This window comes from Protopterus annectens, chromosome 1.part0 (genome assembly GCF_019279795.1).
Source record: "Protopterus annectens isolate FY-2018-M chromosome 1.part0, PAN1.0, whole genome shotgun sequence".
NCBI classification, from domain to species: domain Eukaryota; kingdom Metazoa; phylum Chordata; order Ceratodontiformes; family Protopteridae; genus Protopterus; species Protopterus annectens.
Genome location: NC_056725.1, coordinates 373638896 through 373783074, shown reverse-complemented (window position 1 = coordinate 373783074; position 144179 = coordinate 373638896). Strand labels below are relative to the sequence as shown.

Below are 144179 nucleotides of genomic sequence, written 5' to 3'. Positions count from 1 at the left end.
AAGTGTCATCCGCAACTACAATATAGCTGTACATGCAACAGTAGCTTGTGCAAGTGTAATAACACATGGGTTGACAGAATGTATGACATATGTCCCGATATGCGGAGAGTGGATAGTGCTTAGAAGTGTCTTCTTACTTTATTATCGCTCACATTAAATATGTGTTATGACTACTGTGGAGGGGTGTCAGGTCTGGGAATCATGGGTATGCAATAATGGGCCTAGGTGCCTAGGTGTTGGTTGGCACAGATTTATGAGGTCCACCCCATGGGAGTGATTAATGATCCTATGTGGGTATAGCAGACGCCTATATCTTCCAAAAATGAAGAACCCATCTACTGGATATTGTGTAAACTATTGGGGGAAGACTTATATTAGTGTCTTGTAAGCGATTATCATGGACGTACATGCGTACGATTAAGATGGTAACCATACCTCTCAACCCTTCAGAATAAGACATCTGGACAAAGGCATTTTAAAATAAGTACAAATAGGGAATATTTCAAATATTCCTCTTACAAAGTCAGAATATTGATAGAATAATGGATCATTCATTAGTATGAATGTTTTGAGGGTTATTAATTATAAACTACTAATGTCTGTCATTATTGTCTAACCCCACAGTCCCTAATGACTTGCCACTAAATTACCAGAAAGGCACAATATTATTAAAAAAGGAACAAAATTATAAGTCTAAGTTCGGGACATTTACCCAAAATGTGTACAGTTGAGAGGTATGAAGGTAACCCTGACCTAAATAAATGTACAGAACTAGTGAGATTAGGTGGAGAGGTGTGAAGAAAGACGTGATGACAAATGACAAAACATGTATAAGTCAAAAGCATGTACCTCGATAAATTTGATGAATACTTATGCCCTGTGATAGTCAATGTGGAAGGTTAATAGAAACAACATAAATGTGTCCCTCAGGGTGCTATGCAGTGTCCCCGATACAGTGTTCAGTCTCCCACACTCGCATGTGAGTTCTGCCACTGACGGAAAGCACAAATACCGGCGAACACATAAGGTAGATGATAGCAGAATATGTTTTGATTAGCACCTGTTGGCTTTTGTGAGGAACACAACACTCTGGGGGGGTGTGTCCTACAAAAGGAATGTAATGGCATCTGGCCTGTGATTTCTTCATATATTGTGTGTAGTGGTGTAATAAAATGACATATCTTGTATCAGAAACAGATACATGTTATAGGAAACAGTATTATCGACTATACTACTACAAGACAAATCTGAAGGTATGAAAAGCGCTGAAGTAGTCAGTTTAGTATTGACCGCAGGTATGTGTTGACTTGTCAAATGTCACAGCTGTACATAGTTCCTATAGGGCTGTCACCTCTACAAATGATGAAAGTGGGAGCTGCTCTGTAGAAATGACAGACGTAGCAGGTCAAAACATACCTACAGCCATGCTTACTCCACAAATAGACATATTAGCACACAGCAAAGCTTAGGCCAGGATTCACGAAGCCTTGGTCGGTGTGTACGAGTAGAGTAAGAGTACAGCAAGGCAAGATGTCTGCCGAGCTATTCAGCAATATCCTGTAGGGGTGTGTAACACAGCCCCTAAAATGAACGTTGCACGGACAATGTTAGGATATGCAAATTACCCCATTTGTAGGTGAAAGCTATGCAAATGATGTAAAATATGCGATACATGAAACAGTAAGCTGTCCGTGCAAGAGTAGAGTTATGTGCAGAAATGTACACGGATGTTAACCGAGTAACGTTCTGCAAGTAGCTAAACGGAGCAATGTCATCTGCAAATAAAGGATGGATTTAGTTGAAGAAGCATGCCAATGGCCAAATATAAGGCCAGTGGCATGTTTTTCCATTGGAAATTAATAAAATTCTAGTTGCCCTCCCCCGATCTCCAGTGTTTAAGCGTAGCGCAGCGGCGCGAATACGCGCTGTGCATACAAAACAAGACAAATATGTAAAATATACATACAAATTGTAATGTCAGTTAAAAGTTAGTTCGTCATGCAGGTGAATGGCAAGCTGAAGACAACATAGCTACTGAGTAGTGGTTGCTATGTGTGGAAGCGCACTCTCAGAGATGTAACCAAGCATTAGTAGGCAATCCTATGCAATTGAGGCTGAGGATAGTGAAGCACAATTTGTCATGCCATATGGGCCAAGCCTCTACAGTGTAAGAGTAGGTTAAGGGGACTATCAGCATAGAAGATAGGTGACATCATGAGTGTGTATGTATAAAACACTGTAATCTTATTGGAGCAGTGTGTCACATGTTTGCTGTCAGTGACTCATCAGTGGAAGAGGCGTGTTATGATTTATCCTAGGTAAAGTCAGGAAACTGACGGTGTATGCCATGGATATCACTGAAGTTTCTTGCAAACCTGCTGAAGTGTGCTTGCACCCGTGCAAGCCTGTAAGCCCGAGTAAGCATGTGTGCATGTGTGTCTGCCCGTGTGCGCGAGTTGAAGAACGAGTAAGCTACTGTAAGATTGTTGAAGCCCGTGTAATGTTGTGCAAGCCAGTGTAAGTGTTTGTACGCATGTATAAGCCTGTGTGCGTGCATGGAAGCGGATGTGCACTTCACTGTGCTCCTATGAGCGGCGCCGCTCACTGTGGATGCAAACAGTGAAAAGGAAGGTAAACAAATAGCAGTAAGTTAACCAAGGAGAACTACCACAGCTAGCAGGTGAAAACAATCAGACTGAGTATATTACACAGCCAGTACAGTAGGCCAGCACAGCACAGCACGTACAACTCTACAAACAGCATTCCACCATGTTTTTCTCAGACACACTGCAACACTGTAGTATACTAAGAGAAGTGAAAACTGTAAAAGCTTAACTGAGACAACATAATGTTAGGGGCTGCCATTGCTATTATACGTCAACATATGCAACATGTGGAGGGTTATACCAATGTGAATGCTGCTCAGCATCACACAGTGAGTAGATGGAGAAGAGTGTGCAGGCACAGGGTAACCTACCAGGGGCTACATGAGCTGGAGATAGTAGAGCGCTATAGAGTGGACAGAGACCTCCTGCAGAAGATTGTGGAGCTGTGCAGGCCATGTCTCACACACAGAACCAACAGAGTGAAACCTATCCCAGTGGAAACCAAGGTATGTGTTTCCCTAAGGATACCAGCAACAGGTACCTTCCAGAGATCAACTGGTGATATGATGTGGATTTTACAAACATCAGCATCCAGGGTACTGCACCAGTTCATGAATGCCATGTCAGCACATGTCAATGATGATGTATATGTCCCCAATTCCCATGAGATATTGGGCAGCAATATGTGTCTTTTCCACACAATAGTGGAATACCCTAAGTACTGTGTGCAACACACTGTACGCACATATGCATCAAAGCACCAGCCAGGGAGTGTGGTAGGGCCTACATCATCCACAAGGGCTTCCCCTCCATGAAGTGGCGGTTTGTGTGTGATGGCCAGCCATAATAATGAATGTGTGTGCTGGATGCCCTGGAAGCTGCAATGCTTCCGATATGTGGCATCTGACGCAGCTGTACACAACATTTGGCAATGGGGACAACCCTCATGGTCACCTAGTGGGGGATGCTAGATGTGCAGTTCAACTGTGGCTGATGACACACATCAGAAATGCACACACACATGAACAGGAATGCCATAATGAGGCACACGCACAAACAGAAACTTTACTCTAGCATGTGTTTGTGTCGCTCAAGTCACAGTTCTGGTGCCTGGACACATCTGGTGGAGCATTAAAGCACTTGTCAACTACATGTACCAGAATTGTCTGTGGCCTAGGTCATCTGTGTCACACACACACACACACACACACACACACACACACACACACACACACACACACACACACACATGACAGTTTATATACATAGTGTGAGTGACTGTTCATGTATGTGTATTACTGCAGAACAGTTCAAACACAGCAAAGTATGTCAATAATGGACATTCATCATAGTTGTACAACCACCTTGGAGGATATGCATGCAGAACTCTCATTGCTTATGTGATACAGTGATGTACTTCAAAATACCATTGTAAATGCAAATATCAAATGACAAATGACATAGCACTTATCTATATGTACACATTGTTACCCATTATACATATTGGGGTGTAATACCTATGTGTTACTGTTGGTAAAGTATGTGTAGTAAATGTGGATAACTAACTCTTTTTAGCCTTATAGGTTTACAGTATGGGTTGGATAACACGTATCTGTCTGTATGATACCCTTGTGTAGAATAACTGTGTCATGTGCAGAATGCATTCTAGGCCACAGTATGAATTCCCAGATGTGGACAGGAATATCCCTGTTGTCTTTTCTTGTAACTAACATGGCTATATGTCAAACAGTAATGGTCCCAGCAATGTGTGGCAGTCAATACCAGTGCGTACTGGTATAGTATAGTACATGTAGGATCCACATGCTACTGTGTGTCCTACATGTGTGGGTCAGTTGTGAAGATATCATATAACAATTGGTTATTCAGACTGTTGACGTCGTGTCTACTACCATAATGCAAAACAATCACAGATAGTAACAGTATCACCCACAGCACCATGTAAAACCATAGCAATCACACATGTGTAGACAAGTACAACAATATGTGTAGTATAATGCATACTGGCCACCAATAGAAACTATGAAGTGTTAACAGTGTGTAATACAGAGCATGTCACCATTCCAATGTGTCCACTATACATGTACATGCAGACAGTGCACCTTCACCATGTTCACATATAAATACATGAAAATCTGTACTACACACATCACACACGTACTGCACACTCTGAAACACATGCTGCCAATACTACACACGTCAGTCAAATGGCACATGGATGGATAATACATCTTCAGAATTAACAGTGCTGTACACTATACTACATTGATGATCATAGCTGTAATGTATCATGCCTGCTTATATACACCTAGAAGGAAATCACACTTTGTGCTAACAACATTGTAATATTATTACAGTGCTATGAAGCCACCCTGTGCATCAGCACCATGTTAGTCTGTACCTGCATCAATGTTACACATTACAAGAGGTGGCACAGGTGTCATCATATGCACAGGGTATGTAGTTTCTTTTCCAGAGCCTGTCATTGAACCATCCAATCAACATGTATGCATTTGTGTGTGTGTGAGGGACAACAGGTTTTGCATGGCCCAATGTTGATGCAATGTGTGTGTGTATGTGTTATCCCTAGCTGTTTGTTTTATGTGTGTCTCTGCATGTACACTGTTTCAGCATGTGTCAGCCATATACTGGAGGTTGTGGGACAGTCACAGACTGTACCTGCCAGGCTGTAAAGATCACCATTTCTGGCCATGGACAATCCTCCATGCATTCAACAATATTCCAGTCCTGCACCTGGCAATGTATACACATACATTCTTGGGATCTGTATCACAACCTGTGGATAAATGGATGTCAGTAATGTTAACCTGATTTGCATAGTATTGTCATTTAATACATAGTTATATGAGCCATACTCATCCTCCAAAGTAATAACCACTGCTGACTGCTGCTGAGATGTGCACATGACCGTTTAAAAGTGCTGTACTATCATTGTTTTTAATGCCCCTTGTAATACCCAGCAACAAAATAACTGGTCACTACACAACTATAACCCAGGATCACTACAGCACATAGTATGTGCACTATCACAGAGCCATAGCACATTCAGATACATCCAAGGTGATCACATACAGATAATGCAACAATTCAATAGTGCTAATATCCACATACATATTACAAATATATATATTTATATACACACACACACATACACACACACACACACACACACACACACACACACACACACACATTTGGCAGGGCTGGGAGTTGAACATACACCTAACTACCTTATCACACTACAGCATTACACAATTACAGAATGCGCTACCGAGATTACTGAACACAGCACTCCCAGAGGCATACTTCTAGGTGGGTGAAATCATTCACAAAGGCAAAGACGCCGATAGGGAATGTATGTGTTGTGAGGCATCTAAAAGCATAACTGTGTCCCCAGGCAGCTGGAAACACACACACACACACACACACACACACACACACACACACACACACACACACACACACACACACACACACACACAAACACACACACACACACACACTTGGCAGGGCTGGGAGTTGAACATACACCTAACTACCTTATCACATTACAGCATTACGCATTTACAGAACGCGCTACCGAGATTACTGAACACAGCATTCCCAGAGGCATACTTCTAGGTGGGTGACATCATCCGCTAAGGCAAAGACGCCGATAGGGAATGTATGTGTTGTGAGGCATCTAAAAGCATAACTGTGTCCCCAGGCAGCTGAAAACACACACACACACACACACACACACACACACACACACTTGGCAGGGCTGGGAGTTGAACATACACCTAACTACCTTATCACACTACAGCATTACACATTTACAGAACACGCTACCGAGATTACTGAACACAGCACTCCCCAGAGGCATACTTCTAGGTGGGTGACATCATCCGCAAAGGCAAAGATGCCGATAGGGAATGTATGTGTTGTGAGGCATTTAAAAGCATAACTGCATCCCCAGGCAGCTGGAAACACACACACACACACACACACACACACACACACACACACACACACACACACACACACACACACACACACACACACACACACACACACACACACACACACACACACACTTGGCAGGGCTGGGAGTTGAGCATACACCTAACTACCTTATCACACTACAGCATTACGCATTTACAGAATGCGCTACCAAGATTACTGACCACAGCACTCCCAGAGGCATACTTCTAGGTGGGTGACATCATCCGCAAAGTCAAAGACGCGATAGGGAATGTATGTGTTGTGAGGCATCTAAAAGCATTACTGTGTCCCCAGGCAGCTGGAAACACACACACACACACTTGGCAGGACTGGGAGTTGAACATACACCTAACTACCTTATCACATTACAGCAGTACGCATTTACAGAACCCGCTACTGAGATTACTGAACACAGCACTCCCAGAGGCATACTTCTAGGTGGGTGACATCATCCGCAAAGGCAAAGATTCCGATAGGGAATGTATGTTTTGTGAGGCATCTAAAAGCATTACTGTGTCCCCAGGCAGCTGGAAGCACACACACACACACACACACACACACACACACACACACACACACACACTTGGCAGGGCTGGGAGTTGAACATACACCTAACTACCTTATCACACTACAGCATTACGCATTTACAGAATGCGCTACTGAGATTACTGAACACAGCACTCCCAGAGGCATACTTCTAGGTGGGTGACATCATCCGCAAAGGCAAAGATGCTGATAGGGAATGTTTAGAGAGTGAGCAGTCTGAAAGCATATTACTGTCCCAAGGTAGACGTAGACAAACACACGGCAGTGCTGTCATCGGGGCAACTAAATATCTACGGAGCACTACAACACTAAATAGATATGGGATGCACCACAGACAGTACACCGTTCGAGACAGCAACCAGTGTGTTCAATGTAGGCATCCATCGTGACATTGAAAATGGACATCTGTTGCCTGGATGACCACCATGGCTATACAGGATGTGAATGGCCATGCCCACATGCTTAGTATCACACGTCTGTTTGGAATGTACTGTGTGTCCATCTACACATTGGCGTACTGGGCATGTTCACACACTTAGCAGTTGCAAAGGTCCGTCTTGCATGCACATGGATTCTAATCACGGAAGGGCGCAGTTTGGAATGTACTGTGTGTCCATCTACACAACGGTGTACTGGGCATGCTCACACACTTAGCAGTTGCAAAGGGCCATCTTGCATGCACACGGAGTCTAATCACGGAAGGGCACAGTTTGGAATGTACTGTGTGTCCAGCTACACAACGGCATACTGGGCATGCTCACACACTTAGCAGTTGCAAAAGGCCATCTTGCATGCACATGGGTTCTAATCACGGAAGGGCGCAGTGTGGAATGTACTGTGTGTCCATCTACACAACGGCATACTGGGCATGCTCACACACTTAACAGTTGCAAAGGGCCATCTTGCATGCACACGGAGTCTAATCACGGAAGGGCACAGTGTGGAATGTACTGTGTGTCCATCTACACAACGGCGTACTGGGCATGCTCACACATTTAGCAGTTGCAAAGGGCCATCTTGCATGCACACGGATTCTAAACACAGAAGGGCACAGTATGGTATTACTGTCCCCACATACATGAAGGCCACTCACATGTATTGACCAGTACACACTCAGGAGCTATCACAGATGTCTCATGTGCAGATCACATAGGTACACATCACAATCTACAATGTAGCCATCACACATCACCATGTCATTGGACCAGCAATACACAGCTATACATTAACACAACACCATGTGACTCATGACCAGTGGACTGTACATAGGTCTTCAGCAACTGTGTAGACTACCCATGTACCGACAGGGTTCCATCATGTGTTATGCATTGCAATGATACCACTGTACATAACCAGGTTGGCTCTACACATACCAGGGGCCCTGGGTCTTACACAGCTGTGACAGATGACTGTCGCTGTACACCAATGAGCACACATGTTTGGCTTTGTCATACATGCAATTGCAGTGGATATGTGCATGGACCACACACACAACACATATGTACATAGCATAGCTTTTGCTGTCCTCCGTGCAAACAAGTGGCTACAGCAATCATACGCACGCAAATGGAAGGTGGGTCCATGGCTGTTGAATGCTAACAGTACATGAGGTAGCAATGTTGACCAAGGACACATTCCCTCTGTACTAGTTACCCATGACACCCATCATATCATACAACAGTCCATGTGTTATGTATGACAACACACATGTCCACCAATTGCAATACATTCAAACATGGTGACATGACAGGCATGTAGGACCAACACACATGTACAATCTGTAGTGTGCATGCAGCTACCATGCATGTACAGTAGCTGATGTAAGTAACTCATCTGTGCCTAACTACAACATGCAGTTGCAATGCCACCCCATCATTGACACCTATATATGGTGACATACTGACAGTATGGTAGGATGTACAGCAGGTATGGATGTATGTGTGTACATAAAGTGGTGATGCACCTGTGTAGATGCATGTTTGCCAGGGACGGCTCACAGGTGTGTCACACACCATCCAACCATGACATGTGCAAACAGTACGCTATGTTACCGTTACTTGACGGTGGAGACATAACACCTACACAGCGGTCAGGTGTTACTGACAGTACGTCACTTGACACCTGTAACACTTACATCCTCCCGTGTGCATATAGCAGCACAATTGCCGAAGGTAGCATTGGTACACATAATGCGGCCAATACTGCTGCATGTCTGTCAGACGTATCATCATATAGCAGGTGTATCATTCACAGTACAGCCATGTGTGTTTGCTTGTGTGACCATATATGCCACATATGGTGTGGAATACAACCCAATTGTCACACACCCCTGTACACTGTTGTAAAGATCTGTACATACTGCAGTGTGGAAAGCATGATGTAGGCAGGTGTGGTGTGTGTATCACACACATCAGCTATCCAAATGTGTACATTTGTGGTCTCCGCAGTGTGTGTGTGTGTGTGTGTGTGTGTGTGTGTGTGTGTGTGTGTCTGTATGTAGGTATGTATGGCTGTCTGGTGCATGGAGTGAGGGTGTATGTTACCATATAGAACACACAGGATCACTAACCCCTCATGGTCATGCAGTCCACTACCCTGTTGATGCCATCGGTCTCAGCCGCACTGGCTACCTGTACATGTTCTTTCTCTGTGTCACATTGTGTGGGTGCACAGTACTGTGAGGGTGATGACCACATAGGCAAGGGTCCTCACCTTAACACTATGGGGTGTGCATTATAGTGTTGTTGACCCCATTAGTATGAGCATGTTCCTGTAATGTGACAGGGTATTACTGCTACACAGTGAGGCCTCATGCTATCAAGTGGCCTCTAACATTATCATTGGCCAGACCGCTGTGTACAACCCCTGCACCATGTCAACATACGTGTGATGTGACCTGGAATGGATGTCACGTCTCTAGCCACTGTAGCCTATTAAACTGCCCACATGCTTCTGGATCAGTATATGTGTGGACATCTGTGGTATGTTAGACTTTCCGACAGTCAGGCTGAGGCTACGTATAGCATGCTAATATTGCCATATGTCCCTGTGAGTACTCCACAGTTACATATGGGAGACTGCAAACAGTGCTACCTGTAGGCACATGCAAGTAGACCATAAGGAGGAAATCAGGGCATCATTACCAACATGCTGTTACTGTTGTTACCATGACACATACTGTGAACATATAACAATGCATGCTAAACCTGTACTACATGGTATGTCTGGTGCGTGTCAATAGTACACAACTAATGTAATATACACGTCTCTCACTATTCTCACACAACTATTGTAATATACACTTCTCTCACTATTCGTACACAACTAATGTAGAATGCACTTCTCACTATTCTGTTCACCCTGTGCATCAGACCATTTGAGCATGTCCCTGCACCGATGGTGTGGATGACAGGGATGTGGCACAGGCTTCATCATATACACAGGGTGATAATGTTTGCCAGGGGCATAGGCTGCACCAATGGATGACATCATGTGTGTGGGTAAGGGCCAGTGATATGATTGGACATGTCTGTTCAGTATGCATGTGTTTTTTGTTGTGCCCTACAGATGTCTTTGCTGTGTGCGTGCATGTGTGCTCACAGTTCTGCCTTTTGTGAGGCCTACATGGGGTATTATTGACAGCTCCAGATTGTACAGACCAGGTTGTACAGCTCACTGTGTCCGGCCATGGCCATGTGACCTGTGCCTGCCAGGGGTTGCACGGGCACTACCAGGCAGAGGTACAGATTGGCTACTGTCCAATGACACATGTCCACTGGAACTGTGTCCCCGCTGGGAATGTCCAGGGCCACGTCCATGTGGCCTGCTGTGTCCTGGTGTGGACAGCGCAGCACCAGCTGCACTGCTACTGCTACTGGCACTATGGGAGTGGGCATGTGAGATGGCATGCTCACATTGACCTGCACTAGGTGGTGTGGCTGGCCTACGTCCATGTGGCCTATGCCTCACTCCTACCAGATGTTCCAGCACAGATAGCTCACACTCGCGGATTGCCATGCCACAGTCAAGGATTCCAACCATGTCACCCAATCGCCTGTCCAGAACATCAGCAATCTGCTGTTGAGCATTTGCCAAAGCCTGGATGTTGTCATTTAGGGTATGGATAGCAGCCCTCTTTAGCCTCTGCCCTTCTCTGGTCTGTCATTCAGCACGTGCCTGTGCCACCATTAAAGTCTGGAACATGCGTCTGGTGATACCAGCTGCTGCGCTCTGTCCAGCAGGTGCATGTCTGCCAGAAGTCCTCTTACGAGCAGCACTGGCCACATGCCTGTGTGGCACATCTGCAGTCATTACACTGACACCATGGTGTGTAGACACACCTTCTGTAGCCACCACATGTTCCTGTTCCACGCTAGCAGACACTGACTGTCCTTCCTCTATGGCCACTGGTGATGCGGTATGTGTTGGCAGCAGAACTGTGTGCGGGGAATAGGGTGACATAGCTGGAATGGCAACCATTGGCACAGATTCAGCCCCTGACAACCCTGCCTGTACCTCATGCATATGCTCAGCACTGCTAGTATCTGTGGGGACACTAACATCAGGTGGACCGCAGGAGGGTAATGCACCTACATCACCTGTGAATGCAAAGAAAGACTCTAAATTACAATAGGCACACACACACACACACACACACACACACACACACACACACACACACACACACACACACACACACACACACACACACACACACACAGACACACACACAGACACACCATGCATGTGATTTGACAGATGGAATGCAGCATGCCTGTGGTACAGCAGAGGGCATGCAGCTCAGACATTAATAGTGTTAGTAAGCATACCTCTCTGGGGTGCACACTACAGCAAGCAGGTGTCATATCAGTAGCCATGCAGTTCACACAATCATGGTAGTATGCATGCATCCCTGTGATATACCATGTGGACCAGAACAGGATAACAGTACACATGGCTGATGTGACCTTGACATGTACTCTGCTGATGTGTGCATTAACATGCATACATGTCTGACACAATGCTGTCCTGACACATGTACAGCATCGTAATGGGCATCACATTGCGGTGTTGTCTGTATGCCCTACAGATAGAATGCATGTTTAGCAAATGTGCATGAGCATGGAAGGGTAGTGTGAGCCATCTACATTGCTATACAGCGTGAAGTACAGACACTGTGCCATTGCATGGCATCTTGAGGCATTTGTATTGCTGTATAATGCATAATATGTACACATTGCATAGCCATAACTGCATGCATACCCATGACATAACTGTGGATTGTGACCCACGATGCTGAGGTGTATACACACCAAACCATGCTGTGTCAAGTGACAGATCACTGGAGGACCTACAGCTGACACCCCTGCACAACAACTACAGGGTCTTAGCTGCCTGGCAACCATGTCCACACATAGCGGACATGTCAATTCACCATTTTCCACCTGACATTGATGTACCACACACACACAAGGTGCACAGCTAACGGTGATGTCCTACAGCAGCAAGGGAAATGTACAGTATCTGTGGCCTGATGTGGTGTCAATGTCTGTGGAAGCTGTACAGGTGACTACTGTCATGCTATGACACAGTCGTGATGTTCAACTGATCTATATGGTAGACTTCAGTGACACCTCCACTAGCTGTGCACAGGCTGTTAGGATGTCCAGTGTACCACATCAACTGTATAATCAGTCAACTAAGGCTATAAGTGGACCATGTGTGGACAACGTGCAACAGGGTGTATATATCACATCTACTGTGTGGCTACGTGTCTCTGGCCACTCCCCATGGCCATGTGTGCACATGTGTTGGCCAAATGTGTGTGATGGCCATCTATCTCACATGTCTGTGTTGTCCCATATGACATACACCCATAGATGTCAGATATGTCAACATCCACAGGGCTATGCAGACAACGGGTTGTATGTTTGGTATGTGGGGTATGGGTCATGGGATAGTGTGACAATATTGCAGCCAGAACACAACATGTCTGGGACATGTCAGATGGCACATCACAATGTGTGCACCCAATGCAGGGGCATACAACACAATGGAAACAACTGTGGACTGCCCATATCACAGCTCACTGTGTGGTACTGTTTGCGTACCACACATGTTGTTCCAATGCATACTACATATACCTCCATTATAGAACACCTCCACCGTTGTATGCACAACTGACCACACATGTAGCAATGACAAATACTGTGGTTTCAAGTTGGTGTATCATTTCATTTGTATATATTGCATATGGGTGGCCTGTGTAAATGATGGGTGTTGCGACCTGCATATCATGACTGGAATGAACATCAAGTGTGCAAGTGTTAACTGGCCACATGGCAAATAGATCTATGCTTTAACATGCCTGATACTGATGACAGTCTTACCTGCAACGGACTCATGTCTGTGCAGCACGCCAGAGGTACCTGTATAGGGGTGACACAGCAGTATGAACATTATCCATCACTGTATGACAGCCACAGGGTGCACTGTGCATGTTAACACATTTGCCTGTATAATAGCATGTAGTATGCACATGTGTGCATACACAGGGTAGCATACTGTAGTATGCAGCATGTGTGTCCACATACCTTGCATATGTTGTTACTTTACATAATGTACAGTGACACATGCAACTAAATGGGATATAATAGCCATATGTGCAGTACTGACTTACCAGGCAACTCCAGGCTCATTGGTTGGGAGACACCCACCTCCACGATGGCAGCTAGTGTTTGTGGATGCTGTTCTGAGGGTGTCCCCAGACTGGCTAGTAGCTCCTCGGTGTGTGTGAGTGGGGGCTGGGTTGGTGGCCCACCACCTGTTCCACCTTGTTCCCTGGCAATTGCAGTGGCATGCTGTTTTGCATGTCATATCAAGTCCGTGCAGTGTCTGCGCACCTGCTGGTAGGTGCGGTTATGGCCACCCACATCGTTCACCCTCCTGCGAAGATCCTGCCACAGGTTGTCCCGCTGCTGGGCATGCTGTGGCACATGACTGAACAACACCTCGTAGTTCTCATGGAGGTACGGGATGAGGACATCATCCTCCTGGCGGCTGTACGCTGGAAGGCATGTACGAGGCATTATCTGTAAGACATAATGATGGTGACAGGTCACAGTTTCAGAGATGTACAGAGATACTGCTGAGCATACATTTCTATGACATCTAGTACATCTGCACAGTTATCTTTGCAAATCATCATGACACGGACACGACTGACATGTTTGTGTCACACACATGTAACACCCATTGTGCATTGGATATCATCACCATATATGTGTGTCACCTCATTACAGTGTTCATAGTCCATGTGAATGCTGTCTTGATGTGGGCATGTCTATTTGCCTGCGCTGGTGTTCTTACCTATCTGCACATGCCTGGATGTGTCCACGGTAATGCTGTTGACCTTGATACTGTGTATATGTCACATATCAACACAGACACAGCCTTAATGGACTTGAGCAGTGACAATGCATACATACGCATGGAAACCTGTACATGCATGTATTTTGCCATATACATATACACAGCACTGTGCAGCTGTTCAACATCCTGCCACAGAGCGCCTGTGTTGCACATGTGATAGACATGGGACAATGGCTAGTTGGACATCATTCGCAGGGATGGTTATGAACCATAGCATGTATGGGCAAGGTTTCCTAGCTGTAACAGACAGCCATTATGCCACCGCGAGGTGCATCAGTGCCACATTACTGATCCAGACAGTTGATACCACATCTACCATGTGGCCATCACACCATGTATGACTGGGATGACATGTGCAGCTTTGATGGACAGGGTTGCATGGTTTGGCGGGAGTATGTCACATGTATGGCACAGGGATCTGTCCAGCATGTGGTGATCCTAGTATTAGGACGGTGGATATCCATGACGTATATCTTACAGATCAGGATATGGACATGAAGCATGTCCATCATCATGGTGTAGCAGATGTCTTTATGCAAGGTAGACAGCATGCTGCATAGTGGAGGTGAGGATTGTGAAGGCTGGTATCGCCCATCCACGCATGGCCATTACCCCTTAAAGGTGATATGTGATCCAATATTGGTCACCCCAGTGCTGTATATGCCTGCCCAATGATCTCCGTGCTCATGGATGGCACCCTGTCATGACATGGGTACCTCATATGACTACCTAAGGGGCCTGGAGATGTCACCAAGTCAGGGAGGTGTACTGCACAGCACCATCCTTTACACAGTGTCCATAATGATGACCACAGCCTAGGTGGTAGTTAATGGGTACAGGGATGTTCACCTAGCGGTGACAATGCTGATATCATCCATCAGAATGTGCACATATGTCACACACCTCACCCACACAGCCCATTTTGTATGTTGCTCACAACACTGACATAGCCATTCCTCATAGGTCATGGCCATTCACATCCTTACATACACAGATGCCTAACATTTGTCTGTGTGGTATGGGCTACAATGAGGATGGAGTACAACACATTAACCCTGTTCTACTGTAGCTGGCACTGGTGTGATATGCATATGTCACTCTGGTACCATTTGCAGTTGTGAGTCTGTCAAAAGGCCACTGGTAGAACACTCCTGTGACATACAAAGATATTTGTAATCAAACATCCGTACTGTCTTGTACATCTGTACTGCTAACATCTACAGTGATAATGGTTCATGGACATGCACACCATACTCAGCAGGGTTATAGTGCGGTACCACACATTATAACTGTCGTCACCACTTGTGGGTTGATATTATCCAACACCCTATCTGTATTTTATCGTCATGCTAGGCACTTGTTCAGAACTTGTGAGCATGTCATGAGCTACTGATTAATATAGCACCCATTCCACATCATTTCCCACAGGTACACTGGCTGTCCTAAGATTTCCAGCTTGCTTATGGTACAACAGCTGTTGTACACATGTAACTCACATATCCTGTGAGACATGGTTGTATATACAGGCATGTCCAACTGTCACGTACCAGTGCTATTGCCTGTCTATAAGATGGATATGTCATACATGTGGCAATAGAGCAATTGTCTCATGTACACATTCAATGCTCACCTCCCAACATACAACACTACAGCCTGTGGGGGATGCACTTATGCAGCCCTGCTGGGGGAAATGCTGTCACCAACCCTGACTGCACCTGACAGTCATGTGCGGATGTGTAACATTCGCAGCACACCCCACTCATCACATAGTCTCACATGATCTCCACAACAGGCCACACATATGAGGACAACGTGTGCAGTACCTCTCCATACTCTGTGTAGGCACCAGAGGCAGCCACCACATGGAACACAACATCACCAACTTATAGTCCACAGACTCATGTGTGCCCATCACATACAGCCAATACTGTGTTATAACATACACAACACACCAGTCATAGGTGACTCTGTAGGCGGTCACACTGCAGTTCCACACAGCAGGCTACACAAGGCGATAGTCGCTTACATCTTGCTGTCAGGTAACTGGTTCTGCAACATAACCTATGCACCCATGCCACACCTCACCAGGTACGCTGTGACTTGTCATTCTCCATGTTAGTGTGACTGCCCTGAGATGCCACTTCACAGACTATGTGTGCAGGGACATGCAATAGCTCACCAGTCTTGTAGCCCTGAAGGTGTGGGCCAAGCCCAGGGGAGCATTATGCATTCATCCAGACCTGATACCACTGTACAATGACTGATTGTGTCACTTCAACAGTTGCCTATGCTTCTGCTGTCATTCCACAGGCATCTGGTATCTGTCCGCTTTGACTGACCTGTTCAAACACAATGCTTTGGCACAGATGACCTGCACCTGTCAGCCCTGGGAGTTCAGCTCACATGTAAGGCTCTTGCTGCTTCTATACTGCCTGTCTTGCACAGTTTCCAATAACAGTCACTGGCAGAACGGGAACTGGCAAGCAAGACATGGGGTCATGTGACACAATGCTTGCGTCTTCCTCTGTGACGCACGCAGGGAAGGCACACCTTATAATGCACCACTCCAATATCTCTGCAGTGACTGGGACCTGCTTCTAGGCTTTGCATAGCACACCTGCAATGACAGGTTATAGACAGACCATACCTTTCAGGCACATACCTGGACCGGCACACCCACAGCTGAGGTGTTCCCACATCCCACTTGTTGTACACACATCCTGGCTAGTTACTTAGCACAATGCATCAGAGGTGCTCCACATGCAACTAATTGTGTCCGGAACGGCTATACACATTGTAACAAGCTACAGATTCCACTACATACCCCACGGTTACCAGACCTCATTTGTTGGTGTACTGGACAGTAGGGATCAGACAGCTACTACTGATGTGTGACTGACACTAACCCTCACTTAACTGGGATAGCCACTCATGTACCGACACATCCATGAGTCATAACCTCCACTCGGCTGGATAAACCCAAACACACCACCTCCAACACCAACATTAACCTTGACATGAACACTACCAACATGTGACTGGTGTTCCACACCTGTGGTCATCCCCTCATTGGTGGGTTCCGAATATATGCTAATCAACCTTGTTAGCCACATCCTGGCACCACACCCTTCATGGCATACACAGTACATGAGTACTACAACACCTACTACAGATGTCTTATGACAGCGGTTGTTAATGTCATGACATCCGTGCAGATGGACAATGCACATACAAATGCTGCAACATACCGCAGTGCACTTCAGTAGCATGTACACGACTGCATGGATCATGCTATGCCACACAGAGCCATGATGGTACACACCAGATAACAGACTCCACTCTGGTGGTCAAGTTCTATGGAGATAATGTACAACAACAGGTGGAGGCTGTTGCACAGTGGTGTACAATCCCATGGGTGGGGTAGCTCACTGGTCAGCCTCTGTAGGGCCACAGGATCCCTCATCACATACTCCATGACTAGCTACGTAAACATTACTGCGACACATTCCGGGGTGTACCACAAGGCATTATGGTGATATGTCAGTAGTCAATGGCAATACCCACATCTGCTCTCATATACAACAGTCACTCAGGAACATTACAGACCCAGGTGATGTTGGCAACATGCTGGCAGATGGATTCAATGCTAACATTACACCCTCTCACTCACTACAGGGCCACTATCCATGCAGGAACATTGCGGTGTCCCTGTGGTCACACCTACACAGTACTAACTGGCACTCTATATGTCCTGGGACACTGGCCCCATGTCACCTTCCAAAGTCCCAGGCTGTGATGTCCACAAACCTCTGAACGACATGTCTCCCCACTAGGCCACCATATTCAGTAATAGCCTTGTATCAGACATTGTGGCCCCTGAATGGCACACATCAACATTTATCACACTCCACACAGGTGGCACCACAATGCACGAGTGGGACTATAGTCCTACACACCTGACTAGACTGTTCTGCACGGCTATGGGGCACATCATCAAGGACATCATTCACAGAGACATTGTTGGGCTCCGGTCCTTTGATGCCTCCCGGGTTGGACTTGTTAGGGCCAGAGCATGGCCCCTACACCTGATGGACTCCTTTCATACAGTTACCAGGGTAGTTGATGATGGAACGGGAGTCCACACATCCTATATTGTCCTCTCATTGCCTCTCAGCACCGTTCTCCATTCTGGTATTAACAACATACACATCCACCTGCACATCATACCCTATGTCTCAGGATGTTATGCAACATGGCTTATGGACAGGACACACAATGAGGGTAGCATACCATAGTACCTACTGCATTTCAGTTACATTTGGCATACCACAGTCCTCAGTCACAGGGCCCCTCATGTTCAGTATATGCTTCCCTGAGGTACAGGCTAGCACAGAGGGACTTTCCCTGCCTAGCTTGACAAACCCCTGCATACAAAGTGCCATGATTGATCCACCAGCTGATACTGACTCCATCCATACGGGTGTCATTGTGACAGATACCTGATATGAATATCATGGCCTCAAGCTGCATGACACAAGGTCCATGGACATCATTTTTGCATTACACCATTCACCCACTATCACATAGGTGGTAGTCCCCTACATACGTGTCACATTGTACATGTTTGTAGTACACACGTATGTCACACCCACTCCTGTGATTACCGTATTGCCACTGTGGTGTGGATATCCTCTCTACATGGCCACACTTATCTGTACTGGGTGTGTAGCCAGTACATAGGCACCCATTGTACCTCTGAACTCAAGACTTCTACACACATTCAAGGGTACACTGCCCCATTTAGGGTGTACCTTACACAACAGCTGCAGCTTTACATACCACAACATTAACACACCATGACGTTTATTGAGCTCTGACAGCTAAGGTATGTGGCTGAACTACGGACACCATGTCTGTACACATTTGCATACTACATACTCAGGGGTGACCTCTGCTGAACAGACAGGGCCCATGTCCACAACAATATTAATGGATATACTCCACATACGCGACATACGCAAATGCCACTGTGAGCAACATGATCATGGATATGTGCACACACGCAACAATGAGTGGGATGTGCTTGAGGGTTACATTCCCAAACCAGACACTCACCATGCTTTGGAACATGACTACTATGTACATCACGCAGGGACACTCAGTAGCACTGTTCATGTGATACCTCCCTTGGTGTTTGGGAGACACATGTATGCCAGGGATCACTGCAGTGGCTGTACTGTGCAGAGCTGCAGGTAACACATGGCTCTGCTGATCACAAGACACTACCCTAGAGAGGTGCCACTGGTGTGAACACTGTGGTTATGCTTACACATAGACTTGCCAGACTGCATAGTACCCCACTATGAACTTGTGAAGCTATTACATGTCCTTTGTGCATGGTTACATGGTAGCCCTTCCATTTAGATTAGCTATCATGCTATTACAATGTCCCGTGCCTACAAGCCATATGTATCCTGTTATTGTACATGCCAATAGACGATACCTGTGGTATGCATGATATGCCTGTTATGCTGTGTAGAATATCTGACATATCTACCTACAATACTATACATTACACATATTTTACATAATATCCCATAATGCAAAGCATACTTGCACAGCAGAACCATCTTAGACAAGTCATTATCGTTATATGCCCATACACATGCCTACTGTGACAGTATATCAACATATACTATCCCCGGCTATGGCACGTACTTGTTGGACATACCCTCCCACTGACGCTGGGTTGTATGTAATTGTTCTGTTTAAAGCCCTCATGTAGCATCCCTTGTGGTGTCTGTGATGTGTACCTTGTGGCTCACTGCTGGACGCACAGTTTCTACAAGCTTAAGTATGCTCAGCAAGACATCACTACATAAATACCTTTTCCCACGTTATGCATTGCAGACACGTTTAATTAATGCAAACCAAGCTATACATACAGTAAATAATTAATACTAAACATGCTATACATAAACTTACATACCGAGTGTTCTACATACCTTGTTTTCATTATGGACTTTCATCTCTATCTCTCTCACACTGCTTACACGGGTATTTTGTATGAGCATACGGTTTGAATGTCTGGCAAGTCTTCCTTATATACGTCAATACCTGTAACATGTGGTTTCCTGCTGCCTATTGGTGTTTCTGAGTGACTAATTACTTGCATATCAGCTGTGCAGCTACTCCATTCGCCAATTACGTGGCAACAGTGAGGTATAATTGACTTCTCCACTTGGGCGTTGCCCATTTGCCCTACCTTCAGGGAGACGGCCTATATTGCGTTTTGTTATGTGTAATTGCAACTGCTATGCATAGAGACAAGTATACTTTGGATTCATATCCCCCGTGGATTGTGTGTGACAGCTACAGTATGTGGTTCAACATGTGGGTGTACCTGTCATCCCACCGTCTGTTAATGGACTATTGCAAACAAAGCCTGTAACATCGCCGTTTGTTCCATTATACAATGGCTGCAATTTTGCATGGTGCCTTTAATTGTGTCCCTCACAAGGTATGTTGATGGTTCTGCAGTTGTAATTGACTGATTGGATGTTTGTGTTGTTACTACAGTCTGTATTGCTATAGTTTCTAGTGTGGGGGATGTTGGTGGGTGTACGTAGCATATACAGGTTTGTGGGGCTTGCATTTCTACATATTCCATATATATGTGTGTGGGCTCTGTCCCTAATTAAAGAGCTATCAGTTAGTAGACTTATGTTATGGGATTGTACATTGGGCCGTTGTTAATTGGTTTCTATATAGTATGCAGGTGAGGTTGATACTTCCATACCTCCAGAATTGCAGCGATATGTAAAGGGATATGTCTACATGACAGCTATCCCTTGTATTTCTGTCCCAGATATTTGCAGTCATTGCAGTTGTGTTGGTAACAGAACCTCTTTGCCATGGGTTGCCACCTTTTCATATGGCCATTGTTGGACACTTCCGGGACACACAGCGGTGTTTACAGGCCAACACATAGCCACAGTCAGTACACAGGATAGCACATACTTTTATCCTCAATACATACCTATTGTCATGGGACTTTGGCTACTTATCATATTGCATGTAACATTCACGTTTCTTACATACAGGCATAACTATTTAATGCAACTATTACATTATATATGGGACATATTAATGTCCTACGATCTTGGACATTTGCCCTTTTTAATGTTTTATGTCAGGACACACCTGCCCAGGGAGGGGCTGTCCCTCCTAATGTGGGACAGGTGCTGACCGTATGCCTATGGCTAGCTATACCCACACCTACCGTAATGATCTACCTCCGAGTTGGCACTAGCAGACACTTGATGCGAACACACACACACACATTACAGTCACAAGGGGATGCACACGGCACCCTCAACACACACATACACAGACTACGGCACTCACAAACACAGTTGAACACAGGACCTACGTGGACCGCAACACCGGCAGCGGTAACTAATTATCCATTCATATCATCATACTATTACTCGCGGTTGCACTGTTCTCTTTCGATCTTTCAGCCTCGTGGTTACACATGTCGGTATGTTACACATTCCATAGTTGGCAGTATCCAAATTATTTGTACCTCCAAGGTGTTATGAATGTCGTTGACCTATCTATATATATTTGCAGATATCGCTGAATCCGTATATATCAACATATATCACTCTATCGCCCTTTCTATCTGTATTATATATATGTATATATGTGTACATATATATATATATATATATATATATATATATATATATATATATATATATCTGATGGGGAAAGTGACAGGCAAGCTACACCTTTCATTGTGTACTTGTTGGTGTATACTGTTTCCTGGACTCCACACGTTTGTGTCTGTACCTGTCACATTACACACCTGCCATAGGTTAGGGTTTCCAGCTGTCCCACTCTGCGAGGGACAGTCCCTCTTTGGGCAGTTGTGTCCTGCAAAATATTTGTAAACATGGCAAATGTCCTGTGATTTTAGAACATACTTATTTCCTATAGTTTATGTAATAATCGCATTAAACAGTTATTCTGTATCTGAACCAACAAACAGAATAAGTAAGTAAACATTACAAGAATGAGCTTTTATCTAGGCAAAACAGTGCAGTGCTGCTTTTTGTACTGGCCTGGTGTATGTGTCGGCCTGCAGACATCTGACGTATGTCCCACATTAGTCATTTGAAGAGGTGGAAACCCTACCATAGGTACATCTTGCCTAGCAATAGTGTTAGGTGATTCTATACATGATTGCGTATTCTACACCTGGCAGTGGTCGTTTTACCCTTCAGAGCAGGCGCTATTAGTACAGGGGTAAATAATGCTGATTTCACCTGTTCTGGACATCATTGACCATGATCTGTGCGATATTCGGAGTAGCTTATCCCTGTTTTGCACATATCCATATAGTCATATTTAAACTTTGCTTACCAGCAGTGGGCAATGCATATTCCCGGTAATGTATGCTAAACATATGATCTGATGACCTGCATCCGACATGCATTACTCGTGCCTTCGGGATTATGTTACATCCCTTGCAGGATGTGGGACCAGGAACATGCACGATGGTCACTGCATTTAACATATGGCCATCTGGGATTTGTACACGTGTTATGTCGTTTTGTACGTGGAGTATACTATGGCTGTTACTCCATACTGCACTCACATGGGTAACTCAGTTAGTTTACATATTGATGGGTCCAGTTAATGGTATGTCCATGTGATGTTTGCTGGATGTGCTCCGGCATTGGGTATGTATATCACAGTGAGCCACACACGATACTGTGCTACACCTTCAAACAACCATGGGTGGAGCATGCTGGGGTGATGAATACCTGTCATGGATACACCCCATGCCTTGACACAACATCCATGATTATATTATGTGGAGCCCTTCATTAACACAGCAGGGACTCCGTGCTGAGTGTGTGCAGAACAGTGCTTACACACATGTGCTCCCACGATTGCCTCTGCTCCTCTACGCGACAGTTGGTTACTCGATGTTGTGGTGACAGCGGACACTGATTGACCCGTTTGGTGTATGGCCTCTGACAATCGGCCGTGTACCTACCGATGTACCTGGGAACCTATATACACAGCACCACCATATGCTGATAGGTGCATGTACTGTTCAGGTGTTGACATTCCGTGTTTCAATAGCTGTTGTGTGTACAATGTTTGAGGGTTGCCTATGTAGGATTCACACAGTGGGCCACCTATGCATTACAATTTTCAGGTGGTCGTGTTTGTGTGCCATCCATTTTACTGTGTGTGCAGGTGGAGAGGTGTGTCAGTCCGTAGGGGCCTACACTGTCAGCGTATGTGCTATATGTTCCCTCTTTGCCAAGGCATAGGCTTATTGGGCACACCTCCGTCTGCCTACTGGGGCTGGCACAGTGTGTTCATGGTCTGAATCCCTCTGTGCCTGTGATGGCCTTGGCAATTGTGGTGGGCTAAGAGGGCCTTCACCATTTTGTCCCTGCTGCAGCTGTTTCCGCAGGATCATATTATGTAGCATGGCACATACTATGACGATGTGGGCAAACATGCCTGGAGAGTATTGCAAGGCTCCACCAGATGTGTCCAAGCACCAGAACCATGATTTCAGCATCCTGAACACATGCTCTATCATGATTCTGGTTTGTGCGTGTGCCTCATTATGGCGTTCTTGCATGGGTGTGTGTGCATTTCTGATGGGAGTCATCATCCACAGCTCCAGTGCAAAGCCAGCATCCCCCACAAGGTGACCATGTGGGATGTCCCCCCCCTGACAAATACCTGATACAGCTGTGAGGCATGCCAGATATGGGAGTCATGGTAGCTTCCAGGGCTGCCAGCACACACATCCATGATTATGCCCTGGGCATTGCACATGACCTGGCAGTTGATGGAGTGGAATCCCTTGCGGTTTATGTAGCGCCTACCATGCTCACCGGGTGGTGACTTGATTTGTATGTGTGTGCAGTCTATTGCACCCAGTACCTCCGGGTAGTGTGCCACACGGTGGAAGTGACGCATATTGCTGGCCAACTCCTCCTGAGTTCGGGGGAAGTATATATGCTCATTGGCATGTGGTAACATGGCATCCAGGAACTGGTGTAGTACCCTGGATGCTGATGCCTGTGAGATCCCCATTATATCTCCAGTTGGCCTTTGAAAGGTACCTGTGACTAGTATTCGCATGCTTACACATACCTTCATGTCCACTGGGATGGGTTCCCCTCTGTTATTTCTGGTTCTCAGGCGTGGCTGGCACAGCTCCACTATTTGCTGTAAGATGTCCCTGTCCACCCTGTAATGCTCTACTATCTCCAGATCATGTAGCCCCTGGTAGGTTACCCTTGGTCTGAGCACTCTTCTCCTCCTCCGGGGCCTGCGGTGGTTGTCGGCATCATCCTCCACAACACCGTCAGTCTCTAACATATGCTGATGAATCACAGCTATGGCAGCTCCCAGCATGTACATTTTAAAAGTTCCCTGTGTGTTTACACCTATGGCGCAGTGTTTGGGAATTCACAGGTGTGTGTAGGGTGCTTTCACACATTATACTATTGTGCTGTGAACACCGATGATGTCATAGGGTGTGTATGTACGATCGTAGCTACAGGGTATCTTATGTGTTTTACTACCGGAACTACTATTGTGGTGCCTTTGGTGTTGAATTACATTTGGCTGCTGTGGATTACCTCTTGACCTTCCCTTTACATTTCTGCATGTTCCACCTACCATTTTCTGGCATGCATACGGCAGCCTGCTTTAATTTGTACTTTCCTAGACCTGGCGTATCTTGCGTAATGTGTGCTATTGCCGGACTACTGTCGGTTTGCTTTGCTCTGCTATGACAGATCTCCTATCTTTGCAATCCAATGCCTCCCCTCCTTTCTTTGCATTCCAATGCCTCCCCTATCCTGTTTTGTAGGTTTCTGCGAGCAGACTTGACAGCTGCCATCGATTGGCCGCCATGAGTTGATTGGTGTTGATTGCTCATTAGTACGCCAATTACCCTACTTTGGCATTTCCTTCTTTTCTTCCCCTGACCTTCCTGTTTGTGCTATTGTTCGCGCCGTGTGCATCCACTTACTGGGTTTTGGGCACATTTTCATCCCCGTACACATGCGCTTTTGGGCACCATGTGTGCTCTCAACTAAACAATTCTATACCTTCCTCCCCACCCCTGTCCTGCAGCTTTGCTTAGCAACGGCCAGGCCAGATTTGCATTGCTCCAATGTGCTTACTGCTATGGTGGCACACACCTCTGCTGATGTCATGTATCTCCTCTGAGCCACTCCTCAGTGTTATAGCGCTGCGCCATATGGTTCAACCTTCATCCGGCAGGACATTTGCAATTCAGTATTATCTGCCTCATTTGCATGGCATTGACTACTAATTCATAATTACCACGCCGAACACTGTCACAGGCCCTTAGAAACCCTTGCACCTTGGTTGTGGTGTTCCATGCCTATCATTGTGTATTATGGTGTACACCTGATTTGTATTACATTGCGATTTTATGACATTTTTATATATTTTCTTTATGTTCCAGTTTGCGCACACATGCCCTGTGGTTGTACTGTGCGTTACTGTGGACATGACATTAAAGTTGTTTTTTAGGTGTTGTCATCTTTTCTTATGCCATTGGCTGTGTATTTTGCCATTGGCATATGTTAACTTTGTGATACATGGGTCTGGCCAGCTTCCATAGCTCTGATGTTCTGTTTGGGAAAATGTAAACCGTGTTTATTGGTTTACATTTCCGTGGGCTTACGCTACACCTGCACCACTTCATGAATCACTATATGCCTTCATTTGCATGGTGCGACACTGCGCATGGGGTGATTAGCATACCTAAGCCGAGGGCTGCGCAGTTCTGGCATACGCCGGTAGTGCACGTGGAATTGGATCGTACCTGAATCGCTCGATGGCCATATTTGGCATTATACCGCCTACGCTATGCCTGCGCCTGGCGCAAGCTTCATGAATCCCGGGGACAGAATAGGGTGGTTTGTTAATGGATAGGATTTGTACTGTATCTTTAATTATATACTTTATATGGAGGAAAAAGTCATATTTTCTTGTCTCATACTGATGATGTCATGTGGTGAAATTGGTTTGTGTATGACTTTCTGTATTTCTAGTTATTAAACTTTATTGGTGGTTATACCATTTTGATCTGTATTTATGTGTTATTGTACGAACACTGGCTGGATGTTATTGCATACAAGCTGGATATCTAAAGCGTTTTTTATGTATTGACTTTGTATTGAGTGCTGGAGCAGTTGTTCTTTTTTGCATATCTCTGTTGCACCTTGGTTTCATGCGCAGTTCTTTTGAAGTTGTGTGTGTGTGTGTGTGTGTGTGTGTGTGTGTGTGTGTGTGTGTGTGTGTATATATATATATATATATATATATATATATATATATATATATATATATATATATATATATAAAGATATAGATACACATATATATATATATATATATATATAAATAAAATTTCCTGCTTACATGTGAGCAAATCATATATATAAATGAAAAATCCAGTCTTAGCTTATCAAGATCAGTAGCCTTCTGTGCAGATAAATCCAAAGTTATAGCAATCTCCTTCTGTGTACTGCACACAAAGTCACCTTACTTTCAGATTACCCAACTACACAGTTACTTATTTATAATGTAGATTCAGGCCTGTGAGCACAGTGAATATGCAAATGAGGTGTGAAATCATTAGAACTGTTGAAGCCTAAATTCTTGGCTCTATATAGCAAATATAAACATAGTGCAGGCTGTCCCTAAGATTTAAGAAGATCGGCGCAAGGACAGTTTTAGCCTTGCGCTGAGCATCCTCACTACAGATGGCATAGCAGCGCCATATGAATATGTATGAGGGCGCGCCACCGCACCCTCAACGTGCACAGAAAATGTGTGTGAGTGCAGAGGGTGTGTACAAGTGCTCTATGTAGGCGTAAACATGCCCCGACACTTGCAAGACCTACTATGCCTACTAGTAGAGCCCGCCCCAATAGTAAGTCAGTAAGTCAGTGTCTGTGGATACCGAAATGTATACTAAGCAAACAAGAGTGTCCATGAACAGTGAAATAAAATTGAAGTAGTAAACACACAAGCACATAGTGGAATGTAGAGCCCTGTCCCTAGAACTGCCACAATTAGAGTCCCTGTCCCCTTGTCCCTATTATACATTCGAATTGCAGCAATAGCGAAGGTGTAAGCAAAGTGCAGCATGTCTGCACATCGCCGCCCTCTGCCAAGCGTAGCTTACACATCATATTCATTCAAATAGAGAAAAACAAATGGAATCAACGTGTCAATAGTGTAGTGTTTAGAGCATCTACTTATCAAACAGGCAGTCACAGTTCGAGCCCAACAATAGCACATATCATTTTCCATGTGGAATGAATGTCGTTTTGCCATAAAACCGACATAAGAGTATCGCATGAGATAGTTAACTTAAATATAAGATCAAGCAAAGTGGTACTGTCATAATGAATAAGGTACTAGTAAACAGGTGTAAGCACAAATAAGCAGCAGCAAACACATATAAGCACCAGTAAGCAAGTCTGAGTGCACTTGCACAGGTCTAAGCAATTCCCAGCATAGGAAATGTATATAAGTATATACAGATATATAATATATATATATATATATATATATATATATATATATATATATATATATATATATATATATATATATATATATATATATATATATATGAAGAAAGAATGACATAACAATAAAGTATACAAAAGGAATGAGAAGGGAATCAACAGCAGCCCCAGCAGTATATAGCACTGTCAGCGTATGTCATAACCAGCTGGGCAGGAGTGAGCAAAGCACTGCTACTCACACCACAGGCAGGATATTACCAGTGGGAGGAACATTGTTGATTTGTTAAGTCTACTTTACACACACAGGGTAGTCCCTGGTGGGACTATCCAAAAATAGATAGACCATTTGGCTTTCCAACCATTACGCAAGGGCAAGTATGTTCAAGGACTAAATGGTGGGAGAGCCTGAGAATACATGAGGTGGGACAACATACATGTAGGGACCCTAATGCTCTTGAGAGGGCAATGTGTGGAGGTGCATCATGGCTGCAGTAACAAGTGGACAATGGAAGGTATGCATGTATTTTGAACACAGGTGGGGTGGAGGAACTATGGGTATGAAATTATGGAGCCAGGCGTGCCAGGGTTGGATGGGCTGGTTCTAATTGGACTGCCCTGTGGAAGTCAGCAAATTCGTTATAGGTATATATGCATACACACATGCAGACATCAATATGTAGAAGTACATTCTCTGTAACACATTCATTCAATTTGCAGACATAAATAACATGAATGTGCCCTCACAAACCTTGACAGTAGATAGAATAATAGGTTGTGCAGAAGAGGGATGGGACGAAACTGCTAAAACGCAGAAGTGTGTACAATGTCCGAAGTCAGTGCTGTGCTGACAATAATCAAATGTGAGGACTTCCCCACACATGAAATCATTCCTATGATCTGCCTGCTACGGCAACGCCAAATACTAAACCGGTCTATTTGTAAAAGAAATACACCAAACACATACATAATTAGGCTCTGATGTGTAACATGTGTGTTACCACATAGTTATACTTATTAATTAATTGTATTGTCATATTAAGAGGAGTAAGGATGTAATGAAGTATAGAGTCTAAACTTGACATAAACACATGCGTATTCCATGTGGGACAACCCAAAAATTGTGAATAGTATTCTTTTATTCGCTCACATCACCTATGTTTGCGGACTAAACGTGGAGTGAATCAACCGATGGGCTCGGTGTATAGGACTTGGGAGTGGCCAATGTATAGTGGTGTGTTTACACAGCGAATCCGACTGGAGAATGGATGACAGCAGTGTTAGGGAGGCATTGGGGTGTGTGTTTGGGGAACCAGGAGCCATGGGTATATATGCAAATGAAGAAGCTCAGCAATAGTGTATTGGTTAGAGTAATCCCCTAACGAACAGACATTCCCGTACCAAATCCCACTGTATCACATACCATTTACCATCAGTAATCCATACATGAACATATTGCAACATCTGTCCACTGTATAACCTGCAAAAATATCAGTTAAAAGATAACTGGAGTGAAGTGTCAGTGTCATAATGAATAAGACACTAGTAAGCAGGTCAAGCATATATAAACACCAGTAAGCATGTGTAAGTGCGTTTGCGCGGGGTATGTATTGCTTTACAGACACACACATACATATATATATATATATATATATATATATTTATATAAATATATATGCATCTGAAATTAACCGCACTCAAAAAAAATGAACGAAGAGAAGAAATTTTAACTAAGAAATGAACTTCGTGACAATAACAGCATTCACTTTACTATTGGAAAGGAACTATTGTTAATTTAAATGGCCTGCTAGAACTAATGTATTTAAAGGAAGTGAAAATGGTTGCTCATAGTTATGAAACATGTCTTTTTGAAGAAGTCTTGATAACAAATAAGACGAAAGCACTAAAGTACTACAATAGTTGTTGGTGTGATTTACTATTTTTTGAATGCTGTTATTGTCACGAAGTTCATTTCTTAGATAAATATATATACATATATGTGTATATATATATATATATATATATATATATATAGTTGCAGACATATACATATATGTATGTATATATATATATATATATATATATATATATATATATATATATATATATATATATATATATATATATATATATATATATATATATATATATATATATATATATATATATATACATTGAAACATATATGTATATATATATATATATATATATATATATATATATATATATATATATATATGTGTGTGTGTGTGTGTGTGTGTGTGTGTGCGTAGATATACACAGATATACAGCTATGATAGGAAACAGCACACAAAAATGACATATGTTCACAGGCTATGACAATGGAAGTGAGGAGCCCAAGCAAGAAACATGAAACACGTAGCATGACCTTCCACCCCCCTCCAGCCGGACACGGGAAACATACACACAAACAATGTAAAGAGTCCACTGCTCCCCAGACCACAGGCAGGATACAACTGGGGGGGTATACAGTGCACCCATGAATTCAAATCTTGGAACACAGACTGGAGCATCCCTTGCGGGGCACCCCAAAAATTGCCAAGACCAAAAGAAGGTGATAGACCGGCCATTCTGGCTGCAGTGTATACATACTCGAAATACAAGGGTGGGAAACCCTGATCAACCATGGGCCGAGACAATTGTATGAAATGGGTCCCGTGAAGTGGAGAGTGGGTAGCGTGTTGTGGTGTGTCCAGAACAGACCAGGACCCAGAGTAAGGATGGGTGCTGTTGAGGAGGTGCGGGTGGGGGAGCTATGGGTAGCTACTTATGGGTCTAGGTGTGCAGGTGTTGGCTGATGTGGGCCTGTATGGACAGCCCTAGGGATGTAAGTGAATGTGTTCACTGGGCAGAGGTATTGCCCAACAAGCAGCCACACCCACTACGAGTCCCACTGCAGCAAAATGTAATCTATATGGCAAGGAAAGGAATAACCATATATAGACGTATATATGTAGAAGTATGTGTGTGTATATCTACCCATAGCGACATAGAGATAAGCCTCTCCCTCTCCGTAGTACAAATGTATACATACAGAGACAGAATACAGATACATACCCACATATAAATATATACATATGCAGACACCCATAGACCCATATGTTGTGATATATAGATATATATATATATATATATATATATATATATATATATATATATATATATATATATATATATATATATATATATATATAGGTTCATAGGTTCATAGGTTTATACTAGGCTATCTGCCCTAAGGCATTTATAAGCCTAGCCCAAATTTTTGTGGCTTATGCCACCCCTTATATGAAAAAATATTTTGTGCCTCTGTCCAGCAGTGACACAGAGATGATTCCTGGTGTAAACCTATGATCTCCCATCCACAGGTCAAGATTTCTCTTGAACAGAGCCAGCGAGGTGCTCTGCCTCACATGGACCGGGATTTTTTTCCACAGCATAGGGAGTCTCTGAGTGATAAATCTATCCCTCCAGCACGTTCTATTTATATCCATGCTAAGGTTTAAGTCACTTGCTCTAGTGGTTTTGGTGGATTTGGATTTTTTGAGGTGGAGCATGTCCATTAATTCCGGGTTGGACATGGCCTTGTATGTCAGGCACATGTCACCTCTGAGCAGACGGTATGCGACTGAATAGAGCTGGAGTTTCTTCAATCTGGCAGCATATGACAGATTTTGGAGTCCCTTTATCCTTTTGGTGAGGGAACTTTTGGGGTCTCTCCAATTGCTGCAGATGTCGGGTGAGATACATCCCGAATGGGGCATTGTACTCGATCATTGGTCTGATAAGTGAAGAGTACAGGTGAACAATGACCTCACTAGATCTGGATGTGAATCTCTTCATGATCAGGTGGGCAATGTAGAAGGTCTTTCTAACCACTTTAGCAACGTGAGTGTCAAAAGAAAGGCCACTGTCAACCTGGGTCCCCAGGTCCCTGATAACCTCTTCTGTGCTTAGTGGATTGCCACCTATATGGTAGCTTGGGGTTACCTTGTTTTTCCCAAAGGGTATGACTATACATTTTTTGGCGTTTAACTTCAGGCAATGGCTCTGGCACCAGCTATCTGTTTCCGTGAGTCCCTTCTGAAGGATATCCGTGTATATATATATATATATATATATATATATATATATATATATAGAGAGAGAGAGAGGGAGACAGCAAAATATAGATATACATGTATGCATACATATACAGATATATCTGTATATAGCAATGTAAATATATATATATATATATATATATGTGACTGTAAATATACACATGTATATAGCTAGGATAAGATACAGCAGTTACGAGTAACATATGTTCACAGGCCATGCATATGGGGGTGAGGGGTCCAATAAACAAACGTGTAACACGTAACATCAACCCCCCCCCCAGCTAGGCCGGTGAGACAAACAGACACACAATAAAGGTAAACATACCACTGCTTTCCAGACCACTGGCAGGATACTACCAGTGGAAGAGACCTGCCAGGTCTAATCTTGAAACATAGATATCGATGTCCCTTGTGGGACACCAAACATTAATGATCGGAGGCAGTCCCGGTAATGACTTATCAAACCATCTTGTAGATGTACACGGACCAGTAGGTTGTGCAAGCCTGATAACTCATGGGTCGACACAATGTACAACATGTGTCCCGACACAGGGAGAGTGATCAGTGTGTAGTGGTGTGTTTTTACCCCACCTGCACACACAGTAAGGATGAGTGCTGTAGAGGAGTGGCAGGTGGGGGAACTATGGGTATGTAATTATGGGCCTAAGCATGCAGGTGTTGGCTGGCAAAGTCATTTTAAGACCGCCCTGGGGATGTAAGTAATATTATGAAATGGGCATAGCTGACGCCCATACCTCTCAACCCCTAAGAACGCATCCACTGGACAGGACATAAACCATTGAGCGATCAAATAGGGGCCATATCTCTGAACTGTCTCCGATTTCCAGGGACGTCCCAGATTTTGACTCGGTTTCTAACTCTGCCCCACTTAATCCCTCCTAAAACTAGTGAATTTGGAGGAAAGGAGGTGAATTACACATAATGAATAATGACAACAATTAAGAGTTATAAACATCATTTACCTCAGAAAATGTGTATGAATTCCTATGCACTGAGTCTGTCAATGTGTCACGTTAATAGCACCAGTACTTTAAATGTGTCCCTGATGTTGTTATGCCATGTCCCTGATTCAGTTTGTATATTTCCCCAATCGTATGAGAGGTCTGATAGGGACAAAAAGCACATATTCCACTGACAACCTTAGAAAGATGATAGAATATTTGGTATGCAGTAGCATGACTCGGCTGAAGGATATGGGTTCCAGAACCCAATTACTTGTTTGTATTGAAAAGTGTCAATTCCCATGTATTAGTCAGATGGGTGCAGATTGTAAAAGGAACACACCAATAATATGAATCAAACTCTGGACAGGCCGCGGATTCCGTACATTCGAACGGCATGCTATCGCCTAATGGGCAGCCATTCCCAATACTGTAGGCATGTAATCCGATGTAATAGGCATTACAAGGTAATCTCATAGTCCTCGCTCCCACGCAGGGGCGTGAGTGTCAGATGCAAACACCTAATGCAGTGCATTTGCAAGTGTGGGAGCAAGCGGGTGTAAGCCTGTTTGGCCGCCAGTATGCGAGTTTTACACTGGTAAAGCAATGTAGAGGCTAACAGAGTGTAAGAAACTGTAACCAGAGGTTAGCATTGCTTAGCACCACACAAACCCATGCATACCCACTCACAACTGCTTTAATGTGCCTTAATCACACTGTATCCAATGGCCTTGTTCTGCCCAGCAACAAAATAAATGGCCTCTGCAAGGCTTGAAACTAGGACCCTGCACACACAGCTATTGTGATTTACCACTTAGCCATGGCAGATATACAGACATCAGACCTTATCACAAACATATCATCCAGCGCAGTCATTCAACAGTATAGGAAATGTATTCCATCATGTAGATGTATGTGTGAGTGTTTATGTCCAGCATATAGATACATATATATATATATATATATATATATATATATATATATATATATATATATATATATATATCAGGAACATCCCATGTGACAACAAAGCATTACAAAGGAATGAAAAGGGAAACACCAGCAACGCCTGTATTATGTAGTGGTGTCGTCCTATGTAATATCAAGACTCCGTCAGACAGACATGTGTCAGTCATACACGCAAACATTTGTACATTGGCCATATACATCACTCTGTGCATGTTATTTACATTAACACAACACTTCCTGTCCAATCACTATGTGAGAACAGTACTCTTGCAAGGTGCCGTGGGCGACATCATCATCATGTTAAAGGTACATAGGATAACCATAGAGGGACTGGTAGTGTTGTGTGTACAATGGGGTTGTACGCATCACATGTACCAGGAACATTTAGGAGTCATGTGCATACTAGGATCGTGCGTCTGAGAGATAGGGGTGAGGACAACTGGATTATGTTGTGATGCATATTAAAAGGGTTACATGTGTCCAGTGGACACGTGTATGAAATGGACAGCTATGTATGGGTCAAATGTTGTTCTAGGAACCGATTGGCCTTTTGTTTCCGTAGGATGAGAGTGGGATGTGGGGGAAGGAGAGTAGGTATGCTCATGGAGGATAGGTAGGGTAGGATGACAGACAAGACATCATACGGGGTCTGTATATGACACATGTGGGGGGATACACCTCAGACGGGGAGGGCTGTTCATCATTCACAAGCCCATGAGCCCCCAGATGGAAACAGTGGGATGGAGGTCCCCAGCCATGGGCAGCCACCACTGCACCAAAACAGCTGTAAAGGTGGCAGTGCTGGGGGCTGTCTATGAGGGGCAGCCTCACCCTGTAAATGTGACACTCTGCACTTGAGCTGGTGTATCTGGCCTCAAAACCCCTTATTGAGCCCCCTACGCACCACATTCGGGACTGTACAACAGTGGACATGTCCCTGTCTGGATCTGCTCCCAGGGGGGACAAGCCCCATCCTCAATAGCAGTACCACCAGAAGGCAGTGCAGAGCCAACAGAGATGGGGGTCCAAGGCTGGGCCCCAGATGTGCTGCTGCCTGGTGCCATGGCCAGCTGAAGTGGGACAGGAGGTTCTGCAGGGACCTCCAAACCCATACAGCCTATGGTGTTGCAGTTTAAACACAGATATGGCTTAGTAATAGTCAACAGCATTCAGGATTACTTACAACAGCATGCATAGATATGACCATCAAGCCAACACAACAGATGGTATACATTTGCAGAGAGAGCACAACACATGCATATATACTGCATGACATCTGTACAACATGTAGAAGACTTGTGACTGTAGCTATGAACAGTGGCCCATTATTGGCATGTCACTGAGAACCACAGACAGTGTCTGTCATACCACTGTTTTATGTGACATATGTCCAGTCAGGGATGCGATGGCAGTAACTCATCACTATCACCATGTACTGGCTGCAATCCTCACACTATGCTCCTGCTGTTCACAGATGTGTGTTCAGTGAGTAACACAGGAAACAAATGGTTCCACACACTGACCAGTCCACGGATGGCCCTACAGACGGGGGTCCCTTACAAACAGAGCACTGTCTTGTCAGTTTTAAAACATACAGAATAGCCATTACCACACACACCTTATTAAACAGGCAGTTGCCTCAATGAAGCATAGCTACAGTTACATGCTGTAGTCATGTCTGGCACATTACCCTCCTGTCTTTAGGCTATTTCCCACTGTGTATGTTGTTTGAGGAACATCCAGTTATCATCTGTGATGCCATTTACCAAACACCAGATCCAGGTACCACTCACAGCGACTGTCATGGGCAAACACCAACATGATGTTCCTACATATTGTACTGTGTTTTTCATGAGAATGGCTATGGGAACATCATCGCAGCTGTTCCACATGCATTCAGCTAGAGGAGGACTGCAATAGGTGCAGAGGCCATCAACCGAACATGACCATTACTTATAATATACAAGCTGCTGCTGAGCAGGTGTACACCTCCACATCCACTGGAGAGTGTGTGGGAGGGACAGACAGAGGCAAAATACATCAGAGAAGGGCTTGGAGACTAAAACCTAAGCATTGTCTGTCACACACTTACAAGTACAGGGGTTCAAACCCCCGACTGACTAGTCATTACTATTACAAGTGCATGCAGTTACTCCATGTGCCACAAAGCTGACATGTTGGTGTGCTGTAAGAACATATATGTGTGTCGGTGTGCGACATCTGCAACAGTAATATAGTAGACAGACATTAGGTGTATCACACATGGCTGTCCACAGGAACAGATGTCATTGTCAACACAACCACACTCTCTAATAGACTCACATTGACACTCTTTGCCAGGCCCACAAATACACTTCCAAACCACTTAGTTTGCCACACTGCAGTAATGCACAGGTACTACATGCACCACAGGGGATATCTGGAAGTTCTATGGGCTAGGGCATGTGAACGTATTTGACATCTGTCGGTATGCCAATGGGAGTTATACTGAGAGTGACTGCGGTTGGGAGCATCATACTCCACATGCAGACACAAGGTGCCAGTACTGACATGCATGTGTGCATTGTTTCATGGATGTGTAGTGGTTGGCTGTACAAGATGGCTGTACAAGACTGGGTGATGGGTAATCCTTGGCATCATGCCACCCAACAATTGTGTGCAGTCTGGTACAGGGGTGTAGTGTCTGCAATGTCCCAGACAGATGGGTATTGTATGAACTGTCCTGACAGCCTGGTTACCATTGTGTATGGCCATAGCTTTGCAATGCATGCCATGTCTGTGTTTGATAGTCCTTGACATGGACGTTGCCTGGGATGTGCATGCCCCACAATAATGTACAGTGACATGTACAGGTGTACCTGGTTTAGCTGGCACATGTTGTGTACACAGACCATTATCCTCCGATATGCCAATACTGGCCTGGTGTGGCAGAACCTGCTTATAGTCAGCAGGTTGACCCTGCACCTGCATTGATCGCAGGATACAGGTATTCCCTGGTGTCAGTGGCATCGGTCCATGCAGGGCACATGTGTAAGGCATTGTATGGCCTCTGTGGATCACATTTGATGGTACCACAGATGTTGCAGGCATCTAGTGGGGAACATAGTGAAGGCACATTGTCTGCAATTATGTGCCTGTTGTACTGCTGTACAGGGTTCCATGCCCTCTGTAGCCCACTGCAATCACACCATGCCTACTATCTGTCATCAATGTGCAGGGTACTATCAACATAGCGGGATATTGACACATGGGTTCAGGACATATTCCGGGTAATAGTAGGGTTGCATAATTTGTTCACCAGGCCTTTTGCCAGATGTAGGGGTATGGCTTGCCAACACAGTCCCTTGGCTGACTGACATCTGTACTCCTCGCGAGGTGGACATTGTGACATATAAGACAGACACTATATAGAAAAACTACAAAATCTGTTCCCCAACATGTCCAGTAGTTAGACATTCACAGGTACCTCCACACAGGCTCTGACAGTCAGAGACACACACACACCTACCACATCCTGGAATAGAACCCCTACCTAACTAGTGTATCACACTACAGCATTACACAGCTACAGCATGTGCTACCAAGATTACTGGGTTGCAGTAGTGTATGTATGTCTAGGTGGATGATATCAGCAGGATTGCCAAAGGTCGTCATTTGAATCGTAAAGAGTGTGCATACTCTAAAAAGCATAACTCCTGTCTCAGGCAGACAGAGACACAAACAGTTGGTTTCTCTTGGAATAGAACCCCTATTTAACTAGTTTATCACACTACAACAATACGCAGTTAGAGCACGTGTTACAGAAAATATAGGGTTGCAGTGGTCCTAGAGGTGTATTCCTAGGTGGGTGACATCAGCAGGATTGCCAAAGGTGGTCATCTGAATCGTAAAAAAGTGTGCATACTCTAAAAAGCATTGTTCCTGTCTCAGGCAGACAGAGACACACACACACAGTTGGTCTCTCTTGGAATAGATCCCCTACCTAACTAGTTTATCACACTACAGCAATGTGCAGTTACAGCACGCGCTACAGAGAATACTGGGTTACAGCAGTCCCAGAGGTGTATACGTAGGTGGGTGACATCAGCAGGATTGGCAAAGAATGGCATTCCACTTGTACTGCAGGTTGTACATGTCTTTTACCTGTGTGTACCAGCTGCTTACTTTCACAAAAACACAATTACACCTGCTTAAAAGTGTCGTATGCAGTCCTAATTGACAGTATCAACAAGGCTTGCAGGTTTCGAACCCTGGACCATGCACACTGAGGTCACTGGATGTACCACTAAGCCATCTGGGTTGTACACATGTTGCATGGAGTCTATAATACACATCCTACTACAGGTATTCCACAGTACTGAAAACAAATGGGACAGTCCCTTTGTGTACATATGTACAGTACCCTTGAATGTACTGTACTCTGTGAAACAACAAAGACAAGTCTACATCTGTACAACTGTCATACCTACATATATATATATATATATATATATATATATATATATATATATATATATATATATATGCAGCTATGGGATGTGTTTATACACACACACACACACACACACACACACACACACACACACACACACATATATATATATATATATATATATATATATATATATATATATGCATATACACAGCCATAGCCATTTATCTATCTATATATATATATATATATATATATATATATATATATATATATATACATACATACATACATACACACACACACACATCTGAACACGCTTTGTGACACAGAAGGGTTCCAAAGGAACTGACGTGTACACAAAACAGAGGCATCTCTTGTGTTATAGCATTTAAATCATAAGCAGTTCACCAGAGAAGGGATGGTTGTTGTGTATATGAAGTTTGGAGTGGGGAATGATGGCTAATGTAATCTACTCTAAGGATTGTGGAGTTAGGGTGGGGGAATGATGGGTATGGACCTACACCCCAGCGAACACTTCTGTGTCACTGCTCGACAGTGGCACAGGAAAATAACATACCCAACTGTAGTCATGTTTGACTGTGTATTCTTTACCATTCCTAACTGTGTAATACTTTGTAGACACCAGTCACCACAGTTGGCTACCATGGCATGCTAAAAGACATTACACATGTGCATGCCTGGCTACAGGGTAGTCACACACACAAACACGCACACACTTGCCAGTATTGTGCATACACGTCTTGCCTATGTAAAGGTAACTAGTACAGTGGTATGCAGTTGGGGTATGTGCCACAGAACACATACAATTACACTTACTGATTCCACATCTGAGCTTGGTGACATCACAGGACCAATTGCTTGCAGTGGGGAGGGGGGAAGAGAGAGGTATGGTGGTTGACAACCATAAAGGCCAGTGCAAAAGGAGGTATCTCTTTGGAATGCAGCAAAACCTGCTGCCATGACAGGATGCAGACACAAATACACACACACAAAACCACACTCAGTCTATACTGACACACACACACACACACACACACACACACACACACACACACACACACACACACACACACACACACACAGCCATTTGCTGACACACACACTCAGGCATTTGCTTTCACACACACAAACACAGTTATCAGTGGTGGGATCAGAACTCCAGCCAATCTAAAGATCACTATTATAGTACTATGCAGTTACCAGATGCGCCACAGAGATTACACATCCCAAGGTAGTCAGACTGCCCTTCTGCAATTGAGGACAACAACAGGGAGACTGACAGTCATGAAGTACATAGCTGTAGACCTGTGTGTTTAAAGTAGGTGCCCATTACAACCTGTATGCACAAACAAGACACACTATCCGCAGGTAGGCCTGAGAGGTATAGTTGTAGCACAACAGGAACCTGAACTGGAGTATGGCCATCTGTGGAATGGGACAACTACTATCACTATACAGGGTTACAGTGGGCATGTTCATTCACTTAGTAGCACAGGGCTGTTTGGGATGCACTATGACTACAACTACACAAGGTTAAACTGGGCATGCTCATGCACTTAGTAACGAAGGGCTTGTTGGATGCACTGACTCAAATTACAAAAGGTGGCAGTGGGTATGCTCATACACTTAGTAGCACAGGGCTGTTTGGGATGTGCTCCGATTCTAACCACTGAAGGCCACAGTGTGCATGCTCAAAGACGTACATGTACAGAACATATTGTAATGGACTCCTATTGTAAACACACAGGTTTACAGTTAGGTACATCTTACCTGTCAGTACATAAGCACATCATACTGGTTTACTACCTGATACCTGTATGTGGCCTGTAAATGATATATCTGTGTCTGTGCTGTGTGATACACATGCATACATGTACATAAAGTACTGACATATATATGCTACGTATACACATTCATGCATGTGTGGATGCTACAAACAATAGGTCACCTGGGTCACACAGGCGGATGCTACCTACAACATGTGTCACACACCTTGCTGCCCTGAAAGACATACATTGATAGCAGGTTGTGGACAGTGGCATTATACGTGGAACAGTGGCATGTGCAAGCATAATGTGTGAGCCACCTTGTGTAATGGTACTGAGGTGCAGGTGACAAGATGACCTCTCCTGGCTTTGGTAGTAGTTGTCATTATTAGCAGGACTGCTACCCTAAGTATATCTCACATTGGTCATATATACAAGTTCTGCCACTGTCCATCACCTTACATGGGGCATTTGCTACCAAGCACATTAATGCCATGCACAGTGATGTCATGGTACGGGTGGCAACTGCTAGACCAAAACAATGAGCTAATGTCCTGTTGTTATTATAAGGTTGTCCAGTGTCTGTCATTCCAGGCTGTCATGACAGAACAATGAGCCTTCAACACAGAGCAAATGCATCCATGTTACACGTGTGTGTGAATAATACCTAGGTCGCATTTACTCATATAGCCGCATTCCAGGGCAAATATCCTGCACACAGAAGTAACACCCTGACACCTACATGACAATTGCATTGGATGCTTATGCTAACCCGTGCTAGATGTGTGGCTTTAGTAATCCATTTGCTCAATGTAGAACCTACAATGGGGAATACCGACATCTGTAGAGTGAGGAAGACCTGGCTGATGGCTCTGTAGTGCACAATTGCACTATCATCATATAACTCAGATCCAGACATGTGGGCCATAACAGTGGTATGGACCATATCAGGTGGTGGTGTACACATATTCATAAAGGATACAGGAGACTGTTTGTCATTTTTGCATTTAAGTTACCTGTAACACATTGCACTTAAGTTACCTGGCACTTGCTCACTAAAGCAATTATATAAGTCAGCACTAAAAATTAAAAGCACTACACCCTCACTCCCCACTGGCCCTGGTTTTCAATTATTAAGGAATTCCCAATATTATTCTAGCATGTCCAAAGGTCAGTTGTCAATCTCCTCTCCGGTCCAGCTAGTGAATCTGGGAATCTTGAGACAATGTCACAACTGCCTCATGTACACAGACAACCCTCTCCTCCTCCCAACAAATTCCAACACATGTGAGAGATGCAACCATATAGCCAAACTGGAGGCTAAGCTCTCTCAACTCAGTACTGGCATAACCAGTCAGGAGGAGAAGGAAACCACACTCACTACAATTTCAGTCTCACATACATCTACCACAACAGCAAACCAAACACATAATCACACAAAAACATACTCGGAGGCTCTAAATAAAGATCTGCTGAAGCAGCAGAGACCTCCAAAGCAGACACCCAAGCAGCCACTACCCCAAAACAAAACACATGCAGCACATATCTCACAAAGCCAGTGTGCCAAACAATCACAGCCCTTAAGACTAAACAACACACCTGATACACTTGTAATAGGTGACTCTATCATCAGGCACACTGACGTCCCGCTCACCAGGCTGAACAAGGAGAGGGTCATGGTGAGCAGCCTGTCGGGCGCTAGGATCCGCCACATAACCCAAGCACTCAGGTCACTCCAAGGCAAGTACAAATATGACTCAGTCATTGTCCATGCTAGTGTGAATGACCTGAGACGTACCTCCCTGGACTACATGAAAAGAGACATAAAGGAGCTCTCTGAGCATGTAGCCCAGGCCGGTATGACCCTGACCTTGAGTAGCATCTTACCCTCACCAAGAATGATGCCACAATATGAAGACAAGATGATCAATTTCAACAATTGGCTTAAGTACTGGTGTCATTCAAAGGGGATCCAATGCCTGTCAGCTTGGGATGATATGCTCGACAAGCCACGATGCTTCACTAGGGACGGCTTGCACCTGTCACCCCTGGGCTTTCGGATATTGGCAAAGGCTCTTGCTACCCCTTAGGCAAGGCTCAAAAGACAAACCCACCTCCATAGATATCACAAGGGATAAGAAACTAAGAGTAATGCTACTCAACGCCAGAAGTCTAAACCTCAAGATGCACGCACTCGAAACTCTCCTTAGCATGGAGAACATCGATATCTGTGCAGTAACAGAAACCTGGTTCAGGGCTCCCGAGAGCACCCCAGCACTACCAGGTTATACCTCATACCATGCTTTTTAGCCCCAAAACTTGGACCGAACCGCAAAAGGAGGGGGAGTATCGATATTCATCAAAGATACCCACACCTCCAGGTTGGTGGCAAAGCACCTAAGCATCAGAGACTATCCATGTGCAACTAACAGTGGGTAAAACTGCCTTCCAGTTTATAGCCTGCTACAGACCACCTCCCAAACCCAGGAACCCCACTCGGCCTTCCTGAGAACACTGGAAAATATGAAGGTCTCTCCCAACACCATTATATTGGGCGACTTCAACTACCCAAACATAGACTGGGAGCATTACTCTAGCTCCAACACCCTAGCCCAAAGGTTCCTAGAATTTATAAACTCAAATGCTATGGAACAACTTGTTACCACTCCCACAAGAGGGGAAAACATACTGGACCTGATCATCACCAACATGGGGACTCTATGCTCCAGACCAGAAGTGTATCCCTCACTGGTAAGATCAGACCATAAACTAATCTCACTGGATATTCACATCCCGACCCCACCCCCTGCCCAGAAAACCACAGTGAAAAATTTTTCTAAAGCAAATTTCACACTCCTCAAAACAGAGGTGGAATCCTTCAAAGCCCCCGGGCCTGTGGAAAATATGGCCCAGACTGCAGAATCCTTTATAAACACATTCTATGAACACCTTCAGGAATGCATGGATCATGCAATCACAAATAAAACCAAGACCCAATCCTCCAAAGGCAGAAGTCCTGTCTGGTGGACCCCAGCCATAAACAAACTATACAATAGAAGGAGGAAGCTACTAAATGATAGAGCAAAATCCCAAAAAGGGAAGGCATCACTGATCAGTATTAGCAAAAACCTACGGGCACACATAAAATTGTCTAAGGCCAGCTTCGAGAGAAAAATTGCACAGGACACTAAGGATAATCACAAGGCTTTCTTTAGTTATGTTTGGAACCTGGGTGGTAATTCCCAGATATGCTCAGAATTAGTCCAAAATGACAAAAAATACACTGAACCCACAGACATTGCCAACATCCTAGCTGACAGGTTCAGCAAACTCCCCCACCAAAAGGGCAAATATCTATCCCAGCAGAGTGCTGCCCCCCCTGACATCTCAGATGCTCAGGTAAGAGCCACCCTCTCCAAAGCAAAAAACACAGCATCAATGGGACCAGAATGTGTCCCGGGCTGCGTCCTACATGAACTCCAAGAAGAGCTAAACCCAAACATAAAACTACTGTTCAATCTCAGCCTTACTACAGGATATGTGCCCAAAGAGTGGCGTACAGCAACAGTGGTCCCTCTCCATAAAGTTGGTGCCTCAACGGATCCTGGAAACTATTGCCCCATAAGCCTGACTAGCTTGGTCTGCAAAGCTATGGAAAGGATCATCATGGACCTCATAAATAAAGATATTGGGGACCTACAAACACTGGATCCTACCCAGTTTGGCTTTGTTAAGGGCAGATCCTGCCTCTTAAACCTGGTTGATTTCTTTGAAACAGTCACCAAGGCCATTGACGAGGGGAAGGTGGTCCACACAGCCTACCTGGACCTCGCAAAAGCCTTCGATACAATACCCCACTCGGGCATTATAGATAAGCTCACCAGCTTAAATATAAACCCCTATGTCACTGGCTCAAGGACAGAACCCACATGGTTAGAATTGCTGGAGCCATGTCAGACTCCAAACCAGTTACAAGTGGTGTCCCACAAGGCTCAGTCCTGGGACCTCTCTTGTTTGGTATATATTTCTCGGAGGTACAGGCCAACATGGAATGACTGTGGCTGACCAAGTTCGCAGATGACTGCAAACTGGGCACCATAATCGACTCTCCAGCCGACACAAGCATCCTCCAAAAGTGCCTCATAGAAACAGACAACTGGTGCCAGAGCCATGGCCTCAAGCTAAATGTCAAAAAGTGTATAGTCATCCCCTTTGGCAAAAACAAAGTGCCCACAAATTACCACATAGGTGGTAATCCATTAAGTACAGAAGAAGTAATTAGGGACCTGGGGACTCAAGTTGATAGCAATCTCTCATTTGACAACCACATGGCCAAAGTGGTTAGAAAAACATTTTATATAGCCCACCTAATCATGAAGGGATTCACAGCTAGATCAGGGGAGGTCATTGTGCCTCTTTACTCATCCCTCATCAGGCCCATAATTGAGTACAATGCCCCTTTTGGGATGTACCTTACCAGACACCTGCAGCAACTGGAAAGACCCCAGGAGTACCTTACCAAGAGGATCAAAGGGCTCAAACAGATGCCATATGCTGCCCGGTTAAAGAAACTCCAGCTCTACTCAGTGGCATGCCGCCTGTTCAGAGACTATCTGTGCCTGACGTATAAAGCCATGTCCAACCCGGAATTAATGGACATGCTGCACCTCAGAAAATCCAAATCCCATCAAGCTACGCGCTCGAGAGACTTGAACCTCAGCACTGAAATAAATAGGACATGCTGGAGGGACAGATTCATAACCCAGAGGCTCCCTTCACTCTGGAATAAAATCCCAGTCCAGGTTAGGCAGAGTCCCTCATTGACTCTCTTCAAGAGGAATCTTGATGAGTGGATGGGAGATCGTAGGTTTACCCCGGGTATCACTTCTGTGTCACTGTTAGACAGAGGCACAGTATACTAACCTCGAAAAAGGGCATAGCAAAATAAGTTTAAAATGGGTGGCGAAAGCCAAACACATTCTGGCTAGGCTCATAAATGCCCTAGGGCAGATAGCCTTGTATGAACCTACGAACCTATATGTAAAGACCACTACTTTGACATAACACATCACAGATGGGTCAGGTACAGGTGACAGTGGCAAATGCTGCATTCTAGCTTATATCCTCATATACATCCACCACTTTGTTCCCAGACTACCGACACACATCACATCCATATGTGGTATGACATAGTATGGTAGACCACCAGATAACCCTCGATTGGTGGACTGTACATAGGCCTACATCAACTGTGCAATGTACCCATGTACAGACACAGCTGCATAATGTGTTATGCAATGCAATAATACCACTGTTTGTAACCTGATCAGTTGTACACATACCAGGGTCACTCGGATGTTGCCAGCATTAACATGGTCGACTGTTGCTGTACACCAGTAAACAACACCCTCATGGTTGGATTGACCTAACCGTACCTGCCCTGGATATGTACATCCCACACTCATACAATATATATTACATTACCATAGCTTTCATTTACCTTTCTACATACAGGTGGCTACAGTCATTACACACATGCACATGGCAGATAACATGCTAACAGTACATAAGGTTCGATATCTATGTTGACAGAGGTAATATCCCCTCTCTACTGGTCACTCATGACACCTATCATATCATACAACACCCCATGTGGCATGTATGTCTTTAGTCATGTCCACCTAATGCAATGCCTACAAAAATACCCAAATAACAGGACCATAGGACCTACACAAGGCCTGTATTGACAGACTCAGGAAATCCAGCTCTGCACTGTATGTTCCTGAGTAGTCACAGGTGATATGTTCATGACATGTACAGCCATGTGTGGCCACAGCTCCTACATATACCCCATGTCAACAATTGCAAGCCATGTATGCTGTGTGCTGTCTGGACATTAGCCTTAGTACCACAATAGCCAGTACATGCTGGGGTGAGATGTTTACAAGCCACAGACCTCACACATGCTTGAATGAGTGTACTGCCTAGCTCTAACAGAGCACATTGCTGGCACTCTTCCAGTACACATGAGGTGTGTGTGGCAAATATGATGTGCACACTGTTGACCATTAAAGTGCCCTGGCTTCACCATGGCACTGTCAAGTAACAGTTTGTAGGAGCATGACATAGAATAATGCTGTGTGTGTCATGCTGATATGTGCTGTTGTAATATATGTACACTTGGCTACTCAGTGAAAGTGGTGGTGTCCTACCAGTACATGAATACAACATCCATTATGGTGTAATGCTCGGCTATGTTTCACACATGGCATGGGGAAGGTGAGGAATATATCCTCTTGACCTGCTAGTGCACATACTGATGTAGACAGCATATGTGTACATATATTGCTGTTTGTGTAGATTCCATGTGTGTGCAGTGTCTGATGTCTGAAGGTGACTGTTGTCTTAGTACATCATGCTGTTGCAATACAGCCTTAACATTGCCAACTGTATATGGTGATATGCTCTAAGTACAGTAAGCTGTACATGAGGTATGAACAGATGTTTGCACATGACTACTAAGTGGTGGGACTTCTTTGCAGATGAATGATTATTGAGGACAGCTCACTGGTGTGTTACAAGCAGTCCTACAATAACCTGTGTACCTGCTAAGGTCCGGTTTTGTTAATTGAAGTGGAAGACAGACAATGTAGAATGCTATAAGGGTGACATCGAAGGCACCCCAATGACATCTGTAACAGTAATACCTCCCCTGTGCATATATTGTGCATATATTAGCACAGTTGTCAAAGGAAGGAGTCAGTAAGCATTGTACCAGATGTGATAGTGCAGTACTGCTGTAGTACCTATCATGAGATAGGCAGGTGTTTAATTCACAGTACTGGCACATGTGGGTGTGTGTCCATATATGTCACGTATGGTTGGGAATACATCCCACATGTTATCACTCTCCTGAACACTGTTGTTGAATCCAGTACAGAGTGAAGTGTAGAAAGAAGGGCATAGGCAGGTGGTTAAACCTCACACATGTAAAGTGTCTGTATGTGTGCGACATAGGTGTATATCTTTGTGAATGCCAGTGTGTGTGTGTGTGTGTGTGTGTGTGTGTGTGTGTGTGTGTGTGTGTGTGTGTGTGTGTGTATGTGTATGGCTGTCCAGTTCCTGGAGTGAGGCTGTGTTTTACCATAGTGAAATGTTAATGCCCCCTCCCCCCATCCACTCAAAGCAGTCTAGCATCCCTGTTGATATCATCAATCGTAGATGGGCATACTAACTGCCTGTTAACATGTACGCCCTGTGATGTGACCTGTTGTTACATAGCCTACTGATGGACCCCGTTCCCCACATACACTCACAGCACTGTAGTATCCCTGTTGATGTTCTCGATCTTAGGCCATTCCAACTGCCTGTACATGTGTAATCTCTGTGGCACGTCTTGTAATTGTGTAGTACTATAATGATGATATGCACATAGGCAGGGGTTCTCATCCGAACACTGGAAACTGTGTGTGTGTGCGAGAGTGTGTGTTACTGTGTCCGGAATCTGTGGGTGTGTCTGTGTTTGCATGCTGTCATGGCAGTGGGTATTACTGCTTCCCAATGAGAAGCCACTATTTTCACTGGCCTTTACCCTTGTCATCCAGCATGCCACTCTTTTACCCACTCCTCGCTCCATGTAACTATACCTGTGATGTGACGGCTCTGAACACAGTAGTTTACTACACAGCTATCATGCTCTTGGATCATTAGAACAGTAAATATAATTGAAACATGGGTGAATATAACTGTGATGTGGAAGCTAAGTACATGCAGGTATTGTCATACTGACCTGTGGGTAGTCATCATGTACATATGGGACTCCCACAAACACCAACATCCTCGGGCACATGCAACTACACCTGAAAGAGGAAGGCAGAATGTCAAGATCAACATGCTGTTAGTGTTGTTACACATGATACATGCTGTCAAACGTACAAAATGCATTCTAAAACTGCAATACATGGTATGCCTGCTGCCTGTCAACACTACTCAACAATATTAATCTACAATTGTCTACCTAGTATGTTCACCCTGTGCATCAGACCATATGAACATGTCCCTGCACCGATGGTGTGGATGATAGGGATGCGGCACAGGCACCATCATATGCACAGGGTGATAATGTTTGCCAGAAGCCTAGGCTGTGCCATTGGGTGACATCATGCATGTGTGTTAGGGCCTGTGATATCATTGGGCTTGTGTGGATTTTATGCATGTGTGTGTTGTGGTGCCCCGCATTTGTTTCCAGTGTGTGTGTATGCATGCACACAGGTCTGGCATGTGGCTGGCCTACACAGGGGTAATATTGACAGCTGCAGACTGTACAAGGCAGGTGTCACAGTTCACAGTGTCCAGCCATGTGACCTGCACCTGCCAGGGGTTGCACAGGCACTACCAGGCAGAGGTCCAGATTGGGTACCGTCTGATGACACATGACCACTGGAATCATGTCCCTGTTGGGACTGTCCAGGACCATGTGCACATGGCCTGCTGTATCCTGGTGTGGACTGCACAGCACCAGCAGCACTGCTGCTGCTACTGCCACTATGGGAGCGGGCATGTGCAGTAGCATCTTCCCGTAGACCTTTGACAGGTGATGTAGCTGGCCTACGTCCATTTGCATGATGTCTCACTCCCACCAGATGTTCCAGCACAGACATTCCATGCTCGAGGATTGACATGCCATGGTCAAGCACTCCCACCATGTCACCCAATCATCTATCCAAAACATCTGCAAGATGATGGTGAGCATTTGCAAGTGCCTGGAAGTTGTCAGTTAATGAATGGACAGCAGCCCTCTGAAGCCTTAGACTGTCTCTGTTGTGCTGTTTAGCACATGCCTGTGCCTCCATTACAGTCCGAAACATGCATCTGGTGACTCCAGCTGATGTGCTTGGTCTCGCAGGGGCATGTTGGCCAGTGGGCCTTGTATGACCAGTGCTGGGCACATGCCTGTGTGGGACATCACCAGTCTGTTGACTGGGATCATGGTGTGCAAGCACACCTTCCATAGTCACCACATTTCCCTGTTCCATGCTACCACCCACCAACTGTCCTTTCTATATGGCCGGTGGTGATGGGGTATGTGCAGGCAGGGGAACTGTGTGCGAGGATGAGGGGGAGACAGGTGGAATGGCAACCAATGGCACAGATTCAGCCCCTGACAACCCTACCTGTGCCTCAATCATACTATCATCATCAATGCTAGAGTCTGTGGGGACACTAACATCAGGTGGACTGCAGGAGGGCAACGCACCTACATCAACACCTGTGAGGAGAAGACAAGAACTATTCATTACAAGTTATACCAGACACAGGCAGACAGACAGACACACACAGACAGAAACACACACAGACAGACACAGAGACACACACACACACACACACACACACACACACACACACACACACACACACAGACACACAGACAGACAGGGACACACACAGACAGAAACACAGGGACACACACACACAGTCAGACAGAGGCACAGACAGACAGACAGAGACACACAGACACACACAGACAAACATGCTACATGCAAGTGATATGGCAGATGGCATTCAGCTTAGACAATTATAGTTTCAGCTTAGGCGATTATAGTGGTAGTTATCATACATCCCTGAGTTGCACACAACAGCATGCATGTGGTATAGCAGACGGCATGCACCTTACATAATTATAGTGGTGGATAGCATACATACCTGTATTGCACCATTTGTGTTAGTAGCCTATGCCCCATACCTGCAACACAATGCATGCACTTTGCACCATTGTACTGTGCTGCCATGGTGTGTGCAACATACACCACATGTTAACAGACTACCGCTGACCTTTGTACATCTGCCACTGATGCTTTGTGTTGGCCACCGCCCCTATGTGTGAAGACATGAACAGTAGGATATGTCGACTGCATACTATGTTTGCCTGAGCCCTAGCTTGCATATCTCCCCCAAAGCAGTGCATTTCTGTTCAACATTATTCCATCTACCACTGAGATGAGTGTAGACATTGTGCATGTGGCTGTACACACATGTTTGACATGGCTGTCCCTACTTTGCAATGGTTCCACAGACCAGCACAGGTTTACAGTACACTGGCCTGCTGTGTGGTGTATGACCTTGCCAATCACATGTAGTATGACATGTCTTCTGCTGACATGTTTAATGACATGCATACATGTGTAATACAGTGATGTCCTTTCCAATCTACAGTACAGTAATGATGTCCCAATGCAGGGACGTGTTATAATAACATGGGCCTTCAGCTGATGCAGTGTTGTCTGTCCACCCTAAAAATATGCTGATGTGCAGCACCATTGCAGGGCATCATGTGGCTTCACAATTGCTATACAGTGTGAGCTACTGACACAGTTCATAGCCGTGACTATGTTCACATACAATGCATATCTAATGTGGAATGTGACCCACGTCACCAAGGTGTATACACAATAAACCCTAATGTGGAATGTGTGACACAAGTCACAGAAAGGTATATGGATAACAGCCCTGCACATCTGCAACCATATTACTGATACCTGGCAACTATGCCCACACATGGCTAAATAACAAGTACTCTATGTCCCACATGCCATCTGTGTACCTCACACACATAAGGAGCAGGCATGACAGTGATGTCTGACACCAGCAAGGTAAATGTTCTGTATCTGTGGCTTGATGTGGATGTATGTGTATGTTGTGCAACACATGTATGTATTTGGATACTGTATTGGTGAATGCTTCCATGTCGTGACACACTCCAGAAGTTCAAGACATGTTATGTGGTGGTTTCATGTTATGCCTACACAAGCTGTGCACAGGCCTGTATGATGTTTAGTGTTTCACATCTGCAATATCACCATTACACAAAGGCCATAGTTGTATTGTGTAGAGCCAATGTACAACAGGGTGTACACACATGTACATCACTTCTACTGTGTGTTTTGCTTCATGTCTCTGGCCATCCTCCATGGCCATGTGTACACATGTTCAGTCCAATGGTTGTGATGGCCATCTTATTTCACATGTCAGTGGTATCCCATATGACAATGACGTACACCCATAGATGTCATATGCTTCACTGAGGACAGGGTTATGCAGACAAAGGGTGGTATGTATGGGATGTGAGACATATTTTGCAGGATAGTTGAGCAGTGTTGCAGTCAGCCCACTACATGTCATGGACATGTCTGATAGCACATGACATTGTGTGACATTCATAGCAAGGGTATAGTCCATAAGGGTGTATCCTGTTGGCCGGGCATACTCCAGCTCCAACACATTTAGTGTGTGTGCACAGATATGCTCTCTGTACAGTACTGTTCATATTCCCAACATGTGTAATGCTGCTATGTAGTACCTGTCCCTACAGTGGAACACACCTCCACCATTGTATTCACTGTTGTTCACACATCTGGCAATGACAGTTTGGAAGGTTTAGTGTAGGTGTTTCATATAGTCTTCAATTGTTTCACATAGGTAAAAAGTGTGATGCATTGCAGATCTGACCAGTGTCCATTACCAGGACCACCATATATTATGTGTACGTGTGTTATGGCAGATAGCATGCAATTAATATGTTCCGTGCATTATCAAGCCTGGTAAATAATAGCAATCTCACCTGACACTGGCTGCTGTCACTGAAAAACACCATATGTACCTAAACAGAAGTGTCACAACAGTAAGATCATTATCCACACCTGTGTGGTAGCTACAGGGTGCAATGTCTATGTTTGTACATAAGCCAGTACAATACACTATACTATGGAGTATGCACATCTGTGCATACATAGAGAAGCAGACTATAGTATGTGGCATGTGTGCATACATGCTTTGCATATGATGTTACATTACATATTGTACAGTAACACATGTAACTATGTGATATATGGTTGTGTTTTATGTGCAGTAGTGACTTACCAGGCAACTCCAGGCTCAGTGATTGAGAGACACCCACCTCTACAATACCAGCTAAAGCTTGTGGATGGAGGTCTGCAGGTGTCCCCAGATCAGCCAGTAGCTCCTCAGTACGTGTGAGTGGGGGCTGGGTGAGTGCCCCCCCCACCTGTTGCACTTTGTTCCCTGGAGATTGCATTAGCATGTTGTTTCGCCCATCTTATCAGGTCAGTGCAGTGTCGGCGCACCTGCTGCTAGGTGTGATTGCGACCACCATCATTTACCCTCCTGCAGAGTTCCTCCCACAGGGCATCCTGCTGCTGTGCATCCTGCGGCACATGGCTGAAGAGCGTTGTGTAGTTGTTGAGGAGGTATGGGATGAGGACCTCATCTTCCAAGCAGCTGTACAGCGGCAGTCTGCTACATGGCATACCTGGAAGACATAATGATGGAGACAGGTCACAGTAACTCACAGAGAAGTATAGTGGTGCAGCTGAACATACATGTGTATCACATTTATTAAGATTACAAATACGTCTTTGTAGATCTACATGACACTAACACCACTGACATGTATACGTCACACACATTTGACAGCTACTGCTGATGTGATGTTATCGCCATATATGTGTGTGTCATGTGATGGCATTGCTCATACACCATGTGGATGTTGTCTTGACGTGGGTATGTCTGTTTGCCTGTAGTGATGTCTTTACCTATCATCACATGCCTGGATGTGTTCACATTAATGCAATCAATGTTAATGCTGTGTATATGCCACATATATAGTCATACATAGCCATTAGGGACATGACCTGTGACCCTGCAGACTTGCAGGCATGTATGTGTTTTGCCCTATAGATCTACATGGCACTGTACAGCTGTGTAGCATCCTGCCATGTATTGCCTATGTTGCACATGTGTAACACATGGGACAATAGCTAGCCTGATGGTATTTGCAGGGTTGGATATCAGCTATGGCATGTATGGTCATAGTGATCTAGTAGGCTATATGCCCTGGGCCATTTATGAGCCTAGGTAGACAGGTTACCTAGCTGCAGGCAACAGACAGGTAGGTTTCAGTGGCCAGTTCAAGCAGTGCCACAGAACCGATACACATGGTTACTGATATATTTGGCATGAGGTCATCACACCATGTCACAGAGAGGGGCAATGTGCAGCTTCACTGGACATGGATGCATAGTATGGCAAGAGTATGTTAAGTGCATGGGACAGGGATCTGTCAGGCATGTTGTGATCCTTGTACTAGAAAGGTGGATGTCCATGACATATGTGTTTATTTGGGATTAGGATGTGTTAAGTGTAGCATGTCCAACACCTCTTTGTTGGACATGGCTTTATTCAGGGTAGACTGCATGCTACATAGTGCAGCTAGGGATTGTGAAGGCCAGTGTAGGCCATCTACACATGGGCAATAACCCTTAAAGGAAATATGTGATCTATTATGGGTCACATGGCTGTTGAGTATGGCTGAGCAGTTATCTCTATATTCCTGGATGGCACCCTGTCATTATTAGGGGTGCCACATTTGACTACATGTCTTTTGTGGTGATGTAACTATCAAAGGGAAGTACTGTCCAGCTGCATCCCATACACACAGTTGCCATTATGTTGACCGCTGCCTAGGTGGTAGTTAATGGGTACAGGGTTTGTAACATAGGGGATAACAATGCAATATTTAGCTGTCAGATTGTGGCCATACATCACACCACACATCTGACACACTAAGGCCCTTCTCTATGTTGAACGCAGCACACAATGAATTGACTATTGCTCCTAGTTCATAGCCATTTGCAGACATCAATAGGCTGATGGCTTCTGTGTTAGTCTGTGTGGTATAGATAACAAAGAGGGGGAGTACCAGGAATGACCCCTGTATTACTGTGGCTGGCACTGGTTTGATGTGTGTGTATTCATCAGACACCTTCAGTAGTGTGGGTTCTGCCAGCAGTTCAGTTGCCAACCACTCCTGTGACATAGAAATATGCACCTAGTTTACTGAGTGTAGCTGGAACACAGTATGGGTGATGGTGTCCTACGACCTGGCAAGGTCATGATATGCAGTGTGAATCAACCCTACATCTGTACTGAGTACGTCAATTACATTGACCATGGTACATGGCCGTACAGACCAGACTCAGCAGGGTAGTTGTGCACTATGTCCCATTATCAATGGTGTCTCCCCCTTTGTGGGGTGTGATAACTGTTGCTGTGCACCATTTGGTGTGTACACAGCCTGACATGGAGCTATGATTGGACATGATGTGTATGTGGACAGCTGAATGTTCTTACTTTTGTGTAGGATACTCCCTGGGATGTTGACAGGTCCCATGAAAGCTGTATGCATGGCATTAGAGATTGCAGCTTGTACCTGCATAGTCGCTAGTACAGGGGTCCTGTAGTGTACATGGATATATTACTAAGTGTACCTGGTGGGGGTGGGGAGGGTGGGAGTGGGTTTAGGTTCTCTGAGACCCTATCTGGATGAATGGGTGCTATTTCTGTCGGTGCAGTACTTCTCCTGCCATAGTGCTGTGCAGCACGGCAGGTCTTGTCGTTGTCATTATGATTAACGATTCACAATAGTTTATGTATTAATGGTTGGTGTTCGGTGGTTAAAATTGTCCTTTAATTAACATTGGATTTACAAGTAACCGAGCACTTTATTTTACACCATACTTACTTTTTAGCTGGCAGCTATTTAACAGTGGACACCATTCACAATAATTTCATAGGTAGCCGGTCTAACTACTGACAAGGAGGATTGATTTTATTACAAGAAACTGATGTAAAACATGGTTAGAGTAACAGCGATTATGTCTAACATGTATTTTAAGCAGGTTTTATGGTTTATTTACGCTCACAAGAGCAATAGTAAATATGACTTTAAAGAAACTTTTTAAACCTTGAATACTGGGACCTGATAGGCCAGTAATTCAATGAGAGGTTACTTAAACTGCATTTTAAGATTGACTGTTTGTCTGAAGAAGTCCGGATAGGATCCAGACGAAAAGCGCTTAACATTTACAGTCTGGTTTTTGTGCATTCACATTCATAGTTTCAGTACTTGTTAGTACTTTTCATGGTTTATGTTTTACTTTTCAACTTGAATAAAACTCTGGGGAGTATCTCTGCCGTTTGGAGTCTAGTGCTTTTGTGGATTTCTTCAGTTTGTGTTTCATTCATTGCTGCTATTACGATTAATGACACAGCTATAGAATGCTCTGTGCTTGGCCTCATAATATGTGGCTGACTGGTTTTATATGGTGTATCTGCATCTTACTGAGGCTGACCAGTGATCACCTATACTCATGTGTGTTCACTCTTGCAACAGTTACTACCTTCTGTGGTACAGTTTAAAGCATGGTACCACCAGTTTGCCTACTTGTTTATGTTGGGTTGACTCCTGGTTCTGTTTCAATGGCACAATCACTGCACATATGTGACTACTTAAGGTTCATTTGTGTAGGATTCAGCATTTGCACATGCATTGCCCATCTGCATGGGTGCCATGTCACTCACCAGTCTGCTCTTAGGAAACATAACATTAGCATTGGAGACTAACTGTGTAGCATACTGTTAGCCCTGTTTGTGTGACTACTGTGATCCAGGTCAGTGAGGTCGATGGAATCCAACATGCATTGAGCGCAGGTGTTGGTACATGAGGAGTCTTCCCAGTTCATAATGGAATAGTTGAGAGTAGCCAATATTATGGTTCTGTCTCAGACCTAATCTTCCCCATTACAGCACATTATGACAGTTGGGAAGTCCGTGGCCTGGTGGGTGATCTGTCTCAAGGTGCATTTTGAATTCCATTGTGGCACAAAGGTAGTTGCTCAACATAATGCATCTGATGTTATGCAAGTGCAATTAGCATGGAGGTGTACATATCCTTCAGGAATATGGACACACCTGTGGCCCGTGTGTTCCAATAAAGGATAATGGGCAAAAGGTGAGGTATGTGTTATAACATGGTCATGCAGGTGTGCTCTCCTGAGCATTGAATCACTGTACAGATATGTTCTCCATGTTAGGGATTGACATATGTGTGTCCATACAGTGTTTCTGACATGTATCATTGTGTAGTGAGACCCGCAGTTTATTGCTTGGCTGTCCCTGTAACAGCAGTGGGCCTTCACCTGAACCGTGCATGATGAAGGCATTATAATGGAAGCATGAGTCCTAGGCTGTATCCAGATTCCCAGGGGTGACAGGTGCAGGCCCTGTCTGGCAAAGCATCATGGCTTGTCAACCATGTTATCCCAGGATGACAGATACTGGATACCCTGCGACATGCACCACTACACTGGACAATTGTGAAATACAATCCTTTTGTCCCTGTACTGCAATATCATTCTGGACAATGGCAGAATGCTACCCAGGCCTTGGGACATACCTGCATGGGCTACAAGACCTGACAGTTCCTACATGTGTTTCCATGCAGTCTAGGCTACTGCATCACAGGTCCTGCAGAACAACATGGAATATGCCAGAGCCATGTGTATAGCTCCAATGGTGGTCTGAGTGTATGAGTATGTAGCTAATCATGGCAGACAGGCAGCTGACAGTATGTATGCCCTCGTATAGGTCGATGTGTAACATAGTGCTAGAGTTTGCATTCACAAATGAGTACTGTTGGGCATGTTTCCAGTCATGTGTTCAGAGGTGTGGCACAATTATGCAAACTATGTCATACAGTTTGTGTATTTTGGTGTCTGTCTCTTCCTGCTTGGGAGGGTCACTTGTTTGACCAGATACTTAGATGCGACTGTGAATGTGTGTGATTTCCAGTAGTGTGTGTGGGTGTTCTTACTGTGTTCTGGTAAGGGTATGTGTTGGTTGTGTTGATGAGCTGAATGTGTTATCCTACACCTCATGACTGTCCAGTCCAGTCATGGCTGTAGCTGCATTCCAGACAATGTGTGAGGCATGGTATTAGGTGGGTCTGGCAGTGTAAATGACATAGAGATTACATTCCCCCAGGATGGCCACATACACAAAGCTGGCATTAGGAAACACCAGTAGCTGACTAGTGGACACGCCTGTATGAGCAGTCAGTACTACAAGTACCAAGTACTGTATTTAGTTTATGTATTGCCTATGAAGATGTTTTAGACAGTGATTCTCACATGTAAATATTTGTGTCATGGATGTGACAACACTGGCTATTACAGAAACATTATAGCTACCTTTAGCAGCAATCCTCTGAGGAGCACATCACATCCTGTTAGTTGATTACAGATGATGCAAGTGTCTACAGGTCTGTTTCCTTCTCTGGGTATATACTCACATATCCACCAGGACCATGAGCTCTGTTGGGCACAGACACCCACTCCCCAAACATAGTTATATATCAACAGGCTCTGATGCCACTATCAGCATGATCAGGATATAATCAGATAGTGTGAGCTATCACCTATGATGCAGCTATTACACATGGGCAGCTGTCTCCTACATTTTACACTCTTATTGCAGATGTTATACTGGAGTAAAAGATGGTATGCAACCTGTTTCATTACCAGTGCTATGCACTACCTTACATACAGTATGTACAGTCGGCTGTTAGGATGGCACTGAGAGGTTGGGCTACACAAACCTGGTAGTTCAACCAGTGTGTCTGTACTCTCAATATCCACTCTATGTAGGTGTGCACATAGCCATTTGGCCCAGCCCTGTAAAAAGGGTCACTACACATTTGCATAACATGTACACATGCACAGCTGTTATTGCTTGCAAACGATAGTAGAGAGGTGGATATTACATGTCTTATGTGCATGGATAGTTACCTGGCTCTTCCAATTATCTTTGCTATCATGCTGCTAACCTGTCAGATGAATACTAATGCTATGTATCCTGTCATTGAGTATTGTAATTGCCAATAGATACAACTACTGTTTGCATAACATAACAGAACTGCTATGTAGAATAGAATACAGATCTGCCTAGAATACTGTACATTACACAGTTATTGGCACAATATCCCACAATGCACACCATATTTGCACGGTAAGCCCACCTTTAACATGTTCATCTTACTTATACAACCATACATATGTCGACTATTACAATATATAGACATATCCCCTGTTATAGCACATACTTGTTGGACCAGTCCTGACACTGACAGTGGCTGGAAGCGAATTGGTGGGTTCCAAACCCATATCATCCCTTGTGGTGTATGTGGAGTGTGCCGTGTGACCTACAGCAGTACACACATAGAATACTACAAGCACTACTACTGCTCAACAATACATCGCTGCAAGATAGCTATTTCCACTATATGCATTGATTACACTGTAATTCCTACAGTACAGATACTACATACACAGATATACTACATGTTATACATACCGTCTTAGTAATCGGAGGTGTTATTAACTAGTGTAATACTCGTTTTCGGTTCCTCTTTCACTGTTTTGTTCTGTCCTACAAGTAGATACAGATGGTTTGAATGTGTGACAAGGCAACCTTTTATAATTACAGATTAGTAACATGTGCTATCCCGATGGCCAATTGGTGTTCCTAAGTAGCTAATTACATGCACATCAGCTGCGCTGCTACTGCCTTAGCCAATATCATGGCTACAGTGGAGTATAATTGAGTACTCTACTTGGGCGTTGTCCCTTTGCCTTACGTGTGAGGAAGACAGCACTGAAGTTTTGTTTGGAATCTATTGCAACAGCTGTATGGAGATGAACAGTAATATATTGTGTGTAATGCCTAGAGGAGTTGGTCTAAATGTGAGTACTGCTGTTATATTTCTGAACATTGCTACTTGTGCAGGGTTTGTCTGTACCTAATACTTCTGCATATGTGTCAGTCCGGCCAGGTTGTTTGACCAGCTCAAGGCTGCATAGCTATGCATATAATGTTAGGGGGTTTACAGTGTGCCTACCAGACATATTTAGTTTGGTGTTACTGTGTATCATACTGTGCTAATAATCAGTACTCGATAAAACTTCCTGGTGTACAAACCTTTCAACCCTCTGAAACGGGATTAGTTCATACAAACCCTGTTACATCAGCAGCTGCTCAATTGTATAATGATGACTATTTCACATAGGGCCATTTTAGTGTGTCTGTGTCCAGGTATGTTAAGGTTTCAGCAGATGTTGTACAGTAGTTGCATAATTGGTTATGGTATGACAGTATGTATTGATGTAATTATGTCGGTTGTGGGGTAGATGTTGGTGGGTGTACATAGCACATTCAGGTGTGTAGGAACCCCTTTTATACAACGTCTATATGTGTGTGGGTGTTTTTTCCCTATGTGAACACCTATCCCTTAGTGGACTAATATTATGGTAATTGCAGGCTGATTCATTAAGGCACTATTAAATGCTTCCTGTATAGCATGCAGGTACTGTTAGTCCTTGAATCCTTTTGGCAATACATTGGAATGTAATAAAGATTTGCAAAATGAAAGCTGTTTGTGTAATTCTGCCATGGATATTTGCAGTCAATGCAGTTTTGTTGGTGACTGTGTCCATAGAACATATTTGTAACAGTGTATTGGCATATACTCTTCATATGTTATGTTCATATTGTTTGGGGGGGGGGGGCGGAATGTGTGATTGCTATGGTCCATGTTATAATCAGATATGACCACTTTGAATGCTGTCTACAAACATGTATGTATGTGTGTGTGTGTGTGTGTGTGTGTGTGTGTGTGTGTGTGTGTATATATTTATTTATTTATATATGTGTATATATATTTATATATATATATATATATATATATATATATATATATATATATATATATACATATATATGAAAACACTTTATAACCTCAAATTACTGAAATGTCGAATTTCAGTATTTCGAGACTATAAAGCCGAATGTTAAAAATAGCAAAAGGTCATAATCGCAAACTCGAATATATGCCGAATTCGCAGTTATGACCTTACACTGCATAATGTCTGGGATTGTGTTTTGATGGTGCGCGGTGCCGTGTGTGGATGTAGGTGTTATGTCAGGTAAATGTTTTCTAAGGGTTTTGAGTTGGAGTTAGAGTGTGTGTGAGTGTGCTGATGTGTTTGATGTGTGTGTGAGGGGTCGGAAAATGTGCGTGTGTGAGTTGGCTTTTGTTTTGTGTTTGTGCAATCTTGGAGTTAGTATATATAAGTAGGGGGGGTGTGAGGGGCACAGTCCCCCACATGGAGGGTGCAGGGGGGCTTTCACCCCTGCTTATGTGTGTATGAGTTGTGTATGTGTGTAGTTTTGTTTGTTTATGTTGTGATGTGCGTGTTGTGGTGTATGTGTGGTATAGTGTATGCGGTGTTTTCGGTGTTGTGAATTTCGCGAGGTTTTTTTATGTCGGTGTTTTGTGGATTCGGTTTTATTGTCTCAAGATACTGAAATTCGATATTTCAGTATTTCGAGGTTATAAAGTGAATCCATATATATATATATATATATATATATATGTGTGTGTGTGTGTGTGTGTGTGTGTGTGTGTGTGTGTATATGTATATAGATATATACGTTATTGCATACATTTATCTGATTTATCTGTACTTCCATAGATGTGTAGATGTCTTTAACCTATCTATATATCTACATATATATGTAGACCTGTATATATCGACATGTCTCTATGTATCTCTCTCTCTCTCTCTCTATATATATATATATATATATATATATATATATATATATATATATATATATATATATATATATATATATATATATATTGATATATGAGCATACACCTTTAATTGGGTACATGGTGGGTTGTCCTATTTCAAAACATTCCTCCCTTTTGTGTTTTAACTTGTCTGCATACACAACTGGGATAGGTACATCCCAGGTAGCTTAGTGTTAGGTTACTCTGAGGATGGAGTATATGGTTGCGGGTTCTACTCCTGGAAGGTGTTATTATTTTACCTCTCAGAGTAGGCACTGGTAGGGAAAGTATGAATAATGCACATTTACACGGTTGTGAGCAGGTTTGCCCGTAGTCTGCACAACGTTAAGCAAAGGTCAAACGTGTGAAGCACTTCTCCATTTACCATGTTGCAGCGCTGCTTACCGTCATGCAAACATGTGAAAACCCGCTGACAACTGCTTAAGAGTGCTTTAATCCACTTGCATCCAAAAACTCTTATTCTGGCCATCAACAAACCTAACAGCCCTTGCAGGTCTTGAACTTGGGACCATAAACACCACAGGCAGTGACCTTAACACTAAGGCATCTGAGATATGCATGAATGTTGTGGTGTTTAGAATATACATTGTACTACAGACATTCCTCACTACTGAAAACAAATGTGGCAATCAGTTGGTGTACATATGTCTGATACATGTTAATGTTCATATGTTTGTGAAAGTAGGTGTTGCAATGTGACATGACAGGGTGTGTTATTAATGAGTAAGGTTTTTGATTTGTGTCCTTTTTATATTGTCCCCATACTCCATGTATGCCCCTCCAGTTCACTTATTGGACATCCGACCCAGGCCCTCCTTGATGCATGATTGCATTACCCATCATTCCTCCCCCACCCCAATCTTCACATACACAACAACCACCCCTTCTATGGTGAATTAGGTTAATATTCATTGTTATAATACCAGAGCTGCATGCGTTTTGTGTCCACTCCAATTCCTTTAGAGTGCTTCTGTGTCACGAAGTGTGTTCACAGATGCATATATATATGGCTATTGATGTAACTGTATAATATATATATATATATATATATATATATATATATGTGTGTGTGTGTGTGTGTGTGTGTGTGTGTGTGTGTGTGTGTGTGTGTGTGTGTGTGTGTGTGTGTGTGTGTGTGTGTGCAGACAGCAGACATCACTGATATATATATATATATATATATATATATATATATATATATATATATATATATTTTCATATTAGTTTGTAACAGTAATACATCTGTAAACTGGAATGTGTTGCTTCACAAACTACAGTACATTACAATGTACTGTACATATGTACACAAAGCCACTGTCCCATTTGTGATCATTACAGTGAAATTCATATGGTATAAGGTGTAGTTTCAGGACCATGAAACATGTGTACACCTCGGATGGCTTAGCGGTAAGTCCCATGACTATAGTGTGCATGGTCCAGGGTTCGACACCTGCGATGCTTTATGAATGTTTTTTACTGCAGAATAAGGCTCATTTAAGCAGTTGTAAGCATGTTTAAAAGTGTTTGCGTGACATTATAGCAGCGGTTAAACACAGTTAAACAAACATTGCAACGTATAACCTGTGCGTGCAAACACGGCCACATCTGCTAACTACTCCATATATATACCTGCCAGTGACGTAACATCTCACTATGTGCTGACATGACATTACATTCTCTGTTGACTGTACTCTCCTGCACACACGGGTTTATATGGGTGATTTGAATGTTTATTATACAGACGATTACTACCTATATATGCAAGCTGTGGTTAATGTATACTTTTGCACATGATAAACATCCCTGCCTTTATCGGGATTTTAACCTTGAATGCACAGATACTATGTGGATGCTGTAACCATTACACTGTTGACATTAATGTTGTTTCCGCCTATTTCCTATTTAGATGATTTCTATGTGTAAGCTAGGCTAAGCAAAGGGCGGGAGCCCCCAAACTCACTGAGCTTCACGTACTCTTGACATAACAACATATAACAAATGTACTGTGAGACAATACATTACATTCCTACCTACATTAGGCATAGCCCCTCACTGACACACTTCAAGGGAAACCTTGTTGTTTGAATGGGTAACAGACTATATATCCCTAGGATCATGTGTCCCAGAACCATGCAGCTAGGGGTTGGGGGAGCCTTTCCAGTTTGATAGCTGCAAGACCTGTTGGGGGAATTGAATGGTGTTGAATTGCCACATTAACATGCCCTCTTTAGATCATTAAGTGCCCCTATCACCTTCCACAACCGCAGTCTTCAACAGCTTCCAGCAACTCTGCCTGGAATTGCTTCATTGGCTATGCTTGACAGAGGCTCAGTTACTTAATCAATGGTGTGGGGAAGGCCAACACACTATTGCTATGCTTCTAATCTAATTGTCCTTGGGAAGATAGACAGTAGGCTATCTGTGAACCTCTAACATGCAGGCCATCACAGCCATAATATCTGAATAAACAGACCTTCAGATCGCAATATACAGTGTGAACTCACCATGTAGTCAGGAAACAGTAGAGTACAGCAAGAACATACAGAACACTGATACTTAGTCACTCCAAAAGCCTATCTTGGAAGCTAGAAGACTTGTATAAGTTTAAGGCTTTCTATGGCTTACCACTAGGTCACCTACAGGGGAGATGAAAAACAAGCACAGATGGGGAACATGCATGCAATGATACCATACTGGCTTATGTGTCAGCCTTACACTTTGGAATACTGGGCAAGGCTATTGGCACCCCCATGGTGCCTTTTTTAGGAGAGTCTTGAAGGTGAATACCAGCTCCATAAACAGCACAATAGCAGATTCAATGAGGTTTATGCTACTCAATACCAGGGGTTGTGATCACAACATGCATGCACTCACAGCACTCCTCAGGATGGACACCATCAACATCTGTGCATTAACCAAAATCTGTCATAACGCTCCTGAGAGCACACCAGCACTACCAGACTACAACCCATACCACACATTTTAGCCACAGAACATGGACTGACAGACATGGAGGGGTTGTATCCATATTCATCAGGGATACCTACACTTCCAGGTTAGTGGGGCAGCATGATACCTCTGTGATCACCCATGTGCAGCTAACATTAGCCACAACTGCAATGTGGAATATGGCCTGCTACAGATCACCCTCCATGACCTAGGATCTCCACTCCACCTACCTGGAGACAGTGGAGAACATGACAGTCCTAATTCACACCCTGGCATTGTTCAATGTCAACTACCATACCGCTAACTGGGAAACGTTCTCCGGTACTCACTTTCAGGACCAGCGCTTCCTCGAATGTATCACCTCATATGCCCTGTATCAGGTGGTAACCTCCCTAACGTGGGGTGGAAACTACCAGATGTGATCATCACCAACATGGGCAACAGGTGCACTACAGTGGAGGTTAACCGATCATTGGTTAGATCTGACCATGAACTATTCATTGTTTCCACACCCTAGCATCTCCCCTACCCATGAATACCACAGTGTATACCTTTCCTACAGCTAAATTTACACTACTAATGACAGGGGTGGGGGGTTTCACAGCCCCCACGCTAAGGAGAAGTTCTGCTCAAGATACAGACATATTTACAAATGCAATCTATTAGCACCTACATGGATGTATGGATCGTGCCATCGCTGGCAAACCAAGACTCACTCCTCCTAGACAAGGACACCAGTCTGGTGGACCTCTGCAATAAACAGGCTATACTACAGACATAGGACAGTGTTCCAGACACACAGCAAATTACACAAAGGGCAGACATCCGTGACCACTATTAGTATGATATGTAGGTCCCTCATGACATCATCCAAGGCTAACATCAACAGGAGAATACGCAAGGATTCAAAAAATAACCACAAAGACTTCTTTGGCTATGTCAAGGATCTGTGTGGTGACACACAGATTTGCACTGTGCCAGTGAAATATAGCACAAAATATGCTGACCCTACTGATATTGCCAACATCCTTGCAGATACATTCGATGCATACTTCACCCCTAAAGAGCCAACAACACTACCCGAAAGGTACAGTATCCCAACCATCAGAGACACATAGGTGGAAATGGCCCTCTCTAACAGCAGAACACAGCATCGATGGAGGCAGATGTTGACCCAGACTGCATCTTACAAACTGTACAAGACAAGCTACCCCCCCACCTAATTAAGCATTCCTACCTCAGCCTCTCCACAGGCTACATGCCCATACAATGGCCCGTGGCAACATTCCACTCCATCATGGAGAAATCACAACTGACCTTGGTAACTACCACCCCATAAGCCTGACTAGCCTGGTCTGCAATGGTATGGTTTGCATCCTCATGGCAGTCATTAATAATGACATTGGTAACCTTCGAACACGTGACCCAACCCAGGGCAGCTTGGTTGAGTGCAGTTCATGCCTACTGAACCTGTTTGATGTTTTAAATACAGTCACCAAGACATTAGATGACAGGGGAGGTGGTTCACACATACTACCTGGACCTCACCAAGGCTTTTGACACCATGCCCCACTCAGGTATTATTGATAAATACACCAGCCTGTACATTCACCCATACATCCCAGGTTGGGTTGCCAATGGACTTACACACAGAACCCACATGGTACGCCTAGTGGTCTCCAGGTCCAACTCTTGAACAGTCATGACTGGTGTCCCATAGGACTCAGTCCTGGGAGCCCTACTGTTTGGCATATACGTCTCAGATGTACAGGCAAACACAGGTGGACTATGGCAGACCATGTTTGGCAATGACTGCAAACTGGGAGCCATGATTGATAGTCCAGCTGACATGGACATCCCTCAGGGGGCCTCACAGAGAATGTCATAGGGTGCCAATGACACAGCTTCCAGCTAAGTGCCACTAACTGCATGGTCATTCCATTGTGGAATTGGCACCCACATATTAACACATGAGTGGCAGCCACTTTAATACAGACGAGGTAATGGGGTATCTGGGGACTAAGGTAGATAGTGATCTACAGATGAGGTAATGGGGTATCTGGGGACTAAGGTAGATAGTGATCTCCCCTGTGACAATCATATCTCCACAGTAGTTAGGACATCATTCTATGTAGGCCATCTGATTACTAAAGGATTCCCATCTAGACATAATGCGGTTATAGTGCCCCTTTACTCATCACTCATCAGTCCCATCATAGGGTATAATAACCCATGTGGGATGTACCTCAGAGGACATGTCCAACAGCTGGGGGGGGGTCCACAAATGTACCTCACCAAGGGGAATACTGGCCTCAAACATATGGCCTATGCAGCCGGACTGAATAAACCCCTGCTTACTCAGTGGCATCTCGTTTACCCAGAGATGATCTCCACTGACCAACACAGCCATGTCGAACTCAGGCTTGATGGATATGCTCCACCTATGAGAATCCATGTCACAGTGAGCCACACATTGTAGTGAGCTGACCTTGCCACAACAATAACCGGGAGATGCTGGAGGGACAGCTTCCTGTCACAGACACTCCCCATACTTTGGAACAACATCCCTAACTACATTATACAGAGCCCCTCACTAACACTCTGCAAGAGAAACCTTGAAGGGTGGATGGGGAACAGTAGATGCACCCCAGGGATCCCGCCATTGGCTCTGCTCCACAGAAGGATGGTTAATAAATCAGTGGGGTGGCAAAAGCTGACACATTTTGACTGGCCTTATGAATGGCCTCTGGCAGTTGGCCAAGTACCTACCTATGAATCTGTACATACAGTATCTGCATATGCAGATAGCTTAACTTACTGTTCAGGTGTTGACTTACCTTGTGCCAATGACTGTTGTGTGTGCAGTAGTTGAGGGTTGCCTGTGTTGGATGTACACAGTAGACTGCCTATACATGACAATTTACAGGTAGTCTTGTGTGTGTACCATCCATTTTTACTGTGTGTGCAGGTGGAGGAAGGTGTCAGTCCCTAGGTGTCTACACTGTCAGTGTGTGTGTGTGCTATACGTTCCCTCTTTGCCAAGGCGTGGGCATACTGGGCACACCTCCGTCTGCCTACTGGAGCTGGCTCAGGGTGTTCGTGGTCTGAGAACTTCTGTGCCTGTGGGGCCCTTGGCAATGGTGGTGGGCTGTGAGGGCCTTCACCATTCTGTCCCTGCTGCAGCTGTTTCTGCAGGACCATATTGTGTAGCATGGCACACACTATGAAGATGTGGGCACACGTGCCTGGAGAGTACTGCAAGGCTCCACCAGATATGTCCAAGCAACAGAACTGTGATTTCAGCATCCCAAACACACGCTCTATGATGATTCTGGTTTGTGCATATGCCTCATTATGGCATTCCTGCATGGGTGTGTGTGCATTTCTGATGGGAGTCATCATCCACGATTCCAGTGCATAACCAGCATCCCCCATCAGGTGGCCATTTGGGATGTCCCCCCGGCAAATAACCGATACAGCTCTGAGGGATGCCAGATGAGGGAGTTGTGGTAGCTTCCAGGACTGCCAGCGCACACATCCATGATAATGCCCTGAGCATTGCACATGACCTGGCAGTTAATGGAGGGGTATCCCTTGCGGTTTATGTAGCGCCTTCCCTGCCTGGTGACTTGATGTGTATGTGCATGCAGTCTATTGCACCCAGTACTCCGTGTATTCTGCCACATGGTGGAAGAGACTCATATTGCTGGCCAACTCCTCCTGCATTCAGGGGAAGTATATGTGCTCATTGGCATGTGGTAACATGGCATCCAGGAAATGGTGTAGTACCCTGGATGTTGATGCCTGTGAGATACCCATGATATCCCCAGTTGGTCTTTGAAAGGTACCTGTAGCTAGTATTCTCAGGCTTACACATACCTTTGTATCCACTGGGATGGGTTCCCCTCTGTTTGTTCTGGCTCTGAGGCATGGCCGGCACAGCTCCACAAGTTGCTGTAGGGTGTCGCAGTCCACCCTGTAATGCTCTACTATCTCCAGATCATGTAGCCCCTGGTAGGTTAGCCTGGGTCTGAACACTCTCCTCCTCCTCTGGTTCCTGCGGTGGTTGTGTGCATCATCCAGTCTCCAACACATGCTGGTAGATCAAAGCTATGGCAGCCCCTAACATGTACATAATAAAAGTTCCCCATATGTATACACCACTGGTGCAGAGTGTATGGGACTACTCAAATGTGTGTGAGGTGCTTTCACACTTTATAGTATTGTGCTATGGATGCTGCTGAAGTAAGTGGGTGTGTATGAACTATTCCAGCTGCTGTGTGTCTTAATTATGGGTTTTGCAATGAGTATTGCAAGTGTGGGGCCTTTACTGTGGAGATCTACTTGCCTGCTTTGATTAAAGGGTTGCCCTTTAATTCACTTTTAGACCTGGATTCCCTCCCATTATCAGGCATGCATCCACCTGCCTTCTTTCTTGTTTTGTACTTTTCCTACCCAGTCATGGTGAAATATGCCTTGTAGCTGATATACTGCATATTGCCTTTGTTCTGCTTTGACACTTTGCTGTTTTATTTACAGTACAGCCCCTCCCCTTCCCTGTTCTGCAGGTAGGTTCTTGCAACCTTGTTAGCTGTTGTCAATGGCCCACTGTAGGCTCCTAGGTGTTAATTAGTCATTTGTACTCCAATTTCACTGCTGCAGCATTTCCTTATTTCTTTCCTATATCCTTCCTGTTTTGGCTGCAGTGCGCGACTCGCATACCTGTTTGCTGGGTTTACACGCATTTTTATCTCGTTCACATGCATACTCGGTTACCTTGTGTACTCTCAGCTAAGCATAGCTATGGGTGATTTGACACACCCCTATCCTGCAGTTTTGCCTAGCTAGGGGCAGACCGGTTTAGCAATGCTCCAATGTGTTTACAGCAATGGTGACACCCCCCCTCTTGATGTCATCTTTATCTCAAGGGCTCACCTCGGTGTTATAATGCTACGCTGAGAGATGCATCCTTACACTGGCGGGGAGTCTGCGATTCACTATTACTCCTCTCATTTGCATGGCATTGCATACTAATTCCTAGCTACTGTGCATAACACTGTCATTGCCCCTTAGCAACCCTTGTGCCATGAGTTTGGTGTGGCATGCCTGCCTTTGACTATTATGGGGAAATCATGATATGTGTTTCATTGCAGTTTTATTCTATATTTTTATATATTCCTTGCGATCCCCTTTGCGCACCGCTGCCCTGTGCTTCCACATCGTGATAGTGAGACTATATATATATTAAATGTTAATTTCATATTTTGTACATGTTTTTCTATGCCAATGGCTATATATTTAGCCATTGGCATATATTAACATTATAATACATGTGTTTGGTCGGCTGTCATGGCTCCGATTTTATGTTTGCAAAAATTTAAACCGTTTTCTACGGTTTACATTTCTGCATGCTTACACTATGCCTGCACCACTTCCTGAATCACTACATACCTTCATTTGCAGACTACACTGCTGCACATGGGGTAATTAGCATACATAGCTCAGGAGTTGTGCGGGTGTAGCGTACGCAAGTAATGCATGTGGAAACAGCTCCTACCTGAATCGCTCAGTGGCAATATTTGGTGTTAGAACACCGATGCTATGCCTGCACCTGGCACAAACTTCATGAATCCCGGGGAGTGTTTATTGCTAATAGTTTGCAACTGTGAATGACTACTGGTAGGGAGATGGAAAACATAACAGCAATTCAGACTCCGTTACCTCCAGTGACTGCATCACTCAGGTTAGTGTAGAAGTAATTATATCAAAGTTTTAAATGTAAGTAAGCAGCACACATTTCACAGTTTCTGTTCAGTAATATCTAACCTCCTCTGCATTTGTTTAAAACTGTATGTTATCGTAATTTAATATTCTTACACATTTTAAGGACTATGATACAAAATACCTTACAGACTGCATGTAATCACTGCTCAGATAAAGCGAAGAAGGAACACCAATAAAAGATAAAAGAGAGCTGCATTTCTGCAAACAATAGTCATGAATGATAAGCGCTTTCACTAAATAGCTTCATCAGACCAAACATAATGGTGCAAAACCCGCATATAAAAAGTTTAAAACATCCAATCAAAAGAAGTCAAAGAATGACATCAGATCCTAAATAACGCTACTAAGTATCTAAGCACCCCTAGCGGAAACATTTATAACAAAAAATTGCAACATCTCAGAACTCTGTAGAAAATGCATAATGCCTCCATAAACACATATTTAAAAATGTAGAAACTTCTATTTATTCATCTATTAACCACATTAAAACATTTATCTAATTAATGAATTGTTTTTCATTATATATAACAGCTATAAAAAACATGTAAATTATATGGAACTGTTAAAAACATGCCAAGAGAGCATTAGCAATGGCAAAATATGTTAGTTCATGGTTCAATTACTAGTAAATGGGGATGTATGGGAACCAGAAGTCAGATGACCAGATGTGTGTGATGTCATTGTGTAAACCAGGACTAAAATGATGTTTTAATATTAGATGACACAGAAGTCTCAAGGAAGTCTGTTTTTGTAACTTGAGAAAGAAGGATCTCTCACTCACTTCATCTTGCCTTGCTTTAGTAAGTAACCAGGGAACAGTAATTCTTTAAATCAGTCAGGAAAATATAGTGAGATTACTTAAGTACTGTTTTTCTATATCTGTGTGAATCTATTCATCTGTGTTATTTTAATATTTCCTGTGAATGAAACTCTGGTGTTTATTGTAAATAGATATTTAGTATTTTCATGTTCTTTTTATTATTTATTCTTAAATATATTTAAACTTTTCATTGTGGCTGCTCTTTTATAGAATATTTTAACCTTTGAGAGTACTTATATTTATCTGGTGACATTGTGGCCACTCCTGAAAAACCTTACTGCATTGGCCAGACACTACCATTTGTATTAATATTAATTTCACTCAGTATAATTGGGTACCCTTGTAACAGCCTTATAGAAGCTGGCTTTGGAGTGTCTGGTGGCATTAATTACCTTATAGTCTGGGCAAAGGGTAGCAGAGAGGGTAAATCTGTGCCAGCCTTTCACAGCTGTGTGTGTGTCAAGTCTCAAAGAGTGTGTGTGTGTGTGTGTGTGTGTGTGTGTGTGTGTGTGTGTGTGTGTGTGTGTGTGTGTGTGTGTGTGTGTGTGTGTGTGTGTGTCAGCTGCTTGGAGCAGGGACACAGATCACTGGTTTCACAGAGAGAGTGGTGGTGGCCTTGGCTTTGACACTTGGCTGAGGGCTCAGCTCTTCAGCTGTGCCATTGGGGAGTCTTATTCTGGGCCTGGATAGAGAGGGAGAGGGAAACCCAGCCCCCAGACTGAGTGTGTTCCCTGTGTGCTCTTAAGGGAAATTGTACTTGATGCAGAGAGCTGCCTCTGGAAATGATGTGTGTATCTATTTTTGTTACAAGTGAATGTCCCTCACTGGTGTCAGCTCTTAGGATTCAGGACTCCTTGATTACTGGCCCAGAGGGGGAACAGCATCACATATTGGTGATCAATGGTGTGGATATTAATTGAACTTTTGTAGCCTGTAGGCAGTTGTCACTGAGCGTGTGTGTACTCTCAGCAGCCACAAGGTAAACATACAGAGTTTCATTTTTACAATAGTTTTATTTATTTATTTTTTGTTAGCTTAGTTTAGTCAGGATAGTAGGTGAAAATGTTAGCAGAAGCTTATGGCAAGCTGATGAAGAACCAGATGGCCAAGGTGTGCAAAGCCAAAGGACTGGTGCATGTCAACCTGACTAAAGAGGAAATGGTTTCAGCCTTACTCACAGCTGTAGCCCAGATGAGCAACCAGGAGGATAACCAGACTGGTTATGGGGATGAGCAGCCCTCAGAAACAGGACAGTTCACCTTTTCTTCACAAGACTTAAAAATCCATCTGGAATTAAAGAGACTGGAATTGTACTCTAAATGTTTGAAGTTAGAATCAGCAGAGAGACGGCAGCATTTGGAAGCTGAAGAAAAGGAGAAACCAATGGAATTAGAATCAGCAGAGAGACTGTGGTGTTTGTAAACTAAAGAAAATGAGAGACTGTGGCATTTAGAGGCTGAAGAAGATGAGAAGCAATGACAACATGAGAGACAAATGCTGACTCTTCGCCAGGGTCATGGAGGTAATGGGAAAGGGAATAACTGAACTCCAGAAGCCATACTGGTCAGTAAGTTTCTTCTACAATTTACAGAGGGTGATAATTTTGATTTATTCATATATTTGAAAGGGTATGTAAACAGTATAATGTTGACAAAGGACTCTGAGTATGGATCCTGATCCCTTACTTCATGATAAAGCTGTAACTGCTATTTCTAAATTGCCTGATACTGATTGTTTAAATTATGATAAAGTCAAACAATGTTTACTATAATGTTTTAAGTTAACACCTGAAGCTTATAGAAAAGTTTTGTGAGCATAGAAGTAAGGTCGATGAAAGTGTATGTGACTATATTGCTGAGTTAAGTACTTATTTTTATAGTTGGGTAAGTAGGTGTCAGGTCACCACTTTTTAAAGGCTGGCAGACCTTTTGGTGAGGGGGACAAGCACTTAGCACTTTGCCGGAGGAGATGAGAATCTGGTTGGCAGACTGGGAGTGTAACTCTGCACATGAGCTGGGGAAAATGGGGATCTCTACTTAGCAAGTAGGACATCACTGCACAATAATTGGATACCCAGTGCTGCACATGGATATAAGGGAACCCATGGTAGCCAGCCTAAACCACCCCAACAGAGTACACAAGTAACAGGGGAAGCCACTAGCTCAGGTACATGGCCAGGATCAAGAGTCAGATATTTTAAATGTAACCAGTGGGGCCATGTATCCTATAGATGTCCATGGAATCAAGGTGGGGAACAAAAGGTGGGGGGGCCAGCAAGTGGGAATAATAGTATGCCAGTGGTAAGTTGTCTGGAGACAACAGGGGTACCAAACTATCATGAGAATTTATATCCTATCTTAGTGGATGGAAAACAGGCCACTGCTAAGAGAGACACACCCTCTGACATTACCATTGTGAAGCCTGCAGTGGTTAAAGAGGATCAGTACTTGCTTGGGCAGTCCACTCCAGTCAGAGATTTAGGATGGACCCTATTCCAAATGCCTTTGACCAGGGTTCACCTTGACTGGGTGGGTGGTAAAGGAAGTAAGCAAGTAGGTGTGTTTGAGGATATTCCTGCAGATGTCTTTATAGGGAATGATTTTGATAATGCAGTACCTTTTGTGCATGCAGTTACACATAGTTAGGCTTGGAGACAGGCATGTGGGTCTGGAAGCCTGGGGAAGACCCAGACAGACCACACACCTGAAGCCAGGGCTGGTGAGGTGGCTATTTTAGGGAGGAGCCTACCCTGTAGCAGTGAGCCTAAAGGTGAGCCACAGCTGCTGGTAGGTACTGATGTTCCCTTGGACAGAGTGAATGCAAAGGCAGAGGTGAGTGGTAATACCCAGGGTGACCATGAGACACCCCTGACAGAGGATGCCAGTCTTTCTGTGGAAAGGGAGCTGGGAAGGCTCAAACAAATAGAATTGAGACAGGGTCAGCTCTCAGATCCTACACTAAGAGACTTGATGGTGGTAGCTAGCTACGCACCTGATTCTCAAGGAAAAGGGGAGTCTGTATACTTGAACAAAGAGTTACTGTATAGAGAGTGGACCCCTGAGGGAGGGCTAGAGGGTGAGGTAATACAGCAGTTGGTAGTGCCTAGACCCTACCATCTGGCAATTCTAGCCATAGCCTATGACAATTCTCTTGCAGGTCATATAGACAGAAACCTTACCAAGAGATGTATTATGTAGAACCTTTATTGGCCTGGGATTGAAAGGGATGTAACAGGGTACTGCAGGACCTGTGAACAATGCCAAAAAGTAGGTAAGGCAGGAGACAAGGTCAAGGCTCCTTTGAGGCCTTTGCCTGTGACTGAGGAACCATTTCATAGGGTAGCTATAGATAATGTGGAGCTTCCACGTGCCACAAATTCCACAGGGAATAAATATATCCTGGTAGTAGTAGATTATGCTACTAGATACCCTGATGCAGTGGCTCTGTCCTCCATCAAGGCAGAAAAGCTGGCAAATGCTTTGTTATAGATTTTCATCAGATTGGGTTTCGCAAGAGAAATACTGACTGACAGAGGTGCCAATTTTATGTCAGACCTGCTGGCTTGTCTGTGGGAGCACTGTGCAGTGAACCACCTAAAGAACATCCCCTACCACCCCCAGACTAATGATCTTGCGGAGAGATTAAACTCTAAACCAAAGAACATGCTATGGTCATTTTTAGACCAGTTTATGAGAGAGTGGCACAAATATTTGCCACATCTGCTGTTTGCATACAGAGAGGTTCCCCAGAAATCCAGAAATCCACAGGTTTTCACCCTTTGAGTTGTTATATGGGCAAAGAGTGAGGGGACCTTTAGATTTGATTCCTGTTAAATGGGAGGGTAAGTGTAAATCCCACAAGGAGTAATTTATGGCATATGTCTTAAACCTTAGGAGAAGGCTTAGGGAACTCATGGGCTTGGCCCAAAAGAACCTGGCAGGAGCCCCAACAGCAGAAAAAGGTCTGCTATGACATGAATTCTCGAGCCCGAGAGTATGCTGTAGGACAGCAGGTTATGGTTCTCATTCCAGTCAGACACAATAAACTGCAGGCAGTTTGGGAGGGTCCTGGTGTTACCTACATGGTAGAATGGATAGGCAGGAGGCAGGGGCAGAAATTATACCATGTTAACATGATAAAGCCTTACAATAATAGGGAGGCCCTAATGCTGAGTATTTGCAGTAGATGGCAGAAATAGTCTGAGGGAGATCTGGTGACTGATCTCCTCAGTGAGGCTGGGGCTGACACAGTTGAAGGGGTAGCAATGTCTCAGCGGCTATTCCCTACCCAGTTTCAAGAAATTCAAGCAGTGTTACAGGTGTTTGGGAGCATGTTCACTAGGAAACCTGGGTGTGCTCACCTGTTGTAGCACCATGTGGATAAAAGACCCCAAAGGCCTATAAAGCAGGCCCCTTACAGTGTGTCTGAGCCAGTCAGACAGACTCTGAGGGAGGAGATACAGGAGATGTTGGAATAGGGGGTAATCCAGGAGTCCAGCAGTCCCTGGGCCTCTGTAGTGGTGCTGGTACCATAGAAAGATGGTAGCACCAGGTTATGTGTGGAATACAGAAAACTAAATTGTCACACAGAGTCAGATATTTACTCCATGCTTAAGACAGATGAAGCCTTAAAGCATCTGGGTGAGGCTAAGTATCTGACCACTAATGATCTGACCAAGGGCTACTGGCAGGTGCCTTTGACTCCCACTGCTAGAGAGAGGTCATCCTTTGTGACACCTTTTGGATTATACAAGTTCACAAGGATGTCCTTTGTGATGAAAAATGCCCCAGCAACTTTCCAGAGGCTGGTAGATCATATCCTAGCAGGAGCAGGAGATTATGCCCCTGATTACCTAAATGATATTGTGTTTTACAGCCATTTCTGGCCTGAGCACCTTCAGCATGTTAGGGCAGACCTGGGCAGACTGCAAAGGGCAGGGTTGGCCATTAATCCCAGTAAGTGTCAGGTGGGTATGATAGAGGTCTTCTACATGGGACAAAAGTGAATTAATTGCTACTCTGGAAGGGTGGAAGTTTGAAATTGTTTTATGACTTCCAGAAGCTGCAACAGATATTAGGAAAGCTCTATGTGTGTGTGTATTATTGACACATATGTGCTAGATTCTGTTAGTAAAGGGGGTGGTATAAGAACTAGAAGTCAGATGACCAGATGGCCACTCCCAAAAGCCCTACTTCACTGGTCAAACTACCATTTGTATTAATATTAATTTCACTCAGTATAATTAGTTACTCTTGTAAGAGCCTTAGAGTAGCTGGCTTTGGAGTGTCTGCTGGCAGTAACTATCTTATAGTCTGGGAAAAGGGTAGCAGAGAGTAAATCTGTGCCAACCTTTCCCAGGTGTGTGTGTGTGTGTATGTGTGTGTGTGTGTGTGTGTGTGTGTGTGTGTGTGTGTGTGTGTGTGTGTGTGTGTGTGTGTGTCTGCGCGCGCACACAAATCAAATCTCAAAGAGTGTGTGTGTCAGATAATTGGAGCAGGATACAGCACTGGTTTCACAGAGAGAGTGGTAGAGGACTTGGCTTGGACACTTGGCTGAAGGAATTGGCTTGGACACTCGGCTGAGGACTCAACTCTACAGCTGTGCCAGGGAGAGTCTTGCTGGGAGCCTGGAGAGAGAGAGAGAGCAAGAGATAGAGAGAGAGAGAAAACCAGCCCCCAGATTGAGTGTGCCCCTGTGTGCTCTTAAGGGAAATAGTGTTTGATGCAGAGAGCTGCATCTGGAATACTGTGTATATCTCTTTTTATTCCAAGTGATCATACGTCACTGGTGCCATTGGTGAGGATTCAGGATCCTTGATTACTGGCCTGGGGGAAGGGGGTGTCACACCCACATTATAAAAATTTATTTTATCAGTGTATAAAACCACACAAAAATATGTCAGGTCATAAAATTTATGCCCCCCAGTACGTCTACAAAATTAAATCACTTAATAGTTACAGCAGCAAACAACTCTCAAACTAATTCCAAGTGTCTGATTAACCTTCCAGTTTCAAAAACCGCTTTCTTCTCTGTTTGGCACTGTTACTCTCCACTTAATGTCTTTCAGATGTAGTCAGCATTGTTGTTTGGGTTTGCGTACTACTAGTAAATGTGATAAAAGGCATTGGCAGGAAATTATTCTTAACTATTGTTGTTTTCTCTGGTCAAACATGTCTGGTGCTAGAAGGGGAGGTGCCCAATTTAGGGAACAGATGTGGGGTGTTGAGGAGTCCAGAATCTTCACTGGACTGCTTGTAATGAACCATAGCTGAAGGCTCTTGCAGGGGGACTATACCAGCTTAAGAAGTATATTTAAATGTAAAGGTGGAGATAAAATACTTTAGTATTATTATGATAATGCATTGCATATCACATATGATGGTATTAATTAACTCCTTTTCTCTCTTAGCCCAAACCTTATCTCTCTTTTTTTTATTTTTCTATGTGTCATCAAAACGTTTCCATGTCATCCATCTCTGGCAAATGACAAAATACCTTACAGCACAGGGAGGTAAGCCAGCCCCTGTGACTCAGCCTGTCCCCGCTCCATCAGCTCCTGCAGCGACATCCAGCACATCTCAGACCCAACCTGGCAGTACTGCCTCTGCTGCTCCTGCACTACCTGGGTCCTCCAAATCAGGAACATTACCCTGGCAGCTAGTGCTGTGCTATCCTCCTGGAGTACTGGTGGAGGTGGGGATTTTATCACCAGCCAGAAGATACCAGGGTTGTGCATGAAGTCATGCACAACACCATTGGTGCATGCATATGCCAGATTTAGAGACTGCTCTCACTTATGGTCCATAGGAGAAGACATTAAGCACTCCAACAGCAGGTAGAGTAAGGGGATGGTGATGACAGTCCTGCAGGTGAGGAGTAGATTCTCACTGTCCCCATGTTTGACAGACATGGGCATCTGTTATCTCCTGCCTATCCGCAATCATAGTGTCCCCCAACCTGTTTACATTAGCATGTATTATTTATGTTTACTGTCCAATCAGTCTTCATGCCATGAATGTAAAATCACAAACATAGGGAAGGCACATTTTTAAGGAAAGAACACATTTTTACACTGCAGCCATCTGTTACCTCCACCAATGCATTTCAAAGTTGCTTTTTCAGTATTTGTTCACAACTATATCAACTACACTACAGAAATAAATAACAAATGATTTCTTTTATAGGTTCATATGTTCATATGTGTTTACTAGGCTAACAACAACAATGGCCTTTTTAAGCCTAGCTATGCAAACCAAATCTCTGACAAGTTTTGATACTCTTGATAAGTGTAACCAGGGCTTTGGGAGATGAACCATTTATATGTTACCTGTGTCTATTAGAGACTTAGGAGCCAAACCAGGGATGAATTTCTGTTTTTTCATCCAATTGTCCAAGTTGCACTTAAATTGGGTGAGGGAGGAACTCTGCTTCACATGGATGAGGAACCTGTTCCATAGACTCGGTAGTCTCTGGGATACATACATCTCTCCAGCAGGACCTATTTGTATCACAGGCAAGCTTTAAGTCTTCAGAATGGGTAATTCTGGTGCTGTTTGTTTTGTGGATATGCAGGAGGTCCATTAGAGTTGGGTCTAACAATGCCCTGTATGCCAGGCATAGATCTCCCCTCAAAAGCCTGTAAGAGACAGAATACAGGGATAGGTCCTTGAGGTGGTCTGCATAGGACATTTTACTTATGCCCTGGATATGCCTGGTTAGGTACATACAAAAGGGAGGATTGTACTCAATGATAAGTCTGATGAATGCTGAATACCATGGAACAATGACTTCCTTGAACTTAGATGCCATACCTTTATTTATAAGTTGTGCAATATAGAATAATTTTCTCACCAAGTTATACCATGCACATCTTTATAATGACAATACACATTCAGATTTTTCCAATACTTGTAATAATGTGGGCAGCTGTTTGCAAATAGTTTCCAAACCTGTCTTTTTAAGGTATATCTGCACATTGGAAACACAATAATAAATGCTAAATTTTGCACACTCATCAATGCGATAACATGCAGATCTTTAATATCTTGACAGCTGAACGTGGCTAGCTGTCCATTTCCAACAGTTCTCCCACCGTCTTCTCTCAAATATGCAATGCTGATTTCATCTGCAATAGATTGTCCTGCAGCTTTGTAAAAGTCAGACTCGTGCTGTGGTGCTTGCATTAAATACTGAATTCTCTATTCTGTGTACATAGAAGGGTTTCTAATCTTACTGCAATCAAGCGGTCTGTGTGTTCACTTAGTTGACATTAGCAAGAACATTTTACACCAGCATGTGGGACACTGCTATTACCATCTACTCCTCACCAGACACTGCTGATGTCATCACTTATAAAGTGTTTTCTGTGTTTTCTGACACTCTCCAAGCCAGACTTGTGCTGTGGCACTTTTGTTGAATATGGAGGCCTCTATTTGGTGTACATAGATAGGTAGGGGTTCTGCTCTCACTGCAGTCAACTGGTATGTGTGTGTGTGTGTGGGGGGGGGGGTCTGTGTGTGTGTGTCTGTGTTTCTTCACTTGGTTGACATTAGAGAGAGCATTTTACATCAGCATGTGTGACACTGCTATTATCATCTTCTCCTCACCAGACACTGCTGATGTTATTGCTTATAAAGTGCTGTGTGACACTCTCCAAGTCAGACTTGTGCTGTGCTTGCATTAAATGTGGAGGTCTCCAGTCACTGTATTTCGATAGTTAGGGGTTGTGTTCTCACTGCAGTCAGCTGGTGTGTGTGTGTGTGTGTGTGTGTGTGTGTGTGTGTGTGTGTGTGTGTGTGTGTGTGTGTGTGCGTGTGTGTGTGTTGCTTCACTTGGTTGACATTAGCAGGAGTACTTTACACCAGCATGTGGGATACTGCTATTACCATCTTTCTGTCAGCAGACTCTGCTGATGTCATCAGCAATAGCTATATCTCAGGCATGTTTTGTTAATGTTACAGGATAGGTTAAGATTCCTAGAGTGAGTGAATCTTGTGCCATTATATTTCCAGATATGCAGCATTTCCATCAAGACAGGGTCAAAGACTGGCCTGTAGGCCAGGCACAAGCTACCTCTCAGCAGCCTATATGATGCAGAGTACAGTGACAGGGCTTTCAGTATATCCACATACATCATGGGATGGTTTGTAGGCCCTGTATTTTCTTGTTCAGAAACCCCTGTGATATCTCTAGCTGCTGCAGGTTTCAGATGAGGTACATGCAAAAGGGAGCATTGTCCTCTATTAGTGGTCTGATGAGGGTTGAGTACAGTAGTGTTATAACTTCCTCAGACCTGGATGTGATTCCCTGACTTATGAGATGCATGATGTGGAAGGCTTTCCTTAACAATGTGGAAACTTTATGGTCAAAGTTCAGATTGCCAATCTACTTGTGTTCCCAGGTCTTGCACCACTGGGTTTGAGCTTGGGGGGGGTGTTGTTAATACTGTAATTAGTGGGGAATTCCACTTTGCCAACTGCAATAATAATGGCAATTTTTTGCATTTAGTTTTAGACCATGTGGCTTTGGCACCAGTCATTTGTCTATGTTAGCCCCTCCTGTAATATGTTAACATTACTGGTGGACTCAATGATTGCATCCAAATTGAAATCATTAGCAAACCTCATAAGCCAAAGGCCATTTGCTTTAGCCTGGATGTCCAGAAAATACATTCCAAACAGTAAAGGGCCCAGCAACGATCCTTGTGGTACGCCACTGGTGACAGCTGTATTGGTAGAAGGTGAGTCTCCATCTTTGACAGTGTGTATTCTGGCGAACCATCTAGTGATGCAAGGGTTAATCCCAGGCTGGGAGAGTGGGGGATTATGTCAAAACCCTTGGCCAGATCAAGATAGGCAGTATGCACTGTCTTACCTTTATCCAAGACTTTGGTGACTTTCTAGAAGACAAACTTATGAAAAATCCTCCAACTTCCGCATATATATATATTTTATATGTATTTTTGTACTTATGGTTTTTAAACATAAACTAATGGAATTTTTAATTGATAGCATAAAAGCTATTTAAATTACACTAGTCGTGAATGAGTGTTATTCTATAAGCAGACTTTTTTTAGATAATAATAATAAATAATAACAAATAAAATGAGTTGTCAAATTCTAACAAGTACCTTTAAATTGTAAATTGAATTATTGAATGATTGCTTGAGCCCTTTTTAAATAGTGGTTAGATCCACTGTTTAAGTGTTTCTGAAGAAGTCGAGACATTGTTTTTGACGAAAAGTGTACTGTTATTTTTAAACACTTAAAATTAAATAAAATTAAATATAAGCATTCTTTGAGTGGAGAATTTGGTTTCTGTGACTTTCTAGAAGAAGTTGCCTAGGTTTAATAGGTATGATCTACCCTTAATAAAGCCACATTAGATTGGTTTAAACTTTGAAGGTCACCTATGTCACTGTTGATAGGTCCTTGATGATTCTTTCCATGGTCTTGCAGATGAGACTGGTTAGACTTATAGGTCTATAGTTCCCAGGCTGGTTGATTGCCTCCCTTTATGCAAAGGGATTGCTGCTGCTGTTTTTCACTCCATTAGAACAAAGACAGTTCTCAGGCTATAGTTAAAGAGGATGATAATTGGATCCACTAGGTCTTGTTTAAGATTGCTTAGTAAGCAACCTGGGATGTTATTTTGTACCACCGAGGCCATGTTTTTAGCCTTGCAGAGTGCAACTATGACCTGATGTCTAGAGATACTTGGCAGACGACTGGTGTCAGTTATGTTTTGGGTTATGGCCAGTGTAGAGGTGGTTGAAGTTTGCACCAAATCTGTCAGCTAGCAGGTTAGCAATTTCCTCTGGTGCAGCTTCATGTTTAGACTCCTAGCATTAGGCAGCAGAACTTTGAGTTTGCCTCTGGTGATTGTTATCACACAGGAACTTTTGTTGCAATGACATTGCCTAAAAAAGGCACTATGGGGGAGGCAAACATCTTTGCCAATATCCAACAGCCTAGAGGGCACAGGTGCAGACAATCAGTGGCAAAGCAGTGTGGATTGTCAAGCATGTCTTCCCAGGCTGGGAAGTACTGGATCCCTTTGGATTGACACCAGAAGCTATGCCAATTGTTGAAGTCCATCATCTGTTGTTTATATTGTGGCATCATGCTAGGTGAAGGTAGAATGCTGTTTAGGGCTAGGGTCATACCTACCTGGGGCACATAGTCTGAGAGTTCAGTCATGTGTCTCTTCAGAGAGGTACATCTCAAGTAATTCATCCCAACAAGAACTCTGACAGAGTCATAACAGCTCTTGTAGTTGAGTGAAGTGAGTGATATAGTATGATACATTTGTATGTACATTGTTGCTGTATTAGGACATGTGTTGTTGTAGTGAAACAGATCAACTGTTGTCACAGTTCCCATTCCACCATCACAGTGAAAACTGCAGTATGGTATAGCTGTGCAAGTGTCTACATACCATCATTAAATGCTCTTAGACACACGTCAGTATAAATTCATATTGATTACATGGTTATATAAGTCTTGTCTCATACACTTGTTGTTAATCTGTGATATACACAACAATGTAGCACATATTTTGATACAATTGCAACCTTGGGGAATGTGCAGTTGTGTTGCTGGAACCAAGGATTACTGAGGTGGTCATAAGCACCATTGTGTGACTGTTAGCATTTCTGTCAGGAAAAGTTCTTTATGAGCCACTAACTGATCTGTAATGTGTCCTGATATGGCATCAGACTTCTCAAACATAACTAGCCCATGAAACTTATATAGGCATATGTTGTGCAACTGAAGTAAATACATGTCATTGTTACTGTTGTATGACTGTGTGCATATTACCAGTGTGTAGAATGTGATGAATGACCATGGTTGTATATGTGTAGGCATTCCAATACAATTAAAATGTTAAGTGCATGTGGATGCCACCTGACATACCCAACCAGACTGAATAGACAATCCATTAGCTAACTGTTTATCTCACATGTCACCTCCCTGTCACCACTGTCCATCAGCCAAGGTATACATGCAAACCTTAATCAGTTTCTATGGTAAAGAGGTCAGTACATCTGTGCACTATCTATGGCTAATTACACAGAACCAATGGGTTATGACAACATCACAGATTGCCTATAGCATGACTCAGAACATGGACCTGCCAGACACGGTTGGGTACATACTTCAACACAACCTCCAGAAGGAATATGTTCCTGTAGAAGGGTGTACATCAACAAACATCCATCTGACTGGGGGGGGGGGGCATCATCTGAGGGATGTATGTATAGATACATCCTGAATCTCCTCATCTGTGAGGTAGACTAACATGTCATCCTGGGCCTTTTCTAAATGTACACTGGTAATATCCCAGATGTGTGAAAAAGACGTGTGATTTGTTCATGCTACATCCATGTCTGTTACATCTTTTAGATGTCCTCAGGAAGCTCAAAAAGAGCATGCATGATGACGACACTATCATCCCATGGAACTTGACCAGGCCAAGGCATTTGACACAAAGCCACACTGAGGTTTTACTGCAACACTGTCACAAGTGGCCATAAACACCTATATCACCAAGTGGGTAGACCATTGGATCACATACGTGACATATAAATATGATGAAGTGTGTGAAGTGACCTCTATATATATATATATATATATATATATATATATAGAGAGAGAGAGAGAGAGAGAGAGAGTCTAGTGATCAGGTCCTTACCTCAGGGCTGTGTACTAGGCCCTTTCCTGTCCATTATTTAAGTCACAGTTGTCAAGAATGACATACCCATCCTGTGTCTGAACAGCTGTCTGGAGGACTGCAGATTATAGACATTCACTGAATTCAACTGTCATATTAGTATAATACAGACAGTATGAACACACACAAAAGATTGCTGACACAGCCATGAAGACACATAAGATATAACAAAATCATGGGGGGATTTGTTATGTTATGAAAGCAAACATATACCCTAAAGATAATGTAGACAGCACACTGCTATGAGCAGACCAAGTGGTATGTGACCTGTGTACTGAAGTTGATGGTATGCGGAGCATCCACCAGCATGTGCCCACAGTGGTGACTACTCCCTTGTATGTAACACAACTCTTGAGTATGTGCAGGACATCCTCATTAAAGGCCATTATACTTCCATAGTTCACAGCCTTCATCACATCAATAACTAAGCATAATGTACCCTTTTTCATGTACCTCCCTACAAATCTTCCAGGGATGCATTATTCAAGTGTACCACATTTGCCACAGTGAGCTCCCACACATCTTATTGGCCACCCCCATCAAAGTGTTTTGCCAGATGCATGTGTGATATGTGTTCCTATGATGCACACAGTATATACAGAGCTGATTGGCAACACTGATGACATGGATTACATTTGTGACAGTGTGGATTGTGCCATATATATGCCATGCACACCTGTCAACTAGCCTGGATTGATCATAATCTCACATACAGGTGTAGTAGTGCCCCTCCTAACACCTTCAGCAGATGTTACAGTGTCAGGGCAGTACACTTGATTCCCCTCATAGATTGCTCACAACTCATAAAGGTTGTTCAAGTGTGCTTGTGCAGAACCATCTATGATCACTCACAATCACATATTTTATATCAAAGATATTGGATTGCTGTTGGTATTTTTCTGATATGGTCCATGATTGTATGTGCTTCTGTTTACTGTTGTTCTTGAGTCTGTAGCTATGTATTCCGCTTACTGAAACCTCTGTTGACATTACAATCATATTCAGGGAGCTCATTTTGCACAGTTTCACAATATGCACCTAACCCCTGTTGTAACATTTCTGATATATGTCTTCTCTATTGTTTATGTCAGGATGCTTATATCACAAAGAAATCTTCTCCATTGTTATGTCACCTTGTGTGAGAGACAGATAATATACAGTCACTGTGCAATCCATACTGTATCATGTTGACATGTGATTAGGGTTCCTGCTACAGTTGTCTTCATTGACATGCTCTCATCTGCTGTACATTAACATGTTTCACCTGTCCTCTTTCCCTGTGTACATTGCTACAGTCTATCTGTGTTTCCCTATTCAATGCACATGCTTCCCCTGACCGTTTATTTTTAATGGCAGTCTATGCACACTTATGGATCATTCACATAACGTTTGTTCAGTATGCCTGACACAGGTTTCCACAATAGTCTACACTGTATACACTTTCATGTAATGTTTTGTAACTATATACATTACTTTATTTAAAACACTGATAATCTTTCTGGGATACCACACGACACACACTGACCTAGTTTGACGTAGATAAACAGGTTTATATGTCTGCTGCTGTCCGTGTTGCTTTGCATTGTTTCCTGGCTGACTTCTTTACGTTTAAATGCTGTACGTGGCATGAATATGTAATCAGCAATGCTCCCACCATGCAAACATGTAAACTCTGTGTAGGCTTCGCTCTAAGCCAACACAGAGTTTATTGAAACCCCAGAAGAGACTTTATTATCAAAATATAACACTGATGTACATTCAAGTTGTATTGAAAAATTAATATGATACTATTGTTACTTTGATTAACTTTAAGAAAAATATGCAATTTTCCTTTTCTTTCCTTGGTTTGAAAATAGAGTAGATATGTTAAAAAATAACAAATATTTAACCAAAAAAGAAAAAAAAAAACATTCACTTGGGTTCTGCTTGTGTGTAAACACACTCTCCTGGGGTGTACTTAGCTGTACAATCCAAAGAGTAGTAAACAAGTGTGGAGTGCCACTCTGGTCTGCCATGTTTTTATCTGCACAATGAGATCATGTACATTTTAACTCAGGCACAACATATTCCATCTCATAATACATGAAGTGTAAACATTTTTATGGTGTTATGCAAGTTTCCATAATTTAGTACATAGCAGAGAGGCAGACTAGTGTTTGAAAATGTTCAACAGTGCAACTGCTAAGATCAAGTGTAATTACATTTACATTTAAAGAAAACAGGCATGACAAAATTAACATGCAAAGAAAAACTTTAATAGATTGCGTTAATATCTGCAGGAAACAAAGCAAACATAATAAAGTAACAATGGCTGTCATGGTTGAATCTAAATACATCTAGCCACTATATATTTCAGTGATACTATGTACTTACTGTACATGAAATATAACAAGTATGGAGATTGGAAGGTGCTGATTGGCTGAGTCAGTGGCACAGTGATGGTATTTCTCATTAACATCATTTTGTACATAACCACAGAGAAGCAGTATATTAATATTATAATTCTACCAGCACATATAGGTGTAAGTCTGCCATGGTTCTACATTATTAGGCAATGACATCATCTGTCAAGGTTGTCAAAACTTTTAACTATAGTTTGCACTTTGACTCTGCACTAAATGAATAATTACACCTCACACAGCCTCATGACGTATCATGCTATTGTTGCATATATCTATCATTTTTATTTTGTAAACCAAATAAATCCTCTGAGCCAGGATCCTTTACAGGGGACACCTGGAAAGTAAACTTAACAACACAAACCTAAGAATGTAACAAATTAATATAACCAGTATGTTTTGGGTGGAGACTCATGATGCTAAAAGGACAAAGTACAAACTCCAGTTGGGTAGCAACCAGCTGCCACAACTGTGCCTCATATTATGAGAGGCAGCAGTATAAATGACTGTTTCACCATGCTGACTGCAGATAATGTTAACTTACACTTGTATAAATAATAGTGAATTATATCAGTAACTTGACAGCAATGATTCTTTTCAGAATAGTAATCATGACTGATTTCTACTTTGTACGCATCTGGGTTTGGGTTTGTGCAAACTCTTTTTAAAAGAAACACAGCAGAAAGACTTTCAAGAATGAAAAATAAATATACCATACCATGCTCTGACATGACAGTATTTATACTGAAGTGTATGACATTTTTAATAGTTACATGCATATTAAACAGGGATTATAAGGATTTTAAAGCTACAGGATTAAAACAGCTCTGTCATTGCATCATCATTATAATTTAGCCTATATACTTGTTAAAAGCACCTTTATTAATATGTATACTGCATTTTGCATTTTTCTGAGCTTGCAGATCCTTGTCAAGCTAAAGTTCTTTTTAGTAGGGAGCTGAAGAATAAAGTTCCATTACTGAGCACAGTAATCAAAGGCAGTAGTACAGAAAGCAGTTAATGAATAGGAAACAGGTTACAAGATGTTAATGAGCTGATTCCTGTGGTACAGGGTTTGATTCCCTCCGTCTCTATTTGTACAACTGTGTGACTCTATGCAAGTCACTTTGACAATGCCCCCAATCTGAGTCTGAAAAAAAAGTCCATTTGAGTCAGTGAGTTACCTTAGTTTACCAACACAAATGCTCACCACATAAGTGAGCTGGTCTGAAGATCTGAAGATCCCTTTGATATATAACCTAAACCACAAGACAATTACTTGTAATCTTATATATATATATATATATATATATATATATATATATATATATATATATATATCTGTTACTGAAATAAACATAAACAGTAGCACATGTTATGAGAAGAGGGTCTAGCTAAAACACCTTATTTCATGCAGCTTTTAGCAGGATGTATAATGCTGTGTCAATTAAAATAATCCTAATGGGTAAACATTAGCAGATAAGTTAATGGTCCTAGCTAGACATTATAAAAATGGGTACAGATAGAAGTCAGTGGAATTGCAGAAAGCATATGAGGTGTGACTGTGGGAGAAGAAGCAGAGATGAGGAGGACTGAACACAGTATTGGGAATAAACAGAGAATGGGATGGAGACTTCAGCAGTGAGGACTAAGGTTAGGGAACATTAGAAGAGGAAGATTTAAGATAAGTGGTCTTGTGGGTAAGCAGGATGTATCAGTATTCAAATATGTGTGTAGTGGATGCATTGAACACAGAAAAGATATTCCCCTGGTTATATTTCCTTGTACTTTAGCAGTGTTGTGGACACAATTTTGTAAAACTTTGTGGAGAATGAGGAGATATTTCTCATAAGTGGACCATTTAAGTGCAGAGAACCCGTAGCAAAGATGTGATGTAGGCGTCTCCTTAAGTAAGCTTTGCCAACTTGTGGTAGGATGATGGCTTTACAGGCAGCTGTGAACATGGCCAAATGCCAGTTTTGGGAGGTTCACCAAAGCTACAGCAGGTACGTGGTGGTCACGGCAAAGGGGAATGTTCCCTCCCCCATATATATATATATATGACACACCATACAGTCCAAACCAACACAACCGACACCAATCCCGAACTACACATAACCGACAAAATAAAACACGGTACAAAACAACAAAAACCCCAAAACAAAAAACACACCCACACACACACAACAACACAACACAAAACCAACCAACCCACACACAAACACTAACCTAACCTGGGTTACCTACCCTACACTTACCTACTCGCAACCTTACCTACCCCGCCCCTAACCCCCATAACCCACCCACCCACTCCTAAAACCTACCGCCACTCTAACCTCCTTTAACTCTCCTAACCCACCAACCTAACCCACCTAATCCTCCCTCCTTAACCTAACTCACCCTACTCCACCCTACCGCCCCAATCTCCCACCCACACACCTCCCATCCCCCCCGTCCGTCCCGCACACTCACATACTCACAGCCTTTCCCCGGCATCACCATCCTTGGTGTTGGCATTGTCATCGTCGGTCTTCTGTGTTCTGCCGATGTTCTGCAACTGCCGATTAAGATTCGGTCGGTCTTTCTTTTCTTCGATCTTCTGGAGCTCAGTTCGATGTGGGGTCTCTTCTCTGCTGTCGAAGTCAGGTAGAACCATATATATATATATATATATATATATATATATATATAGATATATATATTTATTTATTTATACATATATATATATATATATATATATATATATATATATATATACACACACACACACACACACACACACACACAGAAAGATAGAGAGAGAAAGAGAGAGAGAGAGAGACCATGGAGTTGATTTATTTAATGAGGTGCAGTGCTTACTGTCCTTGCACAGGGAATGTGGAGTTTGCCCATAAGTGCAATTTTACACATTTGGTTTGGTGCAGTTAGCCCTGGCATATTTGTCTTTTGAAGGCATGGCTTGCATTAGGCTTTGGCTAGGTTATCTTACAGACTGATAGTAAGAATTGCATTGCCTTTCAGAAGGGAAGGGAATCAGTGTAGATCTAGATACACATCTGAGGCAGGGAGGAGACATATTGTGGATTTTTGCAGGCCCCCTAACAGTGTGTTGGTATTAATAGTGATGTATGTAGCATGACACATAACCTGATAAAAGTTTGTAGAACTTGAATGTAGTGGCTTATAAGAAGTGCTGTGTTAAGGAATAAAGTATGCTTAATCTAGGATGTTTCCTATACAGAGGCCAAATATTCATTTTATTGTATTGAACAGGAGCTGACTTTGGAAAGCTGTGCCTCCAGCTCAGTTAGACTGTTATGCAGAGGTTAAGAAAGTAACATTTTTATACTTTATGGTGCCTGTTTAACTGTAGTTCTGCCATGTGTGATTACTAGATACTAAGAAAAGCATTCATGCAAGCCATGATCCTGGTAGAACTCATGTATCTCAGAGATAAAGAACAAGGAAGACATTTTATCTATGCATCTTGTCTGTGTTCTCTGGACAAAGCTGGTGAACCATGGTAAGGATTCCTTGTCTAGTTTAAGGCAAATATTTCTAGTAGAAAGATATTGGCAAACAATGCTGAAGTCTACTGAAAGTTCTAGGAAAAAGACTCATGTAGGTTTTGTGTGTTTTCTCTATAGAACATGATTTGTGATGTTTTATAAGACCACTTTTGACTTTATGGTCTTCTTAGAGTCTCTTTAGGAGTGTGTAAACCCTATTTTTCTGGGAAGTTAGTTAGCTTTCTATGAATGATCTTTTTTATACAGTAGAATTAAAAGGAATGTAGGATATGAGCTTATAGCTTCAGCTGTTTCAGTTTTGGATTGCGCTGTGCTAGAGACTGCTAAAGCTTCCTCTCCTTAGGAAAAACTATGTTTCTGAATAAAATATGGCCTAATACATCAATCCACTAGCACAGAATGGATTTTGAGATAAAATGGACAAATTTCGAATGTAGCCATCCACAAAAGAAGATGATATTTTGGCAATATTCATTGATGATATTTCCTGCTCTCTCTTTTTCTCATGTAAGAAAGTTTAGAAGGAGGCAGATGTCTAAAGACAAGTTAAGGAGGAAGCCCAGGAACTGTACCAGCTGTGAAGGATGTGATGTACCTCAAAATGTCCCTTGTTGCACAAAGTTAATGTTGAAACTGGTGATACCCTAAATATTTATTTGGGTAATCTCACCTATAAATGGTGTGGTATATAGGACAGGTGCTACAAGTTGTTATTTAGGAGATAATCTGCTTCCCAGAGATATTTGGGCCTGTTAGAATAGCCAACTGGAAATTCAAGGAAACATATTTCTTCTACAAAAATGTGGATCTGCAGTTATTTTAAATGCCCCATATATGGCTTTCAGAGGAAGAACCTGTGTTTATATCTGCCATACATGGTGTGTCTCTCCTTCATAGTTTCACTGAAATGTGACCTACAGCTTACAATTTGCACAGAAAAGCTGTATGAAAATAAAAATGTTAGCAGCAGTATGTAGAGACTATGAATAGGTGCCCCCCCCCAAACATCCCAGCTAGGAAAAGCAAAGTAGCCCTTTATTTAAAGAGGTCATGAATCTGTGAGCCCGAATCTGTGAGCCATTCTTTTATAGATTAAGGAAAAGTGATCAGGAGATGAATGACTGCAGATGCACTTTTATCTGCTCTCTGTTCTCTCCAGATGTACCGGTCTCCTGTTGTTATCACATGCAACAACCACAAACCTGCTTCTTCTCCTTCCACGATATTTTAAAGGATTTCTTCTTATCAGTCTGACCTCAGTGATTAGAAACCTCCTATTACTTTTATACAGGTTATTAGCACCTCCTCCTACACGACGGCCACGGCAAATCTGTATAGCTTGACGATTTGTAGCATGAATGAACGTGTTGAACCTGCGACAGCACAGTCTCCTGTTTCTCATTTCATTGGTCCAGAACCTATCATTCCCTCTTGTGCCTGGTCTAACTAGGTGTTTTCTTCGAAAACTTGCAAAGTTTGTGGCTTCCAACTTATGAAGATGCTTGTCTGTAACACAACTACAGTTAAAGGCAACTAAGGATCCTTTAAGCACCTCTTGATCATTTTGGTAGGTACCTTCCAGAAAATTCTGTGGACTTTCTTTCAATTTGGAGCTCCTCCATAATGTAAGCAAGCATCCTTCCTCTACAGTAAAAGTAGTAACAAGGCTGGCCCAACTATTGTCAATAGGAGCCTTTGCTTCTGTTTCATAGATAGACTTTATCTGATGATTCTCGGGCACATGGAGTTGAGCACAGATCTTCCTGAGAGAGTCTGGCTGATTGTTGAGGGTGATTTCATCTTGAAGAGTTGGTGAGCCAAGCAGAAGTATGGAGAGCAACAGCAGAGCAAACCTTGGCATCATCTTGTTGGGATACCTAAAGCCAAATAAGACAGAACTTCTAAGTATAAATTTCAGACAAAAGTACATTAGCATTTTATTAGTCTGACAGTTTTGTTTCTTTCATTCAAAACAATATTTGAGAATAGGCCTATGTTGTATGAGTACAGTGTATGCAAGACAAGAGAGACCATATTGCAAAATCTGAGAGAATTACAGAAAACATTGCATGTAATAACTGAACTTTATAGTATAATATTGAAGTTATATTCCTCAAAATTAGCAGTACTGGAACATAAAGATATTTTCTGACAACATCACCATAAGGAAAACATATATGGAGACTATGGCTACTTGGAGTGGAGAACAAAAAGAGAAGAAAAAAGAAAACATTAAAAGAAAGTCCATTGTAAAGGCTCAAAGTAATAGAAACACTGAAATGGACAAATATGAGTTATGTGATACAATTATACTTAATTTGTGTATCAAGATACATGAAGTAAGAGCCTTTATTTTATTAAATAGTTATTTTGTGATATTATTTTTGAGACTGCACAAAGTACAGAAAAATATTATGTGAATATTAAAAAAGACAGAATGATAACCCCTGAAATGAATATGCAGTTAAAGCATTTTTCTGACAAACAAAAAAGAAAATACATTTACAATTTCAAACAGAAATTAAAAGAGATACTTTAAAAAAAATTAAAAGTATTTGTAAAGAAGTGATGGACATTTCTAAAGTTTTTGATAATAGGCAATAATGGACTGGGGGATGGGATTATAATGTTGTTTTGAAAATGGAAAATGAGAAAATTATATGTATTTCAAGTATTATAATAGTTGAAGTGAATAAGGGTGTGGTAAAGTATTGGGGAGAACCAAGGACAATTTTTTTGTGGTGAAGGAGATTTGATAAATAATTGAGATAAGAAGAAATGCTATATATGTGGAAAAACTGGGTATTGTGTAAATAAATGTGAATTACAATGTTATAAATGTAAAAAAAAAAAAACAGGGCATACATGGATGGATTGTAAAGAGAAAGATAATGAAATAAATAGTGAAAATAAGATGCAGGATGCAGAAGAAATAGAAAATAGTGTAAACAAACTAGAAAAAAGGTTTTAATAAAAAAACAGAAAGAACAGGAAATAGAAATTGATTCTGAAGTTAGTGATGGGGAAGATATACATTGCAAAGCAGTGAAAGGGAAAATACTTCTATTGGCATAGGGTTAAAGACAGAAAGAGAAAATTCAAAACTGTAAACCCAAAGGAGACAAACAAAGGAAATGGATTATATAGCATAATGAGAGAATGTGTTCCTTTAAACTAGGAACAAGATAACCAACAGTTTAAGAATGCTTACCGTATATGTTAACAGCATAAATACATCTATAGAAGAATAACTATTCTGGAATGGTATAAAAATGTGATGTTGACTTAATCATTTTAGAGGATACAAGATTCTTAACAAATAAAGAAAGATTATGAACAGAAAATATATGAAATGGAGAAATAATGCGGAATTTTGGTAAAGATCACTGTTCAGTGATACAGCTTTTATGCAAAAAAGTTGTGAAAATTTTAGATATAACAATAGTTAAAATGGGGAGACTCACTATTGTATATTTAAGGTAGCAGAAAAAAGTTTCTAGGCTTCTAACTATATACGCATACGTTACCTACAAAGAAACACATGCATACTATAACAACAGGCTATTTTAACTGTAATTTAAGCAGAAAAAGAAATAATAATGAAAAAGATATTAAAAAATTGAGAGAAGTGATAAAATGTGGTAAATAAGTATTATGGAACAGAGAATTACGATCATGTAGAAGAGGTACACTAAAATATAGAATTGTTTACTTCATAAAATCAGAAAGTTTAAGCATGATGGAAGGTGAATCAGTTGTAACATGTTTTTCAGATCATTTTGCCATATGGATAGAAATAAATGAAAATAAAAAATATATTAAACTAAGTCAAGGTATGAGAATAATAAATGAAAAAGTATGGAATGAAGAGGGAAAAGAGATAATTACACAGGTATTGAGAGATCACATTACTATGAGGGATTTCTACAGTAAATGGTTAGAATGATGTACTACTTTTAAAATGAAATATAAAATATGTTTTTACAATGGCAAAATGAGACAAGGAATAAAGCAAAACAAGGATATATCAAAACACATTAAGATGTTTTTGATAATCTAGAAAGAAATAAAAACATGTTATGACAAGGAGAAAGAGTTATATTAAGGAATATTGAGAAAACTAAAGAATCTTTATACAAAGGGCATTTACTACAGATAAAAAGATGTATTAGCCAATTTAAGGAAAATAGTAAAAGAGAAGAACATTGTGATGAGGAAAATGAAAGATAAGCAAGAAGAAATAAAAATAGGTCAATTTCAAATTATGGAAATTATAAGAAAACGTAGAAAAAAATGTTTAAAACAACAACAAAAAAAGAAAATATAATAAAACAAAGAGAACAAAGATATTTTCAGAACATATAAACAAGAAATTTGAAATAAATTACTTTGCATGAATTAGAGTGTTCAAACACTTAAATGTAGACTCAGCAGCAGGTCTTGATTCAATTGGGTTTGAAATGTACAATAATTTGGTGGCATGGCAAAAAAAATTGTTACTAATCTTAAATGAATGGTTAAATGATGGATTTAAGCATAAAATTATGTACTGGGGTATTAAAGTTTATGAGGGAGAAAAATAAGTCATAAGAAACTGAGATCAATAATGTTGAATAATACAGACTATAAGATTTTTATGAAAATAATACAAAGAAGACTTGAAAACAAGATGGAGTACATTATGGAAGAACGTTTATATTGTATAAAAGGAAAGAGATGTCAAGAGTTATTGATGAAAAGAGAATTGGCAGATGATATTTTAAAACTTGTGATATGAGATGTTAATAACGCTTTTGACGCAATGGAAAATAAAATGTTACGGGACATAATAAAAGGATATAGTTTCAATAATAAAATCAAAAATGTTTGTAAGTCAGCTTATAGATTTAATAAAATAAAGGTTTTAGTTAATGGATGGATAAGTAAAGAAATAGAAATGGCTAAAGGTATAAGACAAGGATGCCTCATGAATGTCATTTTATTTGCTTTAGTTATGAATGTGATTGCTAGTGAAGTAAATATTAAATTGAAGAATGTGAAATACATTATATATAAAGATGTTGGGATACCAGTATTAATGACATATACAGATGACATAATTGTAATTGCTAAAAATGGTTTGGGAATGAGAAAAGTAATAATTTCTGTAGTTGAGTGTTTGATTGAAATAGGTTTGACATTAAACAAAGACAAAAGCAAAGGAATGGGAGAGACAGAAATAAATATTCAACTTACAACAAACAATCTTAATGCATGGGGTATAAATTTTGGTAAAAATTCATGTAAACATTAGTAAAAGAATTAAATTTTTTTTTATGTTATGGAAAACATATAGACTAGTATACAAGAAAAAAGTGAATTTGATAAACCCATTATTGATGGGTAGAATTGTTTAGTTATCAAGTGTGTTTATAGTTCCGATGAAGTATGAGAAACATTTGTTACAGATAGTTTCCTCATTTATGTGGGGCTGTAGACTGAATGCAGTGAAAATGGGAGTATTATACATGGAATAGAAAGGAAGGAGGTTTAGGACTGTTAAACTTAATAGTTTATGCAGCATCTTTGAATTTGTATAAAATAAAATGGATAACTCGTAAAAATTAAAAATTAGTTTGAAAAGTGTTTAAATATAAGTATGAAAATGTTTGGAAAATAATAAAAAGTAATAAAAGAATAAAGAAAAGTTGTCATTGAGAATTAGATATAGAATATACAGACTGATGAATGAGAGGAATAAAAAAATACCAGTTAAAAGTAATATGCCATAGAAAAAGAAAAGTGAAAGAATCTGCTTACACTGTGAAATCACTGAACGTGTTTATCTGGGATGTAAGTTACTAAACAAATTGTGAGATAAATTATGTGATGAAAATGTTTTGAATGTTTCAGATGTAGAAAGGATATAACTATGGAAATGACTGAATATGGATACTATAAGAATATAAGTAATGAACAAAAAATAAGATTAGATAGACATGTTTTATGTAGTATGGGTGATATGTTTAATGGAAAATAATTATTGTCAACAATATTGAAAAATGATTAGATGGTGGTTGTGGAAAAAGGAGTGGGGGGTCTGATTTATTTATTTATTTATTGCATTTGTTTACCAGGAAAGTCCACTGGGCCAGAGATGAGCCCATTTTCAGTGGTGGCTCGGGGAGAAAAGCCTCACATGTAATTACATAAAAGAACATATAATACAGAATATATCAGGTAGTTGTAGTACATTAGATAAGTGAATAAGAGCATACAATAATATGGCATGAATTACAATACAGTAGTGAGGTGATAACATTGTATAACATGGTGACATTGGTACAAAATTGTTAAAATCATGGTAGAAGTATAGAAATAGGAGGTGTGGATGGCAGGTAAGGTTGTTAGATGAGAGAGAAGATCGTATAAAGGAAAAGGAGGCAGAAGGCTTATTGTAGAGATGGTGCTGGCTAGTGTCAGCAGAAGCAGTAGGTGTAAAGGAGGGAAAGGAAAAGAAAGTCTAGGTGTAGAGATAGGCTAAGATGGGTTTGGAGAGGGGGTCAGTTAATGGAATTGTGATTAAGAGTGCAGGTGCATATCCAATGTGATGAGAGGTGAAGTTTAAGGGAGGTTTTAAAAGCAGTGGAGCTACTGGTAGTTCTTATTGAAGGAAGGAGTTTATTCCAAACCTTGGAGACAGTGAAAGAGTAATGCATTTGACCAGCTGAGAGCTTAGGTTTATCAGTATTTAGTACCATTTTGTTTTCTGATCTTAAGTGTCAATTTGGATGGTAGATGGTTAAGATGTCAGTTAGGGCTGGGCAGATTTCTGGGAAGTAAATGATTTTAAGGGCAGTAGTAAGTTGTAGGTATGTGAGGTAATGGGGAAGTTCCAACCAATTAAGTTGATGTTGTGTGGAACAGTGGTGAGAGGAGAATTTAGCATTTGCAGCAAATTTGGCAACTTTATTGTAGCATGTATTGAGTTTAGTTTTTAGGGAGGACTGAATATTGGTTAGGATGGGGGCGCCGTATAGGAAAGTAGGAAGCAGGAATGAGGAGGCAAGAGCTTTTTTTGCAGAGAAAGTGAGAACGTAATTGTGCCTATAGAGGGCACCTAGCTTTTGATGTTTTTTTTTTATGTTATTCTGGATATGAAGGTCAAAAGTTAAGTTATCGTCAAGGATGACACCAAGCAGTTTGGTACTGGGAACAACATTAATAACAGTATTGTTTTGGGAATGAACTGAAAAGTCAGACTTATTAACTGGGCTAGATTTTCTGGGGTAAATATTATCAGTTTGGTTTTGTTGGGGTTAACGGCAAGATGATTCTGTGACATCCGGGATTCAGTTGAGGTAAAAGCCTCTTGGGTAAGGTGCTGCATTGTAGAAGCAGATTTAGAAGAGCATATAATGGTAGACTCATTTGCATATTGGATTACAGTACTGTGGGTAAGAGTTGCATGGAAGTCTTTGATGAATATACTAAATAAAAGTGCACCCAGTTTGGAACCCTGGGGGACTCCTGTGTTGGTGTTGTTGAAAGGAGAGGAGCAGCGTTGCCATATGGTAGCTTGTTGCCTATGACTGAAATAGCTGGAAAACCACTGAGGGGTGGAGGGAGAGGTGCCAAGGTTAGACAGTTTAGTAAGCAGAAGGGAGTGGGAAACTGTGTTGAACACCTTTGATAGATCCAGGAAGAGTGCGGAGACTATGGATCCATCATCCCTGGCTCTATTAACAGTGTCCAGGAAGGAAATGAGAGCAGTGTTAGTGATATGTCCTGGCCTAAAGCCATGTTGAGTGGGGGAAAGCAGGTGGTTTGTAGTCATGTGGCTAAGGAGTTGAGTGTGAATGCACTTCTCTAGTATTTTTGAGATGGGAGACGGAATGGCAATGGGTTGAAAGTTGGGAATGTCAGAGTTGTTGCCACCTTTATGAAGTGGTACAACATATGCCTTTTTCCAGATATCAGGCATGCAGGATTCCTGAATGGACCTGTTAAGGAGGATACTGATGGGGTATGCAATTGAGGAGGCAGATAGCTGTAAGAATTCTGCAGGTAGGTTATCTGGGGCATTGGTGCATGGTTTTAGTTTGTGAAGGAGCTTTTGTATGGTGGAGGTAGGTATGGGGGACAGTAAGAAAGTTGGTAATGAAGGTGATGTGGCAAGTGGTGTGGCGGGGTGTGGTTGGTTAGTGTTGATGGGTGGGAAGGTGGTAGTAAGTTTAACAATACTATCGATGAAATAAGAATTAAAGAGAGAGGCTAATTCAGTGGGGGGGGGGGTTCTGCATCAGGGCATGGATTGTGGATTGTTCCAGGATGGAGTAAGGAGTTGATTGTTCCCCAGAATTTCTTGGGGTTATGATTATGTTGGTTTTGGAGGCTTTGGAAGTAATCTTTTTTGTTTATGAGAACTAAACGTTTGGCCTGGTTGTGAAGTTGTTTGTACTGGATGAGAGTAGCAGGAGTTTTGTTTTTTAGCCAGGCTTTCCAGGCTTTATCCCTAGAGGACATAATTTGCTTTGTTGGCTTAGTGAGCCATTTGTAATGTTTTGTCTTGACTCTTTTTAACTGGAGAGGGGCAAGAGAGTTCAAGATAGTCAGAAATTTAGTATTAAAAAATTCTACAGCTTCATTATGAGGGAGAGATTTTAGTGGATTCCAGTTAGTATTTTGCAAAGCTTCATTAAGAGTAGCTGGGGAGAATTGGGACAAATTCTGGGTGTATCTGTATTGGTGTTTGTTAGGTAGGGTGGTAGGCTTACATATTATGAATGTTGGAGAGTGGTCACTTTTACTGTTTGCAAGAGTACCAGAGGTGGATATGTTATCAGGGTCAGAAACCATGATCCAATTCAAGATTGAACCTTTGCTATTCTTAGTGTCAGGTCTGGTGATATCAGAAATAAGCTGGGTATAGCTGTGGAGATTGATGTCTAATGAGTGATTGTTGTTGGAGATATCTAACCAATTAATATTTACATTGCTTAGGATTAGTGTTTCATTTTTTATGTTATTGGTAGTTCAGGCAAGGATGTCTTCTAGAATGGAAATGTTGTTGCCTGGGGGAATGTATATGACTATAATGCATAGGTTTTTATAGTTATTCAATTTAAAATAGGCAATAAGTAATTCTGTGGTAGAGAAGGAGGGAATGGGCTTAGAATATGGAAATACTTGGATATAATAAGGCTATGCCTCTGCCTTTTTGTGAGTCTGTCAGATCTGAGACAGGAATAGTTTGTGGGAAGGAATTCAGAATCCTTTATGCATGGTTTTAGGGAAGTCTCAGTTATGGCTAAGAAGTCAGGTTTATATTAACTTAACCATGCATGTAGAAGATGGGTTTTGCTTCTAATACGTTGAATGTTGATAGTAGTGAGATTGAGGGATCTTGTTGAGTTAGGGGCATTATGAGGAGAAGAAGGACCAGGGTTAGGGTGGTCACCACACTGGACTAGGTTAGGATAACTAGGATAACTAGGAGGCATCTTTGGATAGAGCTTCCTTTTTGGATCTGTGACATGGTTTTGTACAAGGTCCCTAGGAGGTCTCCTTTGTAGAATAATATTAGAGTCATAATGAATAGAGCAGATAGTTGAGTAGCTGTAGGAGATGGGAATGTAGGTAGATGTTGTTGATGTAGGTATGGGGGGTATACATGTTGGTTGAAGTGATGAGAGTTGTAGAAGGAGAGAGAGGTATATGGAGAATAAAAGGAGAAGGATGTTGTGCAATGGGGGCATGTTTGAGAGGAGTGATGTTCCCTGCTTTGATATAGAAAGTTTCCAGAAAAAGAAAATGTGGGTAGGTATTAGGTCAGATGTAGAGGTAGGAGTGTATGGTGATATAAGTGAAGAAAGGGGTAAGGTGGTTAGATATAGGAAAGTAGAAGTGGAAGGTGATAATAGACTAAGGAAGAGGTTAGGAGTATAGAAACTGTAGCTGCCAGGTAGGAGTCATGTAGAAGAGTAGAGCAGGCTGAGTGTGTAGAGTAGGTGAGATGGAAGTTAGGGTGTGGTGTGGATGGGTGGAGATGGATTGGAGGATTGTGGGTGGGTGTGGCTTGGATAGGTATAAGTGTAATTGAAATGGGGATGGGTGGGAATAGGGTAGGGTAGGGGAGCATAGTGAGGCCGAGCAAAGCGAGGGGGAATGGAGCGAGGACCCACTGATCTGTGGAAGGCCAGGGTTGTGGAAAAAACAATCAGGAGCAGCACTTCTTGAAATTAACCAGGTCAATACAGTATAGTTATATAGCCTTTACTAAAGAACTAGCCTTTTTGTTTTGTTTTTGGTGTGAACAATTAACTTTGGGGATAGAGTTCCCTGCTTGGACAGTCTTATTTTGCATTCGCTCAGTAGGTGAGATGAGCGGCAGAGAGATTTTCCATTCACTAAGCTTTTAGCTTTTATTTCAAATTGATTACCAGCTATCAGGATTAGCTATAATTTAAATAATGATGTATAAATATGAGTATAAATAATTAATATGTACAAATAGGAATGTGTATATAAAGCTTTAATTTTGTAAATATGTGCAGATAAATATCTAAATATTGTAAATAAGTTATTATCTATGTAAACCTAGTCGCTTGTAAATAAGATGTAAATAAATTACCCCTACTCTTTTTAATAGGTGCCATGGGATGCTTTTATATCCACCTGAGCTACCATAAACTCAAGCAGGTGGGAACCTTTGTTTAATGTGTTACCTGAAGGACAGCACATTCAGAAGTGCAGCACTCCCCTTATGTTGGGCTTCAGAGCCTGCATTCAATTTACCTGGTGTGGGAATGGAACACACAACATTCTGTACCACAGGCAAGTGTGCTACTTGTGACACTGACATTGCAAACAATAGCTACTTTTCTTTGCTCCCAGCTACTACTGTATTTACAACTGCAGTGTAGAGTTGTGTAATGTGCTAAGAACTACTGCACAGTGAGATATTGACAATTTCTTCTTTGGTTGAAATGTACTAAATATGTCTTTTTATTTACTATTTTCAAATTAATATTGTTATAAAGTAATATGTTAGTAATTCTATGTACTTTTCTAATTGTTAATGTCATATAACCCAAGAATTACTGTACTTCTGTTGCTTGCTGTCTGCCAGGTATGCTAGTCCATGGCTAAAAAGGGTTCAAGGGCCAGTCTATCTACACAGTAACAAATAATAAATAAATACTTTTATCCAAATATTAGAACTATCTACATTGTAGTATTAAGCAGGTGAACAACTTCCTTACAGACAAAAAGTACAAAATTAATCATTAATGCAATTCTAGATAAAATCTGCAAGTATCTTTAAATTAGTGATATGCCAATAAAATTTTTACTTCAGAAACATCATATTTTTATTCGTGTTTGCCTGAACTGCAGTAGGTATGACATACGCCTTCTGCTATAACAATAAAATCCATGAAGATGTTTTGTGAATGTGTACACATAAAAACTGACCAGTTAGGCAAAATTAGTAACAATGTTGCTTCAGCCATTCATCTTCTTCTAGCTCTGTTATGGACATATTAATAAATATAATCTTCATGAAGCAATGTACAGCAAATTAAGTTCGCTATTTATTTATTTATTTATTTATTTATTTATTTCACTTTTGTTAACCAGTTTAATCCAACTGAGTTTCCAGACAAACCCATTTTCAGTGGAGACTCAAGGTGGAAAAGCCCCAGTAAACATAAGTAAAAATAAAGTGACAATATACAAATATTAAATAATAATCACAATACAAAATAATTGTAAAAATAAATGGTTATTAACTATTTGCACTGCATTGATAGTAAGAATTGGTGAAGTTTAAGATTGTCAAAGTATTAATTACTGGAATGGTTTGTGTACTTAAGCTTCCTCTAGTTATGTAGTAGACTGACTATATCAGGAAAAACAAACTACACAGAGTATATCCAAAACTGTGAGAAATCATCAATGCCTATATTAAAGGCCACCTGATGCAGAGAATGCACTTTCAGATGATAGATGAACAGTTAAGTGAAAATTATATTACTAAGTAGCAAATATAAAGGTAGAGACCCTTCTGTTTACTGCTATTACACAAAATAAGAACAGATCATAATCTATGCAAGTTATATTTCAATAAGGACAGCTGTATTTGTAAACATTCTGAGATAATAGTTAATGTAGGTTTATTTTGGGAGGTGTGGCATTCAGCAAATGGTAATTCACTGAATGCAGTTTCCCCATTTCAAGTTTTCTGAATTCCATAGTCCTCAGATGTTTTTACATTAAGGTAGGTGTACTGCAAGGTTGTAGTAATCTAAGCAGTTCTTTTACCCTTGCAGGGTGCTTTGCTTTTATCCATGGCTGTGTGACCATGGAGTTAGCATATAGGCATAAGGTATAGAGGGGGCATAGCCTGAATGAATGAGGTTGCATGAGGGCTTATACCTAAAAAAGTATTTTGTTCACACCTTCGCCTAAAATGTAAGCTGTTGAGCTAGTTGCTTGACAAATTTCATTCAGTTTGCTCTTGATGTGTTGTTGATTGGCCTTTTGTAGTGGATGCATTTGTTTTACTGCTAAGCTTTTTTGAAATACATACACATACTCTACATGCTTGAAAAATTATAAAACAATGTTAAAAGACTGTATAAGCATTTTAGAACAGCTGAGGATGTGATCAGCTATGCAATATAGTTAGGCATTTAAGCTTGTGATGTCAGTGCAGTTTGTAAGCTCAAGTCTTATTTGGATAGCCGCAGTGCATTTTTGAACACATTTCCAGTTATGCTCATATAGTCAAAAAACATTCATAAGAATTCATAATTGCAAATATCTGTAAAACACACTGTAGTGAAATAACCTCAAAATAGCTATCATCACCACAAAAATATTAAGTAATGGCTGCATCTTATTACCATATTCCCAGAGACAAAATAGGAATTTTAAGGATAAGTTGAGTAAAACTAGCTGATTATACCATTTTTGTTTTGTTCTTACTAGAGTTGCAGCATATTTCTTCCACCAATTAATATGCAGTTGATATCTGCCATGGGTTATAACTCATGCAGTCCTACCATCAAAATTTGATGAGATACAGATCAAACAATATGAGGTTGCAATCATAACAGTTGTACTACTTAGTATACAAAGGATAATGGGCCTTAAAAATGGATGGAAAATGTGCACTTATGGCTTCAGTAATCCAAAACCAGCCACAGTAAGATAAGCTCCACAAGGCACAGCTACAGATCAGAGTTACAAATACTGGCACCCCAGGATTTTGCCCACCTCGGATGAAGACTAGTACCTTCCAGTATGACCTTACAAATTGTAGTTAAAACTCAACTTATTTTGCACACCCATGCATGTACAGGACTCTCAGAATGGGGAGGGAAATGTGACACTTCAGAACCACACCCCTTCTTTCCAAGCTTTAAGGTATGCTGCCACCAGTTAGTCAAAAGTAACAAAACACGAACACACCTTACTACTTAAATGCTTCAATTAAGCCAGCTTTTCACTATTCAGATGGCAGCAATTAATGTCTTCTCAGTGGACAGATAACACACAAGTGTACGTGGATTTAAAACATGTAAGCCCTTTAACCAGTAAATAAGTCATTGGCCAAAAGCATTTGAAGTTGAACAATGAAATGATTTCCTTGAAATAAGCAAACAAAAGCATTCACAAGTAAATATAAAACAGTAAAAGTCATGCATGAGACTTTAAAAATAAAATATTCAAAAGACAAGAAATGGTCAGGAAAAATATATTCTAACCTCTAAGCTAGAAACTAGAAGCAATCTGCTTCTGGCTAAATATATACTGTGCCCTTACTGTTGCTGGATTTTAAGCCCAAAACAGAACTTTCAGAGTTCCTATAGGTAGTACATTTGATCTATTTTTCCAAGAAGATCCTCTAACATTAACTCCTGAAGCTACTTTACTTTAGTAATTACTACTGTTTAAATTAACAGTCATCACCTCTAATTGTAAGCCACCAAAAAAGATTTTATGTGGTTTTAGTTTAAATTTAGGGTATGCTATTCCTCATATACTACCACTTCTCTGTTACAAGCTTCCATTTCACATGAAACAGAGCCCCTTCATGACCCTCCTCAAACACAACCTAGATCAATGGATAGGTGACTGCAAATTCACTCCTGGGGTGGTGCCCATGTCCCTCCTGGAAGAGGAGGTCTGTATTAACTACCCTAGACCCTTACCTCTGCAAACTTCACTCACCTAACCACCAACAATTTGGGGCAACTCAGGATAAATATGGCTAAGCTTCTAAGAGCTCTAGGGCTGTTGGCCTAGTAACTTCCTATGAAGCTATATATGCTCATGAAGGAAGCGTGAGGTTCATCAGGCCAGAATCTAATTAAAACAAGTCATCATCATTATTTCATCCAAGTCATTATTATCCAAGGAGCATGAGATTTTCACTGGAGTTTTGCACAGTCAGAAAGCAAAGGCTTGCTTTCATTTTTATTTTTAATTAACTGTTATACAATTCCACATTAGCAAACACCCAGTTATATACTATTTTAGAGATTTTGTTTTACATTTTAATTTACATGTTACAGCTTGCTGAAAAAGGCAAGTACAATGCATTTTTTATTTTTATCTTGATTTACTGTCACTCTAGTACAACATTTTAGGCATTTTATGTGAAAGAACACAGACATTCTCTGAGAACATTACAGTTCTTTTTACAGTATCCACTGTGAATTTGAGGTAAGTTATTTTTTTCGTATGAAAGATAATCTGTTTTTCTAAAAGCATTTTATGATGGATTATGGGAGCTCATTTTTCTTCAACGCTATTCCATTTGTTAACATTTTATCCTGTCTTTGTGACAAAATGTGTCATTAAAGTGTTATTCTAAATGATTTGATAAAAAAAGTCAGCAAATAAATCAATAGTAAAACCATGTGCTTTAATTAAGGAAATGGTACATTGCCATAAATGTGAAACTTATTTTCTTTTGTACATTTTGTGCATGGTAGGTTAACTGCATTGAAAGGAATGTTTTATTAATAGCTTTAGAAGTTAGCTTACTGTCATAGCCGGTTTTAAGCACCAGCGAGCCCTGTCATATTTGGAGGTCACCTGGTCCTAGGGGTTCCAAAACCACATTAAGTTATCATATTTTCACATTTTTACTACATGTTTCTCAAACCAACCAAAGTTAGTACTGAAATAGTGTGTGCCTAATATCTAAGTTGGGTAACAATAACTCTGACAGGATGAAAGATTCAAAGTATTAGCAGTACTTCTTCTTTAAAAATTTAAAGACACAGCTGGTTGTAGTGACAGACTTAATTATATGGGCAGCTGTTTTATCAAGTAGCAGGTTGCATGATTTCATGAATTATTTTACCACTGAAATGGCTCCTTGACATAGTTAAATTCTGCTGCAGGCATTTTCCCCAATTTTTTAATTTAACTAGTGAAGAAAGACAAGCTTTAAATGAATTACAGGATAATGTAAATATTGTGATTAGGCCTGCGGATAAGGGAGGTGCCACTGTGATATTAGTCAAGGACTTTTATGATAAAGAAATAACTGACATGTTGTCTGAACAGACTACCTATAAGTGCCTAACTCCTATGGAATTGAATGTTTTAATTAAGAATGTATACACAGATTTATATGATATGCTAATGTGCTCTATTATAGATAATGATCTTTACAAATACTTTCTTATTGAGAAACCACTAGTTCCTATGTTTAGAGGTTTACCAAAGATTCATAAGAACCTACAAAAACCACCCCTGAGACCTATAGTCTCAGGCAAGGGATGGTTAACTGAGAGCATCTTCATCTATATAGAGAAACAGCTAAAACCTATTGTACAAACAACTACATCTATTCTTAGGGACACGCAACAGTTTTTAGAAGCACTAACTACATTAAATAATGATGGGCTCTTGATGGAAACAGATTATCTAGTAACCCTGGATGTAAAGTCCCTATTTACATGTATACCCAATGATGTAGGTCTAGAATATTTAAGGTTGTACTTAATTCAGAAAGATATAACAAGGGATGAGGTAATTAAGATTATAATGTTATTGGAAATCATTTTGAATAATAATGTTTTCATATTTGCTGATAAGTATTTTTTGCAAACAACAGGAGTGGCAATGGGTACCCCATGTGCCAACTCATATGCAAATTTAGTACTTGCTTACTGGGAACATACATACATTCTACAACATACTGTTTTTTCTAAATATATTAGACTTTATAAGAGATTTGTGGATGACCTCTTTTTGATTTGGGGAGGAGACTATGAATCACTTAATGATTTTATTACCTATATAAATGGCACCACTAGCTTTTTAACATTAACTAGTAACTGCTCAGAAGATTCTATAGAGTTTCTAGATGTGTTGATTTCAAAGGATAGAGATAAGATACATACATCTATCTATAGAAAACCCTGTCGAAGAAATGCCTTCTTACACAGAACCAGTATGCATCCCCCACATATATATAAAAATGTGGTAAAGAACCAGGCATTGAGATGCTCAAGGTTAACTAGTAAACAGGACATTTTTGAAAAAGCCTTATTAGACACAGAAAAGGATTTATCAGATAGGGGTTATAATAAAAAAGATTTAGAGAATCTAAATTATGTGGATCGAACAGGTAAAGGAAGTCCATATATAGAAGGCGCTGAACAACAGAATAATATGGTAGTTCATCAGAAAAGAAATAACAAGATTGGACAAAGAGTTAATATCCCTTATACTAACTGTAATAGAATGATAACAGGTGTTATTAGAAAGAACTGGGGAATTTTGACTTTAGATGAAGAGATTAGTAAGATAGTAGGTCAACATCCGAGCTTCAGTTATAAGAACACTAGGTCCTTGAAGAGACTACTATGTTATGAGCACAAACAGACTAGAATACTTTCAGTAAAAAAGGGAACTTTTCCTTGTTACAATTGTAACCAGTGTCAATATATATATAATAGAAATACTTTTACACATCCTGACACACAAGTATGTTATGAGTTTGATTTCTATGCTAGTTGTGCTTCCCGAAATGTTGTTTATTTAGGTGTTTGTCAAAAATGCAATATGTATTATGTTGGTAAAACGAATAGAACATTAAGAGAGAGAATTAGGGAACATCTGTATGCCATAAGCAAAGAGAATGAGACCAATGCCCTAGCCAAACATGTGATTTATAATGATACCACACATAAATTCAAGTTCATGGTTTTAGAACTGATACACACCACCACAAGGCTAGGAAACATAAGTAACTTTACTGAAAAAGAAGAGAACAAATGGATAATCAGACTACAAGCTGATATTAGACATGGCCTCAATGATAGAGTTTCTTTAAAACCCTTTTTGAAAGATAGACCATTGAGACATTAACAACACTGCTCTTTCCATACAATTCTTCACTTGCATACACTAGTTTCTCTCATTCAAGTATACATATTGCACTTAATTCATACTGATTTTCACCACATACTCTCACATACACATTCATGCGATTCTCACATACATATATAAGCATATACATACTTTTTTATATACCTTTTTGCATTCACTTTTATATTTACATTCACACACATATCTATCATATATTACATTTACTTCACACGTCCACATATATATTCATATATACTTATATATATATATATATATATATATATATATATATATATATGTGTGTATTTTTATGTATCATATATATATATATATATATATATATATATATATATATATATTATATATATATTTTTTATATATTTTTATACATACTTATTTATATATATATATACTTTCACACACATATATTTATACATAATATTGAGGTATAGATTGAGTCACATATAAGTATACAGATATGGATATGTATATGTATGTATTTTTTATTTTTTACATTTTCATATTTATATGTTTATGTATTTTTATATTTTTATGTTTCTATATGAATTTTTTATGTATGTCTGTTTGCATATAGATACATCATGTGTATGAATATATTTTATTAATATTTTATTATTATTTTTAGAAACTCACAGTAGACTGCCAGTTTTATTAGACAATTCTATCAGTCAACAACTGTCTTTATAAAGATCTCTCTAAAGACAAGGAAATTAAATACTGTAAATTAGAATTAATTAGAATTAATTAGCTAATTAACATTCAGAGATTTTATTGGCTTGAGAAAGAGGTAAGTAGAGATATAAGGGAGTTTTTTACTTTTAATTTTCATTAAAGTCTGAAGAAGTGCCCTGTGAGGCGTGAAAGTGCTTACTTTCTACAAATAAAGGATACATCAGCTTTTTAAGTTGGCTTTGATTGTCATGGTGTGCTTCTAATCTCTTTTTTCTACACAGCTGGTTGTAGTGACAGACTTAATTATATGGGCAGCTGTTTTATCAAGTAGCAGGCTGCATGATTTCATGAATTATTTTACCACTGAAATGGCTCCTTGACATAGTTAAATTCTGCTGCAGGCATTTTCCCCAGTGAAGCTAATATGTGCACCTTAATCTATTAATAGCATTGCCCCTTTGGAAGAGGTAAAAAAATACTGACAAAAGCAACTCCTTTTATTCCACCCTGCGTCCTGCCTACTTCGCTCCTTTTTTGCCATGCCTATTATGCAAGTAGACACTTCTGTTCAACACTGTTGAAAGTGGAATGTGTTACATGTTTTCACTAATCTCCCTCAGACCCAGTCACTTCACACTGAAGTGATGGTTGAACAAAGCTACATGTCTTGAGGTAATGATTTAGAAATTCTGGTATTAAGACTTGTAAGGTCACTTTGCCGATCTACTAATCTGATTTCCTAATCAACAATCAATTTTCTAGACGGAATGGAAACATGGGCTTGTGGCAACCCTGTCTGTTGTTTATGACTGGGAGCCACATGTAACATTACCGATGATCTTTTGTCTCCATTACGATTGAGTTCCTGCTAACTGGCAAAAGTGCTGAGGCCTCCTGATTATGTTACACTTACTCAGGATATAGGACTTCTTTTTTTGTTTTAGTTAGTTCTCTTAACCGATTTTGCCAAGACCCCTCTGATTCTGTTAATCTGGTTGTTGCCCCAATTTCATTTCCTTATTTAAATACTGCCGGACTCTCTAGCTATTCTAATCTTTTGAAATCCCAGTGCATTCATTCTTCTGGGAAACACTGATTTTGTTTTATTTATTTTTTTATTCTGCTTCAAAAATCTGTCATTTCTCAGGTGGTGGAGCATGACTTCTTTATCCTGCAACAAACATGCTGTTGACATTAGTTCTGCTGTGAATCCCATGGCTTTGCTAATTCTACAGGAGTTCCCAAAAATGTAAAGCTGACCCTGCTATCCATTCCCATATTAGAATTCTTGAATGGCTCTCCTAATCAGTAACAACCACACTGTACTGAGTCAGTTAATTATTTGTAGCTAACAATTTATTGTTTTATTCTGTCTGTCTACATGAATATGACAATAAGTATTTTTTGTCGAAAGAAGTAGTTGAAGTTTGACACAATAATTTTTTTTACTTTTTTTTTCCTGCAATGATTTAAGAGTTTATGTTTACTCTAAGTGTACTAGCTTCCCTTACCATAAATTACTGAATTCACTTCATAATTTGGGGAAGATAAGTAATGGATGGCATGATAGTTTGCTGAATTGTTTTTTTGTGGGGTAATGCTAATAACGATTAGTAAGTATACTGTAATTAAAACTTACCAGTGTTTTTAATATAGAGTGTATAGTAACAAGCATTTGATGTTTTTTTCCCGTTATTTGTACAAACATTTGCTTTGGTAAAACCTCAGCAAAGACAACAGAAAAAGGACAAGGTATTCCTTTCATGACTTTTGAAATCAGGACTTGTCAGTTGCATAGTGAAATGTTTTGCTTTTAACAACCATATCTAACTGAATGGTAGAAATATTACTACAATTCAATATACAGATGATTTTATACGTGATCAATTTTGTATAAACAAAAGAGAAGGGCTCAATGACAAATTAATGATAAATGACTAGTACTTGTATATATACACACCTAATACCTTAAGTGCCTGTTTGCTCACTTTTTAAATGCACTCAAAAGCAATATTCATGGTACATTATTTCATTCAGTAGGACAACGTGTGAATTTTAGTACAATAGGTGTAAGTCCACCTCTTAAAATTGTATAAAAACAGCAAAGGCCATTGGAATATTTGCTTTGAAGTTTATTAGACTGACATATCAGCCAATGTGATCTAGGCAAAGCTTTGCTGCAAGCCAAAGCCACCGATTGTCTCATTAGCATGGCAACCAATGTGACCCAAGCAGCTAACTCAGCTGTAGTTACAGGATATGCTGAACATACAGCAAAGCCTTGCTAAACTAAAAAAAGTTGATATTTAAAAAACTAGTAGCTTGTGGAAATGAAAAGATAAGAAAAGTGAAACATGCAATAGAAAAAAGGAGTCGCATGATGAAAAACACAGGATTATCTGTAATAGAACAAATGCGGAAGATATTGGTGTAAGCTCATCCACAAGTTCAAATATAGGATAAGATTAATTCACTGAAACTGACAGAGAATATAGAGAGGGAAGAGTAACAAATTAACAACTGAATGATTACAATCTAGTGATATATGCAGATAGTAAAAGCAGTACATGCCAGAGGAAGTTATCTAAAATCTGGAAAATGCTGAAAAATAATGAGGTGATAACAGAGAAAGAAAATTCATGCAGATAAAAAAAAATCATTTGCTTTTTTGATTTTATCTACGCGCTAGTTTTTTTTTCTGTTTATCCTGCACCTCCAGTTCATTCAACTCACTTTCGGCTTGTCAGTCGCAGCATTTCTAAATTATCTAAAATGTTTTCCAAAAAAAAAAGGGATGAGTAGTGAACGTGATCATTTAGGTCACTGTACAGCAGTTAGATAAAGTGGGTGAATATATTATGAATGGGTATAATTAGTGCTTGGGGTATTCTGAGAATTTGCCTTTGCCTGTTATGCAGTTGTCCTCACAATATTTGCAGTAAGGACATGTTTGCAAATTTGCCTCTTGTGAAATGATAACGTAAGTGTCAAAGTTAGAGACTATACATTCAGTGAAAGTCAATGATATTTAGTGTAATTACTTATGGAAAACCAGATAAGCATTTTTTTTTACAGAAACATAGGAGAAGATTGGAAGATCATTCTAGCAGAGATAGTAAAGCCAACAATGCAAAACAAACTAAGCGATGGAATTCCAAATATAATGGGTAGTCATGCAAGAGGTTTTTTTTTTTTTTTTTTTTTTTTTTTTATGGGGGAGGACAAAAGCTGTTGATGAATTGGGACTGGCAGATTATTTACTAGGCATGAAATATGGAAATGGGCAAAGTAGATGGGGAAACAATCCTATTTCATGCCTTTCTTATTGTTAGATTTCTCAGCCCTGATGCCATTAAGAATCTAACCTTTCAGTGGATGACAAGTGCAGTGAACATTCCACTGATGTCTGAGATCTACTCATCCTATGAAAATCTGCTGTCACTGCTGGTGGACAAATCCTCTAATCAATAGGAAACTGCAAGAAACCTGATGACTGATGTGTTCTGAAAAAAGTAACTCCACTAACCTCTAAACACCACCCACCCTGTGGGAACCTCCAGTAACTCTTAGTGTAAACTATGACATTATACAAAATTAATATAATTTGCAAGCCACTTCTGACTACTGCACACAGATGACAATCTCAGCTCCTGAATCTAGGCGGGTTTGTAGCTTTTGCTGCCATGGAAAGTATGGTACTGCTGTTTAGGAAAACTGCTTTCCTTGAGACATTTTTATAAGTAAAACTGTAATTTTAAAGAGTACTCAGTTAATCTTAATTGTTGTAGTCATCCACAGATAAGTACTACAGATTGATATTTTGCACTTTTCTTAAGTTAACTAACCCTGCTGCTGATATAGCGCTGAATTATTTATTCTAGTTCTGCACTTTATCATTGTAAAGTGCCGTTGTATTTCACTGATCATAATTACTGTTCTTCTGTACTATAACGATCTTGTCCATGGAAGTGTTTACTGGTTAATTTGTTGCCTGTTTTGTAATTTCTGCACTTTGGGTTCACCCTTGTTTGATGTTATATTAAGAAAGGTTAGAGCTGCATTCTAGTGCCAGTAGACAGTAGCCTAGACTGTTCTGTGTTTGGAAATCACAGAGGAAGGCTTCACATGTATTTTTGTGACTGGCTAGTGGGTTATTTTGACTGTTAGTCAGTTTCTCTGTCTGTATTACAGTCAATGTCTACTGACTGTTTTGGTTCTATACAGTGCCATCCTAACACAGAAAAGTGCTACAGCTCAGTATTTTGCAATTTTCTTAAGTCATGTGTACTGCTGCTATATTGATGAATTATTTATTGTTATTCATGTGCTTTATTGTTATAAAGTACAGTTGTATTTCATTAATCTTAACAGTTGGTTTTCTACAATGTAGTCATCTTGTACAAGGAAGTGTTTGCTAATTATTTTTTTTACTGTTCTGTAGTTTCTGTATTTTGGGCTCACCCTTTGTGTGATTTTATATTAAGAAGGTTAAGTTTACACTCTAGTAGCAGTAGAGGGTAGCCTGGTCTGTTCTGAGCTTGGAGTCCCAGAGAAAGGCTTTAAGTGAGTTTTTGTGATTGGCCAGTTGGCTATTTTATGCATAAAGTCATTGTGTTTGCTCAGTGCTGCTCACCACACATAGATGGTTAGCCGTGCCATGTGTAGTAACAAGTGCTTAGAATATCAAGTTCTGAATAAAAAACACTCATAAATTTTTTTGCAGTTGCCTGATGAGCAGCAGGCGCTTACAAAGGGGAGCATCACTCTGCAAGATTCGACTACGATTGCAATTATTACCCAACTGACATCCAAACAAATCTGTTATATGCTCATTTAATTCTCCTATACATTGGTTATGCACAAGAAAAATCACCAAAACAAGCTTCAAAACAAGCTTGCCACTAATCAAAGCCTTATTTAAATACACTCTTAATTCCTTGCCTACTGAAGTCCATTACATATGTACCCAAAACCTTGGATCTTGACTTTCGTCCTGTCTCTGTAAATAGCTTGGTAGACTTGGACATCCTGAGACAATGTAAAAATTGTTTCATGTTCTCTCATAACTACTTAATTCCTGAAAAATGTACACAGTATGTAAGAGATGTAAGTATACACTGTCACTGGAGGCAATGCTCTCACATAAAACTACTACAACTACCAAACAGATTGTCAGAAGCACACAAAATCACAAATCACCTGTTACACACACCACAGACAACACATACACCCAAAAATGCTGAGGCCCTTAAAAGTGATCTTCCCTAAGCTCAAAGGCCACCCAGGTTTAGAAATTATGATAACTATGCACACAGGGAAGTTATTCTTTATTGGTATGCAGTATTTAAGTTAAGTTCATGCAATTCATATAACTTCTGCATACAGTCCTGCTTAGAGAGCAACTTCTCACTTTGGGAGTTTGTGAGATCCATTCATGGGCAAAGTGCTCCAGAGATCCCTTTTCAAAAAAAAATCCATTTCTTTTGACTTTGTTTAAATAATTAGTTTTATACAATTACCTTAGGATTCAGAAAGATTCTCAGCAGTCATGTAAATTGCATACTGTAATTCAGTCAATCTACACAATGGTGAGAAAATGCAATAAAGAGACAGGTATAGCTGCAATGACAAAGACTTTATTATCATCTTATTAGCATGTTTCTGAATCACAGTTTTCCAGCACTAGTACTCTAAGACCTATTGGTGGTAGTGTTTTCCCTGGTGACCCATGCATGGCATTGGCAAAGGTATGCCACACAAATTCAGACACCTATGCACACTCATACACACTCCAGACATTCACACACACACACACACACACACACACACACACACACACACACACACACACACACACACATGCACACACACACGCAGACATGTATACACACACACACACACACACACACACACACACACACACACACACACAAAACCACATACACCTATTTGCACACACAGCTATCAAACAAATAAACTGAGAACAATCACGTTTATAAAAGCACCCATTCATCCACATTCAAGTCCAGCAAACACAGGCACACACACATGCACGCGCACATTCACACATTCATCTAGCTGCATACAATAACATCCTACATATACAATGACATCCCTTCACCAGCCCCAACATGTTCTCTGAGCTTACCTGCACCATGACTGCTTCCACGGGATTGAATGGTTGACCACAGTCTTTTGGCAGAAGTCACTTTTTCCTCCAGCACTACAAATTTAGGCAGATGTGTGAATTAGGATGGCAAGCCTATTAAAGACTCCTGCCCTTGAGCCTAACTCTGTACAAGGAGCTGTTTTCCCTTCATTCCCTAATAGGGTGGCACCATGGTGCAGCGGTTAATGCTGTCTCCCCACAGCAAGAGGTTCTTCGGTTCGATTCTTGGCTGGGGTGCCTTCTGTGTGGAGTTTACATGTTCTCCCTGCATTCACGTGGGTTTCCTCTGGGTACTCCGGTTTCCTACCACATTCTAAAGACATGCTTCTGGAGCATTTCTCCCCAGGCCTCCGCTGAAAACAGGATCCGTGGAACCTAGTCGGACTTTCCCGGTCAACAAATCTTAAATAAATAAATAATATTTACAACAAACTCTTAGGCCACTATAGCTTTGGGGAAAATAACTATCTTTAGGCTCATTAAACTCTGTGAAAAAATGATCATTCAGTCATAGCAGTCTGGCCTTCAGTGAGTTCATATTCAAAAGGTCATTGTGTTTGACATTGGTTACATTGTATATAATTATATATGAATATTATTTATATAAATGTATATTTATTGTAGTTTATTGCATTTACTGTCATACAGTATTCAACAACTTCCAGTTCACAACTCATTTAAAAGAAAACATCTATTAGAATTATACAAACAACAAAGTTTATGTAAATGTAGTGATTCCGAGTCATAACAGTTTACTAACTGGTATTTTAGTTTTTTATTTTACATTGTATGATAATATTTTCTTAATTGTGTTTCAGAGAGGTGTACTTTGTTCCAGTTGTACTATCTGATGTATACAATACCTTGTTACTATTATTTGTACTTTGTATATTTGTATTGAATGCATTTACTTAATACTGCTTTTTTGCTTTTTTCTTTGCAATTAATAATTTTATTAGCATTTAAGCATTTTTAACTAGAGGTTGTAGTTGTCCAGTTTCCTAACTAGAAACAAACACAATAAAATAAAACAAATAAATAAAACAATAACTGTAATGATGCTGCTACCAGTACTAATCACTGCTATTGTATGTATTGTGTTGCTGCATTTTATTGATATGGTAGATCCTATTAATAAAGAAAAAGGCCTGGCTTCTGACAGAACAAACAATTATGTGCTTCCATGTAGTGAGAAAAAGAAAATTATGTATACGTGTCCCATAATGATGTTTATTTTAGAATACTTTTTATGTTCAGAAATATTTCATAAGCAGCATCCCTACTAATGAAACTACAAAAATAGTTAATCTCTTTGTTATTAAATCTGAGCCTGTAAGCTATCAGCCACAAATGGAGTTCATGTAACTGAGAGCAAAGGAGGCATATGCCACCCTCAGTTAAGAACCAAAAATTGAGTAAACATATCAACAGGTAGCACACTTGCCTTCAGTGCTGGAAGCCCCCCCCCTCCCCCCAGGTGGCTGGATCAATTTTCAAATTGCTGACACTGCATGCAGCACTCCTGGGTGTGCCATCCTCTAGATGAGATATTAAACTGAGGTTCTATCTGTTTGAGCTGGTGATAGCTCAGGAGGATGTAAAAGATCTCAAGGCGCATATTCACAAGAGTAGGGTAAGTTCTCTGATACCCTGGCCAAATTCCTCCAAGTCATTGTGAATACCACTTTGGTTCTACCCTAGGAAGAGGTCACTAACCAATGGAACTAACCAGGTCAACAAAGAATGAATGACATATAAAATAAAATCAGAATGGGGCATAATAATCAATTGTCAATTCAAAACCTTTACTTAAGATGCCACAAAACTATCATCATTTTAACAACAGATTTCTTCTAATGCGTGTGAATGGTCTGGCTATAAGAGGACAGCTGATTCACTTTGTAGTGTATTTGCTTTTGCCTTTCATTATCATTATTGCTCTTTCTATATAACACGACAATTACTTAGTTTTAACACATTTTGTTGCTAATTCATCATATCATTTTATCTTAATAACAGTAGTTGTATTCTATAGCAATAACCTACGCCTGGGTGTGGGAAATGCTGGATTTACCCACAGTTGGTGTGGTTTGGTCACGAGGGCGAAGCCCGAGTGGCCAAACAAAGACAACCGTGGGTAAATCCAGCATTACCCACACCCAGGTTATTCCTATTATACAATGACATTATTTAAGAAAAAAATAATTACTTTTCTTAAATAATGGCATTGTATAATGCCTCCTTGCTGCCCTTCCGCAGCTGTCTGGTATTCTGCGGTAGTTCTGATGTACTGCACATGTGTATACTTACGCAGTACATCAGAGGTGTGGGCAAAAGCAACGGAGAAAGCAAGATCTCCGTTGCTTTTTACAAACTGTCTCGCTATGTTAAAGGAGTTTAACATAGCGAGACAGCTTTAAAAAAAGCAACGGAGAGTCTCTGTTGCTTTTTTGAAAGCTGTCTCGCTATGTTAAACCCATTTAACATAGCAAGACAGTTTTGAAAAAGCAACGGAGAAAGCAAGATCTCCATTGCTTTTTAAAGTGTCTCGCTATGTTAAATGGGTTTAATATAGCGAGACAGCTTTAAAAAAATCAACGGAGATGCTCTGTTGCTTTTTTTAAAGCTGTCTCGCTATGTTAAACTCATTTAACATAGCAAGACAGGTTGTAAAATGCAACGGAGATCTTGCGTTCTCTGTTGCTGTAAAGAAAAAAAAAAGTTATACTAATGGAAAAAGTCCGGGCGACCGGACCTTTTTCCAATACTATAACTCTGATTTACAATGTGCACACTGACCAATCAGCGTGCATGTTTTGGAATATTAATGGGGGGGGGGTCATTGTATAATAAATAATATTAAATAAGTTTTAGATGAAAATACTGAAAATTACCAAAGCTACAATGTTGCAGTTTATAATGTTGGTATTTTCTAATGTTATATAAAATTCTAGCATAATAAATGCCCCAAAACAAATATATTTATTGACCAAGGAACATTTGTAAACCCTGTTTAGATGACCGTCAGTCATACAGTAGAGAAGTAATAGAGCCAAGTATGTGGCAGTCGTTGTATCTCTTCGCTATTCATATTATATTATACAAGACCAGCTGACATTTGGTGTTTCTCCATATAGAACTTTTAATCCTGGAATAACAAGCTTATGTCTTTGCTTGTTTCCAGTCTCCTGCAGGTAAATCACAAACCAGTATTGCATTTTCCTGTGCTTTTCTAGTTCAGTTACACTTACTCATTCCTTCACATTTTACCCTAACTTTCCCAGATACCATTTACAAGGCTTGAGCTCATGATTTATGTTACTGCCATTACACACTCCTTTATAAACATTTAGTTTTGAGCCCTGCTATAAAATCATCTGCTTTGTAACACTTTCCACAGCAGGGTATGAAGTAAAGTCAAAAAATAATCCCAATGAAAATGTGGGGCAAACAAATGAAAAAAATAATGCATCCTTGGAACTCACCTGTAAATAGTTTGACCCCAAACTTTCCCTTTCTTGACCCTTTTTAAATACATCAGCTGTCAGAATTCAAATACAGAACAAATTGTACTTGAGCGAAACTGGCGTTTTGCATTCTGCATGTGATATCTCATTTATTTTATTATCTGAAAATGTTAATTACTTTTTTATGAGATGGAAGTCATAAAAATCAGATATTTTTCACAAACTAATGTGTTTATAATAAATTTGAGGAGCGAGTCTTGTAAATGTATTGTTTCTCAATATTTTGACAACATATCACAATGCAAAATTCTTGTAGGTCATCCCATAAATATAGTAGTTGGCAATGCACACATTTATATTTATTACAATAAAAGTACGATCCATGTTCTTTATGCAAGCTTCTCTTTATTGGAAAGCTTAAAATGTATTTACATTTTTCACGGAGATAAATCGTAAAGAAGTCGGCTATTCTCCTTTCCCAAGCTTCACTCCCCATCCAAGAAAGGTAGAGATTTTTCTGCTTGTTGGTCATAGTTCACCTGGATCAAGCCCTCCTTCCCCCACAGCCAGTTCAACACCCTTACTGATGCTATATATGGTACAGACACTCGCCCCCTTCATCTAGTTAATGAAATTCTAAATTGCTATTAGATTCAGAAAAATGACATTTGGTATCTGCAGCCACACTGAGAGGTAGGCAGGCAACATTTGATCATATGGAGAACTTGGACTACTTCTGTGAGTGCACTACATTTATTTTCTATATTTGGATCATGTTAACTTTTTTTCTGATTAGTGCAATTTTTTGCAACCATGCAATGTCACAGATAGAGGATTGTGATGTCAAATGAGATTATATAGATCGTAGCAGAATAAACATTCTGGCATGGAATTATATTCATCTTCTGCACAGCTTGATTGAACATCCAGTTCAGAGCAAGACTGATGCAGCACAGAAGTCACGTGACTTGAATTCTTTTTGTAAGAGATAGTAGTTTTATACTAGGAAGAGTGGACATAACATTTAAAATAATACGTATCATTTTCTCATACAATACTGTTTCTGAAGTTATGTCTTAGGACTTAAAAACTCTGGCCTCTGTGGCTTTTAATCTCTTTTCTCTAAAATGAAACACAAAACTAAAACTAATCAGGTCAAATACCTGAAATCAGGTATACATTTAAATTATTGACATATTTGATTAAAAGTTGATGGAATACCAAGATTTGTATTACTATACATTTTGTGATGAACAAGAAGTCTATAACTGTAATGCCTGATTACATCAGCTTTAATTCTTACTGTTTTGTTACAAAGTCACAAATTTTATGAAGAACATGCCAAAATTGAGAGGCAAATTGAGACACATTCCTGAAAATAATGGCCTCCATGCCTTTGTTGTTAAAGAAGATATGTGCCTTGTGAGGGAATGCATTGCTTTACTAAATGTTTTCTGCACTGTAATAAAATATGTTGTCTATTGTTATGAGTAAGCTTCATTATTAGTGTACCATCTTTGTTGTCATTTGCAAATCCCAGCTGGTCAGTCACATTAAAAAAATCAATGCTTAGGAAGGACAATTAACAATTTCAGCATTTTTCCCCTTTCAAAGTGGCAGATAATAAAATAAAGTATAATTTAATACACAGTGAATAAGAAATAAAGATATAATTAAAATAAATACATAAACAAAGAAATAAATAGATGCATAGGGCATACATCTAAGCAGTAAAGATAAGTTTACATCATAAGATCTATTATAACGCTACCTACAAATGTTCTGGGTATCAAAATTCACAGGCCTGGAGTCATGGTGTCAAATTTGTACACCAAAGGAAATAGATAATTCAGGGAGTCCAGTTCTTAAAAAAGAAATAAAGAAAAATAAAATTCCCTTCTTTAGCTATGTTATGCTTTTTGATATTTTGTGATATAAATAATTTACAAGAAATTAACAAAAAGTTAAACAAAAAATAAAAATTAAACAATGTTTTCTCAGAAAGAAAGGAAAACTCAAACAAGGTAAATGTATAATGCCAACCATACTATAACTGTTTGAGAGTCCTTCCTGAATTTACTCTCAGCACTGCTTCTTGAATGAATTGCACATCTGTGGGCAATTTCCAGCATAATCCATAGCAGTCTAATGGTTATTGCAGTAACAGCTTGTTTTAGCTGATCATCAAAGTGATATTTGTATTACATCTATGAATTTGTTGGAACTTGCATGAATGAATGTGTAACAAAAGGGAGGCTTTGTCAACCATACACATTAAACAGATTTTTAGAACATTTTGCTAAACTGTCCTGCTGTTTCCTAATGACTTTAAAGTTCCATAGCATGGTTCTAAGCCTTGTCATTATAGCTGATTAGAAGGAGAATGACTCAACCATGCATTACAGGTGATTAAGCACACAAAGCTGCAGGCCATCTCTGATATTACTACAGGAAATATGAAATTCCTTATTAATGAGAAATCAGCAAAGCCAGAAAAAGCATGGAAAAATGTATGAAGCGGCATTAAATAACATTTTTGTTCATATAGTGCAAACTGAGATCAGTACCTTACTTTGCAAGTTTAAGTATGTCTGTAAAACTCTTCCTCTTTTAAAAGCAAAGCAATAAACCTAGAAAGCATACTGGCAGACACATTGTTTTACCAAAGTGAATCTACTAATATTAGTTTTTTTTCATTAATTCTTAAAGCTAAAAACAGGACCCCCAGATATTAAAAAGAAGAAGCAGTCATTGGTGTACTTACTGTTGGCTGAGACAAGTTACAGTACACAAGTGTGACTCTAAACTGGCACAACCTGCTTTCCTAAAGTTGAGTTTTGCTCTCTTGTGCTTTCTCTCTCTCTTCAGTGCCTATAAAGAAATGCTTCTCTTAGACAGGTCTAAAGGTTTTCACTCAGTTGTTGCCATATATAAAGCATGGGTTGACAACATCCCTACAGCGATTGCAGACAAACATCCTGGTTAATTGTTTCCTTCCTTAAATGTTGTTCTGGAAATTCTAAGAAAATATTGTGGTGTATTTATTATGCAAGCCGGAAGAAAACTAATGAAATTGACTGTCACTTACAAATTAAGATTTGCTTTAGTTTTTTTATAACACTCTTACTGAATTATCACTTAAAACCAGGGCCTGTGTTAGCATTTTGGGGGCCCCCAGCAGATGTCAAGTTGGGGATCCCCTAGGCACTTACAGTTAACATATCACTCTGCCACTGCTACCCCTTTTAGTTCATACTGAAAACTTTTGCGAGTAGTAAGCACAGACTGACCTGCAGCTGCTATGCTCTTGCATTACAACAGGCCTGTGTACCACACTATGTTGGCCCATCTCACAAAGAGACAGTCACAGTTAATGGCATTTAGTTGCAACAATTATACATTTTATTTATTTATTTTTACATTTGTGAAATGGGTTCGTCTGTCTGGGTTTTTAGAAGCCCTTTTTCAGCAGAGACCCAAGGAGAAAAGCTCCAAAAATAAGTTTAAGTAAACAAATAGTAAAAGCAAAGATAATAAACACAGATCACATTTTAAGTATACATACTTCTGAAGTAATTACATAACATGCAATAAAGGAATATATAGAATGGATAGAAATACAATAGAATATATATATGGAAAGTTTCACGCAGTATGGCAAGAAACTAAGCAGAAATATGGTAAGACTAAGGTCAATACATTGCTGAACCAAAGTACTAGGCATGAAGTAAGTAAATATACAGATAAAGCTGTGTGAACTTTAGAAGTTAATAAATAAATTAAAGAACAGCAATAAGGGATTATTGGAACTGAGTGTAACATGAGCTAACTGGTTTGGAATAGGACGAAAAAAAATGTGTAGGTAGTAGTAAGAGAGAGAGAGATAAAAGTGATACAGTTAAGTTAGGTTATCCCTGAATGTTTCTTGGGTATTAGTTTAGAGCATGAATATATCCAATTTGATAGGAAAAAAGATTTTCTTGAAGGCATTTTTGTCTTTAAGTAGTCTAAGGGCTAAAGGGAGTGTGTTCCAATTTTTTGCAACTGAGTGACAATAGAGTATTATTCCAAAGGTTTTGTTTGGCTTATGAACTTCAAGAAAGTATTGATTAGTACTTCTTAGTGGGCATTGAGGAGTATAAAGTGTCAGAGAATTTGCAAGGGATGGGCAGGATTTAGGATTGTTTAGTATATTGTGGGCTTTAAGGAGTTGGGACTGAGGCAGTAAGTTGGAAAATTCAGGCCATTGTAAAGCCTTTAATGAGAGCCAGTGATGGGATTTGTAAGGTTGATTTGTAGCAAATCTGGCTACTTTTTTATATGTGGTTTCTAGTTTGGATATTAGGTTACTCTGTAGATGGGTAAAAATAGTTGAAGCATAGAGTAGGGATGGTAGAAGCAGGGATTGGGCAAGGGATGGCCTGGATGCACGGGGAAGAAAGTTTTTGTGATGGTAAAGCAGACCTAGTTTTTGGTGTTTTTTTTATTGAGCTATGAATTTGATGGTTGAATTTAAGTTTGTCAATTATTGCTCGAAGGAGTTTTGTTTGGGTGTCAACAGAAATTTTAGTTCCATTAAGGGATGTTACAGATAAGTTCTGTTTTGCATGTTCCAGATTTTTAGGTAGGAAAAGTAGTAGCTTAGTTTTGCTCGCATTTAGCAAGAGTTGGTTGAATTGTAGCCAGTTTTCAACTGAGTGGAGTGAGTTTTGTGTAAGGGATTGAAGGTTTTCTATGTTGTCAGCAGAGTTGATGATGGTCAAGTCATCAGCATACTGAATAAGATTGGATTGGGGGCAGGATGAGAAAAGGGTCATTGGCAAATACACTGAAGAGGAGAGGGCACAATATCGATCCTTGTGGGACCCCTGTCCTAACTGCTAGAAAGGGGGAGTAGGAAGAGTTCCATCTAACAGCCTCTGCAACTCTATGTACAGGTCTGGAATTAGGTGAAATATTGCCCTAAGTCTACTGTTTTACCCACCCGCACAATACACACACACACACACACACACACACACACACACACACACACACCAGTCTTCCTGTTACCCCATCTTGGGCTCCCTATGCCATGCACATTACTTTTTTCTTCCTTTTCTCACATTTTCCCTTACTGTCCAGCTTTTTCAAGAAACCATCACTTCATATATGCTCTGAAGTGCATTTTAAAGTATTTTTTACACAACCTTTTCATCCAATGATGGTTTGAACAGAAATTATGATTAGAGAAAGAAATTATGTTGCTGTTCAACTTTAGTTTTCCTTGCATCCTTGCAACACACCTTTCATGACCAAGACAACACAGTAATAACCATTTAGGAAATAACTCAAATTTAGTCAAGCTACAATGTGCTGAGCATTCTGCATCTACCCTGTGCTGATTTCAAAGCTGCTGAGAGAATCTACAAAACTAAGTGCCATTTTTCAATTTATTCTGACTTATACTGCACTTGTATTTGATTAACTGTGCTGTTTTATTAAATTGCATTACATCTGCACTGTACTTTTTCTCTGTTTTACTGTTATACTGTTTAATGAACTGAATGTGAACTGTTCTGCTGTTATATTTAAGTGTGTATCTGTTCTCCTGTGTTAAATTGACCTAATTAGAGTTTAGATATCTTTAGTATTGTCTAATTACAGGTTTTGCTGTATCCAGATCTGTTTGTGTAATTCCTGTTTTTCCTGCTACACCATCTTGTATTGGCTGGGACCTACCAACACTTAGTGGAAGTAAGTGAACTGGTTGGAAATGGTCTGGCATAAGGTGTTTAGCTAAGAGCTCAGGGTCAAGGATTGATTGGTCAGTTCTAGTGTTTCTATTTTACTTTCATTTTGTGGTAATTAAACCCTGCATTTGAGCAAGTTTGCTCTTGTTTGTGAAGCATCTCCGCTGCATTTTTTCCCTTACCAACACTCCTTGAGGCACTCCCTTGCAACTACTGTATTGATTTTATCCAGCCCTACTCACACCTGTAGGTACTCCCCTCAGATAGTACCCACTCTACTATCCCTGACCTCTCTTCCACAGATTCTGACAACCATGGACAAACAATTTCCTATGGTTTCTCCTGCTAGTCTGGTTGATATGGGCATCCTGAGACAATGTACCAACTGCCTTATATACACAGACAGCCCTCTACTACTACGGCCTAGGAACACAATATGTGAGAGATGGAATTACATTAAGAACCTATAATCCTTGCAGTCTCAATCTCAAGCCAGTACATCTGGCACTGAGAAGTTGTCTGCTCAAACAGCACAAACACCACACCTCTAACACCATCCACACCTGTACAACACACTCCCACATATGCAGAGATTCTCAACAATTTCCTATGGTTTCTCCGAACTTATAATCATTGCAGTCTCAATCTCAAGCCAGTACATCTGGCACTGAGAAGTTGTCTGCTCAAACACCACAAACACCAAACCTCTAACACCATCCACACCTGTACAACACACTCCCACATATGCAGAGATTATCAACAAAAACATAAGTAAACAAAAGAGACCTCTGAGGCAAAAACACACATTCACATCACAACTCACAGCACCAAACACCACACATAGTACACACGCCTGTGTCTCACAGCTTCTAAGGCCCAGCCACAAACCCAACATAGCAGTCATAGCCGACTCTATCATGAGACACACAGCTGTGCCCCTCACCAGGCTAAACAAGGAGAAAGTCATGGTAGGTTGCTTGTCAGGTGCTAGAATCTACCATATCATGCACTTACTCAAGTCTCTCAATGACAGGTACTGTTATGACTCAATGACTTGAGACATACCTTTCTGGACTATATGAAGAGGGACATGATTGTGCTTGCTGGATATGTGTCCCAGGCAGGTATGTCCCTAGCCTTAAGCAGCATCCTACCATCACCCAGAATGATGCCTCAATACAAACAGAAAATGATTGACTTTAACAATTGGCTTAGTTTCTGGTGTCATTACAAGGGGATCCAGTACCTGATAGCCTGGGAGAACATGATTGACAGACTATGATGCTTTACCAGAGATGTCCTTTATCTCTCTCCCCTGGACTTCAGGCTTCTGGCAAAGGCTGTTGCTTCCCCCCTAGTGCCTTTTTTAGGAAAAGTCATGAGGACAAAATTACCAACATGAAAAATTCTTCTAAATGAAATTTAAAGGTAATGCTACTAAACTATATGAGTCTTAACATGAAGCTGCACTCATTGCAAGCATTCCTCACCCTGGAAGATGCTGACATTTGTGCAGTCACTGAAACCTAGTTCAAAGCTGAGGAGAGCACTCCAGCCTTACCAGGTTACTCATCCTACCATACTTTCAGACCCCAAATGGAGGGCTACAAAGCCAAAGGAGGTGGAATTTCATTATTTATTAAAGACATACACACCTCCAAGCTGGTCAAGACAGTATGACACACAAGATTCACTTCAGGTGCAGTTAACTGTTGACAAAACACCTATTCAAATCATAGCTAAATACAGACCCCCAGCTGACGCCCACTCCACCTATCTGGACTTACTTGAATCCATCATGATTCAACCCTCTACCCTGATCCTGGGCAACTTTAACTACTCAATCACAGAGTGAAACACATATTCTAGCTCAAACATGAATGCCCAGAGATTTGTTGACTTCGTCAATGCCAATGCATTGGATCAGCTGGTTGACACCCTCATGAGAGATAAAAAAATCCTGGACCTGGCCCTAACCAACATGAGTAGCCACTGTAGCAGTCCTACAGTGTCATCCTCCTTGTTAAGATCCGACCATAATGCAATCACATTCAAAATCACCATCTCCCCTGAACCCCTCTTGCCAGGGTCAAACAAAAAAACTTTTTCAAAGCTGACAGCAACCTCCTGAGAGCAGGTATAAGCAGCTTCACAGCCACCATCACTTCAGTTGGAACTAGCACTAATGTCCAAGCCTACACCAAGAAACAATATGAGCACCTACATAGCAGCATGGACTCAGCAATACCTGACAGGACCAAATCATCTTCCTCAGGGAAGAGTAAACCTGTCTGGTGGACAGCAGCAATAAACAAACTCCACAAAGGCGGACCCTCCACAGAACTAACCAATTACTACCTCATAGCTATTGTCTCTTCACTCTCCAAAATACTAGAGAGATGCATACACTCTCAGGTCTCAGACTACCACCTTACTAACAACATCCTTTCCAATACTCAGCATGGTTTCTGACCAAACCATAGCACCACCACTGCCTTACTCTCCTTTACTAACACTATCCTTCAGCATAAAAACAATGGCTATCTCTCCTCTGCTACTTTCCTAGACCTATCTAAAGCATTTGACATGGTCCCACACAAACAACTTATCTCTGTCCTCAATAACCTATCCTTCTCACAATCAGTCACCAACTGGTTTCGGAGTTACCTGTCTGACCACCAACAATCCATTGTATGGCAGAATGACATATCTCCCCAACTACCTGTCTCCATAGGGGTTCCCCAAGGATCCATCCTTGGACCCCTACTCTTCTCTGTTTTCACCAATAATCTAGCCTCTGCCACCAAACATGGCACACTCATACAATATGCAGATGACTCAACCATCATCTGCTCAGCCCAGTCCCTACCCAAACTGCAAAAAGTCACACAGGAAGCCTTTTCCTCTGTTGAAACTTGGTTATCCGATGCCCAATTACTACTCAACCCAAACAAAAATAGACTACTCATCTTCCAACCCACCAAACATACTCAAAACAACTCTCACTTTAACATCACAGCAAAAGACAACACCACTATATACCCAACTGAACACACCAAATTGCTAGGAGTGGAAATAGACAATAAACTAAAATTTGACATTCACATATCCTTGACCATAAAAAAAGTCCACAATAAACTAGGAGCGCTATACAGAAATAAGCAACTTCTCACCAAAGCAGCAAAGATTTCAATAGCACATTCCCACCTTATCTCCACCCTACTTTATGCCTGTCCAATATATACCAACCTAAGGCAATGCGATTTAAACAAGCTAGAGACCTGCTACAACAAAATCACCAAATTTGCCACAGGGGCATCCTACCGTAGTCACCACTGTCTCTCACTTGCTGAACTGGGCTGGCTTGAACTCCCTCACCTCCTTCAATGGTATCAACTCTCACTTGCCCACAAACTAGTAAATCATCCACTAAATGTCCCATCCCTCCAGAATCTACTCCAACCCTATCGCACCACCAGACCACTAAGATCCAGCAACAAAAATCACTTGCACATCACTAAAGCCAGTAACTCTGCTGGTGAAGCACTATTCTATTGCACCATAGCCAAATTATGGAACTCCCCCCACCCACAATTACCTCCATACCATCATGCACCCACTTCAAAACTTTACTAAAAGTGCACCTAAAAATATGCTGGCTATGCCCTTGCAACTCCCACTCTAATATCACCCTCCCCATCCAACCACTACCTTTCTTTCCACTCCACTAACTACCTTGATTATAGCAAGCTCAGATGCTCATAAGCCAGTACTTATTATACAGCAGGAACTTCTTCTTGTAACATTTGTTAATGTCTGGTATGTACTTCACAGATAAAGATTCTAGTTGTCTACTGATGTACTATGTTCTTCATCTGTAAATATGTTGTAAGTAATTGCTATGTAAATTGTTAATCGCTATGTGATCCAATGTAACTACTGTCTGTTTATTTTAACTGTGGAGCTTTTCTTCCCGGGCCTCCACTGAAAATGGACCTAAGTCCAGTCGGACACTCCCGGTCAACAAATATAAATAAATAAATAAATAAATAAATAAATAAACAAATAAATAAATAAATAAATAATAATAGGAAAAAATTGCTGTCCAGGACTAAGAAGGAGCATATGCCAAGTTGTAAGCAATCTCTCCTTTGCATGAACAAGCAAATAAGGTCACTGGTGAAATCCTCTAAGGCTAACTTCAAGTCCAAATTGGCCACATCCACTAAGGACAATCACAAGGCCTTCTTCACATATGTCCATGGACTCAAAGGCAATACCCAAATCTGTTCTGAACTGGTGGTTAATAACACCACATACACAAATGCCATAGATATAGCCAACCTACTGGCAGACAGGTTCAGTGAAAACTTCACCCCCCTGCACCCACCCATCAGTAAACCAAGACATCCCCAGCACCTGCCCCCCTCCCCTCATCACAAGGGAGCAGGTCCTTGATGCCCTCTGAAAGACAAAAAATACAGTCTCCAGTGGATCCGATAACCTCCCTGGCTGTATCCTACATGACCTCAGGCATGAGCTCTCAGCTCCATTAGACACCCTATTCAATCAAAGCGTGACCACTGGCTTCAACCCAGCTGAATGGAGAACACTGACCCAGGCAATTATAGGCCCATCAGCCTAACTAGTCTGATCTGCAAGGCCATGGAATGCATTATGATGGACCTTATAAACAAGGACATTGGCAACCTCCAAACTCTTGACCCCACACAATTTGGTTTTGTCAAAGGGAGATCATGCCTGTTAAACTTGGTCGACTTCATCAAATCAGTCACCAAAGCCATGGATGAGGGGAAGACGATGCACACTGCCTACCTTGACCTAACTAAAGCCTTTGACACTGTTCCTCTCTCAGGCATAATAGATAAACTCTCCCAGCTAGGCATCAACCCATATGTTACCAGATGGGTAGCTAACTGGCTCACTGATGAAACCCACTCAGTCAAAGTAGGGGAAGCCACCTCTAGTAGTAGACCTGTAATGAGCGGTGTACCCCAAGGATCGATCTTGGGGCCTCTACTGTTTGGGATATACTTTTCTGAGGTTCAAGCCAAAACCAGAGGTCTGTGGCTGACCAGGTTTGCAAATGACTGCAAGCTGGGCACTGCCTTAAATTCCCTTAGTGATGTGAAAATCCTCCAAGAGAGCCTTACCCAAGCTAATGACTGGTGCCAGAAGCATGGCCTGTAACTGAATGCCAAGAAATGCATCATTATCACCTTTGGAGAAAATGTCATCCCCACTAAATATGACATTAATAACAACATACTAAGCATGCAATCAGTTGTGAGGGAGTTAGGTACCCAGGTTGATAGCAACCTGACTTTTGACCATCAAGTTGACTCCATTATACGGAAGGCTTTCTACATGGCCCACCTCATAAATAAGGGTATTTGATCCAGGAACAAGGAGGTCATAACATCCCTGTACTCCTCCCTTATCAGACGCATTATCGAGTACAATGTCCCCTTCGGCATGTACCTTGCCAAGCACATGCAGCAGTTGGAGAGACCACAGAGGTTCCTGACTAGGAAAATCCAGGGTCTCAAACACCTATCCTATACAGATAGGCTAAAAGTCCTGTCCCTCTACTCAGCCTCATACAGACTGCTCAGAGATGACCTGTGTCTGGCATACAAAGCCATTTCAGTCCTTGATGGAGTTGCTGCATGTCCGTAAGACAAACTCCACTCACGCAACCCACACACAAGGCCTTAACCTAGTCTGTGGCATTAATAGAACTAGTTGGTGGGATAGATTTGTGTCCCAAAGACTCCCCTGTCTGTGGAATAGACTCCCTCTCCATGTCAAGCAGAGTACCCCTCTAGCCCTCTTTAGGATGAACCTAAACGACTGGATAGGAAACAGAAAATACAGCCCTGGGATCCCACCTGTGTCCCTGCTGGACAGGTGGAAACAGGTGCTGACTTTGAGGAAACATGGGTGAAATTCTTGGCTAGGCTTATAAGGGCCTCTGGGCCAAGAGCCTAGTATCATCCTATGAACCTATAATCAGGAAATTAATACATTTTTTCTCCTCATCTTTCTCAAACCAACAGCAGCTTTTGTGGGGCCCTCATGCAGTCAAAGATGATTAAGAGGGCCCCCTTGCAGCAATGGGTAATGCAAGTACCTAAAGCTGATGATGTTATTATTTAAGTGGAGTGAATATCCACTAGCAAGGTTCAACTAAGTCAAGGCCACTATGTCAGTGGTAAAATATTTAATGGAATTGTGTAGCCTGTTCCTTGATAAAACTCTGTTACTATAACCAGCGATATCTTTGAATTTTAAATGAGATATAAGTAAGAGTTATTGCCCAGCTGGTTTATTAAGTACACAAGATTGCTGTACTAGCTTTTGTTGGCTTGACAGACATGTTAGAAAATATCAAGCTAAGGTAACTTGCTGTGGTTGGGCGCACCCAAGAACAGAGAGCCCCAGCGACTGCAGGGCTCGCTAGTGCCTAAAGCCAGCTATGCTTAAAACATTGGCAAACATACATTTATGTAGAAGAAAACAAACAGTGTTAACACGTTCACAGTTACAAACATTATACATCACATACAAGCTTTTATACAATTATCATTAATCTAACATTACATAACTTGCTCAATTCCTGCCTTCCCTTAAACCTCACTCCTCCTCCAAAACATTATTTGCATGTATAGTTCCCACAATTTCCATTTTTTCTCTGTAGCTTGCTCCTTCGCTTTTCTAAAGATCCCACTTCCTGTTTTTCTCTCTGTTACAATATTCACTACCTCAGGTACAGTTGATGTAGAATGATTTCCAGCAAGGTTTGCTTTATTAACCCCAACTAATACCTTTGTATGAGAGCTTTGTTCCTGTTTTTGCTGTCTGTTGATTACAGACTTTGTATACAAACACATTACTTTGATAAAAGTGCTATGGGTACTTACAGAGTGTCTGTGTGGCAGTTTGGTGGTTTTACCCAGCTCCATGCAGATGTTCTTCTATTGCAGAGGGAATGGCAGTGCTGATCCCAGTATGGACACAGATTCAGGGTTTCATACTTCTGGCTGAGTCAGAGAAGGAACAAATCTGCAGATGCTGGTGTCTTTCCAACAAGGATCCCAAATTTCAGTAGTCCACTTCCGAATCTGCTGACTTGCAGCATTGCATGGGAGGAGTAGAATGGGTATGTTTACAACACGGACATTTGTAGATATAATGCATGGTGAAAACTCCCACCTGATGTCATCATCTTCTTCCCCAGCCCTGCAGTGTAGTTACTGAATGCCTATTGTTTCCAATACTAATATTGTTGAAGCCAAGCAAGGACCTTGGCCAGACAGAAAAGTTAGAAGATTAGAGTGTGTGTGTGGCAGGTGATAAGATGGAAACTGTGGATGAGTGCTGAGATCAACACTGAGAAAGACAGGGAGAAGCATGGATATGAATACATGCATTAGCTCTCTGTATCTCCCCAAGGTCCTCTTTTCTCTTCCTTTCTCTCTGGCTCCTCCTCTTTCTCCCCCCTACACACACACACACACACACACACACACACACACACACACACACACACACACACACACACACACACATGTACACATATCAGACTTGCCAGTTCTAGATGACCATTTCCATTGGTGTATAGATAATGTGTTCATTTAAAAGAGCTAGGAATATTGCTTTGTCATGGATAGTTGAACAATTTTGAATTAAGCAGTAAGAAGACCCCAAAATGCATTTAGAGCCATGACTGTGCATTACAGCAATGTGATGCAATGTTATAAATTTTGACACTGTGATGTGGTTGCTGATGTATGTTTGGTAGAAGAGCACATCTTCATATGTAAAAAATCAGAGGTGTGCTTTGATACATATTTATTTATTAGATATTTATACAATGGTATACCAATTTGATACACGCATACACATATAAATCCCACATATACTTTGATACTGAAATCTAGCATCTTCTTCCCTTTTACCTATGTCCCTAAGTAAGAGAACACACTGAACAGTTGAAGTATGTCATTGCTTAATATACTATCCATTATATTAATTTTCAAAAGGCAACGGTTGTAGAGTTGGGATTAGCATTATTGTCTTTGGTTTGAACATTCTTGAACATAATTCATAAAGGCACAATGTATGTAGTTGGGGAAGCATTATTGTTTTAGAACCATCATCCCTGAATCCCAAGATCATCAGTTTTAAGTATAATATTACTTTATGTTCTGGATTACATAGAAGTATGCTCCGTATTATTCGGTTGCTAACAATGGATATCATTTATAAACTTTATTTAACTACACAGATGCACCATTGTGTTCAGTATTCAGGAGACGTTCTTGTAATATTCATTGATAACATCCCTATTGTTACTTTGTGTACATCTCAGATGTCAGACTCTTATAAATAAATAAAATAAAATAGAGTGGAATGACTAAGGGACACACAGTAACATTTGATTTTCATTTGTATTTAAATATTATGTAGCTAATGCAGAATAACATGCTCTGTATTATCATGCATTTTCCGAATGATATAACATCTGAAACTCAAATGTCTGTCAATATTTTTGTGACTGCAACCTTCAAGAAACAAGCCAATAATATAAGAGATATGAATGTCAGGCATAACGCTTATATTAGGCGCTCAAGAGTCAGGGATAAAGCCACAAAATAAGTGGGGTCAGATACCCAGAATCAGGGACAATATTAAATGTTACTCATTCAGTTACAAAGTTAATAAAACAAAAGATTTTGCATTGGTATTCACTTCCATAACAATGAGAAGTATGATCCTTGTATTTCTGGCATTACGGACTGACTGTTATCCTCAGTGGTTTACAAAATAAAAAAGAAATAAATAAAATAAACAAATATTTCATGAGAGAATGGACAAAATCTGAGGGAAAATTCAAGAATGTTCTGTAAGCTCACAGACAATTCTGAGCTATGATATCTGACTGTCTGCATGGGTAAACAAAAAAAAAAAACGTAACTGCTACAAACTAGACCATTCCTCACACTGCTGGTATATCATATTCCTGACACTGTTATTGCCATTACCCCCCTCCCAACATTGTTTAATGTTTTCAGGCTTTCTGGACAGCCTCACCCTAAGTATCCTAGACACTGAATTACACAGCCTGTGATTCGTTGTCTAGAATATAGATATGACCAAAAAGAAAACCTAGAAATTAGAAAGGTGTACAGAACTTTCCTCATAGGGTGCTGCAGCAATGGCTGTTCTAGAACAGTAAAAAAAAAACAAAAATACAAAAAAAAAAAAAAAAAAAAAAAAGATGAATGAAAGTACCCCTGAATAAGAGACCCACTAGGCTGCCTAACCATAAAGCTGGCCATGACTTCAGTAATTCAGCAATATATAAAATAAATCAATCAATCACTCTATCTATCTATCTATCTATCTATCTATCTATCTATCTATCTATCTATCTATCTATCTATCTATCGATATTGATACACGTTATGGTATGTGAGTAATACATCTCATATCATTCGCATTTCGGTTTTCTGTTTATATATTTATGGTTGGCTGACTAGACAACTTCAACATATTCATTTAATTGAATTTCATAATGTTTTAAGAATGACATGAAGTCTCTTGATCCAAACTGTGGAGGGTTCTGACTGACAATCTTTTTTTTTTTAAATATGGTTCACATCACTGGTGCACTTTTTTTAGCCACTATATAGGCAAATACTGATGGTTATAATTTGTGAAACTGCAGCACTGATCAGTGCTGCTCCATTTCACTGAAAAAATAAAGAAAAGAATATTCCTTTGAAAGAGTACATAGAATGAATATTTCTAATTTGAGGCAGATAAAGCAGATAAGATCTATATTGATTAAACTGCAGAGACACCAGTTAAAAGAAGAAATCCTTTTTATTTTGCTGAAAACTGTAACAGTATGTAACAGTTTTAAAAGCTGGAGACACAATAGTCTATATGGATAATGATTTTTCATTATAAACAAAAAATAGCAGAAACAATTATTTGCATAATATGTAACAAAAGGAGATACTGCCAACTCAGCCAGCTGGAATTTTATAAATAATGATATGTCATTTGTGAATATCAACATGAAGCAATTGCTTGTGTTACCACTATATTAGAACTATATGTTATGTGTATATCAAACTGCTGGTACAGAGACATATTTTGTAAAGTACTGAGCAGAAATGTATATACACTATTGTAACTGCTTAGATGTGTATGTATTTTAACAATGGAAAATGAAACACAAGTTAACTGCAGAAGAATAGTTGAAAACTTAAATTACTTTATAACTACATGATAAAAGAGATGTTATCTTTCAGTTTCAGTGCAACAGGATACCTAATGTCTAGAACTAGAAGTTTTTTTTGTATTGTCTTTAAATGTGTGTGTGTGTGTGTGTGTGTGTGTGTGTGTGTGTGTGTGTGTGTGTGTGTGTGTGTGTAAATTATTTTACAACTTCCACCATTTGCCTTAGATCTAAGAGAAATCCTTGTTTATGTATTTTCACATGTAAATGCTAAATGCTAGAGCTGCATCAATGGTTTTGCCTGGGATAGTCAGATGACAAGAAATGATGTCATTATGCAAGTATCCCAGCAGTAATATTTGGGATATTAATTTAAGAACTCTCAGAGAGAGAGAGAGAGAGAGAGAGAGAGAGAGAGAGAGAGAGAGAGAGATGCAATGCATTTTGTATTTTGTCTTTGACCTGAGAGGATCAGCTGGGAAAACTCACTTACCATATCTGCCTTGCCTAGCTCTGTAAGTAAGATAACTAGGTTACAGTAATTTCCTTTAGAAATAATCAGGAATATAGCCAAATTAATTTATATGTTTTTCTTTATTTATTTGAGACTGTCCTGCAATGTTGTTTTAAATATTGCCTGTGATTTTGAACTCTGAAGTTACTGTGATGATTTACTGAGTATTTTCTTGTCCTTTTATTATTTATTATTAAATATATATAAACCTTTCAGTTGTGGCTGGTCTGTTTAGAGATATTTAAGCTCTAAGGGTACTTGCATATTTATTTGGTGATACTGTGCAGGTCACTCCTAATAGCCTTGCCCTTGGTCAAGCTACCATTTGGATTAATAGTAACATTACACAGTAAGCTTGGATACCCTTTGTAAAGGGCTTTAAAGTAGCTGATAAGGAATGGCTGATGGCAGTCAAAACGACCTTATAGTCAGTATGGGCAGAAGAGAACATACCTATTAAATCTGTGCCAGCCTTTCCCAGGTGTGTGTGTGTGTTTGTGTATAAATCAAATCTCAAAGAGAGTGTGTGTGTGTGTGTGTGTGTGTGTGTGTGTGTGTGTGTGTGTGTGTGTGTGTGTGTGTGTGTGTGTGTGTGTGTGTGTGTGTCAGCTACTTGGGCAGGGACATGAGGCACTTGTTAGACAGAGAGGGTGCTGCAGGTCTTGGCTTGGTCACTCAGCTGAGATCTGAACTCTATAGCTGTGCTGGTGGGGAGTCTTACTGGGAATCTGGAGAAAGAGGGAGAAACCAGCTCCAGACTGACTATGGTTTGTGTGTCCTCTCAAGGGAAATTGCAATTTACTGTGTGTGTACTTGTCATCCTCACAGTGTGTATATCCCCCACCTTTGCCAGTGGTGAGGATTGAGGCTCCTTGATTACTGGGCCAGTGGTGGGGCACCACAAAAGACCCTGCAATAAAATTAAACTTCAAGTTGCTGTGTCCTACATTACTTTGTTTTTTTTTTTTATTACTCAATGTGGTTAGAAGTTGCCGTGGTGGTATGGCGGTAGCGTTGTTACCTCACAGCAAGAGGTTCTCCTGTTCAATTCTTGCCGTGGCTTGGGAGTGCCTTCTGTGTGGAGTCCGCATGTCCTCCCTGCAGTTGGGTAGTGTTAAAAAGACATGCGTGCATAAATGGGCGTGCCTTCATTGAAGGTTGGGCGTCGAGCTGGCACCTCGGCGTTTCGTAAAATTCCACTGCTAATCATTAGCGGGCCGGAGTTCCGCTGTGGCAACCCCTTACCAGGAAAAAGCTGAAAGACAAACAACAACTCAATGTGGTTAGAAACCTATAATGATCCTTGCCAGGCGCATGATGAACTGACAAAAATAAAAAAGCATTGGAAGTGAGTGAAGGTGCTGAAAGAATGAGTAATCAGTCAAAAAATACAGAAAAGCCAATAAAACAGACTGTTAGTACTTCAACAACTTCCAAAAGAAAATTATGGCTAAAACACAGCATATGAAACAGTTTTCAGAAAAAAATTCTGATAACAAAGAGTGAAGACAGTAGCTAAAATGCATGGATATATGATCATTTGGCAAGGATGCTTGGAATAGCTAAAATGTGTGTTGCCCTCTGAATAATATTTTAAAATGATTGGAATCAATAAGTACTAGTGAGAAAATAATTTGATTGATATAAATGTAAGATATAAGTATGATATTTCAAATTTTACTTTATAGTGAAATTTAGACCTAACTGGAGGAGGCCATTATATCACAACCTCTCTGGGAAAAGTGTTACTTGTTTTCAAACTGCAAACTCTTTTATTTTGCTTCTAACAATTGTCCTATGACATAGGGGAAGGGTAGAAATGAATAATGAAAATAATAAATGAAAATATTACTTAATTTGCAGTGGTCAAGGTTAGTATCTGCGACATTTGAGACTTACAATCATGTTAAAGGAGAAGTGTTAAATAGCGCACAACAGGTACAAAACTGAATAAAAGTTTAGACTGACAAGTATACTAACAGAAGGCAGGTGGACAACAATGTGTGAATGTTTAGGAGAATGGGAATATTAAACTATTAAACTGCTAGCTGCATGGAAGTGAAACAAGTGAGAGATTCCATAAGACCAATACATGGAAATGTTAACATAATTACTGAAAAATTAAACTAATATCTTGTATGTTGAAAACATTCAGGCAGTAATATATAAAGTTAGTCATTGGTTTATTGCTGACTGCATCAGACTTCTTGCAAGCAGCTTGAATTTCTGCTATAGTTAGTTGTGGGGCTTAGAGCAGTAAACCTTATTCACTAGCAAGCTATGATTGAATACTATGGTAAAAAGCTGAAGGAATGTTTTGTCTAGATATTCAACAAGCATGACCTTTTGAAAATAGCTGCGAAATATGAGATTTCTGATGAAGTTAAAGAAGAAATGCTTAAGCAGAGTGCACCAGGTGCAGAAGTGAATAAAATATTAAAGTGACAAGCATGCTAGCCAAAAGCAGACAGATAATGTGTTATTGTTTAAGAGCACGCAACTAGATTGACAGGTTCAGAAACTATAATTGAAGCAAATAAGTTTCTGCTTAACAGCTAAGTGTTCTCTAACCCAAAGGAATAAAAGGAATAAATCAGTGCTTAAATCTGAGTTTAAAGAAGTAGATAGACTTTGAACTGCTATTTCTACAGTGCATTAGCTCTATTACCTTGAGAAAGTAAAAGACTGTACAAATTTATAGTGATGTTTACTTTCTGGGTAGGGAGGGAACTGCATCCATCCATCCTCAACTCCTTTTTCCCATTTTTCTGGGAACCGCATGTTGTAATGAAATTAAGAAATAAAGAACATACTGTGAAATATTATAATAAAATATATACAGTGACAGACTATAAAGGACCCTTTTGCAACAGGAAACAAAGAATATATGAGGTTAGAATAAGACAAATGTTATTATGTGACAGCTTGATTTATTAGTGTGAAATATTAATGGGCTAGTGGACAAGGACAAAAGAAGAAAGTGTTGGCTTATAATTACAATATTAACAATGCTACAATAAGCACATCTCAATCATAAGGAGCATGACATTGTAAGAACATGGAAAGGAAGGTTTCTTTGTTGGAATAGAATGAGAGAAAGAAAGGGGTTTTAATGTTAATTAAAAAGTGTATCAGAATAAACATTGAGGAACAAATGAAAGATAGGCAGGGAAGATTTATAGTGGTAAGATCTGCAAGGCCATGGAATGCATTATCATAGACCTTATAAATATAGACATTGGCAACCTCCAAATGCTTGTTGCCACACAGTTTGGTTTTGTCAAAGGGAGAAGATGCCTGTTAAACTTGGTCGACTTCTTCGAAACAGTCACCAAAGCCATGGATGAGGGCAAGACAGTGCACACCACCTACCTTGACCTAGCCAAAGCCTTTGACACTATTCCCACATGGGCATAATAAATAAACTTTCCCAGCTAGGCATCAACCCATATGTTACCAGATGGGTAGCTAACTGGCTCACTGGTAGAATCCACTCAGTCAAAATAGGGGACGCCCCCTCTAGTGGCATATCCCAAGGATCAGTCTTGGGGCCTCTACTGTTTGGGATATACTTTCCTGAGGTGCAAGCTGGGCACTGTCATAAATTCCCCTCGTGATGTGAACATCCTCCAAGAGGGCCTTAACCAAATTAGTGACTGGTGCCAGAAGCATGGCCTCAAACTGAATGCCAAAGAATGCACCATTATCCCCTTTGGGGAAAATGGTGTCTCCACTAATTATCACATTAATAACAATGTACTAAGCATGCAATCAGTCATGAGGGACTTGGGCACCTAGGTCGATAGCAACCTGACTTTTGACCATCATGTTGCCTCCATTGTACGGAAGGCTTTCTACATAACCCACCTCATAAGTAAGGGTATTTCATCCAGGAGCAAGGAAGTCATAACATCACTGTACTCCTCCCTTATCAGACCCATTATCGAGTACAATATCCCCTTCGGCATGTACCTTGCCAAGCGCATGTAGCAGTCGGAGAGACCTCAGAGGTTTCTGACCAGGAAAATCCAGGGTCTCAAACACCTATCCTATACAGATAGGCTAATACCCTGTCCCTCTACTCAGTCTCCTACAGACTGCTCAGAGGTGACCTGTGTCTGGCATACAAGGCCGTCTCAGACTCAGCCTTGATGGAGTTGCTGCATATTCGTAAGTCAAACTCCACCAGCGCAACCCACATGCAAGGTCTCAATCTTGTCTGTGACATTAATAAAACTTGTTGTTGGGATAGATTTATGTCCCAATGACTCCCCCATCTGGGGAATATACTTCCTCTCCATGTCAAGCAGAGTACCTCACTAGCCCTCTTTAAGAGGAACCTGCATGACTGGATGGGGAAACAGAAAATATACCCCTGGGATTCCACCTGTGTCCCTACTGGACAGGGAAAACAGGTGCTGACTTTGAGGGATCATGGGCGAAATTCTTGGCTAGGCTTATAAGGGCCTCCAGGCCAATAGTCTAGTATCATCCTATGAACCTATAAAATGTTGTTAGAAGGACATGGCAATTGCACTGGCTGCAGTATTTATCCCACCAAAATCATTCAGATAAAATATACTGGCTGCAGTATATATTCCAACAAAATCATACAGACAAGAAATAAAGAATATTATAGAAGAAGCTGTAACATTTCATCAGGAATGTATGGAAGTGGCTGGAAACTAAAACACTATAGGAAAATAGGAAGATATCTTTGGATGGCCAAATTATCACTGAATACCAGTGAATGGGAAATATATGCATGTATTTGGGATCATCATTGTAATGAAAATAAGAAAAAATTAGTAGAAACACACATTTTTTGCAGGGAAATATGGTTATTAGAAAAAATTAGATAGATGCTATATCTTGAAAAAAACATATAGATGTTGTGCAAGCTACAACACATCCAGTGATAGTGTCAAACCATGCCCCTATACAATTAAGCTTAAGAAAAGAAAAGACTGTTGTAACAAACACTGTCATTTTCCAGCATTTTTTTATGAAAAGAAAAATATAATGATTTGCTAGATCAAGCTTTAAGTCAAATGCTACTAGATATGAATGAAATAAAGAACTAGCAAATGTCTAGGTTAATGATAAAGTAAAGATTAGGAATGGGGTTACAATGAAAGTAAATTCAATATGGAATATCAGTCACAGTAGGTATCTACGGGACCTAAAACAGTAATGGATTTACAGAACGCAAGAAGTTAAACAGTAGCTGAAAGAAGCTAGAAATTACATGCAGGGGTATTTAGAAAACATGAAAGAATACAGAGCAATGTTTTTATCACAATTATTTTTTTTGATAATAACCTTAGAGCAATTAAAAACCAATACCGGGCAATGTAAGAACAAAAAGAATCCAAACTAATAAATAAAACTCATACTCCAGCAGGACTGGTACTCAAAATATTTAATAAACGTTAAGCACTTCCATCTTAATTGTAAGACTTCTTATGCACCTAGAGCAACCAAATTGCTGGCTCGACATTTAAGGCAAAAAAGATCAAAGAATAATAAAATTAGGAATTATGAGAATATTAGAATAGAGGTGTAATCAGGAAAATATATTAAGAGTAACGTACAAGAAATAAGAGCATATTTGAGAAAGTAATTAACAGAAGGATAATCATGAAAATTAATAATGCAAAATACAGGAAATTAAAATTAAAGCAGTGACAAGCAATCAAAATGTATGGAAAACCACTGGAAGTGATAACATTCCAATATAAGTGCGGAAAAAGAAAGAACTGGAGATAAAATCTGTCTAGTATTATTAAATAATATTTTTTTCTTTGTGGAGCTATAGTCTTGACTTGGAAAGGAGTGATTGTATTTGTTATACCAAAGGAGGAAAGATCCTCTCAGTTCAAGGTCATACAGACCCATATTGATTCTGAATCATGACTATAAAGTGGTTATGATGATTTTGGCAAAATGAATGACCAAGGTTTGACAAGAAAAAATAGATCTGGATCGGTATGGGTTTATAGAGGGTAGGCAAACATTTGACAATGGTAATAGAACCCTTATAATACAGAAGGATGAATTGGTAAATAATATATAAATGTAATAGTTAGATTCTGAAAAGGTGCTTAATAGAGTGAGTTAGGAATTTATGAATAAATTTCTTGAAGAATCTGGTTTCCTATAAAAATGGATAACATTGATATTTTGCATTTACAGAGGAGCTCAGACTAGAGTGAAATGTAGTGATGAGCTGCCAAAAGTGTTTAGTCTTATGAGAGGAACTAGGCAGGGGTGTTCGCTTTCACCATTACTGATTGTTTTACATTTAGAGCCATCATCCAGAGATATAAGACAATCAAATATAATTGTGTACAACTGGAAACATTTTCATAAGAAAATTACCTTTTTGTGGATGATATAATATGTTGCAAACCCAGAACATAATATACCAAGCAAGCAATAATGCCCTGCAGGGTGTCTGATGTTGTGCAACAGACATAGCTGGCCTTAGGCATAGGCCAACTAGGCGGCCGGCTTGGATGCCAGCGTAGCCGGGGTGCTTTTCCAGTATTTATTTGTTTATTTTTTGTAGTAAACATGTGGTTTCTTTAAAATATGTTGAATGAATACAGAAAACAAAAAACTGAAGAGTAGGACAAATTGTGAGAAAAAGGAAGAAAAAAGTAATCTGGATGGTGTAGGTAGACCAGGATGGGGGCACCAGGTGGTGTTGAGGAGATCCTGAGGAGCCCTTTTGCTTAGGGCACCAGATAACCTTAAGGCTGACCCTGCTTTCCAGAGGGGTTTTAAGGCCTGCTGCCCCAAGTGGAGGGCCTCTACACCCATGGAAGGGCATTACATACACAATAGCACATGCCCTAGAGAACATTAGTGCACTTAGAGAATGCACTATCTGTTAAACTGGGCTATATTTTTTATTACTATAACTTTTTTTTAATATATATTTCTGATGTAAAATAGTTCCTTTGCCTAATGCTTCCAACTTGTTTTAGTCTATGTAATTGTTGTCAGAGGAATTATTTTCATCCAAAATATAAGTTATATAATTATTTAATGTTTATACACACACACACACACACACACACACACACATGCACACACATGCACACACACGCACACACACGCACACACACACACACACACACACACACACACACACACACACACACACACACAAACTCACACTCACACGCACATGCACACATTAAGAAACATACACAGAAATACTCACGTACACATAGAAAAACACACATTTGGAAACACAGTCAAAAGGCAGAAAGACATACACATATACATAGAAAAAATACACACACACACATACACATCAACAATTACAAACACTTTCATCCACAGAATCAATATCCCATGTTATAAATATATACAGCAAGGTATTGCTGATCCCTCTCCACCACCACTCAGGTGTCCCCCATCCTTAAAAGTCCCTAATTTTGACAATAGTGTGAATCTATGTAATTAATTCATAGATAAATCAATAAGGATTGAAGTCAGTCAATAATGCCAGACATTAACTATCCCTGTGCTAATGGACAACCTTTTTCAGTATTTTTCTTGCTCTGTGTCTCTTTCTCTCTTTATCTGACTTAGGCTTTTATACACAAACACACACACACACACACACACACACACACACACACACACACACACACACACACACACACACACTCACACACTTATTCACACACACATGCACTCTTTTCTTTTATTTACTTTTTAAAAAAATTTTGTTTGCTGTGAGTCTAAAAAAAATGACCATTTTTTTAACATCTGAGCTTTTCAGCAGCTTAATATGTTGCTTTGTAGCAGCAGACTTCTTTTTCAGCTGGCATTACCTATACATTAATATCTTCACTCTCCACTCAGGGTGGCAATGTACAGTTTTCCCATTCTGTAATTATATTTAATAAACTGAAATATTTTACTGGTATTGCAGTATATAAAGTACATGAAGCAAAAACAAAGGCCATCATAATGAATTACTCCTCAGTGCATGACTTAGTACAGAATTTTCCCTTCTTGCAGGATAATGACAAGATGAGATTCTTAAGAATTTGCTTAAAATGGGATGTTGAGTGAGCAGCTAAAGAAATCTGGCAAGGAACAATGTAAAAGATTATAAATCAGTTAATAAACTGTTATTTGTGGACATCAAAGATAGTAGTACAGTTTGACAAACGAGCAGTTCAAAGCAGTACCAACGCCAGTGTATTTTAAAGAAGTGAGCGGTAGTTTTCAGCTTCTTCCTGCAGAGTTCTTAACCAGTTGTTCTGTTGTTAAAAACGATCGTTTTCTAAAACAAATAAGCTTCTTGCTAAGGTTTTATATATGAAAAGTTTTTTTGGCATCACTTTTATTGGTGTTGATACAACTACTAAACTTCACTCACGATGGCTCACAACAGATGACTGCATCTTTTGTTTTTCAACTGGTCACCACAAAGGTAGCGAGTTGTAGACAGTAGTTGTAGTTAAATCAAACAGCATTTGAATCATAGCGGTTAAAACTTTTCATATATAAAACCTTGAGCCACAAAGATTTGTGAAGACGAAGATGTGCGAGCTGTAGCTTAAGCTGTAGGTTCTCAATTCTTAAAAAGAAGCTGTGGCTATAAACTTATATATATTTTAAATTTAAACAAAAGAACTTTATTATTGACCTGATTCTATTGGTGTTCTAACTAACTGCAACTGCTACAACAGATGACTGCATCTTTTTGTTTTTCAACTGTTTTCGTGGTGTCTTTTAAAACTATTTGTGGACATCAACAATAAGATACAAGTGCTTAAGTTGTTTTTAGTCCTGCCTATTCTTTATGTAGATGAGGCTTATATCAGTAGAGAGCTCAGATACAGAAGAATTAAAAAAAGGAATTTAAGGATTTTTTTGATTATGAAAGTGAAAGAGTGCAATGGGAAAAAAAGTTATACATTTGGAGGCATAGTATAATGCCACACAGCTTAAGTTAATATATTTGACTCAGGACTTACACTATATGCCCAAATGGAAGGACAGGTAGGCATAGTCCCCGATGAGGTATCATAAAAAGTATCACAAGCATAATAAAGAACCACAAGTGGACTCTTGGGCAGATTTAGGGAAGAAATATAAAGAGAATTATGTACAGCTGTGCACACACAAACACACACACAGTCACACACACACACACACACACACACACACACACACACACACACACACACACACACACACATATATATATATATATATATATATATATCTTGTGTGTCAATGTTTTAACAATTCGAACATTCATGATATAATCTTGTGAGCCTAATAACATTCAGTTTTAGTTAATTACCTTAAAGCATATGCTATTGGTTTCTCAATATTGCCTTTCCACTTTTACAGTGACTCGTTGTTAGTTTGATAAGGTGACATATCATGTGAACTGCAATATACAATAAATGAACAAAGTGTGTTAGCACTTTGGCTGATACAGTAATTTCCTCTGACTTCTTGAAGACATGTTCATAGTCTTCTGTTCATTGCTATTCATATTCACCTTGTAGCAATGCGATCATTGAATGCAATATCACTGAGAGGTTTTGGTAAAAACTCCTAATTATAGTAGGCTACCAGTTTCAACTATTGCCTTGCTTTGGTTTATTGCCTTGACTGTAACTTTGTCCTGGAAACTAGAGGTCTGTAGCTATTATTCTATTCTCTGATATGATTTACATAGTCCATTCATGCCCACCATATGCACAAAACATGGCAGTTCAGCTTTAAATAACTTATTCTTGCCTTTATTTGTTTTAAGTCCATGTTCTTTAAGTCAGTTCAGGATCCTTCCTAAATTATCCTGCTATTTTTCTTCAACATCCTCCACCATATACAGCAGATGACATGATATCTTAGTAACGCTGCCTATTTGTACGCATTTGTAATTCATTGGGGGTATTTGGTCTGTTGCTTGTTGCCACATAACAAGTGCTGTCACTACTTCAAAATGAGTCCATTATACTTCAATGACTTTTTGTGAATGTTGTCAGGAGTTCCTTCCATTTTAATTTGTGCATATATATGTTACATGTGACTTTTGAAAATTTCTCTACTTCAGCCAGTGGTGTGAACAATGCCATCTCTGCCTAAATGGGATACCCCATGATGTTTAGTAGTGTATTAATAGTGAAAACTCCATATTCATGAGCATTATTTGATTTGTATTACTGGGGCATTGGTAATGTGGGCATGGCACATTAATTGTTTCAGATTTTAGACAACACTCCAGCATTGTTTCATCGTGTAACATATTGAGTTTAATGGAATTTTGGGTTTATAGTTTAATCTCTTTCAGTTCTTGCATTTAGGTACTTTACTTTTCCCCATGTCTTTGCTTGAAACTTGTTTAACATTTGGCAATGGTGATAACTTTTCATCTGGGAGAGGTTTCACATTGATTTAGCTGCTACTTTTAGATCTTAATGTAGTGTCATTGTTATCCAAGACTGCTTATCTGTTGCTTGCCACACAGTGATATCCCATTTACTTTCTATGCAGACACATTTAATTTCTACAGTTTGTCTTCAAACGCCATGAGTATGTTTATTTCGAATACTGGCATCAACTCTTCTCTTTAATGTAACTTGTGTTTTTTCCAGAGAAATAAAAAAAGGTTTGTACTATACTGCTGAAAT

General features: G+C 40.8%; 1 protein-coding gene across 1 annotated transcript; it reads right to left on the bottom strand.

The window, feature by feature from the left end:
• Positions 1-89098: 89098 nt before the first annotated feature.
• On the bottom strand, positions 89099-119890 carry LOC122792378. Its single transcript, XM_044060168.1, has 2 exons — positions 119749-119890; positions 89099-91156 (listed from the first exon to the last, which is right to left on the bottom strand). The coding sequence occupies exon 2, from the start codon at positions 91141-91143 to the stop codon at positions 90415-90417; it is 729 nt and encodes a 242-aa protein (XP_043916103.1). The 5' UTR covers positions 91144-91156; positions 119749-119890; the 3' UTR covers positions 89099-90414.
• Between the last annotated feature and the right edge of the window lie 24289 nt (positions 119891-144179).

What these genes read in the sequence shown, in the direction of transcription:
- LOC122792378 (XM_044060168.1), bottom strand. Translation starts at nt 91,143, where the DNA reads ATGATGCCAAGGTTTGCTCTGCTGTTGCTCTCCATACTTCTGCTTGGC.